At 36.2% G+C, this 144179-nt stretch overlaps 3 protein-coding genes across 3 annotated transcripts; all 3 read right to left on the reverse strand.

Annotated features, from left to right (window-relative positions):
• Window positions 1–519: 519 nt before the first annotated feature.
• SPINK14 (serine peptidase inhibitor Kazal type 14 (putative)) lies at window positions 520–7839 on the reverse strand. Its single transcript, XM_050794049.1, has 5 exons — window positions 7818–7839; window positions 6585–6723; window positions 5353–5396; window positions 1764–1900; window positions 520–783 (listed from the first exon to the last, which is right to left on the reverse strand). The coding sequence occupies exons 2-5, from the start codon at window positions 6649–6651 to the stop codon at window positions 738–740; spliced, it is 294 nt and encodes a 97-aa protein (XP_050650006.1). The 5' UTR covers window positions 6652–6723; window positions 7818–7839; the 3' UTR covers window positions 520–737.
• A 19067-nt stretch (window positions 7840–26906) lies between these two features.
• Window positions 26907–31894, reverse strand: LOC126956812 (double-headed protease inhibitor, submandibular gland-like). The gene is given in 6 exon segments (XM_050794056.1): window positions 26907–27083; window positions 27540–27646; window positions 28887–28929; window positions 30528–30652; window positions 31180–31193; window positions 31782–31894. Coding segments are annotated over 6 exon segments (402 nt in total). The 5' UTR covers window positions 31849–31894; the 3' UTR covers window positions 26907–27037.
• Window positions 31895–40573: 8679 nt separating this feature from the next.
• SPINK5 (serine peptidase inhibitor Kazal type 5) lies at window positions 40574–115245 on the reverse strand. Its single transcript, XM_050794055.1, has 33 exons — window positions 115126–115245; window positions 113849–113874; window positions 108624–108751; window positions 106822–106894; window positions 92477–92604; window positions 90430–90493; window positions 89415–89542; window positions 87807–87870; window positions 84532–84659; window positions 83112–83199; window positions 80988–81115; window positions 79654–79735; window positions 78317–78444; window positions 77467–77548; window positions 76995–77122; window positions 73914–73962; window positions 71690–71817; window positions 70037–70118; window positions 67092–67219; window positions 66068–66131; window positions 64196–64323; window positions 62212–62308; window positions 59099–59226; window positions 58608–58680; window positions 57550–57677; window positions 57313–57391; window positions 53562–53689; window positions 52739–52811; window positions 51723–51850; window positions 50512–50608; window positions 47132–47262; window positions 44066–44156; window positions 40574–40870 (listed from the first exon to the last, which is right to left on the reverse strand). Exons 1-33 carry the CDS (start codon window positions 115178–115180, stop codon window positions 40862–40864), a joined length of 3171 nt encoding a protein of 1056 aa, XP_050650012.1. The 5' UTR covers window positions 115181–115245; the 3' UTR covers window positions 40574–40861.
• Between the last annotated feature and the right edge of the window lie 28934 nt (window positions 115246–144179).

A 144179-nucleotide genomic window follows, 5' to 3' on the forward strand; every position in this document is an offset into this window, starting at 1 on the left:
AAAAATACATATGAAGTGTAACAGAGAAAAAGGTGTCCCTATATGTTTTAGGGGTTAAAATGTGTCCAGAGAATTTAAGGAAAAGGCTAATGACCCATGAGACATTTATGGATACCAACAATGTAGGTGTTCTTCTAGACAAAATGGATCGGTGAGAATGTGGGGCCTTGTTGATCAAAGCTGCACATGTGTAAATACCTCTGTCTCAAGGCTGAGTCCAAAAGGGAGGATGTTTAATGATGAGTTTGCAGAAGTTAGGCAACAGGAATCCTACAAGCAGAATACAACGTCCTGTCGTTCTATTACTTGTTTTTTTTTTTTTTAATGCCAAAGAAATATGGAAGAAATTTCTGCCACATTCTTTGGAAGACAATCCGGAGGCTTGACCAGATTAATTCAGTGTTATTAGCATTAGAGAGATGATTAATCTCAATATTTGCCTTTGACCCATGACTCAAATTCTGAATTTCTTCTACTTCTGAGATTTTTAGACCTAGCTCTGACACCCAAGTCAAATCAGACTTTCATAAGTTTATTTATTAGGGAGACTATGGAAGGTAATCAATCAGTGAGGGGAGAGGTCCATGGAAGGAACTTTAAACAATCTGCTACAAGCTCAATAGTGATAGCTCTTTGTTGTCAAGAACAAATGCAAGGAGATGTAAAAAGTGCAAGAAGGAGATTGGAGACATGGAGGGAAAAAAAAGAAGATATCTTCCACATTCAAGGCCATGCAGCTAACATTTTCCATCATGGTAAAACCTGATTCTTCCATGAGATTTCCTAAAGGAAGTATCAGAACAAACATTTCATTAAGTAATACAATGTCAGAACTACAAAAATACCTTTAAAATTATCTTATCTAAAACCTGGTTTTATATTTGGAAAAACTAAGATCTAGAGTATAAAGGGAATTGACTAATGACAAAAGACAAAATTATTGGATTTCTTACCTAGTTATCATTCCATGATTCTAAGATGCCACTGGAGATATGACACATGCTACATTCTTTTTGAAATTAAGCTGTGCAATCAAGTCTGAGTTTGTGATGTGTGAGACATATCAATTCTCAACTATTCTGTTAATACTCTTACACTTTGGCTGAATTACTCATTAATGGGGATGACCTGAGCTTTGCACAGTCCTGTCATTGTTCCTTGCACAAAATTTAAAAAATGATTGGGCTGAGGGCTCCAGTCTGATGCCATAGTGAAAATTTTTCTCTCTGTGAAATGCAGTCACTCATATAGGAATCAAAGCTGAAAGCATTGTGTTGTAAGATTTCAGTATCTAATCACTGATTTATGTCACATAAATCCAAAAATCTAAACACTGTCTCAGATAAAAGATCCAAACTTTGCAATTAACTCATCATTGTAGTTCAGAGTTTCAAACACATAAAAGGGTGAAGATATTTAAGAGAAAGCAAAATTACAATTTGTCTTAAAATAAAAAATAATTCAGGACCTGAAGGCATATTTGAGAGTTTCTCAAGTGGAAGGCAATCAATTGGTATATGGGAATGTAAGGGCTCAGATACCAGAATGGACCTGAGGAATGTCATTTGGTACAATGAGTCTACTTTCTAATCCAGTGGACTTTCAATTACTATGTGCTTTTCTGAGTGGGGGCTGATTATTATCTGTGTGAACTGGAGCAAATTCCTGGCTTCAAGGTTGATGTAGTTGATAGGAACGGTAGATGGTAATTTTAATGGACAAGCATATTTATAGTTCCCGTCTTTTCCCCAAATAGTACTCACAAGCTCTCAACACACAGGATGCAGGGATTATCATCGGTTATAAAATTGGTACCACAGATGGGTTGATATAAGCCAGGGCAGGGGTTGACTGTTCCATTGTACCAACTCAAGTTTACTTTCTCATATGGACATTTCACCTGAAATTGAGTTGAAAAGATTTACACAGTTAGAACCCCACTTAGACAGGTAGGTCACCTTTGAACTTTACTAGGAAAATCTAAGCATAATCTAGGCATGGTGACTCATGCCTTCATTCCAACACTTTGGGAGACGGAGGTGGGAGGATTGCTTGAGCCCAGGAGTTCAAGATCAGCTTAGACAACAGAGCAATACCCTGTCTCTCCAAAAAAAATTTTTTTTTTAAATTAGCCAGGCATGGTGGTGCATGCCTGTAGTCCCAGCTTCTCAGAAGGATGGGGCAGGAAGATCACTTGACTGCAGTGAGCAATGCTGGCACCATTCCACTCCGGCCTAGGCTACACAGTGAGACCCCATCTAAAAAAAAAAAAAAAAAAAAAAAAAAAAAAAAAAAAAAAAAAAAATCTAAGCATAAGACAATATTCCACTCTCACAAAAGCTCTCAATTTCCCATCTCCACAAAGCCAACTAGAACCTATATATATATCCTATTTGGTAACAATATGATGCCCTGGTTGTCAGGACCTTCTCAATAAAGGAGAACAATGGCCAACTATGCTATGGTTTAAAAAAAAAAAAGAAGAAGAAGAGTGGATAAACAGATGATATCTGGGGCTTCTCTCTCAATCTTCTTTATGTCCCAACTATTAGATCTGGAAAGATTGTTACAGATTTTCCATGACAGCTCAGCAGAGAAAACTGAAGATCAATAATGGAAGAATGCACGTGTCTTAATTTAAAATACTCATTGCCCTGACACTGTAGAAAAAGTCAAAAACAAAGGAAGGGACATGTCTCCTCAGGGAACTGGACTCAGGGATGTTTGTTTTCATTGGAAGTTCTTCTCTGGACAATGCCGGTGCTGGTGATGAATTGAAGTAGTGACTCTGGGATTATGAAGCTTGAGGCTAGTGTTCTCAGGGGCTCCATAAGTGTCGTAAGATTGGTACAGATAAAATACCCCACACACAAAGTAGGAGAAAATTTTGGCTAGGAATTTGGAAAGAAGGGGTCATATTTTAACTTAGAAATTCCTCTTCCTTCTTTTTATCCAACACCACCATCATGGCCAGGCCACCATCGTTACCCAACTAATCCCTCCATTTCCTTTATTCCTCATTTCCTGAAGTTTCACATTTTAAACTTCTATTGAATAATTTTATTTCCTTGATTAAGGTCTTTCATTGAACCTCATTGCATATTATAAAAAAGTATTTCTTATTATGAGCTAAAAGTCCCTGCGTGACCTGGAACCTCCCAAACCTTCTGCCCTTACCTGATACTATCTTGCTTTCTGTCCTTTTAGTAAGTTTGTTTGTTAGTTTTTTATATATATAAATTCTTTATCTTTCCCTCCCTTCAAGGTCTTCTGAAGTGTCATGACCACCTCACCAAATATATTTTTTCTCAACCTGAACTCTCTCATATAATATAATCTTTAGAGCTCAGGTTATAACCCACTTTCTCAGAACTATTTATTAAAATACAGTCACAACTCTCTGTTATTTGTTTTTATACTTTTAATCAGTTTGTAACAATGCATTTGTGTAATTATTTAACTAATCCCACACCCCTGAAGGACTATAAGCCCAGAAGGGAAAGATTTGTGTCTGATTAGGCTAGTCATTATGTGCCCAGCACATATATTGGCATTAGTCATTGCTATATGAACATTTGCCAAATGAATAAATGAGATGTAAAATAGTTGAATCTGAAGGAATATACAGTTTATCAAAGACAAGAGGAAGAACAGTTTCTATTGTTGTCTATAAAGACAGCTTCTTTTTTCTCTCTCTCTTTGGAGGAAGATATGCATTCTTCAGGTGAGAATCCCACCCTTGTGGGATTCTGTCTGTGCTCCAGTCACACAGGGCTTCAATTAGTGACCCAGGTAGGTAAGGTCTTTCTCCCCACTCTCCACTTGAGTGGCTCCTTTTTATCCTTCAAGTCTCACCTTAGATATCCACATGACAGAGAAACCTTGCCTGAACCCATTGTTTGTAGCAGTTATCTCTATGTTCAACAGATATTCTCTATCATACCATTTTATTTCTTGTATTTATAAAATTTACCATAAATCATAGCTGGTTTCTTCCCTTTTTGGCTATCTGCAAGGTTCATGAGGAAAAGGAATATAACTGCTTTCCTCAATAGTGTATCTTAGGGCACAGCACAGGTGATTAATAAATATTTTTTAAAGAAAATAAGTAAAAGTGATTGCCTTTATTATTGTTTATGGATTTATGGGCATGAGGTGAACTCATCCTGCAGGTAAACTTCTGGAAAAGAAAATTCCAGAACTGAACTTTATGAGACCAGGGTATAAATCCTGGACAAATTCTGCATATCCTTTTCCTGGGGCAGTAGCCTCTGACAAGCTTCACATTCTGATCCCCAGGTCTGTTGAAGGTAGAGCTGCCCTCAAAATATCTTTCTCAACAGTCAACTCATGACTGACTTTTTTACAAAGAAGAAATAAAATTTAAAATTTACGAATTAGACAAAAGCTTAAGGTGCTAATACCTCTAAAGGGAAGGAATACAGGGATGCAAATATGAATCAGAATGAAAAGTTTAATCCCTCATTCATCTTTTCCCTCACTTATCCAATATCGATGACATCAAAAGGTGTCTCCATTTTGCCCTCATCCAAGTTGCACACATAGTTTGAGGCTCTGTTAAGATATCTACTGTTTCTTCACATTTTCTTCCATCCATATCCAGAAGTTGCCTTCTGCATTCACAAGTTGCATAAGCATTCTCTGTACATCTCAAGACATTTAGGAGCATTCTTTTTTTTTTTTTTTTTTTTTTTTTTTTTTTTTGAGACGGAGTCTTGCTCTGTCGCCCAGGCTGGAGTGCAGTGGCCGGATCTCGGCTCACTGCAAGCTCCGCCTCCTGGGTTTACGCCATTCTCCGGCCTCAGCCTCCCGAGTAGCTGGGACTACAGGCGCCCACCACCTCGCCCGGCTAGTTTTTTTTGTATTTTTTAGTAGAGACGGCGTTTCACCGTGTTCGCCAGAATGGTCTCGATCTCCTGACCTCGTGATCCGCCCGTCTTGGCCTCCCAAAGTGCTGGGATTACAGGCTTGAGCCACCGCGCCGGGCCAGAAGCATTCTTTTAAGTCATTCTTTCCATCAAACTGTGAGCTCCTTGAGAGCCAGGACCATGTTATACCCAAGTCCATAGGCTCTTAAGAACCTGTCATGCTCCCGGCAATTGCCAATACTCTACATTTTTCAGGCACTACAGAGGGTTCTCTGGTACATGTATGACTGAATGTTGTCTTGATTCCAGGCTGTTTCAGCAGTGTATCCACCACCCTCATACAAACAGGCCTTAAAGACTATTACGGGTGACCCTGATGCATTAAGTTTCCACAGTAACAATTCCAAAAAAAAGACCTCATATTATAATGTCAGTCCTGGGGGGAAATTTAATGGAAGATTACCTTAATAATTCCATGTGGTGGCCACCAGTGTCTAGGGCCTGAAACTAGAGAATATATGAAAATAGTTACAGAATTTAATTCCTGTTAAATCATAGCTTAATCTGTCGGCAGAATAAAAGAGTTCTAATTTATTATCAAGGAAGCTTGCAGGAATGGAAAACATTATTTCATTTATACATGTACTCATTCATTTTTTAAAATGTGAAATAATTCTTTTACTCCTAATTGATATCAGCAGGGGACTATATAGATGCGTCACTGTTTCATAAAGGCTGGCAGTCCAAAGTACTAAATAATTTTTCTAATTAGTTTGGACTTGAGAGGATTTAGAGCTGGTTATGTATGAAAGAAACAAGCAATGCTGTAACTTTAAAGTGATCTTTTGGCCCAATCCTGGTATTTTTTAGGAGTGAAAAGACACCTGGGTAATACTCTTGGTAAATATGTGAAAAAGCAAACTCTGCAGCCCTTGAGGCTAGGCCTCTTTATGACTCCCTACATGATTTCTCCTCTAGAAGAGAACGTAAAAGATAATGGTCCAGTCAAATATACAGCAAATCATTTTCAAACACTCTAAATTTTCAAGATGTGCTCTGATGTATGCATATTATATTGTTAATCACTTTTACATGTTACCTCAGTGAGTTACCCAAGCATCTTTGCCTTCATGAGTTAAATCTCATAATCTGCATGCAAAAGATGACAAAACAAAGGTCTCTTCCAATTGAATCACAGTCTTCTAGACTCGCTCTCTCTCTCTCTCTCTCTCTCTCTATATATATATATATACACACACACACTCTGAGTATGTGTATATATATACTCTGAATATACTGAGTGTGTATATATATATACTCTGAGCATACTCAGAGTATATATATGTGTGTGTGTATATATATGTATGTGTGTGTGTGTGTATATATATATAGAGAGAGAGATACAGTCTACAAGACTGATTCAATGGGCAAGACTGATTGATTTTGTCATATACTCTGAGTGTATATATAAATATATATGTATATATACTCTGAATAAATATATATATAAATATATATATGCTGTCTGCAACACATGTCAGTGCATAATTTGTATGTGTGTGTATGTGTGTGTGTGTGTGTGTGTATATATACATTCCAGTTAAAGAACAATTTCAAAGCATTCCCTCTCAGATTACAATGTAAAATCCCACAAATCAATTTCAACTTCTGGCCAAGGCCAGCTAAATTACTCACCAGAAGATAACACCAAATGTATCAAGACAAAGGGCAAAAGTGAGACTAGTGGGAAAGATCTGGCCATTTTTCCTCCTGGTGTGTCCTTGGAATGATGCTCCGAGATATTGTCTCAGGTTGTTTCCCTCTAATACAATCACTGAAGTAGAGACAATCAGGATTTAAGATGACTTTTACAATGAAGAGCCATCTCCACTCTGCCCATTCTATCCTCAGTACCGTGTATTTGGAAAGCCTATTCCATTCTTCCTCAGAAACAAATGTTTAAAAATTTAAACTCTGAATAACTATCTTGATTAAAAGTATAGGGCTCAGTAACAGATCTATGAATACTCAGAAGTAAATCATAGGTTACTCTATGGGCATAATTGTATTATTTTAGTGGAAAAACATTTTACATGTCATGAAAAAGCAACTCCTTACCTGAAACTTCACCTAAATTTATTTTTTGAGGGGATGCAAAAAAAAAAAGATGGGGCTATCGAGGTCCCTGGACAACATGAACTTCTCAATAAATGGAGTAGGTCTGTATTTGCTCATCAAGCAAAGAATATCTCTTTGGATTAAGACAAAAATTTCTGATGATTCAGGCATTCTTGCCTATACTGAGAATCATCTGACATTGAATCCTAGACTCTTTGAGGACATTCACAGGGAGAAAAATCATTCTCTGCCATCTCACTGGGGTCCCACAGCTATTTTAATCCAGACACAGAATGGGAAAAGTCAGTGAGGAAATACTCCCTCCGGCTGGACTTTCCTTGTAGCAACATTTCTGACCCCAGAGAATGGTATCTGCAGTGTTCGGGGTCTGACAAAGGACCACATTTAACTGTGCCTCCATTCCTAATTCTACAAAAGTAGCCTGGTCTTCCATATGTTCTCTATGCTTTTATCTCTGTCTGCAACACATATCAATGGATAATTTATATAAATTCTGCTGATATGCTATAATGTGACAGGTGTTACTTAAGACATTAAAATGTAGCCAGAGTATTCTACTCTCAGGATGACTGAAGTTCTTTGCACACTATGCAAGGTTGCCTACCGTGCCTACTCCTGACACAATCTGGGACACCATGTTTGGCTAAACACACCCCCATCTCATCCTGATATTTTCCCTGGGTTCCTCCAGAAGTGGAACAGGAACAATAGAAGTTCAGCTGCAGCCAGAAAGCTAAAGCAAAACACAGAGGCCCACTCTCTCCATCCCTCATGCCACAGCTGACCCACCTCAGAAAGAAGAGAAAAGGAAGAGGAATATAATGTGCTCGTTTTAAGAAGCATGTACTAGGGCCCCAGGAGGAAATAGAGTAACTGCTGCGTAGGAGAGAAAAGTCACTGAGGCATGGTGTGCTGGACTGAGCAGGCCCTGGAGATCCATCTTTCAGATTGCATCAAACCTCAGCAGGGGAAGACCTGAGAGGGGTTAGAACAGATCACTGGAAAGGGCAGCCGTTAGCAGGCAATTCAAGAGAGTCAATCGTGTGAGAAAACATACCACAGTAGGAGAGAGCAAGCAGAAAGAATATAACATGTTTCACAACAATAATTAGTATCAGGACCAGGACCAGCATTAGGACCAGAATGAAAAAACGTGTGGAAACATCTAAGAAAGAGAAGGCTGGTCAGGAGGTTGCAGTGACAGATTGACATCCTTGGATACCATTTGCAGTAGATCCAGCCTTGTGCCTGTAGTAACCCAGAGCCTTTGCCATTTTAAAAGGGAAGATATGTTATTGTAACTAAGTTCCTCCTGTTATCTGAACTTCTGGCCTCTACCATTCCTTCTGTAAAAAGCTATTTTTTTTATACAAAGAAAATATATGCTCACTTAGAAAATTTATAAAATAGAAATATACAAAAAAGGGAGGGAGGTGGAGCAAGTAGAAACATACCAATAGAAATGGCTAAATAGAAATATAAAAAAAACAGAAACATACAAAATGAAATAGAAATATACAAAACAAAAAATATTCAAATAAAATTAAAAGGTGTAAAATCTCACAGCTCAGAGGTACCTATTAAATATATATAAATATATATATATAATTATATTCTTCTAGTTTTAATATATATACATAATCACACATGTACATATATGTTTTATTATAATATTCAACTTTTATTGTATATATTATTTTTTCACTTAGAAATGCACTATTACATTTTCTTGATCTCTAAATATAGTTATGTTGAATATGAATTTAGATGTCTGGTCTCAAATTTCATCACTTATATAGATTTTAATTATACTAATATTCTTTAATTGTTGCTCAATTAGAGTGATGCCAATTTTTATTGTTATTAATAGTGCTAGCATAGGCACATTTTTATTTACCTCAATTAATTTGTCTTTTAATGTTTCATTTTAATAAATGTCTGTAAATAAACCCACTGAAAACTTCCAGAAAGAACTTATGTCACCTACAATATAAGACAGGTGGTGGCTTTCATCCAATTTTTGGGCTCCATACTTGTAATTTTGGGCTCCATACTTATATGAAATATTTTGAAAACACCCTGTTATCTTCCTGAGTAAATCATTTGCTCCCCAGTTTGGAAAGGTAGATGCATCCTGTTGTTTAGAAAGGATTCTGAACACAGAAATGGAACATCAAGTTATAATGTTTTGTCAACTTGGAAAGTAATTTCTTCTATCTGGACTACAGAATTTTCCCATTTGCACTATTGGGTAATCACACATTCCATCAAGTGCTCTTTGGAGGTTTAATTGAACAAACACTTAAACAGTTTTGAAAACTCAGCCAGATAAGCCACCCAATAAATTCTATTTTAATTTGGCTTCTTCTCAGCCACTATATGGATGTGAGTGTTGTAAATTCAAAGCCACGGACTCATTTTATGACATTCAAAAATAATAAGTGTGAAATTACTTTCCATCTGAGAATAAATAATTTACATTTTTTTACTTTGTTTTGCTGCAAATTTTATTAGCAGAGCATCACTCATAAGGTGAGTTCCCGTAGGCCTTCTACGGTCTAGGATTCTGATTTGTCAGGAACTGTGAGGGGCCCTGGAAGTACAGCTGTGAAAACTATTGGCATCATCATTACCCTAATGGAGCTTAGACACACTACAGGAAAAGCCATTAAACAAATAATTACTCAAGGAAAGCAGACTTGAGGAGGAAATTTCCAAAATTTGTGTTTTCTGAATCTTGTGACATTAGGTATTAATGATGACCCCTTTGTCATTGAGGAATCAAAAAATAAAATGCCACAAATCCAATATTTTAACTATGTAAAATTGAAGGAAAATATTCTAAGATAAAGAGAATTGCATATTATGGCTCTATTTAATAGATGCAAAACAAGATAACAGAGGGATGTCTATAAACATTGCTTAATCCTGAAGCACACAGAGGAAAACCAAGTGCTGCAGGAAAGAATTAAGGCTAGAATATCTTTATTTCTTCCAAACTCCCCCAAGTTTCAGTTGAACTAACATTGGGAGAAGACAATAAGTAAGATTAAAGGATTATATCTCCCTCAGGGACTCCTTAGTCTATGGTTTTGTCATCATCTATTACACCCAGTCTAATTCCAAAAACTACAGCTTAGGGCTTTCTCACTGAATTCCAGCCTCCCTAGCTGTGAAGTAATTCAATTTATGTGTTCCAATTTCACCTCAAACCCACATCTTCAAAACCCATTGCCTCCTCCTGTTGTCCAGAGTAGATTCTTATCACCTTTCAGGGATGCAAAATCTTCTGGTGTCACAGGATTGATCTAAGGCTCTACTACTGTCCTTCTGCAGAAAGTCTCAGCTCCACTGCCCAATGGTTAGAACTTTCATAGTCCACCTCATTCTGATGACCAATTATACTTCCACCACAGTACTGATAAGTGGCAACAATGCTTTATCCCTCACAGAAAACCCACTAGATACCACACAAATAATCGGTCCCATCCAGGCTATAGGAGTAAGCCTTCCGCTTCTTAAAGATTTTAGGGAAGCCCTAGGATAGCATTAACCAGACTTGTACATTCTTCTGCACTGGTCTTGACCATTGGTTTGGATAACCAGTTATTTGGACTGACCAAGATGGTTTTATGGCCTTAACCTTCCACTGGGCTCAACTGAACTGTAGATAAGCTTCTTAACTCTAGGCCCCTAACCTCCTTTTTTGTGGAGCATTTACTTTAGAATATGTAACTCTAATTTCTTTATATATCCATTTGAGCTGTAAATCCTTTTAGAAGCCTCTTGCCAGTTTAACAACCCAGGACTGTCTTTCTCAGTGGCCTGGGGGACGTACCTTTGAAATGTAATCATTAAGGCAAATAGTGCCTGTATCTACTAGTTTCTGTGGAAGGAGTGTACAGAGCTACCTTTGAGGGTGGTAAGCACCTTGCTCCAATTTGCAAAAACACCTCCTATCATAAAGATATGAGCTTATTTTTGCTTTGGATTAAGCCAATTAGCAAACACAGATGGCCTATTGATTTCCCCCTAATATCCTCCAGTAGTTGGCATTAGCTCACCCCAACTTTTAAAAACCCTCCCATTTCCTTTGTTTCAGTGACTTGAGTTCAGGCTGAGTTCTGGCCTCTCCTCCTGATTGCAATAACCTTAAATAAAATCATTCTTGCCTGTTTAACTTTGTCTTTCACAGTGTTTGCTTCAGAAGAACCACCTCACACACCAAATAACAGATTTTCTTATCTTTTCTCTTTGGATAGCATGAGCAACAAAACAAAAACTCAAAATATTTTCTGTTTTGTTTTATCTTTACTTTTCCCCTAACTCCTTTAGAGGATGTGTTAGTTCATTTTCATGCTATTGATAAAGACATACTCAAGACCGGGCAATTTACAAATAAAAGAGGTTTAATGGAGAACTCACAGTTCCACGTGGCTCACAGTTCCACAATCATGGTGGAATGCAAAGAGGAACAAGTCACATCTTATGTGGATGGTGGCAGGCACAAAGAGAGAGCTTGTGCCGAGAAACTCCTGTTTTTAAAACCATCAGATCTCAGGAGACCCATTCACTATCACGAGAGCAACATGGGAAAGACTCGCCCCCATGATTCAATCATCTCCCAATGGGTCCCTCCCACAACACGTGGGGATTATGGGTGCTAAGAGATGAGATTTGGGCGGGGACACAGAGCCAAACCATATCAGAGGGCCAATATTTAACCTTGTATAATCCAAGTGTCAGCTTCTCTACCTTTCAGATATGCAATTCTTCTAGCATAAAATAAAAATGCTATTTCTTAACCTTACTCCCTGTCCTAAATTATCTGTTTATGTACCCTTTTGTGTCATTCTGAGAGCTTCTCTCAACTACCCAGTCACTGCCCTGCTGGTTCCTGCTGGCCAGCTCCCTGGTTCCAACCACCACCATGGGCTACTACTCCCTGTCCACTAGGATTAACCAAGAGGTGGAGCAGAGAAAGCCACCCTAACCCTTCATTCTCCCTAAAACTCCTGCCCCTGGATGTACAAGGGTACATCTTTTCTTTACGAAAAAGGTAAGGAAAGGGAAATGTATACATATATACTAAACTTATAAGTATAAACACAATATAACAAATAATATCTAATTATATATCATAAAATGATAATAATATGATAAAATTATTTAAGGAGAATTATCAAGAAGGGGGAAAGTTAAACAGCTGTAACCTAGAGATAAGTTTCCTCAGAAATGAGAAGGAAAATAAGAAATCCTCAAAGTAGGCATTGATGGAAAACTCACCTGGGTCTGAACTGATTCTTCTTTCTTCCCATTTATGATCCCTTCCAAAGAGTTACTTGCTTCTCTCCACTTCACTCTGGGACAACAAATTCTGCTCACAATATCTTATAGGATGTCTAAGGGGCAGAGCTTTGGCCGTCTAAAGCTGCGGAAGCAGCTTTGGGACTGGGTAATGGGAAGAGGTTGGAACAGTTTTGGAAGGCTCAGAAGAAGACAAGAAGTTGAGGGAGAGTTTGAAACTTCCTAGAGACTTGTTGAATGACTTTGACCAGGCAGAAGTCTGCTGCAAGAGCAGGGCTCATATGAAGAACCCCTATTAGGGTAGTAAAGAGGGGAAATATGGGACTGGATCACCTACACAGAGTCTCCACTGCAGCACTGCCTAGTGGAGCTGTGAGAAAAGGGATACTATCCTCCAGACCCCAGAATGGTAGATCCACCAACAGCTTGCACTGTGATCCTGGAAAAGCTGCAGGCACTCAACACCGGCCTGTGAAAGCAGCCAAAGGTGCTGTACCCTGCAAAGCCACAGGGGCAGAGATCCCCAAGGCCTTATGAGCCCATTCTTTGCATCGGTGTGGCCTGGATGTGAGACATGGAGTCAAACAAGATTATTTTGGAGCTTTAAGATTTAATGACTGCACTGATGGGTTTGAGACTTTCATGGGGCCTGTAGCCCCTTTATTTTGGTTGATTTCTCCCTTTCAGATTGGGTGTATTTACCCAATTCCTGTACCCCCACTGTATCTTGAAAGTAACTAACTTGTTATTTATTTCGCAGTTTCATAGGTGGAAGGAACTTGCCTTGTCTCAGATAAGACTTTAGACTGTGGACTTTTGAGTTAATGCTGAAATGAGTTAAGAATTGGGGGACTGTTGAGAAGGGATGATTGTATTTTGCAATGTGAGAAGGACATAAAATTTGGGAGGGGCCAGTGGTGAAATGATATGATTTGGATTTGCCCAAGTCTTATGTTGAATTATAATCCCCAGTGTTGGACGAGAGACCTGGTAAGAGGTGATTGGGTCATAGGGTTAGATTTCCTCCTTGCTGTTCTCACGATAGTGAGTGAATTCTCATGAGATCTGGCTGTTTAAAAGTGTGTGGCACCTCCCCACTTCTCTTCCTCCTTTTCCAGCCATGTAAGATGTGCTTGCTTCCCCTGCTTTCTTTTCCCACCTTCTGCCATGATGCTAAGTTTCCTGAAGCCTCCTGAGCCATGCTTCCTGTACAGCCTGTGGAACTGTGAGTCAATTAAACTTCTCTTTATAAATTGCCCAGTTTCAGGTAGTTTTTTATGGCAGTGCAAGAACACGCTGATACCACAATCAAGAAAATTCAAAAGCCTCAAACACAAGCAAGGAAACAAAAATGTGCTATCTGTAATCTATACACCTCTTCCTAGGGGAAGCACATTGATCTTTACCCTAGATTTAACCTTCAAGGAAGAAAACAATAATTCACCATCTGCGAACTGTCCACCTCTTCTAAGGAGAAAATAAGTTTATATTCTTTCAACTTTCAGAAGGAGCCCTTTCAGGCCTGACAGAATAAGAAAGGAGCTAAATATCACTACAGTGAATATTCTATCAGTTTCATTTTTAATGTTTTTGAAAGACCATTTTAATGAGGACTTAAACTCTGAGATAAGAATCTTTCATTTCCCTGGGCTCTAAACTGAAGAATAAAGGCAATATTCTATTCTCTTATTTTCTTGTGTTATTTCCATCTCCTGCTATTGACAACACTACTCTCTTAAATCTATTTCTGAATGTCCTTATCTCCTGGCAGTCTCCCTGTCTGTTTCTGTGTCTCCATGTTACTCACCTCTAAAAAGACTATCCACAAAGGTAGAAATTGTCCTGGACATCACTGTATCCATAGAACCTGGTACAAGATCTGACAACAGTGGTGGCAAATACCAATAACTCAAACTGAGTTTCAGCCTTTCCTTTCATTACTTCCTTGGGCACCAATCTCCTAACATATCTTTTTATCTTTTTTTTTTTCTGAGATAGAGTCTCACACTGTAACTCAGGCTGTAGTGCAGTGGCACAATCTTGGCTCAATGTAACCTCCGCCTCTTGGGTTCAAGTGATTCTTCTGCCTCAGCCTCCTGAGTAGCTGGGACTACAGGTGCATGCCTCCACACCCAACTATTTTTTATTTTATTGTTAGTAGAGACAGGGTTTTGCCATGTTGACCAGACTGTCATACTCCTGACCTCAGGTAACTCACCTACCTCGGTCTCCCAAAGTGCTAGAATTACAGGTGTGAGCCGCCGCACCTGGCTACTCCTAACATTTCTTAATAGGACTGTCTACTGGTTTAGAATTCCAACCTTGCAAAGTAATAGCTGATGCATATAAACCCACAAGAGGTGTATGAATCATTAAAGTGTATAAAAGGTTGCAGCACCCTGAGAGAGAATGCTCTTGACTTTCTGCAGTGCTAGAATAAAAATGGCAACACCACACACACACAAGCAGCTGGACATTGAGAGGAGCAGAAGAGCACACTGACAGACACCAGCAAATGCTAGCAGGCCATCAATGGCAGGATGAGGATGACTTGGAATTTGGCAGGGGATGATCAGAGGAGAGTCTGGCCACTGGGCAGCCGACTCCACACTCCCACTCCATCCCCCTTCTGTCTTCCCCATCCACCTTGCTGAGAGCTACCTCCACTCAATAAAATCCTGCACCCATCCTCAAAAAAAAAAAAAAAAAAAAGGAACACCTACCTCCCTTACTTTTGTTTTTTTCTTTCCATCTTGCTATATACTTCTTCCCAATAAATTCTTTAATTACATATATTAAAATCTTCTGTCATATCTGATTTTGGGGCTTTTATTTTTGGTAAGAAAACTTATCTCCATACATTTCAATATGTCCGCATCAGTGCCTGATTGTCCCTAAATGTTAAGAGGTTTTATATATTTATATATAATCTATAATTTATAGATTGGGCTTACTTAATACATTTAAATATTTATAATTCATAATAAGTATCTAATTATTTACCTTTAAATAGAAACAGTTAGTATATTTACATAAGCTCGGATTTTCTCTTAACAAATTGCTCCCAGTATTTTTTTTTATTATACTTTAAGTTCTAGGGTACATGTGCACAATGTGCAGATTTGTTACTTATGTATACATGTGCCTTGTTGGTGTCCTGCACCCATTAACTCATAATTTACATTAGGTATATCTCCTAATGCTATCCCTCCCCCTACCCCTATCCCACAACAGGCCCCAGTGTGTGATGTTCCCCTTCCTATGTCCAAGTGTTCTCATTGTTCAATTCCCACCTGTGAGTGAGAACATGCGGTGTTTGGTTTTCTGTTCTTGCGATAGTTTGCTGAGAATGATGGTTTCCAACTGCATCCATGTCCCCACAAAGGACATGAACTCATCCTTTTTTATGGCTGCATGGTATTCCATGGTGTATATGTGCCACATTTTCTTAATCCAGTATGTCATTGATGGACATTTGGGTTGGTTGCAAGTCTGTGTTATTGTGAATGGTGTCACAATAAACATACATGTGCATGTGTCTTTGTAGCAGCATGACTTATAATCCTTTGGGTATATACCCAGTAATGGGATGGCTGAGTCAAATGGTATTTCTAGTTCTAGATCCTTGAGGAATCACCACACTGTCTTCCACAATTGTTGAACTAGTTTACAGTCTCACCAACAGTGTAAAAGTGTTCCTATTTCTCCACATCCTCTCCAGCACCTGTTGTTTCCTGACTTCTTTTTTTTTTTTTTTTTTTTTGAGACGGAGTCTCACTCCGTCGCCCAGGCTGGAGTGCAGTGACCGGATCTCAGCTCACTGCAAGTTCTGCCTCCCAGGTTTACGCTATTCTCCTGCCTCAGCCTCCCAAATAGCTGGGACTACAGGCGCCCGCCACCTCGCCCGGCTAGTTTTTTGCATTTTTTTTTTAGTAGAGACAGGGTTTCACCGTGTAGGCCATGATGGTCTTGATCTCCTGACCTCGTGATCCGCCCGTCTTGGCCTCCCAAAGTGCTGGGATTACAGGCTTGAGCCACCACGCCCAGCCAGTTTCCTGACTTCTTAATGATTGCCATTCTCACTGGTGTGAGATGGTATCTCGTTGTGGTTTTGATTTGCATTTCTCTGATGAGTAGTGATGATAAGCATTTTTTCATGTGTCTGTTGGCTGTATAAATGTCTTCTTTTGAGAAGTGTCTGTTCATATCCTTTGTCCACTTTTTGATAGGGTTGTTTGTTTTTTTCTTGTAAATTTGTTTGAGTTCTTTGTAGGTTCTGGATATTAACCCTTTTCCAGATGAGTAGATTGCAAACATTTTCTGCCATTCTGTAGGTTGCCTGTTCACTCTGATGGTAGTTTCTTTTCTGTGCAGAAGCTCTTTAGTTTAATTAGATCCCATTTGTCAATTTTGGCTTTTGTTGCCATTGCTTTTGGTGTTTTACACATGAAGTCCTTGCCCATGCCTATGCCCTGAATGGTATTGCCTAGGTTTTCTTCTAGGGTTTTTATGGTTTTAGGTCTAACATTTTAGTCTCCAATCCATCTTTGTTGGGGTCCGTGCCGGGGGTGGTGGAGAATGAAAGAACACACAAAAGACAAAGACACACAGAGAACATGGCGGCCACGCTCAGAGCCTCCGCCTCACTTTATTTATACCCCATAAACCCCACGTCAGCAGAAAGAATGCAATGCAAAACAAACTTTCTTTTCCCAGATGTAACCTTCTACTCAGTTCCTTGTTTCTATGCTCTTCCTTATCTGCCCGCCTTCTTGGCGCCTACGGGAGTTCATTAAAAGTTCAATTGGAGATACTGTCCTTGAGCCCTATCTATTCTCAGCATACTGTTTTCAAAGGCCCCTGCAATCTTGAATTAATTTTTGTATAAGGTGTAAGGAAGGGATCCAGTTTCAGCTTTCTACTTATGGCTAGCCAGTTTTCCCAGCACCATTTATCAAATAGGATATCCTTTCCCCATTTCTTGTTTTTGTCAGGTTTGTCAAAGATCAGATGGTTATAGATGTGTGGTATTATTTCTGAGGGCTCTGTTCTGTTCCATTGGTCTATATCTCTGTTTTGGTACCAGTACCATGCTGTTTTGGTTACTGTAGCCTTATAGTATAGTTTGAAGTCAGGTAGCATGATGCCTCCAGCTTTGTTCTTTTGGCTTAGGACTATCTTGGCAATGTGGGGTCTTTTTTGGTTCCATATTAACTTTAAAGCAGTTTTTTCCAATTCTGTGAAGAAAGTCATTGGTAGCTTAATGGGGGTGGCATTGAATCTATAAATTACCTTGGGCAGTATGGCCATTTTCACAATATTGATTCTTCCTATCCATGAGCATAGAATGTTCTTCCATTTGTTTGTATCCTCTTTTATTTCATTGAGCAGTGGTTCGTAGTTCTTGAATACGTCCTTCACATACCTTGCAAGTTGTATTCCTAGGTATTTTATTCTCCTTGAAGCAATTGTGAATGGGAGTTCTCTCATGATTTGGCTCTCTGTTTTTCTGTTATTGGTGTATAGGAATGCTTGTGATTTTTGTACATTTATTTTGTATATTTATATAAACTCTGATTTTCTCTTAACAAATCACTCCCAATATTTTTTAAAAAAAGATTTTTCTAAAAATGTAGAAACCATTGTCTTTGTTTGCTGGTTCTGCACCTTTCTTATTATTTTATCAACATATAATTCCCATCTTTATTTTGCTTATTTTGTTATTTTTGACTTAGAAAGTATTTGTTATTAACTTTAAGATCCCTACTTTCTTTCTTTTTTTTTTCTTTTCTTTCTTTCTTTCTTTCTTTTTTTTTTTTTTTTTTTTTTGGCAGAGTTTCACTCTTGTTGCCCAGGCTGGAGTGCAATGGCGTGATCTTGGCTCACTGCAATCTCCGCCTCCTGGATTCAAGCAATTATCCTGCCTCAGCCTCCTGAGTAGCTAGGATTACAAGCATGCACCACCACGCCCAGCTAATTTTGTATTTTTAGTAGAGACGGGATTTCCCCACATTGGTCAGGCTTGTCTCGAACTCTCGATCTCAGGTCATCTGCCCGCCTCTGCCTCCCAAATTGCTGGGATTACATGAGTGAGCCACTGCACCTGGCCAAGATCCCTACTTTCTTAATAAATTTCACAAAAGAGTATTCTGTGATTAGGAATTATTTCACTTATACCATATGCTTGTAATAAAATCAACAGCATGAATATCAAGGCTTATTTGGTTAAATCGGAAAAATACAATTACAAGTTATGATTGACATTTTTATCTAATATCAGCTTCAGGTTTCACTTTACATCTCAATTTTGTTTTGGTTGCTGTTATGAACAGAATTATATACCCCTTAAAATCATATATCATGATCCTAATACCCAGTACATCAGAATGTGACAGTATTTAGAGATAGGGCATTTAAAGAAGTAATTAAGGTTAGATTAGGTCATTGGGGTAGGCCCTGATTCAGTATGACTGGTGTTCTTATAAGAAGAAAAAACTGGGATAAAGACAAGCAAAGAAGAAAAACCATGAGAAGGCTCACAAAGAATATCGCCATCTATAAGCCAGAGATAAGTCAACCCTGCTGACACCTTCATCTCTGATTTTCGGCCTCCAGAGCTGTGAGCTAATTTCTGTTGCTTAAGTCATGTAGTCTTTAGTACTTTATGATGACAGCCCTGGCAAATTAATACAGTTGCATGTTTAGAACACTTAGATTCACAAAGACAAACAGTTGAACATGTTTTTAAATAGCTCCTTTGGCTTTTCTGAAGCACTTTTAAATTACATTGACCATAAGTTTCATAGAGAAATGGTAGATTTGTTATTAAATTTCAAAATTAAATTATTTATATGGTAAAACACATAGAGCAAAATATTAATGGCAAAATTTTGGAGGTGGGTATATGAGTTTTGCCATAAAATTCTTTCAACTTTTCTGTATTTTCTGGTATTTGATAATAAACTGTTGAAAAAAATTAAACAACTATGAATATCACTCACTTTCATTTATTGATCAGAAATGGATTTGGAGAAAGTTAATGAGTGCATTCTTGACCAACTGAGATCTTCATGATTTAGAGAAAAATGCAATACTTTTCAAAAATATTTTATAACTTGAGAATTTAAAAAATCTTAAAAGCAGTTATTAGCTATCACTGGTAAATACTCATTCAGCCAGTTGAAGAAGTCAAATTAAATTTCCCTTGCATGTTTAATTTAAATTATAAAATTATTGCTATAAATATATCAAAAATTTGTAATGTTGTGACTAGCATTGAGCTCATTGAGCTTAACAAAATTATCAACAAGACAGAAGGTAAAACAAATTTTATTTCAACATTTTTAATTTTAAGTAATAATACCTTGAAATGTCTTCCTCAGGTTAGTCAACTACAGATCTCTGTTGACATTTTTTTCACAGGGCATTTAAGTTGGAGGCTGGACAAGGCAAAATACTCACAGGACTAGGAATTAATGAAATCACTCATATTGACAGGCAGGAAGGCTGGTGTAGGCAAAATAAGCTATCACCATAAGCGGAAGATACTGATAGAAAGAAGGAGAAAACAGAAGAGAATTTACATCCTGAAAGAGATAAAACAATAAATTAAGAGAATAACAATTTGAGGTCAGAGGGTACTATGTCAGGGAGGACACACTATGTAGGCTGAATGTGCTTATCTGGGGCCAGGGCTAGGAGAAGCAGACAAGGGGATTGTTTTCTTGGTATACAATCCCAAAGACAGAGGAAGGAATATCACTGATACCTGAGCAGTGAAAGCTCTTAGTGTTTGAAAGAGTATGTTCAAATTTACAAGAAACAAAAACAAATAAAACCCATTAAAAAGTGGGCAAAGGGGCCGGGTGTGGTAGCTCACACCTGTAATCTCAGGACTTTAAGAGACCGAGAGGAACGGATCACAAGGTCAGGAGTCTGAGACCAGCCTGGTCAACATAGTGAAACCTCATCTCTACTAAAAATACAAAAAATTAGCGGAGTGTGGTGGTGGGTGCCTGTAATCCCAGCTACTTGGGAGGCTGAGGCAGGAGAATGACTTGAACCCAGAGGCCGAGGTCGCAGTGAGCCAATATTGTGCCACTGCACTCTAGCCTGGGTGACAGTGTGAGACTCCGTCTCAAAAAAAAAAAAAAAAGTGGGCAAAGGATATGAACAAACATTTTCAAAAGAAGACATTTATGCAGCCAACAAACATGAGAAAAAGCTCAATCTCACTGATCATTAGAGAAATGCAAATCAAAACCACAAACTACAATGAGATACCATCTCATGCCAGTCAGAATGGCAATTATTAGAAAGTCAAGAAACAACAGATGCTGATGAGGCTATGGAGAAAAAGGAATGCTTTTACACTGTTGGTAGGATTGTAAGTTAGTTCAACCATTGTGGAAGACAGTGTGGCAATTTCCTCAAAGACCTAGAACCAGAAATGCCATTTGACCCAGCAATCCCATTACTGGGTACATATACAAAGGAATATAAATCATTCTATTATAAAGATACATGTATGTGTATTTTCATTGCAGCACTATTTACAATAACAAAGACATGGAATCAAACCAAATGCCTATTGATAATAGACTGCATAAAGAAAATGTGGTATGTAGACATCATGGAATACTATGCAGCAAAAATAGGGAATGAGATCATGTCCTTTCCAGCTTTTTCACATTCAGTATGATGTTGGCTATGGGTTTGTCATAAATGGTTCATTATTTTGAGGTATGTTTCTTTAATACCAAGTCTATTGAGAGTTTTTAACATGAATGTGTGTTGAATTCTATTAAAAGACTTTTCTGCATCTATTGAGATAATCGTGTGTTTTTTTTATTTAGTGTCATTTATGTGATAAATCACATTTATTGATTTGCATATGTTAAGTCAGTCTTGCCTCCCAGGTATAAGGCCTACTTGATCATTTTGGGTACATTTTCTGATGTGCTGCTGAATTTGTTTGCCAGTATTTTGTTGAGGATTTTTGCATTGGTTATCTAAATTTTTGTGGGGTCAGTGGTAATACCCCTTCGTTGCTTCTAATTGTGTTTATTTGGATGTTCTCTCTTTTATTCTTCATTATTCTAGCTAGTGGTCTATCTATTTTACTAATTTTTGTTAAAAAGCCAAATCCTAGATTCCTTTATCTTTTAAATGGTTTTTTTTGTGTCTCAATCTCTTTCAGTTCAACTATGATTTTGGTTATTTCTTGTCTTCTGCTAGGATTGGGGTTGGTTTCTTCTTGTTTCTCTAGTCTTTTTTAATTTTAATGTCAAATTGTTAAATTGAGATCCTTCTAACTTTTTGATGTGAGCATTTAGTGCTATGAATTTCCCTCTTAACACTGCCTTAGCTGTGTCACAGAGGTTCTCATATGTTGTATCTTTCTTCTCATTAGTTTCAAAGAATGTCTTGATCTCTGCCTTAATTTCATTATTTACCCACTAATCATTCTGGAGTAGGTTGCTTAATTTCCATGTAATTGTGTGGTTTTGTGTCATTTTCTTAGTCTTGATTTCTAATTTTATTGTGCTGTGGTCCAAAAGAGTGGTTGTTATGATATCAGTTATTTTGTATTTGCTGAGGATTGCTTTATGTCTGACTTTGTGGTCAATTTTAGAGTATGTGCCAGGTAATGATGAAAAGAATGTATATTCTGTTGTTTTGTGTCGAGAGCTCTATAGGTCTATCCATTCCATTTGGTCTAGTGTTAAGTTCAGGTTCTGAATGTCTTTGTTAATTTTCAGCCTCAATGATCCGTCTAATACTCTCAGTGGGGTGTTGAAGTCTTTCATTATTATTATATGGAAGTCTGACTCTCTTTGAAGGTCTCTAAGAATATGCTTTATGAATCATGGTGCTCCTGTGTTGGGTACATATATATTTAGGATAGGTTTTCTTGTTTAATTGAACCGTTTACCATTATGTGATGCCCCTCTTTGTCTTTTTTGGTCGTTGTTGGTTTGAAGTCTATTTTGTCTGAAATTAGGATGGCAACCCCTGCTTTTTTCTGTTTTCCATTTGCTTGGTAGATGTATTTTGAGCCTATAGGTGTCATTGCAAGTGAAATGGGTCTCTTGATGAAAGCATATGTTGTGTCTTGGTTCTTTATCCAGCTTGCTGTGTTTTTAATTGGGGCATTTAGCTTATTTAAATTCAGTGTTAGTATTGACATGTGTGGATTTTATCCTCTTGTCATGATGCTAGCTGGTTATTATGCAGACCTGTTTCTGTGGTTGTTTTATAGTGTCATTGGTCTGTATACTTAAGTATGTTTTTGTGGTGACTGGTAATGGTCTTTCCTTTCCATATTTAATGCTTCCTTCAGAAGCTCTTATAAGGCAGGTCTGGTGATACCAAATTGCCTCATCATTTGCTTCTGTGAAAAGGATCTCATTTCTTCTTTGCTTATGAAGCCTAGCTTGGCCAAATATGAAATTCTTGGTTGAAATTTTCCTTTCTTTAAGAATGTTGAATATTGGCCCACTATCTGTTCTGTCTTATAGGGTTTCTGCTAAAAGGTCGGCTGTTAGTCTGATGGGCCTTCCTTTATAAGTGGTGTGCCCTTTCTCTCTAGCTTCCTTTAATATTTTTTCTTCTATTTTTGAAATTGGAAAATTTGATGATTATCTGTCTTGAGGATGATATTCTTGCAAAGTATCTTACTGATATTCTCTGCATTTCTTGAATTTAAATATTGGCCTCTCTAGCCAGGTTGGGGAAGTTCTCATGGATGATATCCTGAAATATGTTTTCCAAGTTGTTTCCATTCTCTCCATTTATTTCAGGGACACCAATCTGTTGTAGATTTGGTCTCTTTGTAATCCCATATTTCTCAGAGTTTTTTTTTATTCCTTTTTTTTTCTTGTTTCTCTATTCTTGTCTGACTGTCTTATTTCAGAAAGCCAGTCTTGAAGTTCTGAGATTTTTTTTTCCCTCAGCTTGGTCTATTCTGCTATTAATACTTGTGATTGCATTATGAAATTATTGTAGTATATTTTTAACTCTATGAGGTTGGTTATGCTCTTTTCTATACAAGATATTTTGTCTGTCAGCTGCTACATTGTTTTATTGTGATTCTTAGCTTTCTTGGATTGAGTTTCAACATACTCCTGCATCTCAATGATCTCCCTTTTTATCCATATTCTGAATTTTATTTGTGTCATTTCAGCCATCTCTGCCTGGGTAAGAACATTTGCTATAGAACTGGTTCAGTCGTTTGTAGGAAAGAAGGCAGTCTGGCTTTTTGAGTTGTCAGAGTTCTTGTGCTGGTTCTTTCTTACTTGTGTGGGCTGACATTTCTTTAATCTTTGAAGCTGCTGTCCCTTGGAATTTTTTTTTCTTCTATTCTATTTTATGACTTTGAGGGTTTGATTGTGTGTATAAATTGGATTCAGTCTCATGGCTTCATTATTGGAAGATTTTAGGGGGCAAAGGCTCAGCTACCAACTGCTGGATTTTCTGCTCTAACTCTGGGGGACTGTTATCAGGCCCCAACTTTGTTCTCTGGCTCCTTGAGGTTAGAAATTCATTATGCTGGGGATGGGGATCAAAGTGCTTCCAGACCACTGGTCACCACACCCTGATTTGTGGTGATAGCCAAAGCAATTTGTAAGGTGAAGGTGGCAGGACCTGTCATTGTTCTCATGTGCCAGCAGTAGTGGCAGCAACAACATGGCAGGGTGCTTGCTCATCAGCTGCAGAATGGTGCTAGGGGATACCAATAAAGCAATGTGGGGTGTGGCTGTGGACCTTGGGGAAACTGCAGTGGGGGAAGGGAGCAGGCAGGCTGGTGCATGTCTACAGAGACTGCTGTCCTGGTCAGGTGCAGTCTGCCAGTACAAGAGCTATGTTGAGGGTCTCCAGGGCACCAAAGTCTGCACTGCAAACAGACACAGCAAGGCTGGGACCCCAAGGTAAGGCCAGCAGACTAAAAGGTGCTCAGGTTGACTGGTCCTGTCTGATGAGCAAGACCTCCCTGCAGAGTTTAGGTCTGGCAGTTCCCCCAGGGCTAAAGTCTCCTACAGGAGCAAGTTGAGCCTAGGGGTATGGGCATCCCTGGACAAGCTCCACTACAGATGCTCCCACACCAAACCCTCTGGGATCTACACCAAGTGGAGTGCTGCCCCTAACACTTCACTAAGCAGCTCTCTCTGCCAACTCAAATGTCCATGGTGGTTGAGGGGTCTTGTCCCACCAGGATTCCAGAAGCCTATCGTCAGAACAGGTTGCTCCTTGCCAGTTTAACTCAATCATTCCCCTAGAGTGGTTGGGGGCTGGGAATGAATCTCAGTGTGCTGTACAGTAGCCCTGTGCAGGGTTCCCAGTAATTTTTTTCTTTATAAATTACTTAGTTTCAGGTATTCTGTTATAAGCAACACTAAATGGACTAATTGCGGCCCTCAAAGAAGAGGAAATTCGGCTTCCAGGCCACCTTCAGAGTTGAGTAGCAATGTCAATACACCTCTGGGATTTCCAGCCTGCTGCTCTGTCTTGCAGATTTTGGACTTTCCAGCCCTATCATTGTGTGAGCCAGGGACTTATATCTCCTACTCTGTTGCGCTTTCTCTCTCTCTCTCTCTGTGTCTCTGTCTCTTCTCTCTCCCTCTACACATATACACACACACACACACACACACAGTCTTTATTATTTATGTATTATATATTTATATATTATATATATTATTATATATCAGTCTGTTTCTCTGGAGAACCCTGACTAATAGAGACTAATACAGTTGCATTAATTCTATCATCTTGCCACTTGTTTTCCATTACTCCAACCTATTTTCCTTCGTTACTTCCTTTTTATTTTCTTTTCCTTCTTTGGACTGAAGTTTCTTTCTTTTCTTTTTTAGTTTTTATCTATTATTATTCCATTTTATTTCCCTTATTGGCTATTTAATGTTGTTTTAGGGTTTAAAAATATACAATCTTAGTTTCTAACTAAGATCCCAAAATATATGTATTCTCACTGTGTAAGTCTAAATGGTATGATATCACTTTACTTACAGTATAAGAAATTCATAATAGAATACTTTCATTTCTCCTGTCCAAGTACCATCCTTTATGCATATAAAAAAAAGATAAAAATAACACTCTAGTAACCTAGCTGCAATAAACTGAATTGTATTCCCCAAAATTCACATATTGAAATTCTAACCCCTAATGTGACTGTATTTGGAGATAAGGCTTTTAGGACTTTATTAAGGTTAAATGAGGTCACATAATGGTGGGCCCTCAATCTAATAGGATTGATGGCCTTGTATAAGAAAAAAAGAAAACCCTCTCTTTCTCTTTTTTTTTTTTTTTTTTCCTGTCTCTGTTTCTTGTCTTTTTCCCACCATCACCCACATCATGTGAGGACACAGTGAGAACAAAGCCATCTGCAAGCCAGGAAGACAGGCTTCACAAGGAACTGAATTAACCAGCACCTTGATCTTGGACTTTTCAACCTCCAGAATTTTGAGAGAATAAATTTACATTGTTTAAGCCATGCAGTCTGTGGTATTTTGTTACAACCAAGAAACAAGTAGACTGATTGATATAGTATGTCATTACCACCTCATATCTTTCTTTCTGTCTTGATTAAACGTCTAATAGTATGGTCCTTGTGACCTTGTATAGTAATTAACTCCTTAAAAGTATGTCTCTCTCACTAGTCTGAAAATTTCTTTATGAAATGGATTCCTCTTTTGCCCATTAGTATTGCTTTTCCCCACACAAAACATTGCTTTACCCTTCATAACTTTTCTATATGTGTTGCTAGAACACACATACACACACACACACACACACAGACACACACACACACACATCTCTCCAGCATATCTGGCATGTATTTAACCAACCTGTGTTTAAAAACCATGTGCTCTCCACAGTTAAATTTATAGGGCATTACTGTGTTCCAAACTTACTATTAGAAAATTCTTTTCTTTTTCAAGGTGCAATATCTCTCTCAGCAAGTTGAATTAATTCTCTGGGTGCTTTCTATGGCATGCTAGATGAGAAAATTCTGGAGTTTCTCTCTCATGATGGTTTTGAATATATCCTCATCTTTCCCACCTCCATCATATTTTCCTGAGGCCTTTTCAGTGACTTCAACATTTAATCAATCAGATCTTGTTTTTAATGTCCCCGTCCTTTCAACATAATGCCTTCTTCTGCATGTTTCCATATATGACTGAGTCCTCTTTAAATGATGACACCTAAAATTTATGTTATTACTGGTCTGTTCTGATTAGTGTATAGTATTTTGGATTCTCACTTTCTCCAAATCTAAATTTTTCACTCTTCATTAGTGTGCCAAAGATAATATGAGACCAATGGACAGGTCCGTCCTCTGACTCATGTTAACTTAAAACAATTGAGTCTTTTAAAAATGATATGAGCATATTCTCCTCTCACCATTATGTGTATAGTACCTAGTTCCCAATTTGTGTAGAAATAGAGAGAATCTTTCCATATGATTTTTAGCTTAGGAAAATGACCATAGATATTCCCCTTAAGAGAAGAATCACATCCACCGACAGGCCTGATAGTCAGTTTCTTGCTGAGAATATTTTATTGAAGACTCAAATCCATGTTTGTACCAGATTATTGCTTGCCTCCTCAGTCATCCATGACAAACTGGTTATCTAAGTGGAATCTGCCAAAGGAGACTTGATATCCTTAAGCATCAGGGAGATTCAGCACAATCCATAATTTTTCAACCAAATTGCACCTTGGCTCCTCCTATAATAAAAGTTATTATTATTATTTTTTAAAAGGATGGCTTTGGAAATATTAAATGAAAAGTTTCATATTTTAGATTAAGCCAGCTAGATGAGTACATGGCATTAAAAATGAGTAATTAATCACTAAACTTTAACATGGTAGAAAAGAGACTTTTCATGGTAGTAAGAGCCAGAGTCAGAAGCCAAAGAATCTGTAAATTTTTCTGTTAGCAGCCACTTAGTGATGTTGACCAAATTTTTTATTTTCTTAGCATCAACTTTTTTCCTTATATATTTTCTTCCTCTTTTCCTCTCTCTTTTCTTCTTTTATTTTCTTTATTTTTGTAAAGTATTATGATAATAATCGCAGTCTTATGCTTCATAGTAGCATCTAGCCTGTTAGGAACAAAGATTGTTTCTGGCTATTTCTGTGAGAGGCTAGTTTTGCAAATAATACATTAAATTCAGCACTTACACAACAGCATTGCAAAAGATACATCTGTTGGAATATACATTTCCATCGGATCCACAGTGAGGTTTGTAGTCCATGGTACACACCTCAGAATACCTGGTACACTGAATCTGCCCCATCGGAAATAAACAAACAAACAATGTTTCATCTTTCAAATCATTAAATCATAGGAAACAAACTTTTAAAAGATCTTAAAAGACCATTCATTCCAAAATTCCATATGCAAAAAATATAGCTGCTGCAGCTTACATACTCTGTCTCCACAAGGCTGGGAGTCTTGTCACAGCTAGGGACAGCTCAGTCCAGTTTAGGCCCTCCCTCTCAGTAATTCCCTGTATCTAAGTGATGAATACACCTTGTGGATTCTATCTGGTACTTCATTTCTGAGTCAGTCCTCTCCTCATCATGCTTTCATCCACTTTATTCACGCCCTCAATATGTCTTGTTCAAACGACCCCAATTTTCTGCCAATTCTCTGCCCATTCTCTATGCTTATCTGAGGTTTCAGTCACTCTCCATACTGATGCCAGACTGATCTTTTAAAAAGCAAAATAGATCTTACTCTTCAAATACTTAACTCATTCTCCATGAGGAGATAATCCTCACCTGACTCATGCTTATCTCTTCAGGTTTGTCTACAATGTCTTCCTCATCTTACTCTAATTAAACCTCAGGACTGAGTTCCCAAGTATTTCCTGCCCCTGGATACCTTTGTGCTTTTGCTCTTGCTGTTTTCCTATCTTGCCTGACCTTTGCCAACTGTATGCATCAGGACAACTCCCACTCCTTCTTTAAATGTCATTTTAACTACTTTTAAAACAGTTTCATAATGATACTTCTCTCTCTCACCCATCAAATTCGGTTAGGTGCCCATCCTAAAAATAAACTGTCTTTATTGTCACATCCCCATGTTTATAATTATCTTATATCACATTTTAAACTCCATTAGAATTATTGACACTCCACACACATAGCTTTTTACCCCTGAATTAATTGTGTCTACACTTGTTTTTAATTTTTTCATACTTTATTTATAAGTTTTTTATTGTTATAAGAGTGTCTTTGAGTTCCTAATTTTCCTTGAAATCATCACCTTTTAGTTGATTGCAATGTTAGAAAATAACTACATGGATAGCAATATATTCCAATTAAGGGCTATGAGTTAGTTTTGTGAACCCTTCCTCTGCTATATTTCAGATCTGCTTAGGTTGGCCAAATGCCTTATCTATGAATATAAATAGTCATACGTAATTTTTAGAATATGTATTTTTAAATAGTTGTTTTCTATGAAAGTGAGGCATATTGTAACATTTTACATTAAGAATAAATAAAATTTCTGCATATACTTACACATTCACCTTCATGAAGTTTTCTGGGTTGAAATTCTTGATCTCTGGAAGAGAATATTTTATTGAATGCATAATGCTATAATTTGAGATTTCATAGTCTACAGAGTAAAATAGTCATATGTTATTTCTTTGTTGTCTGACCTAGACTGAGAATGAGAAGTTCTTGCTGAATTACTATCCCAGTTGGTTAATATTGATGGTAAACATCTTTGATATATGAACACTTTTGAATCAAGTAAGAATATAAGAACATAAAATCAACACTAAGAGTAGATTGAGCATTTTTTAAAAAATCCTGTGAATATTCGATGAGAATCCAAGGCATAATATAGTGTGAAAACATTCTTAACTTTGGAATTAAGAAAAAGAAAATACGCCCAAATCTTTTTCTGCCACTTAAAGTCTATATGATTTTGGTATAGTCACTTCTTTCTAAATATTAGATTTCTGCTCTCTAAAAACAGGATGTTAGATAATATAATTTTAATCTCTTCTGGTTGCATTACCATATGAGCTAACATGTACTGAGAGACCTTATTCTGGATAACACTTGCTGTTATACTTGACTTTAAATTTTCAAAAGGACTAGAAAACAGGAGAAAAGAAGGAAGAAAAATATAAGAAAAAAGGAGCATACTTCTATAAGGCACTCTGTGTTGGCCGCTTAGCTAAGATTTGGCATGCTTTATCACAGTGAATCCTAAATTCTATTATAATTTCTGTCTTAGAGATAAGAACACTGAAGCTTGTAGTGACTTGGGTATTTGCATAATCTACAAATTGGCGTCTGGATTTTAATCTGAATGTTTGACACCAAAGCCCATGATTTTAACCACGAATCACAAAGTATTGAATTCATACTACTGGAAGGCTGGTAATAATCATTGTTTCATTCTTCTAAAGTCTCAGATCTTGTTAAAAGTAAAGACTTAATATTAAACTTGTAGGGCTAGTAGTGGTGGGGATATGCTGATTCCAACTATTCATTTGTACTATCATTCTCTTCCCTCAACTTTTCTGGATGATCATGAGAGGAAACACAAGTTCTTAAGGATAGATCAAAGTCATAGATTTCCATATAAATTCACAAGGCTTTATGTGTCTATGGCTAACAGCCTAAATAGAAATAGCTATCCTCAAAATTCTCCTGTGGAGGAAGAAAAGTGTAGGAGATTCATGAAAATGTGACCAATATATATTTCCTGCTTGAGACTGTTTCCTTAAATGTAATATGGGTATCAAATGCTTATAGGTAACAGCTAATACCCCAAAGACAGCGTATAATGTGAATGAGAATTTGGTTGAATAACAAATATATTATATATATATATGTGTGTGTGTATATATATAATATGTGTGTGTATATATGTACAAAAGTAATTGCAGTTTTTGCCATTACTTCTAACAAGTACACACACACACATATATATATTTACATACGTAAATCCACATATACACGTATATGTATATTTCTTTAGCGATATAGCTAAGCTTTTCTTTTTCATAACTTTAACAGAGCAATGTCCATGGGGTATTGAAGAAGCACACAAAAAGTGGCATTTGGGAAGACCAAGAGGATTTTGGCAGTGCAGGCTTTGTAATCATAAAAAAAGAAGAGATGGGGCTTCAAATTGAGTGTAACACTTACTGGTTTACCATGCACAATGTGCATTCATTACTGTAAGTTTTCTGATCTGTGCCACATATTGGTCTCCAGTCTCTTGGGCATGCAGTCTTTAAGCCTTTAATGTATCTGGAACAGTTCACCTGCAGTTGGAACAAAAAATAATGTCCTGTATTCCCATTCTTAAATTCTATTCTTGTATCAAGATGGTGAAGGGGAAGGAAGTGGAAAGAGAACTAGCCTCTTCAGCTTTTCAGTGAACACATCTGGAAGATCTTCTATGAACCGGGTGTTGTGCTACAGAAATAAACAGACCAGAACATGCCCTAAATAATAAGGGAATTTTTTGTTTAACAAGGAAATATCAATCTCTCCTTTAAGGGTTCTAATGAAAGTCTAAAGGAATAAGGAATGTGAAAAATGCTCAGAAAATTTAAAATGCCATACAAAGATAAAAGTTTACTTTATCTGCAGTTCTTTTACAAAGATGTTCCTTGTGCAAGCTTCAGAGAAGGAAATACCACCAGGAGGGTGCAGAGCAGACATATTTTTACCTCCAGAGGAATTACGCGAGTCCACTGTGAGCCAGTTTAGCTGCTTTCACAGCTCTATTTGCACTTTCACTATGACTTCATTTTTATAAAGACCACACAGAGACAGTTGCACTCACCTTTGTCCCTTTTGTTTGATCACCAGAAGAGAGCGAAGCAAGAGTCAATTGAAGAGGAGGAGTTGGAGAAAGAACAAATTGCACAGTTAGAAGTGCAAACTAGATCCCCATTGTTCACGGTAACCAAAACCCACTTCCCAGCAATAATCCTTGCCCAGCCCAGCCCTAAAAGAGGCCATTTCTTTATGAAAGTCCAAACTCAGGATCAAGATAGAGATGTATGTGGCTCTGATTTTTAAAAAAATCCAGTAAGGAAAGCTCTGCTTATTAAGAAAGGGCTGTCACAGATATCCAGGAGTTCCTGTGGGCATTCCCCGAATATGTTGGGATGGGTTATGGTCCCAAAGCTTTATAGGTCGTTTCTGAAAGGACCTGAGGGATCCTGATCAGGAATGGAACATACAGCCACAATCCTTTTATTCCTCTCCTCAGTCTCTCTTCCTTACACTAAAGATCTGACCCATCTCACTTTTGTTAATCAGGTCAATTCAAACAGATGCCTTCTAAATTTTCTCTAGTTATTAACGTTTATAATTTAATGAAGGCTGAATATATTACAGTTAACATAAATGCGTGACTATTGGAAAGAAATCCTGACTTGCCAGATAGAGAGGTAGCCCAGGCAGTGGCTGCTAGAGCAAGGATGGCAAAAGCAGTGAAGCCTTTCATAATGATGATAAATGCCAATGATGGAGATATGCTGCTCTGAGCCAAGGAGTCCAGGGAGAGACGAGTGGTCTATCCCATACAGGTATAAATACACACACAAGGCAGGGTACCTCCCACATCCAAGACCGACATTTTCAATGATGATTGTTTGTTAACTCAAGATAGGGTATTTGCTTCATTTGTCAAGGAAAACCACATGCCAAGCCACGTGGCATTTCAACATGCCAAAGGTCATGTTGCAATTTGATCTCTAATGTGGAAATGTTGGGAGGTGAGGCCTAGTGGGAGATGTTTGGGCCTTGGAGGACCCCAAAATATACGCATTTCTCATGAATAGATTAATGTCCTCCCTTGGGAGTGAGTGGGTTCTCACTATTGAAGAACTGGATTAGTTACCAGAAAGAAGGTATTATAAAATTGAGTTCAGCTTCCTAGATTGTCTCTCTTCCTTGCTCTCTTGCCATGAGATCTCTTTGAACATGCCACTCACTTTTATGCTTCTCCACCGTGTTTTGACCCAGAATGTAGCCTCACCAGAAGCCAGTCAGATGTGGTGCTATGCTCTTGAACTTAGCTTGCAGAACAATGAGCTAAAAAACCTCTTTTCTTTATAATTTACCTAACCTCAAATATTCTGTATAGCAAAACAAAATGAACTAAGACAGCTAATCTGAGGTAAGCATCCCTACCAGAAGTTCCGGAGTAAACCCTTACACCTGGAGCTCATCCAGCTGCTTCTTCTGAGTGTATAGGAATAGCTCCTGGGTAAAGAATGATGTGACATTTCCTGTTCAACTCCTCAATGCCTGTTCTATAAACAAAGGCTAGAACATAAGCAAATATGTTTAAGTGCTCACTTTTAGAGATCGTAGCAATACAATTTCTGGCAACTTTTTTTACTTAAAACTATAGGAACAAAGTTGATTCCAAAGTAAGAATATAATGGCTGACAACCTTTCATTGTATAACTGACCCTATGGATTTCTTTCATGTAAGTCAAGGCATTGGAATTTACTTTTTATCACTAACCCCATTGCTATATGTGGATTAAATCTACAAGTGTACTTTCTTCTACCTAATATTCTGTAGATATAAAGTTGAAATACTCTATAAATAAACAGAAGTGACCATTTCTGCAGATAATCGACAACTTTCTAAGATCACTGAATACAAATTCCATTCCTTTTGCCTGAAAACACAATCAGATAGACAATATTATTTATACAGAGAACACATGACTAGGATTCATGAGGCTAAAGGATGTGGTATAAAGAACATGAGATTACAAGCCAGTCACTTAAATTTTTATTTCTGATTTATAGTCATTTAGGTTTGCTCAGAAAATCACTGTTCCTCTCTGCTTCAGGCTCTCCATATATTAAGGATATTGGATAAATTATCTCTAAGTCTCTGCCAGTTCTATCACTCCAGGATTTTATCAGCCTTAAAGAAATACCTTTTCCTGATTGAGATCTTTGTTAACTACACATTACATACTTAGCAAACAAAAAAAATTAATTAGTTGAAAGTACAAGGTTAATTACAAAAAAAAAAAAATACACTTAACAGGATACTTGTTCTGGGGTCATGCTACTCTTTGCCCTCCTTTTTAGCTGTAGCTTATCTAATATTTCTGAGAACCACCTCATGATTATAGCCTTCTTCAGGGAGAGAGATGGGAAAATTTCATAAGTTCATATTTCATGGAACTAGCTTATTTCCAACAATGCCAGCTGTTTCCATCAGTGCTAACAATTTTTAATTTGTACCTGGAAGAGAATGCAGAATCCCTAAGTTCTTTGAAAAATAAGTTCCCTTCTCTATCCTTGTAGAGGCTTTATGTTACTGATCAGAGCTGAGACTGTCTGTCCTAAATATTACTCACTTTTAACATTTTTATCTTAAAGGTCTAAGTTTACTCAACCACTTTTAATGAGCAATTGCTTCATGCCCAACATTGCGATCAGCAGTAGTGATAAAAACAATAATAAACTGTCTTGCTTTTTAAAGAAGTCACATTCCATTGAGACAGACCAACTTGTAAATAACTAACTAGTAGACAGTAACAGTAATGTAGGTGCAATATAGGTGTAAGGACAGGGTGTTATAGGAGCATAACAAATGAATAAATAGTTCACATTCATATGGGGAAGTGGGTCATGGAAAGCTTTTAGAATAAAGCAGCATCTTTACTGAGATGAATAAAATAGTATAGAGTTTGGAGAGAGAAAATTTGTCCAGTGGAAGGAAAAAGGGGAAGAGAAGGAACAGGGATGGATAACGTGGTTATGTTAGGAAGAGGGGACATGTGGAAACAATTTTGAGAAAATCATTCAAGTGTAGATGGGAAGGAGAGCAACACAAATGTTGAGGCTGAAGAGGTAAACAGAGAACTCGTGTGTCAGAAGAAGCCACTTCAAGGTTTTAAGCACAACACCATCAAATCCTAACTTTAGGTGATTACCACAGGGGAGAATGTAATGAAGTAGAAGAGAGTATAGCACTGAGATCTGTTATAAAACTGTTGTAGTCAATCAGGAAAGAAGGATGATAGCTGGAACCGAATGTTTATCAAATGTTGTGGTTACATGAAGGATGAAAGAGAAAGACGAAGACAAGGAGAATACACAGATTTCAGGTTTGCCCAGTTTTGCTTTGTTCTTATGAATTTTGGCTGCTGACTAGGATTTTTCAACCAATTTGAGTTGGGAAATTGAAGAGATTTGTGTTTTGAAGAGGTCATTTCAAAACAAACAAGTTGTAAAAGATACAGCCCTTGTGTTGTTCTCCTTCCCTTCTACACATGCCCCCTCTTCCTAGCATAACCATTTTATCCATTCCTGGTCCTTCTCTTCCCTTTTTTCCTTCCGTTTTAGAATTTTTGTCTCTCCAAACTCTATACTAATTTTTTTTTCATCTCAATAAAGATGCAGCTTTATTCTGAAAGTCTTCCATTACCTTGTTCCACTAAGAATGTGAATTACTCATATTACAAACAAGTATATTGCAGAAGGATATTGCAAAAGTCTGCTGAAGTGAGAAAGAGGGTAGAAAATCCATGTTAAAAAACAAGGTAGAGGCCGCAAGTGGTGGCTCATGCCTGTAATCCCAACACTTTGGGAGGCCAAGGCAGGTGGATCACCTTAGGTCACGAGTTCAAGACCAGCCTGGCCAACATGGTGAAACCTTGTCTCTACTAAAACTACAAAAAATTAGCCAGGCGTGGTTGCATGCGCCTGTAATCCCAGCTACTCAGGAGGCTGAAATGAGAATCGTTTGAACCTGGGAGGCAGAGGTTGTAGTGAGCCAAGATTGTGCCACTGCACTCCAGCCTGGGCAACAAGAGCGAAACTCCATCTCAAAATAATAATAATAATAATAATAATAATAATAATGTAGAATGCAAGACGTCCATAGACTTGAGAAATAGTTAAAAGCACTACAGCAAATTAAAATAAAGTACCTAGAATGAACTGCAGAAAGACAGCGCATCATCCCTCAAAATAATCCAAGAAAAACTGTTACATGGTCAAATGAAAATTCCATCACGAAAGAAAAATATTTTAATTGATGTTTTTTTCCAGGCACCTATCAAAAAGTGACAGTCTTTCTCTCTGTTCTCTCTTCATGCTTGAAGAATGATTTATTGTCATATCCTATTTATTTAAAACCTTAACTTCAGTACTAGAAAGAAAAGGGGATCTCTGTGCCAGGATGGTGCCCAGGAAAGAACAGGATGTCCTATTCTGCTTCTTTCTACAAAAAGAACTGTTTGGGACATCACTCGTCATTAGTAAGGTCCTCAGCGAGTGTCATTTGAGGACTCATTCACAATCTAACTGGGTTAGATATTAGAGTAACCTTGGTCAAAGTCAATCAAGAAGGCCACAACTACACTGGTTAGCTCTGCTGCTCTAACAAAATACCAGAGGCTGGGTGGCTTAAACAACAACAATGTATTTTCTTACACTCTGGAGATGAAAAGTCCAAGACCTAGGTGCCAGAAAATTCTGTTTCTGGTGAAGGCTCTCATCCTGGTTTGCAGGTGGCTACCTTTTTGCTCTATCTTCAAATGACCTTTCCTTGTGCACGTTCAGAGAGAGATCTCTGGTGTTTCTTCCTCTTTTTATAAGGACACCAATCCTGTTAGATTAGGGTCTTTCCTTTATAATCCATTTAACTTTAATTACCCCCTAATAGCTCTATCTCTAAATACAGTTACTGTGGGGGCTAGGGCTTAACCTATAAATTTTGAGGGAAAAATATTCAATCCATAAAATAGCACATAGATTTGGAGTACAAATGTGAGCTTCTCTATGTGTTTTTCTTGATGTTGAGTACATATTAAGTTTTATATAAAAGTGGAACTTTAAAAATTATCACTGTTATTATCATAAAATGAAGAATGTTGTTGGTGTTTGAAGGTGTGGAAAGGGGCAAAGAGAAGACAAGTTGCAAATAAGGATGAGAGCCAGACATTCATCCATTGCTGAGCTAGTTGTTCTACATCAGGGAAACTACAGCCCCAGGGTCAGATCCAACCCACCATGTGTCTTTGTAAACAGAGTTTTATTGGTACATAGCTGTGGGAACACGTTTACATAATATAAATTTATTTGCATTTCTTTATACAATAGCAGCAACAAAAGAGGTTATATATTCCACAAAACCCGAAATAGTTACAATTTGGCTCTTCACAGGAAAAGTCTGTAGATCTATAGTCTAGACAAGTGCTCTCTTTAGTTTATTTCTTTTTTTTTTTTCTTTCTTTAATACTGTGTTATAGTACCTAATCCATTTTATTAGAGTGAAAACTAGGTACAAATAAACAATAGCAAATCCTGATCCAAGATATCCACAGGACATGAGTGCTTATTTAAAGGAAAAGATTAAAAACTGGTGAAGAAAATGGTATGTTTCAAGAAAATTAGGAGCAATGCATACTTTTGTATTTTCTAAAATTATAATTTTTTAAAATGTATGTGTCAAAGATATTTTTGAGGTTAAAACGGAAAAAATCACAAGGAAATTAATTGAATTAGAGAGTTTATTGAATAGGCAAATTCTGACAACTTACTGTTTTTATATTAAATAATGATAAGCATTTATTAAGCACTTAATGTATATGAGATCTTCAGTTTGTGGCATTGATAAACTATATAATATAATCCTCATTGTAACCTGTAAGGCAGAAATTATTAGGCCCCCTTTTATAGAAGAAATGAAGGCCCAGAGCGATAAAGTAGCATTTTCGTTGTCATAGAGTTAGTGAGTGACAAAGTCGGGATTTGAGCTTAGCTCTGCTCAGTTCCTAAGTATCTGCCCTATTGTGGGATGGCAAATACCTGGTGTTCCTGCCTTTGTTACTTCTGCCCTGTGCTTATGACAGGAATTACAAATCAACTACAGAATTATCTGCTGTTGGTTCCAGAAGTAACTTGATGTTTTGTTTCATTTTTAATTTTAGATTCAGAGAGTAAATGTGCATGTTATCATATGGGGATATTGTATAACGGTAGACTTCTAGTGTACCTATCACCCAAATGGTGAACATTATATCAAATAGGTAATTCTTCAACCCTCATCCTTCTCCCATCCCTCCTTTTGGAGTTCTCAGAGTTTAGTAACTGTCTTTTTGTCCATGAGTGCCACTTATAACTGAGAATATACAATCTTTGATTCTCTGTTTCTGAGTTAGTTCACTTAGGATGATGGCTTCCAACTCCATCCATGTTGCTGCAAAGGACAAGATTTCCTTCCTTTTAATGGGTGCATTGGATTCTGTGGTGTATATATACCACATTTTAATCCAATCAACTGTTGATGGATACTTAGGTTGGTTCCATGATTTTGCCACTGTGAAATGAGCTGTGATAAACATCCTAGTGCAGGTGTCTTTATGTCTATAATGATTTATTTTCCTTTGGTCAGATGCTTAGTAGTGGAATTGCTGAGTCAAATGGTAGTTCTATTTTTAGTTTTTTGAGATGTCTCCGTACTGTTTTCCATAGGGTTTTTAATAATTTATATTTTCATCAAGAGTATGTAAACGTTCTCTTTTCTCCACATCCTTAGGTATTTCTGATGCCTGAAAGAAATGGGAAGGCTTCAGGAGGACTAATAAAATGAGAAAATAAGGAGTTTGAAAGGGATAGATCTCTGAAAACCCTTAATGCAAAATGAAATCTGAAGATCATGTTATATAGAGACAATACGTATTTGGTAGTAGTGGACAGGTGGGCTGACAGAAGTATTTTGGCTTTCTTTAGTCTCATCTCAGCATTATTTATCACCTTCTGGTTTAGAATTTTAGATCTAGTTTTGAAGCCTCAGTGAGATAGGCCTGGTTTTCATTTACCTCCTGTCCATCAGGATATAACTTAAGTAACTCAAAGATTAGTTTACTTGATATTTAGTAAATCAATTTATTTGTTACCATTTTGACATAGATGCAATTTTATAAACACTCCTAGTTTGTATACCACCCCAAAAAAATCAACTTTCAGCTTTTTAAATCCCAAGTAATACGTTCTACACATTCACACTCTCAACCCTAATCCATGAGCCTCACTCTATTTTCAACTTTATTTTCCTTGGTCTTATTCTATCCCTGACCTCTGCACCCGCCCCACCCTCCACCTTTGATTCTTACTCCTGAGGTCACTGGGCCTCTCCTCATTTCCTTGTCTCATCCCATTCCAGACTATTGTATCCTCTACCCCACTCTATCTCTAAGCCAAACTCTGTCTCTGTACTCAGAGTGATTACCAAGAATTGGTAACGTCTTAAGGACGGGATAAGAATGTCTTTTGAGTATATTAATAATGATAAAATAAATATAAAGGATTTGTGTTTATATTCTAATCAAATATCCAAAATGACATAACAAAACACCTTCTCAGAAAAGCATATGTTTTAGCCAGAAAAAGAGTTTTTCTGGATTTCCTAGAAGTGAACAGGAAGAAGATAAAAAATCTCATATGTCATAGGCACTCAGAACCCATCCTGTACATCCTGAAATTGCCTAATAATAATAATAATAATTCAATAGGAATTACTACGTATTTCTCATGCTTGAAAAAATTACTTATAGGCCCTTCTTCTTTTTTTCTTAATGTAACGTAGAAAAGAATGCAGCATAAGGGAGAATTTATTTTCACTCAGTTACAAAGGAAAAAGATCTCCAAATCCTATTTTAATTGAGCTAGTAGAGACAGAAAAAAAAAAAGAGGCGAAAAATAACAAATTAACTTCCCAAATCCAAGTAAGTCTGTCACATCAGGCTAGTTCTTCCGGAGCTGAGAACATCTTGCAGCAAAATGGATTTTCCATATAATTTCTCCCTATGGAGTGTATTCAGAATTAGCCCAGAATTTTCAAGTGAACAAAGCAACTAGGTAGACTAGGGATTTACAGGGTTTTAGCATAGAGGAAGGTGTTTACAAGCATTTCATCCACCCCTACCTAGTGCCTGCATTCCTTCTCTGATTTCCCACGTCCATTAGCTCACGGCAGCACTGTGTTGCCTAATACAGTGACCTCTATCCATATGTATCTTTTGAGTACTTGAAATGTGGCTGGTCCAAAATGAGATGTGGACCATCTTAGCTTTTCATCAAGAGTGTGTAAACGTTCTCTTTTCTCCACATCCTTAGGTATTTCTGATGCCTGAAAGAAATGGGAAGGCTTCAGGAGGACTACTAAAATGAGAAAATAAGGAGTTTGAAAGGGATAGATCTCTGCAAAATGAAATCTGAAGATCATGTTATATAGAGAAAATACGTATTTGGTAGTAGTGGACAGGTGGGGTTGACAGAAGTGTTTTGACTTTCCTTAGTCACATCTCAGCATTATTTATCACCTTCTGGTTTAGAAGGTATAAAATATACACTAAAATCAAAGACTTAGTAAATTTAAAAATTTATATTGATTATAGTAGTAGTTTTGCTATCTTAAGCTAAATGAAATATATTATTGAAATTAATTTTATAATTATTAATTATTTGTAGCCGCTAGAAAATTTAATATTGCATATATGCAATTGTAAACCTTCTGGCTTAGAAGTGTAAAATATACACCAAAATCAAAGACTTAGTAAATTTAAAAGTTTATATTGATTACATTAATCATTTTGCTATATTAAGCTAAATGAAATATATTATTGAAATTAATAATTTTATAATTATTAATTATTTGTAGCCTCTAGAAAATTTAAAACTGCATATATGGCTTAAATTACATTTCTATTGGAGATTGCCACTTTAGAGGCTTACACAAATTGGTAATTAATTTTCTTAGTTCTTCCCAGATTATGTGTACAAGGCCGTGATATAGGAAATTGTCAAGATGTAACTTAATGAATAGACATGAGAACTTACTGGTTTGTGTCTTTGGATGGGACCTAAATAACTGAGAGGCAGTTATCCCATTCATGAAAATGTAGAAAGGGGAGCTGGTATGGTAATGAATAGTTAAGATGAAGCTGATTTATAGCTAGTTTAACTTTGTATAGCTGTTGGCTGCTGGGAACCCGTATCTCCCCACCTCTCTTCTAGACAGTCTTTCTCAGCTATGACAGCAACTTAAGCAGGAATAAAGTGAGCATTCTCTGTCCACCAATGGGTTTAGCCAGACAAAAACACAAAAGGGTAGAGTTTATTCAGTTTCTGTAAAAGCAAATATCTATTATCCAGACAGTGACAAAGAAGCCTCAGAAAGGGTGTTCTGCTGAGTTTGCTTTTATTGAACAGGCAGTTGGACAGGCAGCATTGTAATCAGGACATTTTGAGGGCTCAGACTTGGTGGAAATTTCTTTATACCCTCAGATTACGGAGTCTAGGAGGAAAGAGATGGAAAAGACTGAAAATCAGTGAGTCTATTCCCAACAGCTCTGTATTGTTTTCTATAGCAAATAAGACAAGCTCCAAAGAATTCTTTGTATATACAGAGGTGAAGGTAGGTGATTCAGAATTGGGGTTTACTTTTTCCCTCATGGCTTTCAACAATCTTCCCGTCATTCATCCTAGAAGAGAAGATGGGTAGGTTAGATACTAGAACCCAGAGCTATTGCAGAAATGTGGGCTGTATATTTATAGCTACATCTTAATCAAAGAAATACATAGATTCTGCATTCTGCGAAGAAGTAACAGTTTAAAATCAGTTTCACATTTTAACCTGTTTGATACAACAAATATTGAGCACCTCGTATGTACAATGTGTTGAGGTGGATACAAAAATGAACATGGCTCAATTCTGCGTTTGATCACATGTAGCCTTCATGCTGATAAAAAAAGAACTAGGTGTAATTAGCACCATTTTGCAGATGAGGAAATTGAGCTTCAGAGAAGTTTAGTAACTTGTCACTGTCATGTTAGGTCATAACTTGAATTCAATTCCTGTAACATGAATGTTTTCTACTATAGTTTGTTGTAGGCCACTAGAATGTAATCAGCTGTCTTCCTTTGCCTGACTCATCCAAATATTTGAAATCAACCTTTAAAACATTAAATTAATATTTTAAAAATAATCTTATAGGGGGTGAGGGCCTCAGGAATTTTCTTTCACATAACCGCACATCTTCAACTAGTACCACCTGGGGCATGAACAGCACTGTCACTCCAAACTCAAATCTCCACTTTATTGCCTATATCAACTCCAGGCAGATTTCTTTGGTTTGAAAGTAGCAAGCTTTGGTCTTCCTGAATCCTTGAAAAGCTGTCATGAAATTGACGGATATAGATAAGAATTTTCAAGTGAACCTATCAAAATACATAATAATAACGTAGAATGCAAGATGTCCATAGACTTGGGAAATCGTTGAGAAATAGAGATAAGAATAGTCATTTATTTATCTCACAAAATAATATTGGTATTTTTCTTAATATAGAAATTTCCTTCCAATCTAGCAAATCATCTTTTGAGATAATGCCTTCTCGAGAGCACTTAGTTTTCAGAATCTCCTGACAACTAAGGAATGGTAGTAGAGCATTGGAAATGAAGTCAGGATATCTACATTGAACCCAATGTATTATACTGAGGGACTTTAGTAAGTGACAGTTTCCCCCAAGATGATTTTCTGTAAAGTGGGAAAGACAGTGATCCCTGCCCTAATCAAATGACTATTGGAAGGAAACAAACAGAAAATGTATGTAAAACTCTAAAGACCTATGTAAATCTTAGTAGTTACTGTATAATAGTTATTGCATAATAGGAAGTATTATGTATTTAGCAACAAAAGTGTGGGTTCCAAGATACTCAACGTACTTTTCCAGGAAAGTTGTGACTGCCTGGACTGTTATTCTATTCTTGAGATTCCAGACTTTCTTAGAGAAACTTCCACGCAGAAATAAAGTTCAGACAAGAGGCTTCAACCCCAGTATTTACATCCTTACTAGTCATCAGAACAATGCTAGGCCATGACCAGTCTGTACCACCTGTACCCAAGATCATACCCTTGAATGTTACACAGGGACCTGAAGTTCCACCTGTGTCCAGGACACTTTCAGTTTTTGTTTCGTTAACTAACACCACAATAACTTTTGTCATTATTAATGTCTGCTATGCAACTCCAGTGGAAAGCACACACCCAGAAATGGAAGAACGGCACTCTTTTATAACACCTTGTGTGCCGAGCCCCGGCAAGACTCTTCATTATTTAAAGAAATACATCTTACCAGTATAAACCTATGGCAAATTCTTTATAAAGTAGTTTTTCCAAGTTGCCTACGCAGGATGAGAGTTACAGGGAAGTGTGGTCTAAGGTGTGGTCTATTGGACTGGCATAAAGCTATTTTGACCTTCGTCTCCTGAGATATATGTAAAGGTGAGTTTGTGAGGAGGGGGAACAGTATATTCTGTCAATAAAATGGGAGCAAACTACTAAGAATTTCTATATAATAAGACAGCAAACACAATACAGGGACTAGAGTTAAAGTTTAAATTCTCTTTTTATGGATTCTGGTAAAGAACCAGAATAGAGGTCTTTAAATGGGTGGTAAATAACTTTGTCAAGCCCACATGAGAAAGATAAGGTCTTCTGATTTCATTCCAGTCCTCAGCTTCCTCTACGCTGCTTTCAGCTGCTAATGTGAAACTAGGAAGACTCTAGCTTACGAATCTTGTTTTCACAGTTTCCCATAACAAAGATTGTTGGGTAGACGTTTTTAATATGGCCTTATCTAGTATTGCTTGATTAAGATTTTCAAATCTGGCTGAACAGTTTCTGATTCCATTATTGCCAAAGCTTTCTGTGGCAGTGGAATGGAGCAAAGAGAATGTGAATAATAATCAATAGCTTTATTAAATATAATGCATTAAAATGTTGTTTATTACATATAATTTTATCAAACTACAATTGAAAATAATTTATTAAAAATAAATAAGCACTATACCATGGTCTGTTTATCTAAGTTCATACTTTGGACTCTTCTCTTTTTCTAAATTCATACTTTGGTCTTAGGCATAGTAATAATAGTGACATTAATTTTTCAGACATTGTGCCAAATGTATAAAAGTCAGTCTTTATTGAATATTTTCATAGTTCATTGGGATATTTGGTTTAGAGTATTTATGTGATTTGCCAAGAGTCTCATATAGGAAGCACAGCAAAAACTGAACTTTGCACTGACATTTATCCCAAAACAAAATATTTTTCTCTTATTTGAAAATTCCTATTTTTTCATGTTATATACCATCTCCCTGAGGATGACTATTTAAATAGCCACCAGGGAGAATGTCAAATTCAGTAATGCATGTTGAAACATCCTTTCAGGAGTTTAAATGAAATTGGTCAACTTTTAATGCTGGGAAATAATTTAATACAATGCAAAGTTCAAGAATATGGGCATTATATAGAAATTGTTTAAATCCAACTCTGTCACTCTCTGACCTCTCTTGGTCTCTGTCTCATCTTCGTATTGTAGATCACAGAAGATAAAACCTATCCTGAAATAAGAAACGTTATATTGGAGACATTGCTCATAAACAATCTATTAATGAATCCATTAAATAGTTCAAAATATTAACTGCTGCATTATTTCCACTTATTTCAGTAATTACTTAATTATCCTTATAGTGAAAATGTGACCAATTCTGGGTCACCTGACCTAGTGTTACCTCTCTGGCCAGATAAATGTCGTTACTCAATGGAAGAGAACAAAACCAGAACCCACTACTCCTCACAGTGTAACCATGGAGGCCAGTCTACTTCTGTACTTACAGATGAGGGCTTGCTGGCAGCGGTTGTTTCTGGGGTGCTGCTCTCCTCACACTTCCCTGTACTGCGGATGTGTGTATTTGTTTGGCGTATCCTAAAACAGATCAGAGGATGCTTCAACAATGAGGAAGTTCTCAGTTATAATAAGAAAATAAATAAGGACCAACGCGCAGGACATTTGGTATCAAACCAAACTGCATTTAGAGGGAGGATCTGGGATCTGCATTCAACTATTTTCATTTTCAGTAGGTATCGTCCAGGCTGTCTCTCTTCTGCTCCAGATTTGTCCCCTAGCCCTGGACCTATCCTGTCACATTTCATTCACTGATATAGTTCATAAAGAATGTTGGAAATAAACTTGGAGATCATCTGGTCTAAAGGTGATCTCGCATTTACAGATGCGAGAAATAGATCCGAGAGAGATGTTTGACTATATTGAGTACCAGTAATATGACTTGGGGAAAAATATAACAAGACACAAATGATACAGTCTGAGTTTTGTGGTTGGAATGAATCTTAAGGAGTATGAATTTTAACCCTTTCACTGGAGAAATATTATGAATCAGACACATACTTGTTTGCTTCTGGTAATGGGAAACTCATTATCTATCAAAGCAGTGCAATTTGTCTTTTGGCATTGCTTAAGTTGAAATTGCTCTCCTATAACTTTCTCTAAAACCTTGGAATATTGTTTCCTTTTGCCTCAGATAACCTGATCCTTCTTTATAATATATACTCCCAGCTCCCTTAACCAAACAAACTATCCTGAGGCATGTTTTCTTAATATTTTCATCATTTCAGTTTCTTACTCTAAAGTTCCCTTAAATAGAGCACTTGTTATGGGTCTATAAATTGATGAAAATGTTGAAGAAAATTTTATGGATAATTTAGGCTCTGACATTTACAAGAAAGAGGAATTGAAGGATTCTGGGCTGCAGATAAGGTATACATAGTAATGGAATTCCTGGGCAGTTATATTTATTGCTTAAACAAGAATTCTTAATTTTTCTTTTTTTTTTTTTAATTATACTTTAAGTTCTAGGGCACATGTGCACAACATGCAAGTTTGTTACATATGTATACATGTGCCATGTTGGTGTGCTGCACCCATTAACTCGTCATTTACATTAGGTATATCTCCTAATGCTATCCCTTCCCCCCTCCCCCCTCCCCACAATAGGACCGGGTGTGTGATGATTCCCTTCCTGTGTCCAGGTGATCTCATTGTTCAATTCCCACCTATGAGTGAGAACATGCGGAATTTGGTTTTCTATTCTTGCGATAGTTTGCTAAGAATTTCTTAATTCTTAAAAACCTATAAGGTCTATGGATGAATTTCAAGTACTCCATGAGCCTAATTGTTCATATCACATAATTTTTAAAAAATTTCTTGAAAGGGGTAACTTTCTTCATATTATCTAAGGAATCTTTGGTCTTTGAAAAACTAAGGAATTTAAGTGGAGATAAAAGAAAATTGTATTTAGACCCAAATCAATAAGGTCAAAATCCTGTCTGATTTACTTCCTACCGTTGTAACTTTAAACAAATTACCTGGACTCTCTGAGCCTCAGATTAACCTTCTGTGCAATAAAGATAACAACATTCCATAGCAGTTTGCAGGGATTCAGTGACTGAAATCTGAAAGTGCCTTATCTACCGTGCCTTACCTATAGATGAAGGATTATATTCAGATTTTATGCTTTTAAGCATATGACCTGAGGAGCGCCTTTTTCTTTTAAATATTTTTCCAGGATTAAAAAGCAGGATATCAGGGAGTCCTATCCTCATGTTCTAGGCCTTGCTTATAGCGTCCTAAGAAGGATAAAGTAGTACATGAACTGCAATGTAGGTCTGGGGTCAGGTGAGATGGAGAAAACAAGGTTTGTCACTATTCTCTCCTTGAAAGCTGGCCAAATGGTGGCCAGGAGAAGGGAAGGGATGCACGTAGAGGCAAGGGGAAATTATTTAAAAATTCAGACAGCATTTGAGCAGAGTAGCAACAACAAAACTAAAGCCAGTAATAAGAATATTAAAATGAATCCGGCCGGGCGCGGTGGCTCAAGCCTGTAATCCCAGCACTTTGGGAGGCCGAGACGGGCGGATCACGAGGTTAGGAGATCAAGACCATCCTGGCTAACACGGTGAAACCCCGTCTCTACTAAAAAATACAAAAAACTAGCCGGGCGAGGTGGCGGGCGCCTGTAGTCCCAGCTACTCGGGAGGCTGAGACAGGAGAATGGCGTGAACCCGGGAGGCGGAGCTTGCAGTGAGCTGAGATCCGGCCACTGCACTCCAGCCTGGGCTATAGAGCGAGACTCCGTCTCAAAAATAAAATAAAATAAAATAAAATAAAATAAAATAAAATAAAATGAATCCCTTGTATTCAACTTAAGATAAAAATATTTTTATATCTAGCAGTTCTCAATCGTCTGTGAAGTCAGCAGCTCAGAGAACTGTCTCCATTTCTCCAATGAAGGGAGTGAGATTCAGAATCATGAAATAATATGCCTCCAGATACCCAGATAGCCATAAATATGAGAGCAGACATCGGATCAGCCATTTACTTATTGTTCTTTCTTTTGTACAGTGCACTTTCCTTTGGCAAGGTACTACTTCTCTCAAGAGGCGGGGTTAAAGAAATGGGGAATCTGTAGCTATATTATAGTCACAGGAGCTTTTAGATATTATACACTGGGCTGGGTTTATATAGCCGTACTCCTCTACTGTTTTTGTCCACTACACACAGAATGAATGATATTCACACTCCCGTGACTGTGCACAGGCTTATCCCTATATTCTGTAATTGTAACCCCACTATTATTTTTTCATTCTCTTTTACTCAATAGAGCATATAGCAATGTAGGTAAGCAATTTACCAAAAGAATAGCCTTAAATCTTTTCTATTTTACATATAGGAAAGATAATTCACAAATTTTGAATTTTTAATTTCTACGATGAGTAAATTACTTGCAACACCCTTCGAATTTATATCGGTGCATTACTATGGGTTAACACTCTAGCTGAGAAATTCTAAACTGGAAGATATGATGGGGCAACTTGAATACTTACAGGTTTTCATGACAGAGCATGCAGGGATTGTTGTAGGTTTGGCCGTCGTCACCACAGACAGGCTTTAAATCCTTCGGACAAAGATAACCTATCCTGGGCAATACTCGGTAGTCCTTGCACATCTCAGAATCCTGAAGAAGCAAAACATAAAGCAGACTTACTTTATGGCATTCAAAGAGATGGATGGGCTTAAGAAAACCTCTTGAGTTCCTTAATCCAACTTGAATAAATGGTCATAAAAGGACTGTGATATAGGTTATTCAAACTCAAAGATTGATTTTGCACCATATGAGGTGAATTTAACTTCCTGAATTTGGCCATTTTTAACTAGACAAGGTAAATAAACAAAGAAACAAGGAATAGCAAAGCAATAAGAAAGCAAAAATCCTTTATAATATGTGACACAATTACCTGCCCATAAGAAGAAATCTAGAATGATAGGCATGCTAGAAATAATATTTGCCTTTTTAAGTGAAGATACTGGTTATACACAGCCTAGAAAGGAAAGACTCAGAGATCAATACTCATAAATTGCATGAGTTTTTGAGTCCTAGCTCTACCACTAACTAGAGAAGTGACTTATCTAACTTTTCTCAGCCTTAATTTTCTCATCTGAAAATCATAAATAATAGTAGTCCTTACTTTATATTACTGCTTTAAGGGATTAAAACAGATAATGCATGTAAGTTCATGCTTAACACAGTATCGGTCACATACTAAGTGTTCAGTAACTTTTAGTTGTCAGTGTGTGTTCCAGGGTAAAATCATATGTATATTTTCCATGTGAAAGAAGAAACATATTTGCTCTTTGTAGTGTTTTGGAAGTACGAGTTTAGTAATTAATGATAATTACAAGAACTTGATTGGTTTTTTAAGAAGACAAAAAGTAGAGCCAAAATATAAAAAAATGGATTCAAAAGCAAATAGGATGATGGAAGACTTAAATCCAATGGTATCAGTAATTACATAGAATATTAACAAGTAAGTACTCCAGTTAAAACACAGAAATTATCAAACTGGAAGAACAAAAAGAATCAAGTATATAATATTTATAAGAAATATATTTATAAGTAAAGGGATGAGTTCTAAATAACTCATGACTCAAAGTAATCATAGAATTTAGAAATGAAATGAATTGCAAAGAAAATATAACCTGTCAAATCCCAGCAGCCAAAGCAGTAATTTGGGGGAAATTTATAACCTTAATACATACATTAGAAAAGAAGGAAGTTCTAAAATGGATGATCTAAACTTTCATCTGAAGAAGCTAGCCAATGATGAGCATAGAAAAATTTTTAAATAAATAATAAAGAGGAGAAATTAATGAAATAGAAAACAGAAAAAAGCCAAAAGTTGGCTGCTTGAAAAGATTAGTAAGTTGATAAGCTATTTGCAAAATTGTTCAGAGTCAAGTAAACATATATTAACCAATATTAGAGATAAGAGATCATCGTTATATGAGCTGTAGATATTAAAAGAATAATTTAGAAATGTTATAAATAACTATATACCAAAAAATTTGACAACATAGGTGAAATTAATACATTCCTTGAAAACTACTTACTGAAAACAGGCACAAAGATGACAGAAAATTTAATAATATTATATCTGCTAATACTCATTTTGGAGAAGTCAAGCAGCATTTGTTTGCTTGTTCCTTTGTTTTGATAAATGATTCAAACACCTAAATGAATTGCTTTAGATTGTGGTGAGTTCCATATTAGTATAAATATTCATGGAGAATTTAGATAAGTAACTTATATGAATCCCTGGCAAAGGTTAGACTCAATCAGGTATATCAAGTGTATTTTTTCAGGTAACTGGTGCTATAATGTTCAAAAGGTACTACAATGCTCCTTACTCTCTCTCTCTCTCCTTATTTTTTTTAACATAGTACTTCAACTCAACAAATTCTGTTGACTCCACCTTCAAAACAGACCCAGTATCTAACCACCTCTCAAAAGTTCCACCACATGGTATAAACTAGCATCATCTCTTCTGTAGACTACTGCAATAGCTAATTAGCTGTCCAGCTCTTGCCTCCCTGCAGTGTTTTCAATAGATATCAGGCAAAGTTATTCCTTTAAAATATAAATCAAATCATATTACTCTTCTCAAAAATGTCAATCAGAATATTAGGCAAAGTCTTTAAAACTGTCTACAAAACCCTTTATAACATAGCCTCCCATTAGCTTCCTGACTTCCTCCTCTACAGCTGAGGTAGCTCTATTTCAACAACACTAAACGTTTTGCTATGTTTTCTCCCTGGAATATGTTCCCCTCAGATATACCTACAGAATCAGTACCCTTAGGTCTTAATGTAAATGTCACCTTCTGAGAGAGTTATTCCCTATATATGCCACTTAAAATTGTATCCCCTCCCCTCCCCATCTCAGAATTTACTGTACCATTTTTTTTTTTCTGCCTTATTTCCTCCTTGGCATTATTTTATTTATTTATTTGTATTATTTATTGTATCTGCTTTTCCAATATACTATGAACTTCATGGAGTGAGTGCTATCTCTTTTGTTTATGGCTATTAACCTAGCATACATAAATAATGCCTGTAAAAATAGTGGGTGCTCAATAAGTATTTGTAGACTGACAAAAGGACTGCTGGCTTGATGAAAAGAAATGAATAATGAAAGATTTATTTTTCCAAAAGAAATCTCAGCTCCAAAACAGACTGTAGATTATGAGGGAGAATGAGGGGGTTACTGGTCTGCTGCTGATATCTTATTTCTTCCTGCTATCACAGAAGAAATATGTGCATTTCTTTTATGTGACTATTATACTTTAGCATTTTTTTAAAAAAACATATTTTGTTAATAGCTCTTCTCCATGCCTTTGTATCCCTGATGTAGAGCCCAATTTACATGAGCCACCACACCCAGTTCAGCCTATATTTTAAACAAGAAGTTTCAGCTACTGGGAATTGCTAATTTGTGGAAATGTACACCTGTGAGCATGCTTGGCATAGAGTTCCAGGATGTGGACACAGATTTGGTTGGAGGAGGGAAATAAGCGGAAGCTAGGTGAGGAAACTTGTTGATCTGCTAAAATTACAGAATTGAGGCACCTGACTACGTATTCTACCACATGTGAGACTAGTCACAATTATTCCACACCCACATTGTAAATTTCAAAATGTACTAAACTGAAGCAAGGCAAATAATCTCAAAGGGCACAGAATAAGGCACTAATGAGAAACCCCAGAACTCTTGCCAAGCATAAACTGCATATAGTCCTCAAATGACTTCAGGATGCACTGAATCAGCAAACCTCAGACCCTTCTATGAAAATAGCAAATAGCAACAGGTCAAAAAAAAAATCAAGAAAATTAAACTGATAAGTAGCATTTCAGAAATAGTCCTCCTTACCAGAGAACTGAGAGAGTCTGGGCTGTCTTGCTCTTGAGAAGCTCTAACATGGGATGGCTTTTCTTGAAGTTTTGCCCTTTCCAAAGCTTCTGTTAGACTAGAGAAGAAAACAAAAAGTGACTGAAAATAAGAAACAGTTCCTATAACTTTCAGTGAGAAGTTAAGCAATCCTCATAAAATATGACAGAGGCCAGGCATGGTACCTCACGCCTGTAACCCCAGCATTTTGGGAGGCCTAGGCTGGCGAATCACCTGAGGTCAGGAGTTGGAGACCAGCCTGGCCAACAGAAACTCCGTCTCTACTAAAAATACAAAAATTAGCTGGGCATGGTGGTGCACACCTGCTATCCCAGCTACTCGGAAGGCTGAGGCAGGAGAATCTCTTGAACCCGGGAGGCAGAGGTTGCAGTGACCTGTGATTGCACCATTGCACTCCAGCCTGGGCAACAGAGTGAGACACTGTCTCAATAAATAAATAAATAAACAAATAAATAAATCATAATCATAGAACATTGAGATAGTGACCAGGATAACATATTAAGAAAATACACAATTAGGAGCTGGTTTAGAACTTTCATCACTTAACAGATGACAAGCGGCTTGATGTGCTTAAGTTTTGATTTTCTAGAACATAAAATGAGAGTAGTATTTGGTAATTCCTCCCTCAAAGAACACTTACTATGAAAAGCTAAATAAATTTGACTATTGTTGTGTTCACAGTGCGCTTTACAACCATCATCATCATCATCATCATCATTTATAATGTCCATTGGTCTCCACTTCTAGTTGCTTTTTAGAATAATCTAGAAACTCTTTCTAAAAAATAAATTACATCACCCCAAGATTCTGATGTAATATATTTTGGGGTGTAAAAATGTGTGTTTATTTTTATGAGGCATCTCAATTGAGTCTGATCTAGTTGTGGAATAAAGATCTTGAAGAATTTCTTCTAATTATGATGCTGAAAGTTGAAAACAAATTGTTTAATGACACAGTTAGTATACATCTTGGTTAGAATTTACGGAATTTCTGTCTCCAAGTCTAAATGTTCTTTCTACTATATCAGGTGTTCTCAATTTGAGGACTTTAATTCTAAAGACTTATTTTTAAAATCCCATAGGGTTCATAAATACACAAATTTATTCAATCAGCAGTTTCTAAAAATGCACTTCCCCTGCTAGCTGTAGGAGGAGCAGAATCATCTTACTCACAAGACAGCTCTGCACATGTAGCACTTGTTTGTATAGAACTTTCCATCAGCACCGCGCACTGGGTCATTCTCTCTAGGGCAGATGAGCTCATTGTTCCTTATATAGTTTCGAAATTCACTGCACTCATCCTAGAAAATGAGAAAGCGAAAGTGAACGTGACTTTGTCCCTTTTTGGCTTAGTGATTTTTTCAAACTTGGTTTTAGGAAGTCCTCTCTTAGTTCTGGGCTCAGACTCACTGTACTTATCCTGGCAACAGAGGCCAAGGAACACACAGGTTGTCTAAACTTTGCATCCTCTGCTTCATTCTGAACCTGTCTGCACTGGTCCTGAAAAATGTAGGGAAACATAACACAACACTTGATAGACCTTCTTGTTTTTTCCTCCCGTTCATCTATCCTTCCTTTCCCCTATTTTCCCGATGAAGCATGCTTTTGACAAAAGGACAATTGCTCAGGGATCTAACTCTACAAATGTGATTGTTACTATTAAAGAACTGAATGAAGATGTCTTCTTTGTAGTCTTGAAAAAGAAATAGAAAAGAAAGCATCATGCACGCACACTACTGATTCTTTAATGCTGATAAAATCATCTGGTGAAAACAGAAGCGAAGCTAAAAGGGAGACTCAGATTAGTTTATATTGCCTGAATTATGAAAATACATATCAACGAGCTACCCAAAGCCTTATTTCACACTTAAAGTGTCAAAGATAAGCATGCAGTTGAGTTGGTAAAGAATTTTACCCTCTACTTTTCAATCCATATTTCTCCCAAGGAAGAGAGACTAAAACATTAATTGACACACACTCTCAGAGAATTTTCCACAAAATCAAAAACGATATCAAACCCCAAAACTCCCCAGAAAATCCTGTTATGATCCAAAGTGGCAAGACTAGTAAAATCAATTTTCTTTGAAGTTAAGAGATTAGTATCTTTATTATTCCCAAAACTGGAGAAGAATGCAAAATTCCGAGGGTGAAAAGTAAGAGAGTTATTTTGGTATCCTTTAAGAAATAACCTTTGCATTATTTGAGGGCTTGCTACTTGATTTCTCTTCATCTTTCTTTTTTCTTTCATTAGCTTCTCGATCGCTGCAGATTTAAAAAAAAAAAAAGATAGGGTAATTTTTCTAGGGTTGTTACTGAATTGTCTTTAACCAAGTGTTTCTTCAATGCTAAACATTAGCAAATCTAACACTATTTTCTTATACTTGAAAATAAAATTCTAAGAATACTTTTCTATAAGCTAATCAGTTCTGATTGTTGGAATTTTCATGATAATATATTTGTGGCAATGCTATCGACTATCATAGATGCTGTTACTATACTCTTATCCAGAAAAATATGATCCTAAAAGGTCTTTATTTTTCCTTAATATAACAGATTTATGACTCTTATCTAGAAAGTTTCTATAATTTTCATTTTTACTTCTCTAATTAAATTATAACTAAACTCATAGTTTTTATTGTTATTTACATAGGTATAATGCTTTGAAGTTCAGAAGCATTTTTAAAATGTCCTCGAATCTCCACAAAACTATATTGTGCAGTTATTTTTCCCTTAGGAGGAACTGAGGCTCTGCACAATGAACTGGCCTGTCCCAGGTTACGTAGCTGATAAGCTACCTCTTCCTACCCCAGAGGTTCTGGGTGTGATTATGCTTCTCAACATCAAAATAAAAAAATTATTGTGAAAGGGCTTTGGAAATTGTCTCTTCAAAAGAGAGGAGCTATCGTATCATTAATGTATGATGCCAAGTATCTTAGGTTTTAAAAGTAACAAGAACTAATTTCTGGCAAACAGGCACAACTATCAAATTTATTGATAAACCTTTTTACGTACAAGATGCTCTGACACATAGCACATTTATTGATGTGCATCTTGCCATATGGGCCTCGAACAGGGTTATTTTCTCTGGTGCAGATAAGCTTCCCATTTATCCGCATGCTTCGAAATTCACGACACAGATCCTACCAACAGTAGCAAAAAAAGATGTTACTGTCATGGTATAATCTTTAAAACCTGATAACGTGATTGACTGATTAGATATAAACTCATAACACAGGAAAAAAAAAACAGAGAAAGTAAAATTTCAGAGAAGAAATATGTTTTAAAGGCACTTTAGTCAATCTCTACGTAAGAAGTTTGAATCTTGTTCATTGCATCTCTCTCAAATGATTGTCTTGCCCTAATGGAATTTCAGTACTGCCTAAAGCAGCCTATTCCTTTAAAAACTAAGTGTGTGTGTGTATATGCGTGTGCGTGTGTGTATATATATATGTGTGTGTTTGTGTGTGTGTGTGTATATATATATATATATATATATATATATATATATATATATATATGTATGATCTTGCTCTGCTGTCCAGCCTGGAGTGCAGTGGTGCAATCATAGCTCATCGTAGCCTCCAACTACTGGGCTCAAGCAACACTCCCACCTCAGCCTCCTAAGTAGCTAGAACTATAGGCATGTGCCACGGTGCCTAGCTAACATTTTAAATTTTTTTGTAGAGACGGGAGTCTCTCTGTGTTGCCTGGGCTGGTCTTAAACTCTTGGCTTCAAGTGATTATCTCACATTGGCCTCCTAAAGCACTGAGATTACAGGCATGAGCCCCCAATGCCCTGCCCCATCTCATTTTAATACAATTTTCTATGAGGCAGAGCCCCAAACCTGTCTCCCCATGAGTGCACTCAGTATTCCACACATAAAAAGTCTACTTCAAAAGCCCTGGAATGAACTAAAAGACACTCTTCTGCAAAACATAAAAACATGTAAACTTTCAGCTTCATTTCTCAACAACAATTTACCAAGAACAAGCAAAAAAAAAAAAATTTATTGTGCAAAGTGCTTTGTCATGTGGCTTAACAGATTTATTTTAGTGGTTGTAAAAATCTTATAAATAAATACTCATCATTCTCATTTTACAGATGAGAAAAATAAATCTCGGCGATATTAAATAAAGTCAATGTTGAATTTGTGATCAGAAACCTGCTAACCACCAGGCTATACCTTTTTACTTATTTGCTTTTACAAGGCAGAGAATAAAACTCCTATCTGTGGATAAGTATATGGAGCTGCCTTTTGTGTTCATTGAAACATAATGATCGTAAAAAGAAGCCAATAGAACCGAGTCTACAGACAGGATCTGGAATGTATTAAAATCTTTAGAGAGCTTCAGAAGTCTCTCGAACTTCGTTTAAGCCCAAAGAGCCAAAGTGATGATATGGAAACATTACCTTAAAAAATAACACAGTAACCTAGATTGTACTTACCCTTCTTTCTTTAAATTGTGATGTCCGTAAACAAACAATTCCAGGCCTTACTTTTTATTGCAGCATTCAAAAAGGTATTAATTCTCTGGAATTAAATACCTATCAACATATTAAATGTCTCACAACCACCATTTTCACAAATTACTGGAAGTATTTTCTTTTCCAGGTGCTCACAATACCACATACATCTATAATAGCACTCCTCTGACTGTATTGCAACCCTGCAATTCAGTCTTTGGTTCTTCTATTCATTATTTATGTGTAACTAACTTCTCTTAAGTTTTCCTGAATTCTAAAAAATTAGAAAAATATTACCCACTGCATAGATTTTGGGGGAGGTTTAAATATAATTATTGGTAAACCTTATTTAACTTTGCATGTGTAGATAAAACTGTAGTTCTCTATTTTACACACACACACACACACACACACACAATCTCAATATTTTCTTTTTATTTATTTTTTTAAGACAAGTTCTCACTCTGTTGCCCAGGCTGGAGTGCGATAATGCTATCACAGCTCACTGCTGCCTTGAGCTCCTGGGCTCAAGTGATCTGCTCACCTTAACCTCCCAGTAGCTAGAGTTGCAGGTTTGCACCATCATGCCCGGCTATTTTTATTATTATTGTTATTATTATTATTTTGTAGAGACAGGGTCTCACTATGTTGCCCAGGCTGGTTTTGAACTCTTAGGCTCAAGCAATTCTCGTGCTCTGGTCTCCCAAAACACTGGAATCATAAGAGTGAGTTACCACACCCTGCCTCCATATTTTCTTTATTGTTGGTTTTTTTCACTCAATATTTTCTATCTATACATATAGATAGCATTCTTCTGTTTGAAATTTTTTAGATAAGGATCATAAAATTAAAAATTTACCAAGATTTTAAATAGATGTCCTTTAAAGATCATGTGAAGTTGTGCAATAAAATTCCCAAAATATTTTTAAATAATGATAATTACTATTAATATTTCATTTTCTTTAGTCACTACAGGCTTAATGAAAAGTTGCCCTACCAATAGGAAAAATCTTCCTAGGGAAATTTTACTATTTTTCTGTTCTAACTGGAGTCCGTCAGTGGATTAAAAGAGATTGTGCTGTGTAATATTCTACGTGTTGGTGTTGTAGTGTTGAATACTATTTATGAAGACTAAAACTGAACACTAGGTGGCAATGAAATGCCAGATCAAGAATTTATTATCTCAAACTCCAACTTTTTTTCTTTCTGTTTTTTTGTTTGTTTGTTTGTTTGTTTTTGTTTTTGAGACAGAATCTCGCTCTGTCGCCCAGGCTGGAGTGCAGTAGTGCGATCTCGGCTCACTGCAAGCTCCGCCTCCCAGGTTCACACCATTCTCCTGCCCCAGCCTCCCAAGTAGCTGGGACTACAGGCGCCCACCAGCACGACCGGCTAATTTTTTGTATTTTTAGTAGAGATGGGGTTTCACCGTGTTAGCCAGGATGGTCTCGATCTCCTGACCTCCTGATCCGCCTGCCTCGGCTTCTCAAAGTGCTGGGATTACAGTCATGAGCCACCGTTCCTGGCCTCAAACTCCAAACTTTTGATACTAATTTTCTTTGTAATTTTTGGCATCTGATTGTTTGATATTTATTTGTTTAAAAAATTCAGAAACAGGCCGGGCGCGGTGGCTCAAGCCTGTAATCCCAGCACTTTGGGAGGCCGAGGCGGGCGGATCACAAGGTCAGGAGATCGAGACCACAGTGAAACCCCGTCTCTACTAAAAATACAAAAAATTAGCCGGGCGCGGTGGCGGGTGCCTGTAGTCCCAGCTACTCAGGAGGCTGAGGCAGGAGAATGGCGGGAACCTGGGAGGCGGAGCTTGCAGTGAGCCGAGATCGCGCCACTGCACTCCAGCCTGGGCAACAGCGTGAGACTCCGTCTCAAAAAAAAAAAAAAAAAAAAAAAAAAAAAAAAAATTCAGAAACAGCCAAGTGCGATGGCTCATGTAATCCCAGCACTTTGGGAGGCTAAGACTTGAGCTCCAGCAGATCACTTGAGCTCAGGAGTTCAAGACAAGCCTGAGCAACAGCAAGATCCTGTCTCAAAGGAAAGAAAAAATTCAAAAATGAAATTCACTGGCTAACTACAATTGTCACTGGTTCTACAATTGCATCAGAGTCACTCTTGGGGAATTGAAGAGCATGCTATTTATTTTCAAGGTCTGGCCATGACTTCATTGTTTACCATTATATTGCCAATGATTGGGACAGAGTCAGCATTTCATGAATATTTGTTGAATAAATTTACCATACAGTGAACTAACTGAATTCAGGTATTAGCGTGTCTAACATCTATTACCTCTTTGTCATTGCTCCTTTCTCCCGTATTGCTCCTGTTTTCATCCTCTTTCTTTTTTTTTTCAGCTGCTTCCTTTTCCCTGGGGGGAAAACAATGAAACATTTCAATCAAAGTGAACAAACACCTCATTAATTACTAGATCTGCTTCTAAGACAACTGCCATTTTCTCAAACTGGTAAGAAATGACTATTGTACTTTAAGACTCACAGGCAAAATCTCATTTTGAAACATACTCACAGTTTTTCCTTACACATAGCACACTTATTGCCATGTGTCTTGCCATCTGGACCCCGGACAGGGTCACTTTCTCGAGTGCAGATAAGTTTTCCATTTTTCATTTGGTTTCTAAACTCATCACATGTATCCTGAAAAGATGGAAAGATTATATTGGAAGGGCTGTTTTTACAGAGTATCTGATTGGATTTGAGAATCAGAGGATTTCTTTCCAAGAGTCAGGCAGCCATGTAACCTTGCTGTGGTAGGCAAAATAATGGCCCACAGAGAGGACATTCCACAATGTCCTCTGTGGAATCAGACTCTGTTTTAGACATATGTTGTAATTCCTGGAACCTCCAAATAGGTTGCTTTCATGGCAAGGAGGAATTATGGCTGAATATGGAATTAAGATTGCTAATCAGCTGAATTTAAAATGGGGAAGTTACCCCGGATTATCCAAGTGGGGCCCAGGTAATCGCAAAGGTTCTTACTCATGAAAGAGAGAGGCAGAGGCAGCAGAGTCAGTGTGAGAACGATACAACATGAGAAGGACTTGACTGGCCATCACTGGCTTAAGGGTGGCCACAAGCTAAAGAATACAGGTAGCTTCTAGAAGTTAGAAAAAGCAAAGAACCAGATCCTCACCTAGAGCCTCTACAAAGGAATGCAGCATTATCGACACCTTCATTTTAGCATGATCAGACCCATTTAAAACTTACGGAATCCAGAAATGTAAGGTAATAAATTTGTGTTATTTTAAACAACTGCTTGTAGTAACTTATAATAGCAGCAAAATACTACAAAAACAAAAATAAATCCCAGTATACTTGCAAAACCTCATTTTCCCTATCTATAAAATAAGGTTAAAAGGCCATATTTGACCAGGCTGTTGAAATAATTAATAAACTATTATTTATAAAATTGCCTCATAAAGTGATAATCACCGATAACTTGGTAACTCCTGACCTTCTATGGGCAAGCTCTAGCTTGATCATATTGGCACCTTCTTCTGTAGTTTTGATCGCCAACTGTTGACTCACAGAAAGAACATTCTTGCCAAAACCCAAATAATAACTCACCTTCCCTGATTCTGATCCAGTCCCATTTGAGCTGGAGTGAGAATCATCATTTTTTCTCTCTGCTTCTCTTTCCCTGGAGGAGAAAAAACTCAATATTCGTCTTGTTAACACATATTTACCCTGGATTATGCAGTAAGTGTGTCCCGTGCAAATGACAAGAAGCCAACTTTCTTCAACTGTGCTGGTCAATGATTCCAAATGGCCATCAAAAAGTCTCTAGAATTCTGGCGCAATAAAGAACAAGGGTCTACCATGATAGGACTTAGACTTCACAGAATTGTAATAGAAAATACAATAGAAATCAGCCACTTGGTTAACTGCCCTTGCTAAGGCTCATTGTTCCTTAGAGAATGCAAGAGAAAAAATATAATATTTGGAAACTAGCAAAAAGAATAATTTGCATGGAAAGAGCCATAGCAAATGAGAAATAGCCATTCATTCACGAGGAATGTGACTATGTTTTAGACATGCCTGTTGAGAGACATACTTACAATTTTGCTTTACACATCGTACACTTATTGTTGTACGATTTGCCATCAGCATCACGTACAGGATCACTCTCCCGAGTACAGCTGAGTCTTCCATTTTTCATTTGTTCCCGAAACTCAGCACATTTATCCTGAAAACAGAGAAGAATGAAGTCCCCCTGGATTACTTAGTCTACTGTATTCTTAATAAATATTTTTAACAATCTGAGTAAGAGAAGTTCTTTCACCTCTCTTTATAAGAAACATAACACCGCCGGTGTAGGGTCCAGCCCCACAGGGTGGGTGGGTTTTTCTCCCCTTGTGCGGAGACGAGAGATTGTGGGAATAAAGACACAAGACAAGGAGATAAAAGAAAAGAAAACTGGGCCCCGGGGACCACTACCACCAAGACGCGGAGAGCGGTAGCGGCCCCGAATGCCAGGCTGCGCTGATATTTATTGGATACAAGACAAAGGGACAGGGTAAGAGTGAGAGCCATCTCCAATGATAGGTAAAGTCACGTGGGTCACGTGTCCACTGGACAAGGGGCCCTTCCCTGCCTGGCAGTCAAGGCAGAGCGAAAGAGAGGAGAGAAAGAGAGACAGCTTATGCCATTAATTCTGCGTATCAGAAACTTTATTACTTTCACTCATTTGTTACTGTTATCTAAAAGGCAGAGCCAGGTGTACAGGATGGAACATGAAGGCGGACTAGGAGCGTGACCACTGAAGCACAGCATCACAGGGAGACGGTTAGGCCTCCGGATAACTGTGGGTGGCCCTGACTGATGTCAGGCCCTCCACAAGATGGGGAGGAGTAGAGTCTTCTCTGAACTCCGGGGAAAGGGAGACTCCCTTTCCTGGTCTGCTAAGTAGCAGGTGTTTTTCCTTGACACTGACGCTACCGCTAGACCACGGTCTGCTTGGCAGCAGGCACCTTCCCAGATGCTGGCGTTCCATTAGACCAAGGAGCCCTCTGGTGGCCCTGCCCGGGCATAACAGAAGGCTCACACTCTTGTCTTCTGGTCACTTCTCACTATGTCCCCTCAGCTCCTATCTCTGTATGGCCTGGTTTTTCCTAAGTTATAATTGTAGAGCAAGGATTATTATAATATTGGAGTAAAGAGTAATTGCTACAAACTAATGATTAATGATATTCATACATAATCATATCTGTTATCTATATCTAGTATAACTATTCTTATTTCATATATTTTATTATACTGGAACAGCTCGTGCCCTCAATCTCTTGCCTTGGCACCTGGGTGGCGGCAGCCGGGCGCGGTGGCTCATGCCTGTAATCCCAGCACTTTGGGAGGCCAAGGCGGGCAGATCATGAAGTCAGGAGTTCGGGACCAGCCTGGACAACATGGTGAAACCCATCTCTACTAAAAATACGAAAATTAGCTGGCCATGGTGGCAGAAGCCTGTAATCCCAGCTATTCGGGTGGCTGAGATAGGAGAATCCTTTGAACCCAGAAGGCAGAAGTTGCAGTGAGCCAAGATTACGCCATTGCACTCCAGCCTGGGTGACAGGGCGAGACTCAGTCTCAAAAAAAAAAAAAAAAAAAAAAAAAAAAAAAAAAAAATCTAGGTCTGGTGTCTGCAGAGAAAAAGGGACCAAAATCACCCACGTTCTAATTACAAGAGATGAGTTATCATGGCTACTAATGTTGCTTTTAAGGATCTATACAAGGAAATTGTAAATATGACTGAATTTAACAGCCTATATTAAATGTCAGCAAGCTACAGGTTCCCCTTGGTACACTTAGGGGACTGGTTCCAGGATCAAAATCCATGTATACTCAACTCTGTCAGTTGGCCCTGTACAACTCACCTATACAAAAAGTTAGTCCTCCAGATATGCAGGTTTCACCTCCCACAAATCCTGTATTTTTTATCTAAGTTTGGTTGAAAACAATTACGTACAAGTGGACCTGGGAAGTTCAAACCCACTTTGTTCAAGGGTCAATTGTGTAGCCCACAGGGAAAAGTCTTTCCTGCTGCCTGTTCTTACACATAAAGTTTTGCTGAAACACATCCTCACTCATTTATTCAGATATTATTTTTTGGCTTCTTTCCCACAACAATGGCAGAGTGAAATAGTTGCAGCAGACATTATATGACCCACAATGCCCACAATGCTGAAAGTATTTATCTGGCCTTATACAGAAAAAAAAATGTGCAGATCTCTAGTGCAGATAGAAGAGAGAGAAAAATGCTGGAGGAAAACCCAAAGTTACACAAAATGTCAAGGAAGGTAGGTTTGACCAAGTTATGAACAAGACAGACAAAATGTCTATCACACAAGTCTAATCAACAGGGCTATTCCTTCAAAGACAGAACTCAGCCTCTTACAGCAAAAAAGATGGAAAAAAACAGAACAGCCAGAGTTTATCAAAGGTAAATATTGGGCCTTTGTCAGATCTGGAAGTGAAGACATGGTTTTGATATTCTAAGGTTGTAAAAGGATAAATAAGGTGACTGCAATTTTATGAAACTGTGTTCATTGACCCAAGGAGTGACCTTCTGTGCAACATTGCCATGCTGACACTTAAAAATGCCTCAAGAAACATGCTAAACCTTTGCCTAAATTATTTTCTTTTATCCCTGGAAGAGTACTGCTAAATCAGGGAAAGTAGAATCCAGCGAGATGAAGTAATTTACTCAATGTCTCACACGTCCAGGTAGTAGGGGCGGGATCGTATCCCAATCTGACTCCAAATCCTGTGTTTTTTTGTCCTATCATGCTGCCTTGGATCGACAGAAAAGACACCTCAGAAAAGTGGCTCTGTCAAAGGCAAGAAAGAATAATGAAAGAAAATGAAGAGCATGTGATGCTGATGAGAACAATTATTGATATGAAGTCTAGATTACCATAAAGAGGGCTCAGGAGACTGGGATAAGGTCATTATATATTGTTAATTATTTCAAGGTGTAAAGAAGTCAAAATGAAGCCCAGAGCAGTGAAAATGTGCTGATATCTTACCTGCAAACTTAAGGAGAAAATTATCTGTTCTCCCAAGGACTCAGCACTGTATAAAACTGCCTTTACCATAGACTATATATGTTGTGTCATAGTCCTATTGTCAAGGAGTTGAGCCCGCCCCAGTTACTGAAATTAGAGGTTGCTCTCACCTGAGTGTTTCCTCCTCCACCATCACTGGAACCATGTCCTGCAGCATTTCTCTGATCTTCCTCTTCTTTCCTCTTTCTTTCCTCATCTTCTTTCTGGCTGGAAATTAGAAAGTGGGAGGTAGGGAATAATAGATTACAGATAATGGTGTGCATTTCTTTGAGTTTCTCATTATATGAACAAATCACATATGTATAGAATTATCGAGCATTGAGTTAACATCTACTCTGCTGCAGTCCTTCTCTGAAAATAAAAATACAAATTATATGGAGTCCTTTGCCAGGAAGGGGTCTCATTAAAATAAAAGAACACCACATATATATCACCACAAACAAGACAAGGTGAGTAAAGCTGGATGTGGTGGTTCACACCTGTAATCTCAGCACTTTGGAAGCCTGAGGTGGGTGGATCCTTGAGGTCAGGAGTTCGAGACCAGTCTGGCCAACATGGCGAAACCCTGTCTCTACTAAAAATACAAGAATTAGCCGGGTGTGGTGGCGTATGCCTGTAACCCCAGCTACTAGGGAGGCTGGGGCAGGAGAATCGCTTGAACCTGGGAGGCGGAAGTTGCAGTGAGCCGAGATTGCATCCCCGCACTTCAGTGTGGATGACAGAGCTCCACATCAAAAAACAAACAAACAAACAAACAAAAAAAGACAAGACGAGCAATTAACTAACATTTCATAAATGTTCACTAGGGATCTCCAACTGTGTTTATCATAAATACCTAATGATCAAGAGGCCCCAAAATCATTATCTTCTCTACCAAATGTATTCTTTCTCCTAGATTTTCTACCTTTCACAAAAAACAAACACAAAACAGTGGAATCATCTGTAATTGCTCACTGTCCTTCAGCTTACATAGCTGTTGCCACATGACATTGACTTCACCTTCCCAGCATCCCCCACCTTGATCCACTTGCCTTCTAGCCTACATCCTTGCTCTGCATAGCTGCCTCTTCCTAGGTTATTTATTGCAGTTCCTCCCCCCTACATGAGTAGCAATTCTTAAGTTTAGTACTTTCTTTCTCTTTTTCTCCTGTTTACTGCTGATAAATGAATCTTCCTAAAGGAACAATATTTATGGCACATACTGTCCTATCTGAACAATTTTTGCAGCTTCCCATTACATATAGAATTGACCTCAAAATCTGTGGTGTGCATTCAAGGTTGATAAAGTTGGTAAGTTCTGACTAAACTAAATGACTTGCTTTTTTCCTAATTTTAGATCCTTACTCTTGCTGTTCCCCTCTTTTCCTCTCATTACTTTCTGTCATGTTCACATTTTATCTAAATTATAAGGTCCAGTTCTATCCCACCATAAAACTTTCTATTAACTGTCTCTTTCTTGAAGTACCATAACATACTACAGACAAATTTTTCATTCAACAGTTCCTCCTTTGTATTATATTACCTTATGTCCAAGACTAATCTCAGTGGACTGCATGATTTCTGAGAAGATTATCTATTTCATTCACCTTTGTATAACCATTATACACATTGTACATTGTAGATGTTTGGTAAATGCTATTGAATGACTTAAATTTTCTAGGTGTACTTCCAAACTTTGTGTAAAGACCTATTTTTCATTTTCTGAAAATGTGTTATTTTCAACAATGTAGGTGAGGACTCTGACATTAAAATCTGTGTGTTTTCTTTCCAACATGAATTGCGAGATAATCCAGAGAAAGGATCCACTTGATAGCAAATAACTTAAGAATTTTATCCAGGAAGTGTGATCCACTGGTAGAGTCTACCCCAGAACTAACAGAGAATGTGATAACTTAGTTGTATATATATATTTTTTATTTCTAGAACTGTGACTCTTGGCCATTATAAAGAAAAGATTTCTTTCAAATGCTTTATGGATAACCTTGTGTTTCTATTACATGTAAGGAAAGGACAAACACAATACATATTATTTGCCTGGCTCATTGCTTCCCAAATTCCACCATCCCATAGTAGCGGTTTTCTTTGTGCACTCACAAGACTGCCTTACACATGGCACACTTGTTGCCATGGGTCTTGCCATCTGGGCCACGCACAGGATCATTTTCTCTTGTGCAGAAAAGTTTTCCATTTTGCAAAAGACTCCGAAATTCATCGCATGTCTCCTAAAAGGAAAAGAAAAGGAGAAAGCTTGAGTATCTTCTTGGAAATTAGTTTATTGGGTTGCTACTAAGTGCTTTATGAAAAAAAAAAAAAGAGAGAGAGAGAGAGAAAATGACCTGAGAATTTTTTTTCTGGCAATTATAGTGTTCAATTTCTATTAAGCACACAGGACTTAAGAAGAAGGCTCTATTTCTTTTTCCTTGATAGCCCCCAAATCCAGACTAAACCTGCAACCATACACAAGACTCTCAATAAACTTAGTTCTCTGATGACTGGGCACACTCCTTGTTTAGGGTTACATGAGGAATTGAGACAGAATAAGCAATCACTTAAGATCAAAGAGTTAATTACAAATGGCCGTTACAATTGATTTTGTATTTTATTCTGAATTCTTTAGCTTAAATTGAAATTCAAAGAAAATGAAAGAGGGAATTTTTCTCCTAGCTCTGCTTAAAAGTTCATTGCCAGATCCCCTAATTAATCATATTTAGCAAAAGAAAAATAATATGAGAGGAGAGTTTGTCTGTAGCAGTAATGTGAAATCTGAAATTATCTCATACTGAAGAATTTTCTCTTACAGATGTTGAAGAGTGAATCTATTTTTCATGTGAACTGCTATTATTTTTAAATTTAGAATTACAACTGTGCAATACAACTTTAAACAAGCCAAACATACAGAATTCCAGGGCAATACTTCTTTAGAGGTGATTTTTATTATCAATAGTCTTTGATGGGGGCAGGGAAATGACCACAACTTGGAATAAACTACTTGGAGCCAGCCTTTTTGAATCCGAGAAAATATTATTTGGGGATGCTACTTTTTAATATTTTTCCCAAATATGGGCATGAAAATATAACCACAGGTAAAGCAAGGAACACACGTGTTGACCAAATGTGGTAATCAAAAACACATTGTGTGCTAGAAAGAAGGCTGGCTTTGGTATCAGGAAGTCTAGGATTGAATTCTATTGTTTACAGAACTTTGAAGTATGAAGATATTGGTGCTGATACTCATACTCCCACTAACTTTATAAGTAAGTTATTCTTTTTCTCTGAATTTTTTTTCTTTTTTTTTTTTTTTTTTTTTTAAGATGGAGTCTTGCTCTGTCACCCAGGCTGGAGTGTAGTGGCACGATCTTGGCTCACTGCAAGCTCCGCCTCCCAGGTTCACGCCATTCTCCTGCCTCAGCCTCCCAGGTAGCTGGGACTACAGGCGCCCAGCACCACTCCTGGTTAATTTTTTCTATGTTTTTAGTAGAGACGGGGTTTCACCATATTAGCCAGGATGGTCTCGATCTCCTGATCCGCCCACCTCCGCCTCCCAAAGTGCTGGGATTACAGGCCGAGCCAGCGTGCCCAGCCTCTGAATTTTAAATCTTAATATTAATATATGGGAACGGAATAAATCAGGGGTTTACAAACTGTGACCTGTGATCTACATCTGACCAGCCATTTGTTTTTATAAATAAAATTGTACTGGAGTCAGTCATGCCCATATGTTTGTATACAGTTTAGGGCTGTCTTAGAGTCACAACAGCCAAGTTGAGTAGTTGTGACAGAGATTATATGGCCACAAAAACGGAAATATCTGCTATCTGTTCCGTTAAGAAAAAGTTTCTCAACCCCTGGACTAAATGAACCTGTAGTTCCCTCACAACTGGGGTTTCAGTAATTCCATAGTTATTTTTACAGAGATACTGCCAAACCTCATACTTTCATTGCAGTGTAAACATTCAGGATCACTACCTTTTCAGCTTCTCTTTTGACTTTTGCTCTGGGTTCAGCTCCTTTTTCTTTTGCTTCTTGCTGGCTATAAGAAAAGGGAGGACAAAACAGTCATTCCTAGCACCCAATACATATTATCCTAAAGGAGAAATGTCTCTACATAAAAATGGTCCATTACTTCTGTACCTCCACCAACTTAGCTTTGGAGTAGAAAGGTAAATACACACCCCTCTACATCATTGTTCTTGTTCTTTTGTTTGTTTGCTTTCTGTTTTTTTGAGATGGAGTCTCGCTCTGTTGCCAGGCTGGCATGCAGTGGCACGATCTTGGCTCACTGAAATCTCATTCTCCTGGGTTCAAGCAATTCTCCTGCCTTAGCCTCCTGAGTAGCTGGGGCTATAGGCACGTGCCACCACACACAGCTAATTTTTATATTTTTAGTTGAGATGGGGTTTCACCATGTTGGCTAGGATGGTCTTGATCTCTTGACCTTGTGATCTGCCCACCTCAGCCTCCCAAAGTGCTGGGATTTCGGGCATGAGCCACCGCGCCCAGCCGTTCTTGTTCTCATTGTTGTTTAAAGAAGACACACATGCCATAGTAAACCAGCACATAAATTTTTATGACTATATCTCTTTTGAAAAATAAAGATGTTGTTCTTCTCCCCAGAAAGCTTCTAAGATATCATTAGACATTAACTCATTTTCAATTTATTAGCACCTAACGATTACACCTTTGGATTATTTGACAGTGACCTATGCCTGCAGAGAACAGAAGTCCTAGTCCTTTTATGCCATTAACTCCTGGGTAATTTTGCTCTTAGCACATGGCCCTTTCGTGATGGTGATTCAAGTACCTCTCAGACTATTGAAGAACACCAGAAGTCAATGGGCTGAATATATGGCTTTATAATAGTAAATTTCCAACCCAATGCAAAGACAGCCTTCATTATCTACCTCCTGGAGAAAACTTCCAATGTCACCCCTCTTGCCCACCCAATGCTGATCTTCTACACTCAGTAGCAGAGTGGCTGCCTCTCACTCACAAGAAGGCTTCACACATGGAACAGGTGTTGCCATGGATTTTCCCATCTAGACCCTCAATAGGATCATTCTCTCTGGTACAGGGGAGTCGTCCATTCCTCACATAATGACGATATTCACTGCACAGCTCCTGCCAAATGAAGGAGATTTTAAGAATCCAATAACTAAACACTAGAACTCTTCCTCCACGTTACCCCTTTAAAAACTAAAACATAATGATTGCATGGAAAAGGTGATGTTGAAGGTTAATATTAGCCAAAATGCTTTTCAGAGACCTAGGTCACACATTATTTGGAACATAGATTGCTGTTATTTATCTCTTAGAAAACCTTCAGGTCAAATATTATTCTGCACTAGGTACTGTGAAAGATACAGAGAAGAATAATGTATGGCCTCTTAAATTGGTAAAGGAATTTGTAGTATGCAGAATAATACCCTTCCACCAAACACATCTAAGTCTTAATACCTGAGACCTGAGAATATGCTACCTTACACAGCAAAAAGGACTTTGCAGATATAATTAGGTAAATAACCTTGAAATGAAGAGATTATCCTGGATTGCCATAATGGGCTCAATGTAAGGCTCAATCACGAGGATCAGTCCTTAAAACTGCAAGAGTGAGATGGAAGACAGAGTGAGAGGGAGATACAACCACAGAAGAACAGTCAGAGAGATATAACATTGCTGGTTTTGTAGATGGAGAAGGGGGTCCAAGAACCAGGGAACATGGGCAGGCTCTAGATCTGGAGAAAGAGAGATGGATTTTCCCCTGCAGACTCCAGGAAAGGAATACAGCTCTGCCAACCCTTTGATTTTAGCCAAGTGAGATCCTTTTTAATCTTCTAACCTGTGAAATAAGATAAGAAGTTTATGTTGTTGTTGTTTGCATTGTTTTTTATTTTATATTGTTTTCTTTTATTTTACTTTAAGTTCTGGGATACATGTTCAGAGCATGCAGGTTTGTCATATAGGTATACATGTGCCATGGTCGTTTGCTGCACCTATCAACCTGTCATCTAGGTTTTTAGCCCCTCATGCATTAGGCATTTATCCTAATGCTCTCCTTCCCATTTCCCCCAGCCCCTCCCGGTGTCCATGTGCTCTCATAAGTGGGAGTTGAACAAAGAGAAGTTTATGTTGTTTTAAGCCACTAAAGTGTGCTAATTTGTTATAGCAACCATAGAAAACTAATACAGAGTTTTTAATTTCTTTGAAGAAAACAGGTAGAGGCAACTATAAGTCATAATAAAATGAATGATATAACTGAAATATTTTTTAAATTGTTGGCATATCAAGTGATAGAGTTCTTAAGTATATTGTACAGATGGGAAAATCTTTAGGGAGCAGTTAACACACAATCTGAGCCGTGAAAAGTGACCAGAATTTTTTTAGACAAGAGGGATATTCTGACTGTGAGTAATGGAATATAGAAGGTAAAGTTCATTGTATGTTGAAGAATTGGTGAACTGTCCAATGTGGAACACCCCACTGGACAATGAGATTAGACCAATAATGACATTAACAGCAATAAATATAATATTACAGAGTGACTACTTAAGATATGTGTGACACTGTGCTGTTACACATTAATAAGTTTCTTGGGCCTTCATAAAAATAATATACATAATAATAATGTCCTTATCTTATAAGTGAGAAAGCTAATATACAAAGATGTTAACTGTAGGACCTTACTGGTAGGGAAATGAAGCAAGAATTTGAACCCTGGCAGTCTGAGCCTAGAGTCCAGTTTTCTAACCACATTGTTTTTGTGACCACATGATGGAAAGCCATGAATCAATGCTTGGGATGTCCAAGAAACCAAAAGGTGGCCAGTATAACTGGCACATGGAGAACAATGTAGAATAATAGGAAATGTGACCTGTGAAAAGTGTCAGGGATCAGACCGCGTATGGCACTTCCAGACACTACAAGGACCTTGATTTTTACTTTGAGTGAGATGAGAAGTCACTGGGTAGCATGACCTGCCTTATGGTTTTAAATAATTACTTTGGCTTAAGAGTTGAGAGTAGATTGTAGAGAGCAAAGGTAAGAGCAGTAGAAATTAGATATTCTAAATCACACAAAGACAAAAATGAATAATGAGGACCTAAGGCATAGTCTGCAGGAATAATACAAATGGCAGAAGCATGTAAAATCTGATGTGCATCATGGGGCTTAAAGCCAGAACTTGTGGTTCAATTCTTGGTTCTCAAGTTACTAACTACATATAATTATAATTATATATGATATTATTTTTATCATATAATGTTTATGTTAACACATAGTAAATAATATATTAGTATATAATTGCATTATATATAACTAAATATATTTCTTAACTTCTTATGTCAGTTTCCAAGTCCTCTTCTATAAAATACAGATAATAATATGTACCTTCAATGGCTACTACAAATATCAGTCATAAAACTTTATGCTATGATGCATACAGTAGCAATGAATGTACAATTATCATTATCACCATCATGTGAGATGTTAAAGAATGCAAACTCAAGACTCAGAGATGCATTTATCTCCTCAAAATCTTACAGAGAATTAAGTGGGATAAAAACCTAGTTGTTGCTGTTTTTAAGGTAAACACCCATATTCAAAAATGTACTTGAGAAAAATCTGAACATCTGTCTCTATTAATTTGCATTCAGACAGTAAGATTACAATCTATATATACTTCTTTCTTCGGTAATATAATTGACACAATCAGGGGAGAAAATGGTGATTGATCTCTCTACTGCACGAGCAATTAATAGATTTAGTGTGAATAAATTGAATAAGGAAAGGTGAGTACTCTTGTATATGGGGATCCAAACACATTTTTTCCAGTTTGCAAAGTCAGTAAGAATACTGGAATGACGGGGAGGGAGTAGGAGCCCTGCCTAGGGAGACTGATCACTGAATATTTATGTGACTCTGATGATCTCAAACAACTACCTGTACTGCTTCTCTCTTAACTTTTTCAGCCTCAACTTTCCCTTTTTCTTCTTTATTATTTTTCTTCTCTTCTTCAAGTTTGCTGTAATAGAAAAAGAAGATATAGGCTGAATATGATTCCTTACTCTTTTTGGCAGTACATTTTGAAAAGGAATAAGGATCTTCCAAACCAGTAGTCAGATTCAATCTTCAATACAAATTTATCTAGTCTAAGAGGTGCTTTTGCTTTGACCAATAGTAGAGATAAATTTAGTTGTTTACATTACCCCTATAAAGAGGAATAATTATAAAACAAGCATGCATCTTTATCAGTCCGTGGCCCTCAGGCAATCTTATTTTTCGTAGGTTGCTAATTTTAATTAACATTCTGAATAAAGCTACAATTGTCTTGATTTTATTTCACTTGTTAAACTTTTCCTCTCCAAGTAACTACCATATCAGTGATAAAAGCAAAGGGTGATGCTAAGTGAGATAAACCATGTTTTACAATAAACTAAAAATTTTAAATATTATTTCAATGGAGCTAATATTGAAGTTGAAATTCAAGGTTTGGATTGCACTAGTGATTCAAGTCCAGTTAGATTCAACCGCTAATCTTTGGGGGTCGAACACAAGCCTAATATTCTGGTATTCTTGCCATTTTCTACTGACATATAGTATGTTAATGCTGGAAAATCCTTACCATTTACTACATTTAGTCATTACCACAACACCAGCAAATTGAACGGGTGAGAGAAAAACCCTGGCTTCTTGAATTTCAGGCCACTTTTCTTCTAGTGCTCTACTCCGTCAACCTCTCCTTTTAGGGAATTGTATGCATCCACTTCAGGTTGGATCAAGACATGTGAAAGTTAGGAGGCATTAACTTTGCACCTCAATAGGTATTATTTAAATAAGTCTTTTTCTCAGTATTTATTTTAGGATTAAGTTCAAGAGCAGATTAAGAACCTAAAAAGGAAGAGAATTAGAAGTGATAATAATTAACTTCTATATTGTCCCACAGTATGGAGCTGTGGTCACAGGCTTACCTACACCACTCAGCAAAACAAAGGCCTTAGAAGGCCCTGAACCTGGCATAACAGGGAGACGTTTTAGTAAACATTTAGAGTATGAACCCGTTTCCTAAAGGTTTTACTCCACACTAAGCCACTTATGAATGTATGCATTATACAGTAATGTCCTTGAAAGGATAAATAACAATCCTCCCTATTCCATTTCTTGTTCAGGCTATTTTAATAGTCTTTATGTACTGATCCCACAGATTTCCATCCAGCTGGCTTTTCCTTAGCTCCTATCTGAATAGACTAACAAATCATAAAATGTCAGGAGTGGGAAGGACATCAAAAAGATCACCCAATCCAAATCATGAAACTTCTGCTCTCTCTTTTTTACAAATGAAGTTTATCAAGTGTTTAAAGAAAAGCATTAAATTGAGGCTTTTCCCTTGACTTAATTAGAAAATAGAAGGATAATTGAATAAAGAATAGTGTTGTCACTTTATGATTCAATATTACTTAATGTCTCATCCATCTGCTTTTAAACCTTTCTAACATATAACCCATGGTCTATACTCTGCACATGCATGAAGGATCTGAGACTCAGGGGCAATCGTGGGTGAAGAAATTCAGTGGGAGAGATGGGGTGGACACTCACAACACGCTGGCACACATGGCACACTTGTTTCCATGCATTTTGCCATCTGGGTCACGGACAGGATTATGCTCCCTGGTGCATGTAAGTGTTCCATTCCTCACTTGGTCCCGAAATTCACTGCAGATTTCCTGGGAAATGAAGAAAATATTTTCTCAGAATAGTTTTCTATCCTTCCTGCATCTTTTCTTATTATGAGGAATACGTAATGTAGAGTAAAAAGTAAAAAGAAAAGTGATAACATGTAGTCGTAAATCAGTAAGTATTTACAAAGCTTCGGTCGTCAACAAGTATATTGTCCCAGCACTATAGCAAATCTGAAATTATTTATCATCAAAAACATACATGTGTGTGTTGTGTTGCATACCATGGTCTATAAAAGCTAGGAAAGATCAGAGGTGGGAAGATTCCATAGGCAGGCTTAGATGAGAAGCCTTGAAGGAAATGAAAATACTGCTCACTTGTGGTTTGTCTTTAGGGGTCTGAGAAAGGAAAAAAAAACTTGCTTAACCTAAGAAGTACATATATATTTTGTCCAGGTATGGTGGCTCACACCTGTAATTCCAACACTTTAGGAGGTCACCACAGGAGTGCTTGAGCCCAAGAGTTCAAGACAAGCCTGGACATAACAGCAAAACTCTGTCTACAGAAAAATTCAAAATAAAAATAAAATAAAATAAATTGCCAGGCATGGTGGTGCATGCCTGTAGTCCCAGCTACTCATGCGGCTTAGGTGGGAGGATCACTTGAGCCCAGGAGTTTGAAGTTGTAGTGAGCTTTGATTGCACCACTGCACTACAGCCTGGGCAACAAAGTAAGACCTGATTCAAAAATAAATAAATAAATTTAAAAAGACATATCTTTATAAATAGAGAACAGAATAAGTTTGATCCCTAGAGAAACTGACATATTTCTGGAAGTAAATTGATTTAAAAAAATTTAAAACTAGGAATGGGAGATGTGGATTTGAAGCAAGGGGGTAAAAATAGGAGTGGAGAGAAGGGGGAATATGTTAATATCACTGGAAATATCTAAGAGGATTTAGCAGCTGATCAAACATAATGGATAAAAACAAATTTTCAATTCTAAATGATCAATGAAAAGATAGTTTCACCTAGCAGAAAGACTTATTTAAAAAAAAAATGAGTCAGTAAGAAGGTAAATTTTAAACTGTGTCAACTTTTCCCCAAGTAATGATGAGGTGTGTACTGTTGTGGCTATTGTTAAGAAATAGAATAAACAGGCTGGGTGCGGTGGCTCACACCTGTAATCCCAACACTTTGGGAGGCCAAGGTGAGTGAATCACTTAAAGTCAGGAGTTTCACACTAGCCTGGTCAACATGGTGAAACCCCGTTTCTACTAAAAATACAAAAAAAATTAGCTGGGCGTTGTGGTACGCGACTGTAACCCCAGCTACTAGAGAGGCTGAGGCAAGAGAATCACTTGAACCCGGGAGGTGGAGGTTGCAGTGAGCCTAGATCTGCACCACTGCACTCTAGCCTGAGCAACACAGCGAGACTCCATCTCAACAAAAGACAGACAGACAGACAGAAAGAAAGAAAGAAAGAAAGAAAGAAAGAAAGAAAGAAAGAAAGAAGGAAAGAAAGAAAATAAAGAAAGATAAATCTTGTATGTAGCTATTACATGAGAATAATTCAACATTTCCACACAGATAAATTTGGCTCTGCTATGCATAAAATTATAAAAGCATGGAGAGTGGACTAAAAATAACTGGAAAGTCAGAGGCCCTACTTAATGAACTTAATTGGGTGCAAGAAAACTACTACTTGCTCCATAGCTGGGTGGTGACAAAGCTCAAATATGATAATATATGTGCTTTCATTTTGTAAATTAGAATGATTGAGATCTTATACTCTCTATTTCAAATAACAGAGATATGAATAATGTAAATTGAAATTAGTAAATGGCATAAGTTAATACTCTAACAAGAGAAATCTAATAAAAGCCAAATATGGGGAAAATTCCTTACAAAAACTTAACACTCCACTTTTTATGAAATAAATCTCAAAATTTGAATAATTATGAAATAAAATTGGTACCCTGGACACTTCTAAGCAAGACCCTTTCTGTTCAGGTTAAAAATGTTCTTCATTTGTTTCAGGCATGAAAATTAAGCAGAAAACATTTATTCTAATGAGATAAGTAAAGAATTGCAAAGAAATGAAAAATGTCAGGACACAGCATCAGCATTCCTGAGATTATTACCTTTGCAGCTTCTCTTTTAGCCTTTGCTTTTGCTCTTTCTTCTTGTTGACTGTAAGAAACCGAAAAGAAAAAAGAGAGAAGAAATGGATCTTTGCTGGTTTTTTTTTTCTCTTTTCTGAGATGGAGTCTAACTCCGTCACCCAGGCTGGAGTGCAGTGGCACGATCTCGGCTCACTGCAACCTCCACCTCCCAGGTTCAAGCCATTCTCCTGCCTCAGCCTCCTGAGTAGCTGGGATTACAGGCACGTGCCCCCATGCCCGGCTAATTTTTTTGTATTTTTAGTAGAGATGGGGTTTCACCATGTGGGTCAGGCTGGTCTCCAACACCTGACCTCATGATCTGCCTGCTTCAGCCTCCCAAAGTGCTGGGATTACAGGTGTGAGCCACTGTGCCCGGCCAGAAATGGATCTTTATATAGTAGAATAGATCCTTAACTTTCATAGCTTGATCATTTATTGTTTTGACTATTCTCAAACAATGACAAATATCCACCCATAGTAATTTATAATTTTATTAGACAATAAACAATTATGGTTCACTCTACCTCAAGAGAATGGTGTGCAAGAGAAAGCCCCTGAATTAGGGAGTAAACCTGTTTAACTTCCCAGTATATGTACTGCAATAGTACTTTCTTATTTGCTGATTCTTTTGCATGTGTGATTACTCTTTATAGAGAGGTAATATTTTATCTTCTGAGAGGCAGTATAGTGTGGTGGTTAAGAAGAAAGACCCTGGAACCAAATTCTATAAGGAAAACAAGAAGTACCTTAACTTCTCTGTGCTTTCCTCATCTTTAAGTGTGTGTGAAGGATAAATAGAAGAGGTAATAAAAGTACCTTTCTTATTGGAATGTTATGAACATTAAATGAGTTGCTACATGTAATGCAATTAGAACAATACCTGGTACATAATAAAATAATTGGTACAATTGTTATAAGGGTTTGACATCATCATTATTGTCATTATTGAAAGGAAACTTTCCTTCCAAAGCTAGGCATATGATGGAAATGAACTGAAAGTGATAGCTGTTACATTTTGGATAACTAACAGTGTTGCAAATTGAGCTTCATGGATTGGATCTACAACATAATTAGATAGATAACACAAATAGTTCAAAATGTAGAAAAAAATTACCTAATTTGTGAAAATGTTTTAATGTGTCCCAATCAACAAAAGACTTGCACATAGATCAAACTAAAACTTTTTGAAAATTGAAAAGATTTTTTTCACATGGTATGAAAGTGTGAAAAACAGAATAATTCTCAAAAAAATCAGTCACCTTTGTTAACATATCTATAAAACATGAGGTGATAAAGGTTATTTCTTTTCAATAAAGAATTTATATATTTATGAAATAAACTGACTAAAATAGATCCAAAATTATGGGATTGTTCATACATCTTTATATGAAAACTGATCTAACCTTTATCACAAGTCTAAGTTGACTAAAACATTTAAACAGCATTTTCTTTCTTCAATGGAAAATTGTCAGAGGAGGCAGCAAAGATAACCACTAAGTGGCAGAATTAGTTTCCTGCTACTGAAAGATTAATGTAAGGGAGAACAAAAAACAGGTCGAAAGGCCTTGCTAAGTGATTATATCCCACATCAAGAAATACATTAACTTTTTCTTCATCTATAAGTCCCATATCCTATCCTGACTTTTCCATCATTCTCAACTGTTCTGGGCCTTAGTTTTGTTTTTGTTTTTGCTTTTTATCTGGTTTCATCTATTTCATGTGGTTGTTGTGAAGACTAAGTGAGATTAGGTAGCAAAGCTCTTAGCAAGTGTCATATAATTATATGCATTCAACATTTGCTGTGACATTATATGGTCATCATCTTAATTTTCCTTCTAATAGATTTTTAGTGCTCCAAGCCTCAAATGCTATGGGAAAATATACTGGATTATATTACTTTCTATATGGGAAGACTAAATAAATTAAGTCCTTTCTAAGATTCTTGGCCCATGGGAAATAAAATGGGGTTATTTTTAGTCAAAAATCAAGAGTTTAAGAAAAGCCTAGTCACACTTTTGAAGGGCCGGCCATACCATGACATTCATTCTAAAGACCTATTTTAGGCACCCTATAAATAGACTCTCAACTCCTACATAATAAAATCTCCATTCTTGTCTTTCTCTGCTTTATTACAAAGTCAATCTTCATCATGAGCCCAAATCTTTCTTCCCATAGCTCTTTTCTATTTTAATTATATTCCTTAAAATTACATAGAATAAGTAGGAAGAAAGATAGTGAACAAAAAATCTCATAAATTTTCCATGCATTGTAATATTTTACATGTAATCACATGTATTTCCTATTTCATCTGAGAATGTTTTCAAAAGACTAAAAGCAATTAGTATAGTTATCATGAAGTATTCTCTTCTCTGGGTGAATGATTCTAGGTTACTTTTTAAATGCCATAGAAGAAATTATTCTGCACTTCACTTTTTTAACTTGTGTTCTTCCTTGACAAATAATAATTGCACATATTAATTGAATTCAGTGTAATGTTTTGGTATATGCATACATTGTGATGATTGAATCAACCAATTTACATAGTTGTCTCTTGATACTTATCTTTTTTGGGAAGGTGTAAGGGCATTTATAATTTACATTTTTAATATTTTTGAAATATGCGATACATTATTATTAACTGTAGTCACCATGCTGTCCAATACATCCTATAAACTTATTCCTCCTGCTTAACTAAAACTTTGCACCCTTTGATTAACATTTCCTCATTCCCAACCCTCACCCTTATCTACCCTCATTCTCTGGTAAGCACCATCCTACTCTCTACTATTAGTCAGCTTTATTTAGATCCCACATATAAGAGAGGTCACACATTATACGTTTTTCTGTGTCTGGCTTATTGTGCATCTCTTTATATCATAATAGAAAGCCTCCACTTGTTTTATTGTTGCTGTTGTTTGTTTTTAGTCCATTTAAATATGACACCCAAAACTGAAAGCTACACTGAAGAAGAACATGTATTATTCACAATGGTTTGAAAACTTCCCATGGAAATTCCCACTGCTCAATCCTCAGATGCTATGGGGCTACTGCTCTACTCACAAGAAGACCTCACACATGGAGCAGGTGTTGCCATGCATTTTCCCATCTGGGCCCTGGATGGGGTCATTCTCTCTGGTGCAAAAAAGTGGTCCGTTGTTCCTGGATTTGCGGTATTCACTACACAACTCCTGTGAAATTAAGGAGGGAAGTTGAAGGTGTTGAACATGGGTTGAATCAGATTGCAAAAATAGCTAAAGCTTGTACTGTTTTTCTTAAATGAGGATTAGCAATTGGCTTATTTTAGAATGATTAACTTTGAAAGCATGGATTTTTTAAGTGATAAAAACAATGAACCCATCAACCAAGAAATAGTCACATATGCATATGTATAACTGCACACATGTAAATACACATGAAAACACAAACTGTACAATTGTTTCATACAGTTTTAAGGAATGTATGTGTTCCCTGAACATGATCTGTGGATCCTCAGGGTCATATCCCTCTGAGTTGTTGGAGGAGATACACTCACCTCAAAGGAAGCTGTACTCTTAGATTCTCTTTTGTTTCTTGATTTGCCTTCCTTCTTTTTCTTTTCTTCTTCTTCTGCTTGGCTAAAAAACGATGGTTAAGAAGAGATGAGTAAAAATCATCAAATCTCCATATTAGAAGTGATCTCAAATGTAATTTAATTTTACACTTAACTATGATTAAATTGTTTCAATGTGATGTGCCTAACCCCGTGCTTGCACTGTGAAATCCTCACAATCGCATTATAAAACTACTATTGTAGCCCCAGCATACAAATAAACTGACAGACAGAATGCATAACTCGCCTGAAGATGTAGAAATAATAGGTACAGACTTGGGATTTAAACCCTAGTCCAGAGATGGCTTTCTAAATTTCCAGCGCTCATTACTGTATCTCTAATGACTCTCAAGCCTTTGCTTTAATCTGCCTGTAAAGCCTGTACTTATATCATCCTTGGAATTGCATGGTAAATCATCCATCTTTGAAATCCTCAGAGTGTTAGGAAGTTCTTCCTGGAGTCCATTTGGAACCTGTCTTCCAGGGCTTTCATCCATTGGTCCATTGGCCTCACTTTTATTCATGGAGATAAGTTAGAACTTGTCCTGTTTCCACACTTAAAAACCAAAACTACTTGAATATTTCAAGATTGTGACTGTCTCCTTGCTTAAGTGTGAAGTCTTAACAATCTTCAAAGGACATGAATTTTCAAATACATGTCTCCAGACAGTTTCTCTAAATATTCTTTATTTCTTTCATTCTTATGTTGAAGTGGCCCTCCCATGATTGAACATGGAAATGAAATAGAAAGAACAAAATCATTCCTCATGTTTCCAGCTGCAGGGCTACTCACAAGAAGACTTCACACATGGAGCAGGTGTTGCCATGCACTTTCCCATCTGGGCCCTGGATAGGATCATTCTCTCTGGTGCAAGCAAGTTTTCCATTCCTCACAAGCTTTCGATATTCGCTGCAAAGCTCCTGCCAAGACAGAAGAAGTAAGGTGGCCATATATTTCATTTCTACTTAAAGCAGAAGGTTCAAACATCTGCATTGGCAGAAACTAATGCTCCAGCTCCTTGAGCAGAGGATTTTAACTGTGTTTTTCTGAGATGTAAAATCCAATTCAACAACAAGAAAAACATCATATGCTAAGAGATAGGAAAAAATAAAGCATAGTACAATGTCTCAATGTAATATATGCAATATGTAAGCAAATTCCACTATAATCTAAACAGAATAAAATAAGTACAAACATACAGGGTACAAGAAATCTGAGAACTCATAGGCTGGAACCATGAAATCTGACTGTGGAAACCAGGGAAGATGTCAGGGAGCAAGAACAACTTAGGTGAGACTGTGGAAGTGTAAATAGGATTTGACTGAGCGAAAAAAATGAATTGGGAAATATGCACACAGGTTTATGAAAATAAAATTAGCTGAAAAACACAGATAGGAAAAGCCATGGCACATAGCAGAGCATGATTTTCTGAATGGAGATAAGGGTACAAATAAGAGGAGAGATGATGGGATTAAAGCATATCCTGTATGAGCTGCTTGTGGGTTTTAAGCAGAGCAATATTATGATCTTATTTACATTTTGAAAGTTACTCAAACTATGTTAGGGAGATTGGTTGGACAAGGGAAAGGATAGAATCCAGAGGGAAAGTTAGGAGACTTTTATCATCAAAACTATTGGGGATGATAACTGAGCTAAGGCTTTGGAAACTAATATGGTAATATTTCAGGGATAAAAATCATGCTTTGGGGGGGCAATCAAGGTATTTTCATATCAAATTAGACATGAAATATCAGAAACTCTTATGTAGAAAGCATACATGTAGAATTTCTCTGGAAAGTAGTTGGCAAAAGCTAACACTCTGTAAGTGATAAAACTAGAAGTACAACTCAGTTCTTCAGCTTTTAAACAATTGTGTTTTTGTTGTTGTTTGTGCGGTTGTTTTTTGTTTTTTGTTTTTTTGTTTTTTGTTTTGTTTTGTTTTTGCAGAGTTAGTTTTGAATCGGCAAGAATAGATCAATCTTCCCATATAAATTATCTCAATGCCATCCCCAGATTGAAGAGTTAGGACATTCTGGGGATTTCTGCAGGGCAAAATCTCACCCTTTAGGCTCTTAAAATTTGTTCAAATTATAGCACCAAGTAGGATTTTTCGGATGGATTCCACTCACTGCATATGAGGTTGCTTTTCCAGATTCTCTTTTATTTCTAGCTTGTGCTTCAGCCTTTTTCTTTTCTTCATTTTCTGCTTGGCTGAATAAGAGGGAAAAAGAAGCAGATCCGTTAGGAACAAACACATGCCATGATTTCTCCACAGCCTTGCACTGTTAACTGTTCTCCCTCCTTAGACTGGAGCAATTTTGTCCCTTTATCACTATGTATCAATGAGAAGCAACAAAATATCCTCCAGGATAGTATGGTGCTATTATTTCTTCAAAGTGTCTTTTTAATGTTGAAAGAAAGACAACAATAGCGGATCTGGGAAACTTGCTTTCTGTAAATTAGCTTTGTTGCCTATAGTAAGAAAGGGAGCATCATTAATGTTCATAACAGAGGCACTGAAACTAAAATCATGGTGACATAACCTGAAGGCTGAAAGTCGCCTTAACAAAGCACATCTACTCATCCCCTTGTTAATTAGAGAAGATGAGAGGTAGAGGGGGCCTTGGCTACATCTCAGGATATGACTACAAGCAAGGTCTCCTCCCTCAAGACCATGGTCTATCTACCACACCATGTGTACCCTAGCTTTGCTTTAAGCTTAAATATTTTGCTTACTCATAGCTGTTTCATCTAAAGGACAAGATGTGAAAAAAAAACCACACACACAATAATTTCCATATACTGATAAAACAAATAAGCCTAAATTTGCTTTGTACAATGGAATTGCACAGTATGTGCAGTTAACTGGTGATATTACAACCATATGTAGTTGTCAATCAAAACAAAAAAAGACATAGATTCTAAATGTAAGTTAAATACTTAATTTGAGCTCAACCAAAAAAAAGTAAGAGGTTTCTTAAATTTTGAAAGAAAACTGTCCATTCTAACTTTTTGAGAAACGTTACATTATATAAAATAATACCCATTGTAATTTTATAGGAGTTTTGTGTTGTTTCATGGGAAATTTGACTTTATTCCATTTCTACATTAAGCACGACCTTTGGACTCTTAACTCCCATGGAAGATGAGATACCTATAAATTGCTAAAACAGGCTAGCTAACGTGAAGTTTCAGGAGCGAGGGAGCAACTAATATTTGCACAAGTTCATGTTTGTCAGGACATGCCAGTGCTAAAAGAGGGAGTGCCAGAGGAACAAGGCTTCTTACAACCAACAACTCTAGGTACTTACTCCCAGCTCTATTACTGATCTTTTCCATGTAACATATTCAACTCACTTCCCTGTCTTGAGCCACGGTTTCCCCATCTACGAAGCAAGCTGTTTCTATTAAATTACTTGCAAGATCCCTTCTTTCTTTGACATTCTAAAAAATCTATACTCACAAGTAGACTTGACACATGGAACACAAGTTGCCATGCATTTTCCCATCTGGACCACGAATAGGGTCATTTTCTCTGGTACAGAAAAGTATTCCATTCTTCGCCTGATTTTGATATTCACTGCAGAGTTTCTGAATAATGAATATGAAAAAGTTTAGATATAGTTCTGTTTTCTATGTGTGAATGTTAAATGATATTTTACAAAGAAATTGAAAAAGAGAAATTAAGGATGAAAAATAAAACTTTTAATATTTAGGACCATCCAAAAACTGTGATATTTCTTTCCTTGTAATATCCATTTACATCTTCAACAAATGTTTAAGTTAGGAATATATAAATAGAAATAAGATTTATTTATATTTATGTTCTTTATTAGTCAAATGGAAAGGATAAGTGAGTATAATATAAAAAGCTAAGAAATATAACACTAGTATGAATTAAGAGTGTACAAGTACAATGAAAAAATAATTCATGGAAGTTCAGAGAACTTGTGTCTAAGTTCTATCTTGAGAATATATTCGGGAACATAATGTGGTAAAAAGGCCATCCAAGAGGATTTAAATGGATAAACACACAGAAGCATGAAAGAACATGTTATTTTTAGGTAACTAACATATTTATGAATATAGTGGCTAAATAATTAGTTGGATAAAGAGAAGAATATTTGGGAAATGGTCAAAAGGAGACCTTGAAAATCGAAGACCACTAAACTTGGAAAGGAATTTGGATATTACTTTTAGGCAATGGGAAAATTATAAATGTTTATAGAAGAAAATGGCAAATTCAAATCTTTGTTTTACAAAGATTATCAACCAGATGTGTGGAGGATTTGATTGACCAGGGAATGAAGTTAGAGACACTAATTATATTATTAAAAAAGAGAGAAAGAGAAAGAGGGAGGAAAAGAGAATAGAGAGATAGATTAGAAGAAAAATAAAAAGGAGAAAGAAAAGGAAGAAAGGAAAGGAAGGAGAAAAATTGGAAAAAATGATAAAATAGTAGTTGACAGATATTTGAGTATTAAAATTAAAAGGACTTGATAACCTAGGACCAAGGGGAAGAAAGCAGTTCAAAATGAGGCTTAGGCTAGGTGTAGTGACTCATGCCTGTAATCTTGGCCCTTTGGAAAGTTGAGATGTGAACATAGCTTGAGAGAGGGAGGTCAAGGCTGCAGTGAGCCACGATCCCACCACTACACTACAGCCTGGTGACAGAGAAAAAAAAAGAAATAAAATGTCAAAGCAAGCAAGCAAGCAAGCAAGAAAGAAAGAAAGAAAGAAAGAAAGAAAGAGAAAGGAAGGAAGGAGTTACACAGGAAGAAGGTGGCCTGATGGAGTGGCTTACTTAGGAGATCTGTTGACTGCACATCATAGAAGTCTGGAAAACTGTCTGTAAGAAATAAGTTAGGGTTTCTATAGGAAGTGAAATGGTCTGAATATACTCTAGAATATCTTCAAACATTGGAATTTTATAGCATCACTGACAAGTGGAACCATAGTTTTTTGTTTTCATATTCTATGAAATATGAACACTACATGGAGGATGAATTAAATCTTGAAGATTGAGAAAGATGGAGACCGACAGTGTACAGACCAGGCACGATGCCAATACATCAATGCAAAAGAAAACTATTAAGTGTCTGAGCTAAGAGAGTAGCAGTAGAAAAACAGACAGGTGACTAGTTACAAGATGCTTAGAAAGCAGAGCACAGTATAATTTAAAAGGAAGCACATTAAAATTCAAAATTGATATTGTTTTTGAAATAAATACCTTCACAATAGCTACCACACATTGAAGAATACATGTCACACTTTGAATTTAATGTTTTGATATATCACCTTCATTTACGAGTGCAAAACTATATTATTAATATGACTTGATTAATTTCCTCCATGCACAGCTAGAAATTATAATGCCGTAATTTTTAAATCTAAGTTTCATAAAACAATAACTATAAATTAGTGTCCAGTAAACCTACTAGTAGTGTGGAAAATATTAAACAATATTGAAAATGCATACTACATAATATGCACTCTCACTCACACATACCCCGCACACACACACACACACACACCCCCCACACACACACACACAAGTTGTAACTAGATTGATCAAACTGATTCTCACCAAAATTTCTCTTTTAACTTCAGTTTTTCCTTCAGCTTTTCCCGAATTTTTATCTGTTTTACTGTTTTCCTCTGAAAAACGCCGCTTGCTGGAAAAAATAAAATATATGAGTAGAGAGTCTTCCGATCTTCATGTTACAAAACAGTCATTAGGTAGAGATGGAAAAATATCTAAGTTGTCCTGAGTTTTAGTACAAACACTTTAAAAACACCTCAAATACCCAAAAAGACCCTTTAATTTCACCTTTATACCATTTCCTTCCACTAAATGATCTTTTTTCTCATCTCCCTTTCTTAAAAGAAATTTAAAACTCTTCAGCTTAAATTCTACCTTTTTGAAGAAGACGTTCCAGTTCCCAAATACAAATGAGTTCTACGTGTATTGCTGTGTTTTTGTATCTGAATAGTCTTCTCTTATGCAATGGTTTTTATTCTATTTTGTAATATATAAATATATGCACATGTCCATGGTTTATTTCTGCTACTGAATTTAAGCTTTTTGAGAGTGGGGGATCCTCATTCACGTCTTCATTCATTCATTCACTCATCATTTACTGAGTAATTATGGTTTTTTGAGCATGCGTTGGCTGGGCCCTGGGCATGCAGGAGTATATAATACAAACACATACCCTGCCCTCTTGTAGTTCTTGAGGCTGGTAGACGAGACTGAAAGTCAACAAATACTTGGAGAAATAATTGTATAATTGCCAACTGTGATGGTGGTTATAAAAGACAATTACTAAGGATTATGAGAATTTAGTTTCAATTAGGGAGGGACTTTAGGAGTTCTTATCCAAGGAAAGATAATCTGAAATGTAATCTACAAGAGGAGGGGACATCAGCTGGCCAAGACTGGGAGGAACTGGCATAGGACAGGACACAGGAAAGGGCTCGTAGAGCTCGAGAAGCCGGAAGTGTCATGAGATGTCATCTAAGATATCTTCATAAATGCGATAATTTGTATGTTGTGAGATCTGCCCTTCTCTCAAGGTCATATGTCCCAGATAAAAAGATAAGAGTAATCCAATTAATCTATAAACCTGAAGTATCTAAGAGTGTTCCATCAACACTATTACTATGGGATAATTACTTAAGAAAAACAAAGTCTTGGTACCTGCTTTTACCTCTATTCTACACTAGAATTAGTTCACAAAGAGATTCACAAAGGTCACAGGCGAATGTTAAGAAGTATGTTGTAAGTCAGTATTTCAACAGGAAAATGGAATCCATTTGTCCTCAGAAATAGACAAACATCAGTAGCACCTACTCACTAGGTGGCATTATGATTTGTGGAGGACATACATCAGCTCAAATGGTTCTCAACAACAAAGCTTCCTTTCAAAGTTATTTTTACTCATCAATCCAATCAATCTACACTTCGACCTTTTGAGTCACTCTGAAAAAACTGCTTCTATACTCACAAAATTTCAGCACACAGGGCGCATTTGTTGCCATGCATCCTGCCATCAGGGCCACGGACTGGATCACTTTCCCGTGTACAAAAAAGTCTTCCATTTCTCACTTGTTTTTCATATTCCTTGCAAAAATCCTTTGAAAAGACAATTATATTTATTTTACTTCATTTCATTTCAGGATATTTTATTTTTTGAGACAGGATTTTGCTGTGTTGGTGGAGTGCAGGGGAATGATCATAGCTCACTGAAGCCTCCAACCTCTAGGCTCAGAGATCTTCCCACCTCAGCTTCCTAATTAATGGGACTACAGACATGCACCACTACACCCAGCTAATTTTTTTTCTTTTTTGGTAGAGACTGGATCTCATCATGTTGCCCAGGCTGGTCTTGAATTCCTTGGCTCAAGTAATCTTCCTGCCTTGGCCTCCCAAAGTGTTGAAATTATAGGCGTGAACCACCACATGAAGTCAACACGTAATTTTATTTACCATTTTTCTACTTTTTAACCTAGAGACTTTATAATAGATTTATTACCACAAAACATCAAGTCTAGAAGTTGGCATATACATACAACATATTAATGAGAACTACTAAGAAATAGTAATTATATTGTCAACTACTTGGCACTTGTATGCATTATGTGGTATGTTTATTATAAGGTAAAAAAGAGCCTTGGAAAAAATAAAGCTGATCAAGAGTTTTCTTGGATTAAAACTGGGTATTTCTTTTTAACTTTCAAATCAGTAGGCATCCGGGGATCTCTTTCATGAGGTTCCAGCACAAACACAACAAAACGCAGCAGCCAAATCACACACACACACACACACACACACACACACAAACAATTGTGAGAAGATGAGGTGTCTAAAAGTGACTTAATATGGATCAAGTCAAGAATAATTCAACCTAGTTTGTAAGTATAAAGAAACAAGATGCTATCCAACAGTGTTACACTTACTTTAGTTGATTTTCTCTATGGATCTGTGGATAATTTTTGTGTATTCTGCCTTCTTTATCCATGATCATTTCTGACATTGTAGAGAGACAGTACATCTAATTTCCTTTCACCCTCACCTTAGATGGATAGATCATCAAGACTGATACTGATTTAGAAGAGCTAAAAAAGGAGTGACTCTCCCACCCCCCCCCAAAAAAAAATCCAAGAAAGATTTGTTTTCAGATTTCCTGATGCTTTGGTTCACTACTTTCAGGCTACTTTCTGTGTTTTGAAAGCTCTATGTGATGAGGGCTAAACTTTACAAAAAAAAAAAAAAAAAAATGATACTCTAAGCTACTCTAGGCTTGGGGATCTCTATGTCATTAAACATTTTGTGGTGGGATATAGTACTACAATATGACCTACAAAAAGTCCTGGTCTATAACTTTCTTTTCAACTGTGTGACCTTCATCATTCCATTTCAGGCAAGAAAACATGGGCATAAAGAGCATGGCTAGGAGTCAAATGACCTGGGCCACTGTGCCTCTCACCCAACTGGGAGACCACAGTCAAGTCCCTTCTTTGGAAACACAATGTTACTACTTCTACAATGAGGTTTTTGGAACAGATGCTCTGTAGGATCTTTTCTAGATCTAGCATTCTTTGGTTTTTTTAAAAAAATAATTCAACTTCCATTGGGATGCTTTAACAGAGAATCCTAACTGCTTCCTATTAAGAAGGTATTTATTTTTGGAGGAGCAATGGATGTGCTCCAAGCGTCATGGTTGTAACAATCTAGAAATAGAGACGCAGAAGACAGTCACCTGATAGTCAGCATGGTATACAAAATTAATGCTCAATGATTCTCATAAAAGAAACAATGATAATTTCAGTTTATAAGTTGTGACTCATCCAAGGAGATTCTGAAGAAACACTGTGTATGCAACCTAGTGACAAGTTAATTATAGGGAACATATTGAGCCATCACAATAAAGCAGTCCTATTCACACCATCGTGCCCAGTGACCCCACAAAACAATGACCCTAGCCACAGAGAGGAAGAGGGAAGCACAGAGAGACCTGATGAAAAACAAAGGAAAATAACTCTCTGTGTTTATGAAGCAATAAAATGTTAACTATCACTGGATGACCCAAAGTTTTAGACTGAAATTTAACAACCACCACAAAAGAACTCCTTTTCAATCCTTGGCAAGTGTTGCATAAACTGTAGATGGTTCTGAATACTTAGTTTTCCTAAATGTAAACCTTTAACACCCTACTTAGGGTGAGAGCTTTGCTTCATTAAATAAGCATTACGAACTGAAGGGCTAGTTCTTGACTACCAAAAGGTGGTCTTGTTTCTTCCTTTAGGAAAACATAAGCCCTACGATCTTCAAAAAGGAGTGCACTTGTATTAGCACAAAAGTGTGCAGGATGTAGAATCACAGTCCAACAGGAAGGTAAATTTCAGGTCATTTATCCAACCTCTTTATTTTGCTGACAAGGAAATTAAGGCCCAGGATGATTATTTATTTAGTCTCCCACACCCACAGCATGACAAAACCAAGGTTAAAACTCAAGTGTTCTGACTTCTCAACAAGAGGTTAGCCATTTAGCAAAGAAACTGCTATCCCTCTCATTGAAAGTAGGTGATTTAAGAAATACAGGCTATATTACCTAAAGTGCTTATTCAAAACATTTTATACTAGATTGAATAATTAAATTATGAAGTAATTTCAAAAAAATAATTTTAAGGATATTGTTTAAAACACAATCTAAAAATTTGTCTTTTTTTTTTTTTTTTTTTTTAAGCAGAACCAAGACCTTTGTAAGTGCAGGTTTTTCTGAACAGAATAATCACAATGGAAAAGTTAATAACTTCAACTTGTGTCAATTTAATTACACATAAAATGCACCAGTGGATATAGTGTTTAAAAGACTGTCATAATTTTAAAATTATTCCTGTTTAATTTATATTATATTGCCACTTTTAAACAATTTATTCAGAGTAAAATGGGTTTACACTAAACCAAAAAGAAGGCTGCTAGAAATTAAGCAGAGTTTGGTTTGTATAAACTTTCTATCTTATACCTTCTTTTGGGGGCTGGAAGCCTGGAGAAACATGGGTGGAAATTGCACACTTTGGGCCTTAGGTAGGAAATGCTGTTTTCAATCTGAATCTAATGATTAATATTCTAGGAACAGTCAATTTGGGGAATTTTGATATTAAGAAAAATATATAATACTAAAAGACAACGACTTTATTTCATTACTTAAAGGTTTAGGCATAAATTTGTTAATATTTATGGCCACAAGAACCAAATCGTGTTGGTGAGTCATTTTACCTTTTCAGCATTTCGTCGAATTCTAGTTTCACCCTGTCGCTTGGCATTTTCAGTTTCTTTTAAACTGTTAAGAAAAGTAAACAGTTGGTCAGTTTATGACTCAATCATATATTCAGTATCCTCAGTCCTGTGCTAAACACTTTCATATCCTCTGCTACGACTTGCTGAAAATGATCCACTTACAAGAGACAAGCATTTCCCTGTCTTCAATGCCTGAGCCAGAGAAATTGCCAAAGATAAGAAAAGGCAGAAAGACAGCAATAGTGGATCTGGGAAACTTGCTTTCTGTAAATTAGCTTTCTTGCCTATAATAAGAAAGGGTGTGAAACTGATTCACTGACAATCAATTAGAAGCTTTGTTCTGTAAAACTGAATGGGTGTGACACCTTGATTGACAAACAGAAGATTGTCAGGAAAATTCCCTTTAACAGGCAGAACCAAGAGCTTTAAAATAATGTTGTGACAAGGGTGAAACCAAACTGAGCGTTTCAGGCATTGCCATCCACACCCTTAAGTATAATGTTGTATACCTTGTAAAGTATTTGTTTGCTTTCATGTAAAAATATTAAGTTGTTAATGAAAGCTACATTTGAATCGAGCTTTAAGCCCCTTTCACATCTATCATTTGATTAGCATCTCATCCTGGAGATAGGTGTGGCTATCTCAGTTCCCCAGAGGAAGAAACCAGGAGTTAGAGAGGTCAAATTCCCCTTTTCACGTAATGCATAAAAAAAAAAAAAAAAAAAAACACAGAATTAGGACAGATTTGAACACTGAGAGAACATGTCTCCTAGGTAAGAAAGTGGAAATCAGGCTGATTTCCTGTCTGGAAACCAGTTATCATCACCGTTTTGTAAACCTGAATGGACATGTCCTTGAATTCTACAAGGACTAACTGTAATTTTCAAAGGCAGGTGTGACGTTTACTAATCAGTTAAATCTCTGTCCTGATTTTAAAGTTCTAGTGATGTAAATATGGCAATTGAAGGCTTGCTGGCACATGAATTAGATAATCTAAACATTGTTTAACAGCCAGAATATTAAAGACTAATTAGATCTCATCCACATCTGCCTCTTCAATGTCCAAGCACTGCCAGGCACTCAGATAAAGATTAACCCAATAGTCCTTCCTTTCGTAATGATCCGTGTTCCACCTTTTAAACTAATAAATAGATTCAGACACATGGCATTATTGCTATTATTATTTTAATTAGCCTCACATTACTGAGGAAGGGTCTCTACATATGCCCAAATGAAGCAATGGATGTCAAACGACTGACCTAGATCATTCCATAAGAAAGTGCTTTCTAAATTTTAAAATATTGTGCCTTATAAAACACTACGCATTTTCAAATTACTGTAATTTAAAAGAAGTAAGAGTCTTGAATTTAATAACTAACATGCCACCTTATTCTCTCCTTTTAAGAAACTTCAATCAATGATATGAAGAAAAAGAAAAGAAGCCATTCTGTGAGAAAGGCTATTTTACATTGTAAAGACAAAGAATTGCATGCTTCATGAAAACGATTTTATCTCCCAGCAGAGTGATTCTCAGGGCAGCAACGAAGAGCATCATCATCAAGTCCACCAGGGGAAGATGCTACTTACAACAGCTCAGCACACATCGCACATTTATTGCCATGTGTCTTCCCATCAGGACCAAGAACAGGATCATTTTCCCTTGTGCATCCAAGTCTTCCATCTTTAACAAAGGGCCGAAAAGCACTGCATACATCCTGAAGAACAGGGAAAAGAACTGGAAAGTTACCAAGATTGTAATGCTGATAACACTGTTTTCAGAACTATTATAGAACTCAGTCCCGCTAACATTGCTGTGGGCCACTTAGAGCAGTACCAGCTGTGTAGATGTAGCTCATGTGTAGATGTAGCTCAGTAAGTACTCTATAATTCATGTGGTTAAATTAAAAACTTTTTTACTTGTTTATTCATTTATTTAGTAAACAGCTAACCCACTGTGTGCTAGAACTCAGACAGAGCACAGTCCTTGCCATTAACTTGCTCCCAATCTCCTAGATGATAAAAAGAGACATTTAAAATAGCATGATGCTAAATGACTTGGTGGAAGTAACCTCAGGTGCTCTGGAAGCTTATAAAAAGGGCATCAGACCTTGAAAATTAGGAAAATCATTCACCTGGAAAAAGACAAGTGTGACATGTATGAGATCCTTTCTTCCTTCCCCTTCCCCTACCATCACAGGCTCACAAAATTGTATCATAGAAAAAAATCTCTTTAGTTCAAATCTCATTTTAGGTTAAGTAATTTGTCCAAGTTCTCCGAACAGCAAGTGACACTGCTAGGGTTTTAACTCAGGCTAAGTGACTGAAGTGTACTGCATATGTAGTTTCCCTTTTATTTCTTCTTCTTCTCTTTAATAGAAAGCAGAAATAGATTCAAAGATCTAACCACCAAAGTAATCTGATCCAGTTTCAGAGACTATAATTAGCTTTTTCATATTAGTGGGCAGTACCGGATATTCCATTTCACATAAAGCAAGAATTACTTCCTTCCAAGCCTCCCACCTAAGAAGGAAGAGGAGAGCACTTACTTCCTATTTGAAGTTAGCCTCCCAGTATTTCCCATCACACTGACATTTGACCTCACCTGCTCTGGATTACTGCTCTTACATTCCCCTTCACTCTTTACACCAATTTGGGACCCGGTTTTCCTAGAATCAAAAGTTAGTAGACACAGCAGTTTAATATCACAGAACTTCCCACCATTCAAACCTAACCGCTCTACATTGCATTGTCATTATCCTTTGCTCTTGAAAACAGCTGCCACATAGTATTATTTCATTACTTTTTCTAATAAAAACCACTGTTTATAACGTAAAGTCAAAGAAATGTAGTTAACATGGAAGAGATGGTAAAGATTCAGACTTGTAAGTATCATTTACAGAAATCTTTTTTAACCTTTATTTAGAGGAGGGATCCACATCAGAAGATGGGGAGAGGTAAAGCTTGTAACTGCATAATAGATACCCCTCTGTCCCCAAGGAACTTTGTTGTTTTTAATAAACAAAGTCAAATTTTCATTATCTAACATCCCATTATACTACTCTTTATTTGGGTTATGAAGACTAGTATTTTATTTTCCATAGAAAGTACATGAAGTCTTGATAATTAATTTTATTCAGTCTAGTAGACCTTTAAAGTATATCTGAAAACACAGAACCACAAACGTAAGAGATATTTTCTAATCTGTCAAAAGTTAAAGCAGATGACAATGATAATATCTGTTAAACAATAAAAATTTAGTAAAAGCAACATAAAGAAAAAACTAAATATTTAAAAACGATTAAAAAAGGGTATTTCAAAGGATATCAGCTGAGAGAGCACTATAAAAATCAAATTTTCCATTTTATTATAGAGCCTCCTAGCAGCCAGAGCTGCGAGGAAAACAACACAAGGAGAAGTATGATTCTCATTGCATAGTACAAAGAAATATACCAGAAATTAAGAGAGAGAAACTTACACCTGGACCAGAGATTTAAAGACTCATAACGTGATTCCCCACATAAAGACGTGGTAAGAATTAAATATATAGCATGCTCATACTTGTGCTACACAATATATATCTGATAAAAATCTGTATGTTCTTCATATATCTATGTTTGTTTTCTGTTTCTCTATGTTGACCCTTGGTGAGAGTTGAGGACATAATTTTAAAGTGAATTTCTGAAAATACCATCATGCAAAGGATGAGAGTGTTTTAATGCAGTTTTACTTTGCTGAAAATATTTATTGCAAGGAGAGCTAAAGCTTACAGGATCTCAGAAAGCGAATAATTATAATATCCCTCATTAGCCTACATAAACATTGGTTTTTATATTTGCAAAGCCTTAAGACCAGACAATTCAAGATTGAGGTCACAAGCCAGAACCTGCAAAGCAGGTATGCCACCTTGTTAGTGAAGACAGTTGATAACCAAACCTAGCATTTAGGGTGGAGAAAGAACAAAACACGGACAAGATATAGGACAGTAAGATGCCTTAGCTATTTGGTAAATGTTTAGAAATGGGAAGCAATTTAATACTGAAAGTCCCAATTATCTACTCTAATATTACATACTATTAAGCACTTAATAAACATAATTTGATGATGAAATAATTCTCTGTGAAAAAGGGTATAGTCACAGATAAACAAATAGATGATAGACGATGGATAGATAGAAGATAGATGTGTGTATGTATATATATACATATATATGTATGTGTATCTACATAAATATATTCTATATTCTGTTATATATTATAATCATATAATCTATATCTTATAGATTATAAAATAGTAAATCTATATTTTATTATAATATTAACTCTATAATGTTTTATTAAATCTATATTTTATTATATATTTTAAATATAAAAACTGTAACATTTTATAGATTATGAACATATAATGTATAATCTCCCTATCCTGTCTACTTCATAAAGTGATAACCATCTGATAAATCATACATAAATATAAAGTGTTACGCTATACACCTTTATTTGCCTTCAGAGTAGTAAAAGAAGTGGTACTAATAATTTAGGAATGGCTAACTCCCACGCAATGAATCGTTATCTTAAAGATGTAGGAAAAACTGTGTCATGTAATTATAGAGAGAACATGTTTTAGGGAGAAAGCCTACTTCAGAGAATACTCACGCATTCTCAGCACACAGTTCACATCTGTTGCCATATGTTTTCCCATCTGTGCCACAAACAGCTTCATAAAAATCGGGACAGATAAAATCCCCATCTCTTTCTCCTTTTTTAAAATCATCACAATTCAGCTGCAAAAGACATGATCAAGGAACATCAAAATATAAGAGACAAAAGAGTTCTTAGATGTATAAATAGATTAACATTTTAAGCCCACAATAATGTAAATTGCTGGAGAAGAAAAAACATATCATGAAGGCTATAGTGAGCTAATAAATTTATGGGCAATAAAGCGTGATCCAAGAACAGAGAGAAAATTAGATTTCGAAAGAAAGAATTTCAGTATCACTTCAGCCACTTGCTGTCTGGGCAAAGTAGGCCAAGTCACCGCTCTGAAACTGGGCATACTGTTTGTCTGTCCAATCCTGCCTGCCTTCTCCACAGAGTAGTAGTGAGGTCCAGTAGATTAAGGATATGAAAGCTCTTAGTAAAGTATACAGTAAAGTTTCTATAATTATAGATTAGGATAGTAATTAAGAGCAGGATTGTTTGTTTCGTATTTCTAAGTCTGCCGCTTAAGCTGTCGGACTTGGACAAGTTATTTAACACCTCTATGCTTTAGTGTCCTCATTTGCAAAATGGTTATAATTTCGTCAACCTCTCAGGACTATATAGGGATTTAAATATGTTAATTCATGTATAGCACTTGGAAAAGTGCCTGGCACAGAACCATTTATTGTTGTTGTTGTTGCTGTTTTCAATGTTTTCTCTACTGACAAGCCAAGAAAACTAAGCATCTTTTAGGTATGGCAGGAGAAAGCCCAAATCTCTATTCTAATAACGTTGACATATACTTAGGAACAAACTTGATGGTAAAGAAAAACAAATGCACAGATTAGTAACTGAAGACTAGTGTTCAAGCCTCAGACCTGCCACCCACTCACTTCACCTCTTTGCACCTCACTTTCCTCATCAGGAAAATGGAAATTCATACCCTACCTACATTCCAGATTTGCAGTAAGGATCAAGTGAATTCTTATGAAATACTATTTGGCAACTTGTTATTGTGAAATGACCTAGCTAAAAAAGATACAGAGTTAACTTGAATTTAACTTTTATCTAAAACCAAATAATAAAACTGCATAATTTTTCTTTAGAATATCACATTTCAAAATACAATTTCATGTCATCATTGTCAAAATAAAGACATTTTAATGAAAAATATGAAACACTTAGAATGTAGACCTATGACGAATCAGTATGTCACACAATATAAAGAATAAAAGTAGGATACAGAAGATCAGGTTGAGAAGCTTTTATCTAGAAGGACAAGAACTGAAAATAGAAAAGAAAAGCTAAAGAACATACTCCACTATTCATATGTTTAAAAAGAAGTTAAAAATAGATTGAACATAAGATAAGCAATGGCCATATATGTTGTTTCATTCATTTATTTGTTCATTTTCCCACAAAATTTATTACACATTAGCTACACTTTAGCACTCTTCCGGACTGTGAAGCTGCCACAGAAAAGAATAAAATAAAAGAGAGAGAGGAAAAAAATGGAATATATATTCTAAGAAACTTACATTCTGATAGAAAGAGACAGATATGTACAACAACTATAGATTACAGTAAGTGCTTCCAAAAATAAACAGAAAAATACAATAGTGATCAGAATGAGGACTATTTTAGATATAGCAGCAAAAAAACGTCTTTCTACAAAGGTGACATTTGAGGTGAGATGAGATTATTGAGGCTGTGTCAACCATTAAAAATTTGAGGGAAGAACATTCTAGGCATAGAGAATGGCAATTGAAAAGGATTTGTGGTGGAAACTAGACTGTCCTTTTTAAGGAATTGACAGAAAGAAGGGAAATCTGACTGAAGCATAAAGAAAAAACAGGATGGCTATTGGTTTTCTCTCAAAAATCATTCCTGAAGAAACTACAGAAGCATAGGGAAATTATAGATCAAAGTAATTAACTCAAAACAATCACTGCTATCCCCCTTAACCAGAAAATCAACAGCAACATACTAACTAGGTCACAGGTGTAGACAGGGGAATGACAGAGCAAGTCAAAAGGCCAGCTGGGAGATGATGAAAACAGGTGCAAGGATTTATGACTACACCTCCTTTCCCTCCAAACCCCTAGGTGGTGGATCACAACCTACAGAAAACACCTCTTCCTAATGTTGACGTTGCCTGAGAGGTTACCATGGATTCCTGACCTGGTGAAGTGACAGTAAACTAGAGTGGAAAAGAATAGATTCAGAACCTCCAGCTCTGGGTCTTGTCTCTTTTTCTATCCTTATACTCACCGGAAGGGCTACATACTGAAGCTTGACATTGAACAAGGCCTAACTGAATTTAGCAGAAAAAATAAATACAGCCATTATGGAATATTACAATAAAAATATCTGTATATCTGACAAGTAAAAAACAGAATATACTAAACAACATGTATCAATTGAAGTAGAAACATTGGAATGGGCAGAAAAATATTTTATCAAGTCTAACTACGCTGTGGAGAGATAAGAGAAGATATCTGCATAAACAAATGTAAAACAATAACAAGAAACAAGTTATAAAGGAAGAACAAAGTGGAAATTTTGAATATGGAAAATATTCAAATGATAATAAATCTAGCAATATGAAGAATAAAGATGGGATAGGTACAAATAAATAATTAACCTGTAAACCACATGATCAGATCAAGGAATTCTCCTAGAAGGCAATGGAAATAAGAAACTATTTTTCTAAAAAAGGAAAAGCTAAAGAACATCTAAAATAGAATTAGAAGTCTCCAAAGGAAGGAAATAAATATAGAAAGAAATATCTGAAGAAAGGAACTATTTCTATAATTAACAACAACAAGAATAAAAGAGAGAAAAGCAATAAGAATTTTAAACTAAAATCAAGTTAATAACAAAAATGTGTTTACAGAAAACATATGGAGAGCAGATTAACATACATTTGGAGAGAAGACAAAGATATTGACAACAGACACAGATATTAGCAATAGAATAAATAATCAAACAATGGCTGTTTGTTTAGGGATAGTCAGGATAAAAACGAAAGTAAATCACTACCCAAAAAAAGCTAGAAACAAGAAATTACTAAGTATAGTAACTGAAAATATTTTTAAAAGGAAAGAACCGAGTCTTACTATAACAGAAATAACAGTAAATACAAATGGGCTATACCTAAAAATTAAGAGACAATTGGTAACTGGATGTTTAAAAAAGAATCAACCCATGTATTGAGAAAAATTAAAACTAAAAGGCATGCAAGTATCAAAACAATACGATAATAAAAATATACAAGACAAAAATGAATAAGAAGAGAACATATGCAGCAAATTAACACTTAAAAATTAGAATTTAGTCCAAAAATGTGTCATAAGTGAGAAAAAGGACAGTATATGAAGTCAGAAAAGACAAGAACAAGAACAAGAAAGTATAACAATCATGAGCATATATTCACCTAATAATATAGACTTTAAATATGTCAAACAACACAAATAGAATGTAATAGAATTTAAAAAATCAATAACTGAAGTTAGAGATTTAAGCAAACACTTCTCAGAAATTTACATATTAAGTAAAATAAAAAGAATCTTAAGCCATTAGATTTTTATGAACAACTACAGCCAAGAAACAGAAAATAAACATTTTTTTAGAATGTATAAAACATTCATAAAAGCAGAATATTTGTTAGGTCACAAAGTATTAAGAAATATAATAAATACTACATTATTTATGTTATCTTACCAAAATTTAATAAAATTAAAAGCTAATATAAAATATTTAAAAGTTCCACATATTTGAAAATTAGATAATCTATTACTAAATAACATTGGGGTAGAGAAATTAAGAAGTGTTTGGGGCCGGGCGCGGTGGCTCAAGCCTGTAATCCCAGCACTTTGGGAGGCCGAGACGGGTGGATCACGAGGTCAGGAGATCGAGACCATCCTGGCTAACACGGTGAAACCCCGTCTCTACTAAAAAAAAAAAATACAAAAAACTAGCCAGGCGCGGTGGCGGGCGCCTGTAGTCCCAGCTACTTGGGAGGCTGAGGCAGGAGAATGGCGTGAACCCGGGAGGCGGAGCTTGCAGTGAGCTGAGATCCGGCCACTGCACTCCAGCCTGGGCGGCAGAGCGAGACTCCGTCTCAAAAAAAAAAAAAAAAAAAAAAAAAAAAAAAAAAAAAAAAAAAAAAAAAAAAAAGAAGTGTTTGGAAAATAATGATAAATAGAAATACTTAAAGCATAAATCCTGAGATATATAATTATTAATATCTTTAAATATATTTGTCAGAAATTTTTTAAAAATTAAATTTAAAGTATTCCTCAATCCCATTGTAAAATAAACAGCAACGAACATAAAGAAATAAGAATTAACACCATAGAAAACAGAAACAACAGAGAATATTATCAAAAAACCTGTTACAAAAGATTTCTAGTAGGACTGACCAAAGAGAAAAGCAATATGAAAAGTAAAAATATATGGAATGATAGTAAAAAATAACCAAATAAATGTTGAGACATTAATATGATTAAAGCATTTTGTAAGTATCAGTATGCTAATACATTTGAAAACCAAATTGGATATATGACTACAAAAAAAGTATAAGATAACTACCTTTGTTACAACAGGTCAATAAACATTAATCCAATTGATATATTGGTCTGAGATATTCCCACCCCAAAATAACTCAGTCCCAATAGATTTACAGTCTATTTTTCTGAAGGTCTAGGACAACTTGTATTAAATAATAGTAATGTACAAATCATTCCAAAGCAGTTACAATTATATAAACTGAAAAATAAAATTCTAAACCGCTTTATTGAGGTATTACTTACATACTATAAAAGTCACCCATTTAAAGTGACTGAAAGTGATTCAATGATTTTTAGTAAATGAATAGAGTTGTACAACCATCATCAGAACCTGGTCTTAAAATATTTTCATCACCCCACGAGATTCCCCTGTGCTTCTGTACAGTATGTCCCAGCTCCCAGCTCCAGCTTCAAGCAATCATTAAACTTTTTTCTGACTCTGTAAATTTGCCCTTTTTGGACATTTCATATAAATGGAATTATAAATATGTAATTGTTTAATTCTAGCTTCTTTCACTTTGCATAGTGTTTTTGAAGTCCATCCGTATTGCAAAATTGTCAGCAGCACATCCCTTGTTATTGTTGAATAATATTTCAATGTATAAATATACTCATTTTGTTTATCCATCCAGCAGTGGACATTTGGATTGTTTTCAGTCTAGAACTATTTTTAAAAATGTTGCTATAAATATTCACATGCCTGACTTTCTATGGACATGTATTTTCACTTCACTGAATACCTGGGACTGAATTTTCTGGATCACATGGCCAATCTGTTTAAATCTTTAAGAAGTTCTCAAACTGTGTTCCAATGTGGCTGTAACCTTGTATATTACCCCGTTCTATCTATACGTGTTCCAGTTTCTCCACACCCTTAACATTTTGTATTTTCTGTCTTTGTGATTATAGTCATTCTAGTGGGTATGTGTAGTGATACCCCATTGTGCTTTTAATTAGCATTTTCCTAAAAATGATGTTGGACAACTTGTTATGTGCTTATTATCTTTGGTGTAATATCTATACTTAATTGAGTTGTCTCCTTATAAGGTTGTAAGAGGTTTTTATAATTTGTCAATTTAAGTCCTTACCTACTTTATAAGTTGTGACTATTTTTTCTCCCTGTCTATGACTTGCTTTTTCATTGACTTCTTGTTGTCATTTGAAGCACACAAATTTGCAATTTTTACAATTTCATTTTATTAATTTTGTATTCATGGATTGTGCTTCTGATTTTATATCTGAAGTCACTCTACCTAACCCAAGTTCATGACTTTTTTCCTCCGATATTTTACTTGAGAAGTTTTATATATTTAGCTTTTACATTTAGTACTAAAATAAAATTTAATTTTTGTGTATGGTATAAGGTAAAATTCTGTTTTTTAAAATTAACTATATTCAATTTTCTCAGCATTATCTTGACATGTTGGTTAACTATTAACTGACCATAAAAGTAACTAATTTCAATTCTATTCCCCTAATCTTTATGCCTATCTTGAAATAATAGCACACTATTATGATCATTATTGCATTATAACAAAATTTAAATTCAGTTACTGTTAAGTGTCCCAATATTTTTTATATAAATAGTAGGATCAATTGCTCTACTTCTACCAAAAAGAAAGCCTGACGAGGTTTTGATTGGGAATATGTTGAATTTATAGATTAATATTGGGAGAACTGCCATCTCAACAATATTGAGTTTTCTCATCTATGAACATGGACTATTCATTTCACTAGTTATTTTGATCTTTCATTTCTCTCAGCACCATTTCATAGTTTTTAGTGTATAAGTCTTGAACTCATTTTGTTAAATTTATTTCTACATTTTTATGCTATTGTGAATGAAATTAATATTTAAATTTTCAAATTGTTCATTGCTAGTATATAGAAATACAATAGAGTTTGTATTATTAATCTTGCACATTGAAATCTTACTAAACTCATTTATTAGTTCTAGTAATTTTTCTTTTTGTGGATCCTTAGAACTTTTCACATATGGCATCATGTTTTGGAATTAAAGATAGTTGCTTCATTTCCAAAAAAAAATGTATTTAATTAATTAATTAATTTTGCCTTACACTGGCTAAGAACCTCCAGTACAATGTTGAATAGCAGTGGTGACAGTAAACCACCCTGTGCTTTCTTCTCAATCTTAAAGGCAAAGCATTCATTCTCTAACCATTAATTATAATGCTAGTTGTAGATTTTTCACAGACGTTCTTTAACAGACTGAAAAAGCTTACTTCTACTGATAATATTTGTATGAGTTTTCATCTTGAAAGAGTGCTGGATTTTCATAAGTGATTTTTCAACATCTATTAAGATAATCATGTGGTTTTGCCCTTTATTCCATTAATATAGTGTATTAGACTAATAGATTTTCTGTTCCTAAACCAACTTTGCTTTCTTGGGATACTTCTTATTTGGTAATTATTTATTTATTTTTTTGATATTGCAGATTCAGTTTGACAGTGTTTTGTTATGGATTTTTCTGTCTATGTTTATGAGGAATATTTGTCAGTAGTTTTCTGCTTTTGTGATATCTTCTACATTTTGTATCGGAATAATGCTGGACTGATATAATGAGCTGTAAAGTGTCTCCTCTTCTTTGTGAATGAATCTGTAAAGGATTCATATTATTTCTCCTTTCAGTATATAATGGAAATTGCGAATGAAGTCATCTGCTCTTGGGCATTTTTTAAATTTAATTATTCATCTATTTTACTTAAACTGTAAGTCTATTATGATTTTCCATTTCTTCTTGGGTCAATTTCCAATACTTTGATTATTTCTAGGAATTTTTCTATTTCATCTAAGTTATTTAATGTGGTGGCATAATATTTTTCATAATATTCATCTGGCCTTATAGTTTCTCCAGGGCACATACTAATGTCTCCTATTTCAGTCTTGATTTTGGTAATCTTTGTCTTCTGTTCTTTTCTTCAAGGCAAAATAAAACTAAGGGTTTGTCAGGTTTGTTGATCTTTTCAAAGAACCAACATTGGTTTTACTAATTTTTTCTATTATTTGTATGTTTTGTGCTTTATTAATTTCTGCTCTAATCCTTATATGTCTTTTCTTCTGCTTGCTTTGGGTTTAGTTTGCTAAACTTCGTTTTCTAATCTTCTCAAGGTAGAGGCTTAAATTATTGAATCTTATCTCTTATTTCTGATTAAGCCATTTAAATCTCTAGAAGGTGCTTTTGAGGAGTGCAATCAGTCTTAAATTGTTGTCCTTTTTTTTTTTCAATTCAAAATATTTTCCAATTTCTCTCAAGATTATTTCTTTGACCCACCAATTATTCAGAAGCGTGTTGTTTAATTTCTAAATATTTGGTGATTTTCATGATTCATTTTCCTTGTTGGGTTTAAATTCAATTCTTTTGTGGTTAAAAAAAAACATACTATATATGATTTTAATATATTAAAGTTTATTATGTTTGTATCTCAGTATATAGTGTATCCTGAAAACATTCCTCTGTTGCTTTAAAATAACACATATTCTACAATCAATGTAGAAGCACTCTCTATATTTCAGTTTAGGTTGAATTAGTTGATAGTATTCTTCAAGTATTCTGTTTGGTAATATTTAGTCTAGCTGTTGTATCAGTATTTTATGTGGAGTATTGAAATTCCTAGCAATTATTTTTGAATTCTTCTTTTTATTTCTTTTAATTATAGCATTTTTTGTTATATAAATTTGGAGCCTCTCTTAGGTGTATACATTTATCATTGTTATATTTCTTAACGTATTAGCACTTTTAAAGTTATAAAATATCACTATTTGTCTCTAATAATGCCTTAATGTCTATTTTATCATATATTAACATAGCCAATCCTGCTCCCTTATGGTTAAACTTAGCATGGTACCAATCTTTTATCATTTCAACTGTTTGTGTCTTTGAATCTAAGGAGCATCTACTGGAGATAGCTTATAGTTCCTTTGTTATTATTTGTCAGTTTCTGCATTTTGATTGGGATGTTCAAACCATTTATGTTTAGTATAATCACTGATATGGTTGTATTTACATTTCTATTTTTCTATTCGTTTTCAGTATGCTTTTGTCCTTTTTTGCTTCTCTATTGTTCTACTACTACCTTGTTTTGGGTTAAATATTTCTAATACACCTTTATAATTCCTTTGTTGATGTTATATATTTATTATATATGCTATTTTCTTAGTAGCTACTCTAGTAATTACAATATGCACCTTAGTTTATTATAAACTACTTCAGAATAATACTTAATCCTGGTAAAATACAGAAACTTTGCCTTAATAAGGCTTTATTTTCTCTATCACCCTTTATGCTATTGTTGTCATATATGTATATACCTGATAAAACAGCATTATAATTGTTGCTTTATATATTAAGATTATTTCTTTAAAAAAGGCTAAGAGATTAACCCAATTTTCACTGTTTCTGGTGTTTTTCATTTCTGTCTGTGGGTCCAAGCTATCATCTGGTAGTTATTTCCTTTCAGCTAAATGACTTCCCTCATTATTATTTTTAAGGTAGTTGTGTTAAAAACAAAGTCTCTCTCAGATTTCTTTAGTACGGTAATATCTTTATTTTGTTTTAATTTTTGTAGGATATTTTTAGAGAATACAGAATATTACTTAATCTTTTTTTCTTTCAGCATTTTGAACATGTCATTTTACTGCCTTCTGGCCTTCATTATTTTAGATGAGGGGCCAGCTTTTAATTTTATATAGCCTGTATATAGGATGTGTCATTTTTCTCTTGCCACTTTCTAAATTTTCTCTCTGCTTTTCTTTATTTTAGCATTTTAATCATGATGAGCTACACGTGGATCTCTTCATATTTATCCTATTTGGGGTAAATTGAGTTTCTTAAATGTTAAAATTAATTTTTTCCATCCAATTTAAGCATCTTAGGCCATTGTTTCTTCAAATAATTTTTGTGTTCCTCTTTATCTCACCTCTATTTCTGGTATTGCCATTAGGCATATGTTGGCTTGCTTGCTGCTGTCTCAAAAAGTGTATAATTTTGTTCATTTTTCTTCTCTATTGTTTGTCTCTGTATTTCCATTGTTAGTTTTTATTAAGCTTTCTTCAAGTTTGGTAATTCTTTTTTGTAAGGATTCACAAATCTGCTTTTGAGCCTCTCTATGTAACTTTTCATTTCAGTTATTGTGCCCTTCAACTCCAGAATTTTCATTGGGTCTTTTAAAAAATTATTTGTATCTTTTCATTGAAAGTTTTTATTGGCATATTCATTGTTATTATAGTTTCTTGTGAACCCTCAAACATGATTTTTTTTTGGTATCCTGAATATATTTTTAATAGTTGCTTCAAGTCTTTGTCTGCCAAACCTAACATCTGTACACAGCTAAAGACAAATTCCACTAATTTTTTCCTTGAGTATGGGTTGTATATTGTTGTTACTTTGAAAATTTTATAACTATTGATGAAAACTTTTTTTTAATCTCACTAACCTGGATTATAAAAACTGAACATTTTGATTATAAAAACTGAACGTTTTAGATAATAAGTGCTCAGGTTTACAATTTTTTCTTTATACATTGTTTTCGCTGCTTTTTTATTCTTTTTTTTTTTTTTTTTTTTTTTTTTTTTGCTTCTGTGACTGGATTACGTTTTTGAAATCTTCCTCTCTCATAATTGCAACTGCTGGTGTGCTGCTAAGAAAATTATGATAGTTTTTATCATAGTTATTTTTTAAGCCTGGCTTCCTATGTTTTTCCCCTGTATTTTTGTAGCTTAGTGGTCAGCTAAGGATTTAACACAGTTTGTGTTCAAATACTTCAAGTTAACAATGCTTTCATCCTCTCAGATAGACCTTTGTGTATAGGGGAGGGCATGCAAAGTTCAGGCCACTTTTACATCTACCCCAGCATTTGCTTCTCACTGGGGCATTTTGTGTTTATGAAGTGGATATGCACAGCTTTATAGTCAGTTAGGAGTTTGTGAATCTCTTGACCCTCTTTGGGCTCTTTCAACCATGTGTGAAGACTCAGCCAGGAATACCCTTGCTTCAATTCTGACTGCAACCTCAGGCCATTTTCCTTACCGTTGGTGAAGATTATCACTTACACTGAAAACACCTCTGGATACGGCTTTTGCTCTTTACTCCAAATTAGGTTAGCCTTCTTCAACAATGGCAATGCCTTTGCTGACATCCGTGCCCCTCCCTGTATAGAACCTCCATGCCAACCAAGCCACGGGGTGAAATGGGAATATCCTTGAGCAAGAACATTACAGACCTCTCTTTTTACTCCTAAAGTCAGCAGTTTTTCAAGATAAATGATTCTCAGATTGGTATAGACTACTGATCAATTTTCAGATTGCTAAAATGTTTTTCTTTTTTTGGTCAATTATGTCTAGCTTTATAGTTGCTTTTTGAGGAGAGGACCTGCTGACCATCTCATTAAGTCATACTCTAAAGTGTTACACCTTAGGATAATTTTATGTAAATTCCCAAACCAGATAAGAATAATTTACAAGAGAAAAGTGGAGATTCACTTTACTTAAGAATATAATTGCAAATTTTCTAAATAAGTTAGTATCCAAATTCAGAAATTTATTTTAAATATATTATGAAGTATGATTTACTCTAGGAAAACAATAATAGTTTAACATTAAGAAATATATTCAGATATTTATGTCAATAGACTAAAAATCAAATTATTTTAATAGTTGCAAAAAAGACTTTTAATAATAAGCAACACATATTCAGGAAACTAAAAATAGAAAGGAATTTTCCAAACTTGCTAAAGTGTATAGGTAAAAACCACTGTGATAAATATTACACTCAATAGAGAAACTTTAGAGATATTCCCTTTAATGTGAAAAGACAAGGGGATTCTTTGATGTTCATTACTATCACTAGTATTTAACTATTGAAGTCTGGATCCTTTACCAATTATATAAGAAAAGAAAGAAAGATGTGCTAAGATTGAAAGGAATATTATAAAACTCTCGTTATATGTAGATAATATGATCAACTACCAAGAGCAAAGACAAAAGTTGTCTGACATAAGATTAATCTGAAGAAATCAATAGAATTTGTCCATATCAACAATAAACAGATAAAATATAATAAAAAGCAAAATATATTCAAAATAGTAATAAATTTACACATTTTTAAAACGTTAACAAAAATTATAAAAATCTCTGAATATTTTACAAATTTTATAAAGTAGACCAAAGTTATATGAATTATTCATTAACTATTCTACTCTCATGAGTTGAGAAAATTAATACTGTAAAAAGTCAATTTTACCCAAATTAATTTACAAATTCTTTGTATCTCTAAACACATTGGGTTACCAAATTCGAGATGAAGTTTTTAAAAACTCAGTTATTTTTATCTCTAACATGTCATTTATGTGGGAACCATATATCTATGCATAGGTCCATCAGCTTTTAACAACATGAACTAAGAAGGGGGACTTACCATACTAGTTATTAAAGCAATAAATGAATCTGAAAAAAAAAGGACCTCAGAAACACACGCATACACTCGGGTGAACTTAATATTCTATAAAGTTGGCAACCGAAATCATGAGAAACATTGAATGAATGAATTCATCAATTAAAAACAAGTCTTTGCATGTACCAAAACACCAGAGATCAGAAATTATGGATGACTGGATTGAGATGGTAGGGATGGAAATGGAGAAAAGGAGTTAGACTTTGGAGGAAGTACCAACAATACTTGTCAATGGAGGGAATACTAGAGTCAGGAAATGAAAGGGTGACATACTAGTGAAAAGAAAATTAGTGATGAAAGAGAGAGTGAGAGGATGTCTGTAGGAGAAAACTCCTTGAAATGCAGAGCACCTTATTCTGAGAGTGAGTAGCAGGGTTGATTTTTGATGGGAAGAATCTAAACAGAAAAAAATGAGCACATTGTTCTGTTTTATAGTAGAGAGAAAAACAACAACAAGAAAAAACTCATGGTATAATTGGATGAATCCTTTTAAATACAGAGACAAGGAAAAATTTAGACAGAACTTATTTGAAAGGCACACAGCCAAATGTTAACTGCCTTAACTTAATGTAAGTTACTACTTAGTTATGTAAGTAGTTTCCTAAGTAGTGAACCACATCACTATAAAAGTTTTATCTAGAGGGTTTTTTTTTTACAGTTTGTGTGTGTGTGTGTGTGTGTGTGTGTATGTGTGTCACTCAGGCATAATATATTAACAGAGTAATTTAATTTCTTAAGACTGCGATTTTATTTTTTTAAAACTCCTACTTGATTAAAATTCAATAAATTTGTGTCTACATATGGAAACATCTAACTAGCTATATTTTTTAGATAGGTTTGTTAAAATCGGTATGTTTGTGTGTATTTTGCTTTTTTGTCATTTCCTCATATTTCATATTTTTAAACACCATAGATATATCATTTTTTAATGATGAAGACAGAGGAGGAAGAGGACAGTGGATGTTAGAAAGTGAGCCACTCTTTGAATGTGACAAATAAGACACATATAAAGTTGCCACTTCAGATTTTGTAGAATATAAAAGTAGCTCTCTTCTGCTACAGATTAAGAGTTTCCAATTATTGATCAATTTTGTGGTGTCTGTTACTGTTTGAAAAGTGAGACTGGTTGAGCCCAGGCAAATAATTTAGTAGACTATGTTTACTATGGAGGCTGAGGTTCTCAGGCGTTCTTGGCTAACACTGCCAAGAAAGATGCCAGCGTTGTTAGACCATGGATGTTATAAGTAATTAAGGTGTACTAACCTTGACTGATTATTTTAATTATGTGTTGGGACCAGCAGAGAAGGAAAAGAAAGAGGAAATTAGTGAAGAAACTGCATAGGAGACCTGGGGCAATATCAGTGGTGGTTAGAATAGCTGGTGGTAGTCCCAACTTTGTCAATAACCCATTTGTGAGATATTGTAGGCTAGATATATATTTCCACCAATCTGGGCCCCAGTGTTTCATTTTTTTAATTTTATTTTTATAATTTTGTATAGATTTTTAAAATGTTTATAAATGAAAAAAATTATAAAGTGAAATGGTTTATAGAGTAGGATAAATTTGCAGTTTCTTGCCTTCCTTCTACATTACTTCTTAATGTTTTATGATCCTTTTTTTTTTTTTACCGGAGAACACTTTTCTTAAACAAAATATTAGCCTGAGTCCCTGTCTGCAAAATAGATACAACCAACCAACTCTAGTTGAATTAGGAGGACCCTCCAGGTACTGGAATATATACAGTAAAAAGCAAAAGAGCAAAAGAAAAAGGAAATAGAATGAGTCAAATGCCTGCTAGAACACGTTAAACCCTGAGATTGGCTTTTAGAACTTAGTTTCCATTTGGTCTAAAACTCATTTTATAGATGAAAACATTGAGATCCAGAGATACATAAATTTTCCAAGTTACACAGGCAATAAGAATTCTTACAGTCCCAGGAAAGCTCTTCTTTGGACTAAGACAGGACAAGAGGAATGAGAAATGATGGCCGTGGAAGGCAGACATCACACTGGCTCACTCTACCTCTTAGTTTCTGTCAGTGCCTAAAATGTTTTTAGAGTTGGGTCATGGGTTGGGCCTATGGACAAGATGTACCAGATATTTAGCCCACCCCTGGACTAACCCATGTTCCCTCCCTTCTAAGTTGTTGGCTTCAAAACAGGTATGACCTAGTACTTAAGGAATAAACAGATAGCTCTAAATAGAGTCAATCATCCTCTCAAAAGTAAACAGGTTGGCTCCAAATAGTCTCACCTCTGTTGGAGCAGTAGCCTTGGTAGCTCTTGCTAAATGACTGACCCTCTTCTGTGATTTTGCTTCTTTTTCCCTGGAAGAGGACAAGAAATAGCATAGTTTAAACATTGTTTGCTCAACTTTTAGGAATAACAGCTAGCATGGTAAACTTAATTTTGACTGCCCTCCTCAGCCTATCCTGGCATGTCAAAATGGGTAGCATGTTCAGAAATGGACACAGTACCTCAGATCTCCCCTCAACATTGAAAAATATCTTGAACATGGTATCATTATAGGCAAGAATCTCTAACTTTAACTGCATAACAGACTACCTTCCTGGAATACTTCCAACAGCCAGGTGGTCATCAACTCTCAAAGCTATCTGCCCCATTCTTTGAATGTAGTTTTTGAAAGAGAATATTCACATTGAACCTGCTTATATTGGTTCTAATTCCAACATCTAGGGACCCACAGAGCAAATCAATTTTCTCTTCCATAAGGCAGTTCTTTAGCAATCTGATGACAGCTTTTATGCCTTGCATAGCCTCCTTTTATTCCAGGTTAAAAAAAAAACAAAACAATTTTCTTCCAACATAATTTACCCAAGTCATAAAAATAATAACTGAATGAGTAACTTCAAAATAATAAATTGTCTTCAGACTCTTAAGGCATTTCATTTTGGTTTTACATTATTTTTCAGTAGATTTATTATATTCATACTTTCAGTCTCATATTAAAATATCTTAGAAACAAGAAGAAAATGCTATAATAAATATTATAGCTGCCGGTTTACATTCAGCTTTCAAAAGAAGAAAGAATTATTCAACCAGCCCTAGGCCTCCCATCTTCTATTAAATCTTGTCCTGGCTTCTTTGTAGTCTCACAATCTCTTCACTAGAAGCAGTGCATGAACAAACGATCTGAGCTTCATTATCCCAATATGATTGACTACGTCAATCTTCAAATTAAATTCCGTGACACACACCAACCTGACATTTAAAAAGCCAATTATAACATAATTATCCTAAGTGAGTAAGCTCAGTATTGGCTTGCTACCACTGTTGAAGTTTTTGAAAAGGAAGGAAGAAAAGGAAAAAGAAAAGGAAACCTTCCTTTTCAAAAACAAATTAGGACATTCTGGTTTGAGGATTCGCAGTTGATAACACAAGCCTTCTTTTACCTTTGTGGTGACAATGGAGAGAAGGAAACCAAGTTAAGAAGCATTGGTTAGAGATTGCTAAACTACCAGGATACTAATTATTTCTGGGCTGCAAGGAGTCGGAAACTATCATCTACCCTTTAGTTTATCTCATCCTAGAATAATGCTAGGTGTCTAAAGACACTGGCAGCTCACAGAATCAGGGTATGCCTTGCTTAAGTCCTTCTGCTGGTTGGCTGCCACAAGGAGAGTCTGGCATTATGCTTAAGCCAATCTTCTCAGTCCGTAGGCTGCAACAGAATCAGGTCTTAACAGGCCCAGGGAACCTGACTTTCTTTGCCAACTTCATTTTTTTCCAAAACCAGAAGTTCAAAGTGGAACTACATCCTCAAAAGACTATAGAGTGCTACAGAAGGTATTGATACTGGGCCCTCTGGAATGCTTTCGGAATCTTGTTTGAGTGATTATTAAAATCTTTCCAGGTGGGTGGCAATTATCCAACTTTATCTGATGGAAGATGTCAGAGTGATCTGCTCAGCACTTTTATTTAACCATTTCAGTTTAGAAAAATGCACTTGAAAGAAAAGAAAAAGAATACATTTACCAGTTCAGAGACTAGCTGTTAACTCAAACATTGCAAAGAAAGAAAGAAACCTTTACTCACAGTATCATTTTGCATGTGGCACATTTATTGATGAACATTATTCCATCAAGACTTAGAAAAAATTTCTTATCCTGGGGACAGAACAGTTTTCCATTTTTCATAAATGCCTGAAATTCATGGCATATTTCCTAAGATAATGCCAAAAAAAGTTGTGTTAGCTGAAATTGCATCAAAACAAAGCTTTGTTTTGATATATATGTAGATATATGTATATGTCTACATATATACACGTAGATATATGTATATGTCTACATATATATACATGTAGATATATGTATATGTCTACATATATATGCACACAATTCAAAGGTTTTATGAAGATTAACTGTAAGTATGTAAAGCCCTCAAAGAATGCCTGATACATAGTAGGCATTCAATTAATAAATTATCCTCCTTCCTTCTTCCTCCTTTTTTATTATTATTATTTTGATGTTGGTGGCGATTGTCATTATTATTACTGGAATATGCTAAGATGGTATATATAAAGTACCTAGTACACAGTGGGCCAACAGTAATTGCCGCGAAAGGAGTATGAAAATGTTGCTGAAGGACTGAGGCAAGGTGTTTGAGCACTGAACACTATAAAATATCTGCCTACATTTCCCCATGGGTGTACTGCAACATATCGGCTCCTAGAAATTTTAACAATGTTAAATGAAAAAAGGATTTCTTGGTTCTATATATTTGGAAAACAAATTTCTAGGCTGGTTTATTTTCTGAAAAGAATTTCATGTCCCTTGATCTATCATTTGACTATGAGCACAGGCAGACTGACCTTAAAGCTAATAAAGCTTAAGATTCAGGGCCCTTCACTGTCACATCCCCCTTCCGAGGTTCTGGGAGAGGCCTAACCATTTTGCATTTTCAAATTTGTGTTACATATTTTTTAAAAACCCATATTCCCACCCCCACCACCATCACCACAAATGCCATCAACACTACTATAACTACCATCAGAATCAAACCTTGTGAATCTATGGAAGTACTGAGGAAATTTCTCAATAATTGCATAAGCCTTTATCTCTCTCTCTCTCTCTCTCGTAATTTTTTTGACACATCATTTGGAACTAAAATCCTACTATATTTGTTTTGGGCTTTTAGTTTTGTAAATACCAATAACTGTGTTATACAAAGTTTAAGGAGGACAGTGGAAACATTTTAAATAATAGAATTGGTGGGGAAATAGAAAGTACAATGACCCTCAAAAGTGGTAATTCCTTCTTTTCATTCATTCAATACATTTTATGAAAGTCCTGCTATCCATCACGCATTCTTTTTTAGGAGCTTAAAATATGTGCTACCTAGTAAAGTATGTGCCACCTAGTAAAGTATGACTTTAAAATGTTATATTCCCTTTTAATTTAGAAAACTCACTAGGTATTTGTTTATTTAGTTTTAGACAGAATCTTGCTGTGTCGCCCACCCTGGAGTGCAGTGGCGCAATCTCAGCTCACTGCAACCTCTGCCTCCCAGGTTCAAGAGGGTCTCCTGCCTGAGCCCCCTGAGTAGCCAGGACTACAGGTGCATGCCACCACATCTGGGTAATTTTTATATTTTTAGCAGAGATGGGATTTCACCATGTTGGGCAGGCTGGTCTTGAACTCCTGACTTCAAATGATCCACCTGCCTTAGCCTCCCAAAGTGCTGGGATTAAAAGCATCTACCTCTGTACCCAGTGAAAATTCACAAGGTCTTTAGATTAAGCCTTTGGAATCTAAGGGGATTTTTGCTGGTTTTTGTTTTGATTTTTTTAAAAAAAATCTGCTTCAAATTGCTTGTATCAGGAAACAAACAAAGCTTTTGCTTCAACTCTGACAAACACAACCTCTTCCGAAAAATTTACTAAAGGTTTCTATTTAGACTCTTATATCTATATCTGGGGTGTTTTGTGCTTTTTCTTTCTTTCTTATTTGTTTATTTATTTATTTATTTATTTATTTTTGGGAGATGCAGGGTCTCACTATGTCACCCAGGCTGGTCTTGAACTCCGGTAGTCTCCTATATCTTTATGATCATCATTGAATGAGCCAGCAATCTCTTATTATTAGATTACTATACTTTGCTAGGTGCCCTAGATACAGCATTAGGTAGGTAAAACAGAAGTATACTTGCCTGGATGAATAAAGCTGTTCTTAATCTAGCCTCTTAAAAATGGTAGGCAGTTGGTAGCACTTGCAAAATGATTAATGGTGAAGGAGAATCACTAAAAAATATCACAGACCAGCCCTGGGAAATTTTGCTAAGGATGGCATGCTAAAATGTATCTAAGATTATTATCACTACACAGTAACTCCATCAGAGTAGCACAGTAGTAATTTCTGGACACAGATTAATTACTGGGCATCTTGAGATCTGTCTGATCTCTGACTCTACAGTATCAAATGCCAACTTTGCAAGTTGTGCTTACCTTGCCGAATATAATTGATCCTAAAATCCATACAGTAGAATCAGAGAAGGGCCTGAGGCCTTTGTAATAATAAAAAAAAAAAAAATCCCTTATTAAGTAAGTCTTATAGAAAGTGTGTAGAAGACTCATGATAATCCTGGAATAAAGCTATAAATAATTTTGAATGTTTATCATAAAAGAGTAGCATCAAACCAGGTGCAGTGGCTCATGCCTGTAATCTCAGCACTTTTGGATGCCAAGGCAGGAGAATTGCTTGAAGCCAGAAGTTCAAGACCCTCTTGGGAAATGTAATGAGACCTTGTCTCTACTTATAAAAAAATAATTAAAGAGTTGCATCAATCAGAATAATCCCTAAATTGGACTTATCCAATGTCACTATTAGATGAGAGCTTAATTCCTAGAAAGACTCCTTTTCTTACAAACTGAGCATCAGAGGCCCAGATAATAGGTTAAGAAACTTGTTCACAGTGATTAATTAGTTAAGATGAGATTCAGTGCTATTTTTCTGAGTTATGAAATTATCCAATGTATTCTCTTGGGAAACAGGAAAAGACCATAAAAATGGAAAGCAGCAGTAGAGTTTTTCTCTGAGCAAAATGGAATACCCTTTCAATGACCACAATAGAGAGGGTTGAAACAGAAGCATATTTAGACCAAAAGCCCTCCTGAGTTGAGTAGATGACTTTTCAGCGACTGTTTACTTGCAGGGTAACTTCCAGTCCCTGGCCTGTTTTTGTTTTGTTTTGTTACTGTTGCCATTATTCTCTTTTTCTCAGCATGTCCCAGGAAAACCGGAGCCCTCTAGGGCCAAGTTCTTCCTGTTTCCCTCACTGGCTGAGGCCTAATTTGCAGTCTTCTATTGTCCATCTCCAGCTATTATAATAAAACCCTCCAGGAGCTGCCATTGTCCTATCTCAGTGTTAGAGCACTGACCAGCTTGCTTTTGCCTGAAGAATGACTCTTAGGTGATGACAAATTTAAGCATGCTTAAGATCCTTGCAGATTGCTGCAGTGCTTTTCCCTGCTGTTTAGGTTCATGTTTATGACATTTAACATGCTTTTATCATGCTGAAAGGAACCCAAGCTACTAAAGTTGGAAAATAACCAAATCGCAGCATCATAAAAAAGACTACATCAATAGTTTTCATTTCTGACACAGTATCCAAAAACTCTGATTAGAAAGGCTTCCAAATAAATAATTACTTCTTTGTGTTCTTGCCTTTAATACCAAATATAAGAAGTCACTAAATTTGTTTTTAAAATGGTTTTCAGTGAAATGGAGGTTAATGCTATGAAAAATATCAGTGTAAAGGTCCCAGTATCTGCCACAAATCACCAACCATCATCACGGACTCTGAAAAAGAAAATGATGGTTTTATACACAGTGAGACTTATATAACATCCTTCTTTTTTCCAGGATAAAACATCCAAGTGAGCATGCTCTCTGCTTCCCAAAAGTCTAGCTTATTTTCTACTCTACTGAACTTTCTGGACTTCTCCTTAATCAGTAAACTTAGATGAAATAGTAGAGAGCATGATAAAATTATCTAGAACACTCATGTAAGAAGTTTCTTTAAAAAAAACAAATAATTGCAACAAAATACGTCAAGAGAATATTGTAACCATGGTTCTCAGAGTTTCAACATAAAGAATAGCTGTTTCACATTTTCATTCCTTTAATGTTCATGGCCAGGGATACAGCAAATTTTGACACATATTCAGCAAAACGTTTAAAATTGTGTTTTAAGTGCTGAATTAAGAGCATGCATAGCAGTGTGTGTGTGTATATAAATATACAAAATGTGTGTGAGAGAGTAATTGGTCATCTTCTCTTTCAAAGAGATGAAAAAATTTAACTTCTAGTAGAAAATGATTTTTTAATTTACCAAGCAAAAGAGTTTTAAGAGTTGGTAAAGCGCCTTCTTGCATCAGGGCCTCTGCGCTCACAGGTGCTTCTGTCTGGTCTGTTGTAAACTGCAAACACCTTCATGGTTCATTCCCTTATGACCTTCAGATCCCTATTTTAATACTGTCTCTTCAGAGAGAACTTCCCTGATTACCCTTATGAGAATGGATACCACCTCCATTCTTTGGGATCCTATTATGCCTCCTGATTTATTTTTCTCCTAGCATTTGTCATTATTTAATGTACCATATGTTTTGCTAAGCTACTTATAAATTTGTCTGTCTTCCTACACTAAAATGTAATTTTCAGGGCAGGAATTTCATTTATTTTGTTTACTTAAAAATATCAACAGCATCTCAAACAGGGTCTGACATCTAATAGATGCTCAATAAATATTTATTAGATGAACTATATACCCTAACTATATTCAAGATACAGAGCACTCTCTTTTGCATAATGATTACTAGAAAATTTATTTTAGCTTCCTATGTGGTGTATCATGGCTTGTTCAGATGTTAAATGGAACAACAGTAGTTTTCCAGTTGATTTATTTTTTGTTTATGAAATGTTAAAGTGCTCATTTAACATGATAAATTGCCTCTTGCAGACATCCATCATCATTAATATGTTGGGCGTGTGTGTGTCTCTGTGTGTGTGTGTGTGTGTGTGTGTGTGTGTGTGTGTGTATGAGAGAGAGAGAGAGAGAAAGGGGAGAAGGGGGGGGGAGAGAGAGAGAGAGAGAGAAAGATTCATGTCTTGATTCATAAAAATCTGTTTCTGTGTTTTTAACAAAAGCTATTAGTACCTACCAGTATAATATGTTTGTATTATTAACATGAAGGTGTTGGCCACAAACCATTTTTCTTTGGGAATCTTGGAATGAATTCAATGAACAGAAAAAGCAGGACTAACCTGATCTTCATTCTCACTGGCAGCATCTGGGATGAAAATATAGAAACCAAAGTTAAGGAAATGTACAATATTTAATAAACAAAACAATTCATTTAATGTAGTGTCCTGATTGCTTTAATGACAATATGTTGTAAAACCACAAATTGTTTTTGAACACATTAAGATTTACCATGGCAAATAAAAGAAGGGTGCTGGACCAGGAGATTAGTATGTATACTCACAAAGGTCTAATCACTCGGAAAGTTACAATTACTTTGGAAAATAATATTTATGTGAATTCTAACCCCATCAAAATCACTCATCTTCAAAAGGTCCTTTTGGAGCAATAAATGGCAGCCTCCCTTTTAAAATTACAATATAACATACATGCAAAATACTATACCAATTATAATATAATTTTGAAACTAAATTATAGTTTTAGTTGAAACTATAATATAGCATTACATTTATAGGATATATAAATACAATTTAATTTTCTGAATTCTGGCAGCTCTACCTCCTTATTACAGCTACAAAAGTTAGAGATCTGACAGAAGGTAAGATTAAGATCACAGGCTATTATACTCTCTCATTAACATAGGCTCTTTTGTACCTACATACCTATTTTAGGAAAGTGGGCATTATTTGTATATGATTTAAGACTATCTCTGAGTTTCTCTTTTTTAAAATTTTAATGTTTCAGAGCAACATAAGTCTAGGAAATTTGTGTTCTCCTAGGGTTAAATAGCAAATATAAAAATCTACCCTCCACCTCCCACAAAAGTCCCTCACTCTTTGGAAGAAATGCTTTCAACCCATTTAGCACTTGAAAACACAAGACTAAAATAAGCTAGAAGACTCTACTGCTTTAAAATAAGAACAGATGATTGAATTTTTAAAAATATTTCATTTATGCCTATAACATTAAAATACATATATTATTTACAATTAAGTTTTAAATGTCTATTATGTAGATAAGTATATGTACTATGAATTGATACATTTAGTAAGAGGAAGATGAAGAAGAATCTATTTAGTTTTCAGAATTAAAGAATTAATGGAAGAATTTCTCATGGTTAAAAAATTCAGATTATCTCAAACTACTTGCCATTTCTAAAGATAACAACATAATTATAAAGCCACATATATAAATCTTCAGAACTCTGTGTCTGGCAAGATATTTCAGGATTACATATACATACATAAACGTTTCTTGGCAGGAGTAGGGGGAGAAAAGTCCCTTCCCCAGGGCTTTGAGTTGTGTGGCAAGAAGCTTAGATTACACACAAATTGCTCACCTTGTATGAGGCAAAGAGCCAAGGGCAGAAGCACTGACACTGTGGCTATCTTCATGTTGAAGATGATGCAAGTCGCCTACAGGTCCACTCCGTGCATTGCTCAGCTGGTGCAGTATGACTGAACTCGGGGAGATGCAGTTTACTTTTATAAAGCACTGGTGACACCCACATAAAACCAGTTGTTCAAGGTCATGGGACTCATATACCACACCACTTTAGCTTCTATCCTTTAGGATCCCGACAGGGTGTCAGGTTTGAACAGAGAATATCTATCTCTAAAGTAGTAATGTGCTTTCATGGTATCTCCCCCAGAACGCAATGGATTGAGTCCACAGACCCTACTCAAAGTTGAATATTCTGTAATTCTATATAAGAACTGAATTCCCCAGAAATACCAGATATACTACCTTGTAGATAAAGATGTTTTTGACTGGACTCCCTTCATAAGTGGGAGGAGAGAGGAAAGGAAGACAGATTGGTTGTCCTACCAGTCGGGTATAGATTTAAAGATTTCCACATCTAGAGAAACCCAGGGTTCCTGTGCCTTTCATTTGTAGGTGTTCTGAAGTGTCTGAGTTCAGCGTCACAGACTCATATATATGTTAGAGTTGAACGACCCTAAAAGATAGCCTAGCAAAGTTCTAATGTTGAATATATGGGGAGGCAGGAACTCAGAGGAGCAATGGCTTTCTCATAAGCAGACAGTTTAGTTGGAGCAGGCAGAGGAGGCATCCAGCACTTTCAAGCAGACCACACATACAGCATTCTTTCCTCTCTGTACACCGCTTCACCCTTAGACATTAGAAAAGGCAGAAACGTTGGAAAAATAAAACTTGTATGTAACTACTTTTAAAACTTCTCAATCTGCAGGATATTTTATATTATGGAGCCTTATTTTATATTCCAGCCAAACATCATAATCATAAACATTGGAGACTCAGTTTAACTTTCCATAGCCCGTGATTACCATGATCACCCATATTACTGTTTGAAAATTTTGGCTCAGTTTTCTCTAAATTAGATTTCTTCCTGTATCATCCCATTATTTAGTCTCCCAAAAAGAAAAGAAGAAAAAAGTTGTTAACAATTATAAATATGTAAATGTGATATTTTCTAGAGAAAGTTTCTTCTCCTTAGTTCCTTCTTTCATCCTACAAGTAATACGTTTATTTCTACCAGCTTATTTTGCCCTAATAGCTTAAGAAAGCACCTGAAGAAACATGTGAAGATGACTGAAACCAGAGCAAAATTGTTTCATTCCAGTACTTCTCAGGGTCTTCACATCCACAGAAGAAAAGTTCAAGATTTTATCCAATTAAAGGCCTTTTTATGATGGTTCCAGAAAACTGATCAAGGTTGCCCAGCTTAGGGAGTATGCCAATATTATGAGATTTATCACAGTGAGATATGTCCTTTCTTTTTTCTCTCATGAAATTATTTCCTATAAAAATATAATCATTGGGCCAGGCACAGTGGATCACACCTGTAATCCCAGCACTTTGGGAGGCAGAGGCGGGTGGATCACGAGGTCAGGAGATTGAGACCATCCTGGCCAAGATGGTGAAACCCCGTCTCTATTAAAATACAAAATACGAAAATTAGATGAGCTTGGTGGTGCACACCTGTAGTCCTAGCTATTCTGGAGGCTGAGGCAGGAGAATCACTTGAACCCGGGAGGCGGAGGGTGCATGAGTCGAGATTGCGCCACTGCACTCCAGCCTGGGTGACAGAGCGAAACTCCCCCCATCTTAAAAAAAATGAAATACATAAATACACACACACACACACACACACACACACACATATATAATCGTTGGTTTCAAGGTCTGCACTATTGTTGTAGCTTGGCTCCTTTCCAATGGAATAGTAAAATTACTGAACATGCAGAGCGAGTTCAAATTCCATGACTGTTACAGGTTAGAAAATCAAAGTCCATCATAGCTTAATGGAAAGAGAATGAGACAGTGTTTCAGAAATCTGTTTCTATTCTATGTAGTCTTTTCAACTATGTAGGGATAGAAATGAACCCAGCTTTGAAGCAAGGTAGATCTGGGTCCAAATCTTGACTTGTTAGCCATGTTGCCTTGGACCAGTCACTTGTTTTCTCTAAGTCTCATTTTCCTAATATGTAAAATAAAAATAATAACACCTATATTGTACTAGTGTTAAGAGGATTAGAGATAAATCATATATATAATGCATGTGTGTGTGTGAGAGAGAGAGAGAGGTGCTTAGAACAAATATCAAGTTTATGTGATAAGCTTGATAGTTAATGATAGCTGGTCTTGCATTTTTACATAATTATAATAATGTGGTTGTACTAGATAATTTCTAAGATACCAAGAAAAGTCAACATCTGTTGATGGTGGATTTCGCCCATAGATTTACGTTTACTCAGCGTAGAATAATTACCCAAACACATTTTGAGGTGAAATTAAACTACAAAGATATATGTTCACTTTTTCCCTTTTAATTGTACTTTAAACCATAATGCCTAAACAAACCAAAACATTACCTGTTAAAACTTACCAAAACCATTGCTCTGTTTCAACCAGCATTGATTTTTTTGTCTCTTTCTCTAAAAGCCTCTTCTAAATATTAACATATCAGTACTAATTTTTTATCTTTCATCTGCCCTGTCAGACCATACGAAATGTGTCCCAACCATATATTCTGTTATTGATGGCAAAACAGTTTGATGAGTTAAAATGGAATCAATGACTGTGTATTATGCTCTAGTGATCCCTAGTCTAGCCCAAATGGAGAATATTCCCAGGAGGGGAAGTGGTACTAGGGTGGAACAGAAGAACCAAAAGATGATTGCCTGTCTTAGGAATCTCAACTATGAGGAAACATTGAAGATATTGATTTCCTTCTTACTGGAAAAGAGCTTCTCAGTGATGCCAACCCTTTCTGAAATGACGAATAAAAAGTTTGAAACTGATACATTTTCCAGATGGAGAAAGTAGTAAAAAGAAGATTCAGTGAGCACCCCCAAAATTGGAAGTACCCATCAGCTGGTTCATTTCATTAGGGCTTTTCCTCCGTTTCATTTTAGGAATGTTGTAAATCCAGAGGTGATTCATCACATGCTTTGTTAATCACTCCTCATTCCTGAAAATCACCATGAATATTAAATTTAAATGAATGGGATTGAAGTTTTGGAGAACTCGGGTTTGGGTCAGAGTTAGGTTATAAGGGTATTCTTCTAACTCAAAATATCATCCTTGTTTTTAACTCTTTCAATTATTCATCAAACATGTAGAAACTTTCTTCCTCTCATTAGAAAGGAGTGGGCTTAGATAATAAAAACTATGAACTTTACAATCTTACACATTTATAAGTTTGGCCAGAATCTGAAGAATACTGATATGGGGGGAGGAAATGAGAAAAGTATAAAAATTGTTGTAGATCAGTAATGTTACTACAAACAAAAGTTATTTCCAAAACATAAAGTTACTATATCATTCTTAAAGTCTTCTCTTTTTCTATACAGAGGGATCATTGATGATCATAATAGTTAATAAATAACTATACTCTTTTATGATTAGATCACCTTCCACAGCTTTCAAAACAACCTGCCATTCATTAGCTCTTTTGATTTGTTTATGCAGTGTTGTGAGGCAGCCAATTAGGTGTTATTATCTTTTCTTTACCTGCCAAAATTGGTGTCACAAAAGAAACCTGCAGTAGGAGCCAGCTGGGATGGTCATCTCAGCCTTGACACTGTCTCACTTTTTATAACTTTAATTTCTCTGAGTTTCCCCATGGCCATCTCACAGACTTTTATAGAGTCCAAAGAGAATCCAGACATTATAGTGCTTTAACTAGATACAGCCCTGTGTATGCACACACACAACACACCCACACACAATCACTTGGGCAGAAAGAGGTATGTCGTGACCATGAGTAGAATTTATATATTCTAATATACCTTAAAAGATGAAATAATTTCTTTTCTATTTTGTTTATTTTTAAATTTTCTTTTCTATAATTCTAATATTTTCCCCCATCAATTTAACATGTCTATATTCTCCTTTGTAAAAGACACTAACTGGAAAACAGCCTTTACTCACCTTCTTGTCTGGTAATGTTCCATTGTCAACTAACTTCACTCCCTCTGTGGGAATTCCTTTCTGTTTGTCTGGAAAGACTAAGAAACTATAGAGATAGGCATCTCATTTTATCTAATAATAGAATGGGATGGGCATTGTTTGTTTACTAAGTAGATAGACCCTGCTATTTATAGACATAATTATTGCTTTTATTAGATTAGGATTAAGAAGACAGGAGTTTCAATGTTTAATTTTTAATTGTATTAACATTTTCATATGGTTTATATTTTATTTTAGAAACAACAATCAGCTTCTCCCTACAGTTGATATTAGTTGAACCCCCGACCCATGGCCCCACACTGTTTATCACTTGGAAATTTAGTACATTTTAAAGTCTCCTAGGATTTATCCTGACAATAGAAAACAAGTTTGAGGAACTACAGTCTTTCAATAAATCATAACGAATTGATTCTGAAGTAGCTAAGAGTCTACCTAATTTTAGCAAAAAAGCATTGCAAATTTTATATGTGTAATGTGTGTGTGTGTTTGTGTTTACAGTAAGCAAGAATGAAACTGTTAGATTTATAAGCAAAGTTAGAAAAAGATAATCTATCTTTATAAAAGAACTTGCAGGTAGGGCGAGGTGGCTCACACCTGTAATCCCAGCACTTTGGGAGGCTGAGGCAGGCAGATCACAAGGTCAGGAGATCAAGACCATCCTGTCTAACATGGTGAAACTCCATCTGTACTTAAAAAAAAAAAAAAAAAAAAAAAAACCGTCTCTACTAAAAATAATAAAATTAGCCAGGCGTGGTGGCAGGTGCCTGTAGTCCCAGCTACTCAGGAGGCTGAGGCACAAGAATGGCTTGAATCCAGGAGGCAGAGCTTGCAATGAGCCAAGATCACACCACTGAACTCCAGCCTGGGCAACAGAGAAAGACTCCATCCCAAAAAAAAAAAAAAATTGTAAAGAAATAAAATTTGCTCAAACTTTTCATGCAGTTAGGTACAGCAATAAATATAAAGATTAAGTATCATTTTATTCTTACAGGTAAAGAAATTGAGGTTTGATGAGATTCTATAACTTTTCCAAGGTCATACAGCTTGTAAGCAGTGATCTTGCAAATGATGACAGTCAATGTAATAAAGGCATTCAAACTCCAGAGCCCAGCCTCTTAAACACTACACACTGTAGTAACCACATTACCTACAACTGTAACTAATGTATCTCAGGTACTCAGCGTTAAGAGCTAAACTCTGTCAGCCCAAAATTTATATGCTGAAGCCTTAAACACCACTACCTCAGGATGTGCCTATATTTGGAGATAAGTAAAAGTGGTGGTGAAGTTAAAATGAGCTTATAAGGTTACACCTTAGACCAAACTGATTGATGTCCTTACTAGAAGAGGAAATTTGGACACACAAAAGAGACACTAGTGATGCACACACACAGGAAATACCACATGAAGACACAGTGGGAAGTTGCCCATTACAAACCAAGAAGGAAGCTTCAGAGAAAACCCAACTTGCTGTCACTTTGATCTTGAAATTCTAGTCTCCAGAAATGTGAAAACGTAATAAATTTATGTTGTGTAAGTCACCCAGTCTGTGACATTTTGTGATGGCAGCCCTAGCAAACAATACACTCACCATATGTATTGACCCACTCACATGCAAACTGTGTAAAAATGTATAGACACAGTTATATGGTTGAGAATGCAGTCTTATGTAGGCTCCTTTCTCTTTAAGTAACCATTACATTAAACTTATGATCCTGTAGAATAGTGTCAAAGAGAAACAGAGCTGAAAATGTATTAAAACTGGCAAGACTCACTTTATCTGGGCTATTCCAATAGAGAAAAGAAACTCCAGTATAAACCAAGCTCAGTTCTGCTAAAACCAAAGGCAAGATGCTTTTCTAATGCTAAGGTGTGCTGTATTCATTCATTTTCATGCTGCTGATAAAGACATACCAGAGACTGGGCAATTTACAAAAGAAAGAGGTTTATTGGACTTATAGTTCCACATGGCTGGGGGGGCCTCACAATCGTGGTGGAAGGCAAGGAGGAGCAAGTCACATCTTATGTGGATGGCAACAGGCAAAGAGCGATTGTGCAGAGAAACTCCCATTTTTGAAACAATCAGATCTCATGAGACTCATTCACTATCATGAGAACATCACAGAAAAGACCCGCCTCCATGATTCAATCATCTCTCAACAGGTCTCTCACAACACATGAGAATTATGGGAACTACAAGATGAGATTTGTGTCAGAACACGGAGCCAAACTACATCATTCCACCCTGGCCCCTCCGAAATCTGGTATCTTCACATTTCAAACCCGATCATGCCTTCCCAACAGTGCCTCAAAGGCTCAACTCATTTCAGCATTAACTCAAAAGTCCACGCCTTGAGACAAGCCAAGTCCCTTCCACCTATGATCCTGTAAAATCAAAAGCAACTTAGTTACTTTCTAGATACAATGGGGGTACAGACATTGGGTCAATACAGCTGTTCCAAATGGGAGATATTGGCCAAAATAAAGGGGCTACAGATCACATGCAAGTCCAAAATTCAGTAGGGCAGTCAAATCTTAAAGCTCCAAAATGATATTCTTTGAATCTATGTCTCATATCAGATCATGCTGATGCAAGAGGTGGGTTCCCATGGTCTTGGACAACTCTACTTCTGTGGCTTTGCAGGGTACAGCCTCCCTCCGAGCTGCCTTCACAGGCAGGCATTGAGTGATTGTGGCTTTCCCAGGCATACGGTGCAAGCTACCTATGGATCTGCTATTCTGGGGTCTAGAGAACGGTGGCTCTCCTCTAACAGCTCCACCAGGTGGTGCCCCAGTGGGGACTCTGCGTGGGGGCTCCCACTCCACATTTCTCTTCTGTACTGCCCTAGCAGAGGTTCTCCATGAGGACCTTGCCCCTACAGCAAACTTCTGCATGGGTATCCAGGCATTTCCATACATCTTCTGAAATCTAGGCAGAGGTTTTCAAACCTCAGTTCTTGACTTCTGTTCACTCACAGGCTCAACACCACATGGAAGCTGTCAAGGCTTGAGGCTTGCACCCTTGGAAGCCATAGCCTAAGCCATGGTCCCTTTCAGCCACTGGAGTGGCTGCAATGCAGAGCACTAAGTCCCTAGACTGCATGCAGCACAGAGACCCTAAGCCTGGCCTAGAGAACAGTTTTTCATCTTAAACCTCTGGGCCTGTAATGGGAGGGGCTGCTACAAAAGCCTCTGATATGCCTTGGAGACATTTTCCCATTGTCTTGGGGATTAACATCAGGCTCCTTGTTACTTATGCAAATTTCTGCAACTGACTTGAATTTCTTCTCATAAAATGGATTTTCTTTTTTTTTTATCACATAACCAGGCTGCAGATTTTCCAAACTTTTATGTTCTGCTTCCCTTAAAAAGTTGAATGCCTTTAAGAGCACCCAAGTTATCTCTTGAATGCTCTGCTGCTTAGAAATTTCTTCTGCCAGACACCCTAAATCATCTCTCTGAAGTTTAAAGTTCCACGAATCTCTAAGGTAGGGGCAAAATGCCACCAGTCTCTTTGTTAAAACATAACAAGAGTCATCTTTGCTCCAGTTCCCAACAAGTTCCTCATCTCCATCTGAGAGCACCTCAGCCTGAACCTTATCATTCACATCACTATCAGCATTTTTGTCAAGGCCATTCAACTAGTCTCTAGGGAATTCCAAACTTTCCCACATTTTCCTATCTTCTTCTGGGCCATCCAAACTGTTCCAACCTCTGCCTGTTACCAAGTTCTAAAGTTGCTTCCACAGGTTTGGATATCTTTTCAGAAACACCCCACTCCTGGTACCAATTTACTGTATTAGTCCATTTTCATGCTGCTGATAAAGACACATCCAAGACTGGGCAATTTAGAAAAGAAAGATGTTTATTGGATTTACAGTTCCACGTGACTAGGGAGGTTTCACAATCATGGCAGAAGGCAAGAAGGAGCAAGTCACATCATGCTCCATGGATGGCAGCAGGCAAAGAGAGCTTGTGCAGGGAAACTCCCACTTCTATAACCATCAGATCTTGTGAGACTTATTCACTATCACAAGAACAACACTGGAAAGACTCGTCCCCATGATTCAGTCATCTCCCACTGGGTCCCTCCCACAATACATGGCAATTATGGGAGCTACAACATGAGATGTGGTGGGGACAGAGACCCAAACCATATCATGTGCTAAAGGAAAAGTACCAAAAGGGTGGCAGGGGAGGTTGGTCATTGTGGTTAGGCCATTTGTGTTTGCTAATTTACAATTGCAAGTTTTCTAAAGTAAATGCTCTAAGAAATGGGAGGTCATGGGTCTACAGTCAGGTAAACAGTAAATTATTTAAGTAGCATTGAGCTTTTCAGACAGGAACTTAAGCAGGGTCTGGATTACCAAGAACATGTTCTTGAGGTATTATAAATGGTGGTAACATTTGTTCAAGCCTCTCAGTACAAAAGGGGGTAGACAACATCATATGGGTTAAGAATTTGCAGTTCTCAAAGGCCAAGGTTAAGGCCTAGTCAAAAAGAGGGTTCAGAGGAATCTGATTAAGTTTGGTCAAAGAAATGATCTTTGCCATTAGATAAAGTAAAAAACCAACTGGTTAACAAACTTTCAGGTTGGAGTTTACATATTGAATTTGTTAATCACTCAGCTGGCTCCTTTGTATAGATTTTATCTTTTCTACTCTCAAAGGCTTTAATGCACACATTTTGATGTCCTTCAACAATGTGTGTAACAGAGCTAGACAGACTTCTTGACTTCTCTTGCTTTAACCCAAATACCATCCACCAAAAATGTTTACTTGATAATGTTTCCCACTTCTAAAGCATTCACATACTGCTTCTTTGTTTTGTAGGATGATCTTTTCCTTCTTTACTTGTGTATCTTTGTTTGTAGGATTCAGCTTAGACTGTGTGTTCCCAGGGGCTCCCTTCCTGACCCTTCATAGAGTGTTCTTACTCTTTGCCCCTCTGTACCCGGTGCCATTACCACTTCCATACCTTGCACTCATGACACAGTCTTGCAATTGTCAGTTGACTTGTCTATCTCTCCAATTAGATAAATGACATTTTTAATGAAAGGAATAAATGAATGAGTACCAAACAAACTAAAAGCTTAATTCAGCTTTATAATCTACAACAATTTTCCACAATTACTGTTTTATTTCATCTCAGTTGCTTTAAGAAAGAAGGCCAGTTTAAAAGGAAGGTAACAAAAACATAGAGAGTCTCAGTAATTCACAGGAGGCCACATGGCTTGTAAGGGGTCAAGCTGAGTCTCAAATCCAGGTCTTATGGTTCAAAAATTAAGAATGTGCCAAGTTAAACAGCACTAACCATTGTGTCACACCATAACTTTGATTCATTAGACAGAAAAAAAGGAAGAAGTGAATGAGTAATAACTCTAAAATCAGGGAATTCTCAGGCATGGGACCAACTTACTAAAATGTGATTTAAAAATTTAAAAATCTAAATCCAAAGTTAAGAAATTGTTATGGTATTCCAGATGAGCTCCATAATACTCTCCACATGAATATGACAAATGTTAACTAAATGCCTGCATTTGCCTGGCACTGTGCTAGAGCCCAATGTTAAATTTCTGGAAAAAGAAAATACGATAGAATCTCTGACCTCTGAGAGGACAAATTTTAATTTTAATATTTCTAGGCAAGAAACTATACATAGTGGACATTTATTTGTCATCCACACAAACAACCCTGGAAAAAGTAATAACTATCTTTTGTCTACAGTATAGGGACTATTTTTTCTGTCTCTTCTAGATTAAAAAAAAATACTAGTTATGCTACTGGGAAAAGTACTTAAAAACTGTATAGAAAATTATTTAAGTATTTCTTACAGTTACTAGCATTACTAATGGCATTTGTTCATTATATTATTATAGAACAATATTGTATAATTTATTATGGAACAGTGCATAGTTACAGAACAACTTGTATAATACCAATTTGCACACAATATGTGTGTGTTAATATATAAATATTTATATTCTATTTATTTTTTATAGTTGATCCTCACCTTTAAGTTAAGGAGAGAAGGTATTATTTCCATTTCATGGATGAGAAGTTTAAAGATCTGCATGATTGACTAATTTATCTCAAATCTATTAGTCATAAATGGAAGAGCTGAGACAGGAACTCAGGCCTCCTGACTCGTGTTCTGATATATATTTTTTTCCTGGTCTTTCTTATTCAACAGAGTTTTAATCACCTACTCAGTGACATTAGGATATGAAAGAAAAGGAAAATATGGAGTGAGTCTAAAGGAGAGGTATGTCTTTAGAAAAATAAAGAGAATTGAAAGACATCAATGCATTGAAAGAGAAAAAGGAACTTAAACTAGTCTTGGTTGATGAAGGTAAATATTAACATTTGTAAAATGCTTACAAATTATCAGTGTTTTTCTGTATGCATTCTAATTTGTCCTCATGATCAGCCTGTAGAATAGGTTGGACATGTATCATTATTACCATTCTCAATTTACTGAGATTTAGAGAGATACGAGAACTTCCCCATAGACACAAATAGTAAGTGGTGATAATTGGAATCAGATAGAAGTCTATTAAATCAACATTCTGTCTTTTCCCTATGTCCTTCACCTTTCTTAACAATGTTAAAGATGCTTGAAGACATAGCTTTTATAATTCTATTAGGAATCAAGTAATGTGAAGGCTTTAATTGGGGAAATGAGAATATTAATATGCCTGCTTTATATCCTGAAAACAGAAACACAAATTGAGGTGTGGGTTAAGGAATACACCAGTTTATTTTTAAATTATAAGTATGATTTCTGCTTCTGGCATAAACGGAATAATAGAAAAAAGATTATTCTTTCACACGAAGCAATGAGAAAAAAATAAAAGCAAAAGCAATTGTTTTTGACATTGGACATGATATAGTACAGTGGAGTGATTCTTGGGAGAGGGGAAACAAACCAAGTTACTCCTACATTGCCACAGTTCACTGCCCGGAGAAAGCTGCCAGGTTGTAGCACAGAGAGGGAGAACACAGGTAGCTCCCAGAAGCTTCCCTGAGATGATCATACAAAGCTGAGGGTCTGGGAGACCAAAGGAGGTAAAATTCCCATGGCATGCTAACAAGAAGGGAAAGATTCAGAGGGAAACCTTTGGAGATTTGTGACACATAGTTTATTTAGAATCTTCAATTGAGTACTGACAAGTAAATGTATGTGAGAAAAGTACTCCAGGCTGCAGAAAGAATCACTCTAAGGATTAGAGGGAACAATATCCAGAACTTAACATATGAGAGGAGATAACTTGTGTTCCTATCAGTCGGAAAGAAAAACCTTGCCATTCATTTACAGATTAGAGAGATATGTTGCCCCAGGAGTGGGGCAAAATTAACCTCAAAGCCTATTCTGCTTCCACCTAACAAAGCTTAAAAACAAGCTTGAGATAAGCAAACTATTTCCAAGTAACTTAATTGTGTCCCAGAATAAAGTTCAAGGATATTTACAGGAATACAAAAAATATCAATCACCTAACAAAGTAAATCACAATGTCTAGCAGAAAATTTTAAAATACCAGACATACAAAGAAAAAGGAAAATAATCCCATAATAAGAAGCAAAATCCATAGGAACAAACTGTCTGGATGTATTCTTGTAGCCAAAATAAAGTAACAAGGACTGGGGTTACCCTCCTGCCTGCAGCAAACAAACAACAACAACAACAAATACAAAACAAAATATATTAAACAACGATTTTCAAGATTGTGGACATCAGTCTTTTGAAGAAAAGTCATCCATGAGATAGTAACAAACAAGGTAAACCCTAAAATTACTCCAGTTTACTGGCCTGAGAAAATGTCTAAGCCATAGAGCATGGAGAAGAAGCTCAGGCACAGGCTCACAGACTCTGTGTTGAGGAGACAGCTCTGATTCCCAGAAGACCAGGCTGTGGCTCAGTAGTAGGGGATAATTAGCCATCGGTTCTACTTTAAAACATTTAACAGTAAGACCCAAAATGATTATATGGTTTCCAAGTAACTTATCTGTGTTCCAGGAGAAAACTCTATATTTATAGAAATACAAAAAGCATTCACTACTCAATAATGTAAAATTAGCAATGTCTGGCATTCAGTCTAAAATTACTAGGCATACCAAGAAGCAAGGAAATATGATCCGTAAGTAGGATAAATGACTCAAAACTGTTACGGATGTTAGAATTATACATAAGAACATTAAACGAGTTATTATAACTGTTTCATAAATTCAAAAATGTAAAGCAGAGACAAAGAAGACATAAAAACAAAACAAATTAAACTGAATCTGAAACTAAAAATATAATAAATGTAATTCACAATAAATTTGACTTTGTTGAAGAAAAGATTAATAAACTTGAAGGTATACAATAGTAACTATCCAAAATAAAACAGAAAAAAAAGATAAGAGCAACAGCAAACTGTGGGATAACTGTAAGCAGACTAATATAATTATAGTCCCTGAAAGTGGGCCTAGGGAAGTAAAAAAAAGAAGTTAGAAGTAATAACAGCCAAAATTTGTTCAAACTATAAACAGGTCCAAGAATTTCAAAGAATCCTAAGCACAGTGTGTGTGTGTGTGTGTGTGTGTGTGTGTGTGTGTGTGTGTATGTAAACTATATCAAGGCACACCATTATCAAGAGAGGTGAGGGAGAAATCCCGTTACATACAAAGGAACCAAGAATAAGATAATACCAGATTTTAAAAAAAAATGTTAGGTGAAAAGGACATGAAGCAATATTTTTAAGTGACTGAAGGAAAAAACTATCAGCTAGAATTCTATGTCCCATGAAATCAACTTTTGAAAGTGAGAGTGAAATAAAGACTATTTTACATAAAAGAGTTAAAAGAATTCAGCACTTACTGCAGACCCGCACTGGAAGAAATGTTAAAGGAAGATTTTTCAAGCAGCCAGAAGAAAAAATATATTACATAGAAATATGAATCTATGCAAAGGAAAGGAAATCACTAAAAGGAGTAGCTACATGGATACATATATAAGTTTTTTTATTATTTAAATCTCTTTTAAAAATAACCAAGTGTTTAAACAATAATAACAACCACCAAAGATTTATAGTTAGTAAATTAATAAAAGAAGATACAGTGATATAATAATAACACTTGATTCATCCAAGAGAAAGCAGAAAAGAAGAAAGGGGAATTAAAACACAGATGGTACCAGCCTGGGCATCATGGTGAAATCCCGTCTCTACAAAAGATAGAACAATTAGCCAGGAATAGTGGTGCATGCCTGTAGTCCCAGTAACTTGGGAGGCTGAGGTAGGAGGATCACCTGAGCCTAGAGAGGTCGAGGCTACCATGAGCCAGGATTATGCCACTGCACTACAGTTTGGGGAAAAGAGTCAGATTCTGTCTCAGAAAAAAAAAAAAAAAAAAAGTAGTAAAAATAGAAAACAGATGATAAAATTAGAAAACAATTGGTAAAAATAATAAGATGGTAGATGCAAATCTGACCATATGGATTATGTAATATGTAAATCTGTTTTATGTAAATTATGTATATATTAAATGTAAGAATATACTTTATATAAATGTATTATACATAAATATAGGTTATATATGCAAATTAAAGGATAGAGATTGACAGATTCAATTTTTTAAAAAGGAAGCCCAAACTATTTGCTGCCTAAGAGACATACTTTAAATATAAATACAAAAATAGTTTAAAAGTAAAAGAATGGGAGAAAATATATGATGCTAACACAAATTTTAAAAATAGCTTGAATGCCTATGTTAATATCAGACAAAGTAGATTCCAGAGCAAAGAATATCACCAGGAATGAAGAGAATCATTTCGTGATGATAAAGAATCATTTCACGGAGAGGACATTCCAATTCTAAATGGTTTGTACATAATAAATGAGAGATAGTCAAGAGTTACAAAAATTGGATGAGAGAATGTTTTCCTTGATGAAAACAAAGTATTCACATAATATATAGAGATTCATAGAATCTGTTTATAATCAACTTTAATCCCGAACTTTTACCCATTGGCATTTTGAACACTTAGGAAAGGCTTGAAATTCTTTAGGATCAAGCAGAAAACAACAACAACAACAGTTATTCTACTTCATATAACCCAAGAATGCACGGGTAGAACCTGATTGAAATTAGAGACAGGTATGACTCCATTGAAAGGGACAGCTCTCTAACAGTAAAATCTGACTGGAAATAAAGCAAATGTTTATCTGGAGATGGCAGAAAAATTAGAGCTTATACTTACAGATCCTTTAAACGAACTGCTGCTATCTGGTTCTATGATAGAATAAGTGGATTTTAAACTATACAATTTTTTTTGTTGAGACAGAGTCTCATTCTGTTGCCCAGGCTGGAGTGCAGTGGACATGTTCTTGGCTCACTGCAACCTCCACCTCCCGGGTTCAAGTGATTCTCGTGTCTCAGCCTCCCGAGTAGCTGGGATCACAGGCGTGCACCACAACACCCAGTTAATTTTTGTATTTATTTAAAAAATTTTATTAAACTTTACATTCTGTGATACATGTGCAGAACATGTAGGTTTGTTACATAGGTATACATGTGCCATGGTGGTTTGCTGGACCCATCAACCTGTCATCTAGGTTTTAAGTCCCACATGCATTAGGTATTTGTACTAATGCTCTCCCTCCCCTTACCCCGAACACCCCCAACATGACAAGCCCCGGTGTGTGTTGTTCCCCTCCCTGGGTTCATGTGTTTTCGTTGTCCAACTCCCACTTATGAGTGAGAACGCATGGTGTTTGGTTTTCTGTTTCTGTGTTCTCATTGTTCAATTCCCACTTACGAGTGAGAATATAGCAGTGTTAAGTTTTCTGTTCCTGAGCTAGTTTGCTGAGAATGATGTTTCCAGCTTCATCCATGTCCCTGCAAAGGACATGAACTCATCCTTTCTTATGGCTGCATAGTATTCCATGGTGTGTATGTGCCACATTTTCTTTATCTAATCTGTCATTGAGGGTCATTTGGATTGGTTCCAAGTCTTTGCTATTGTGAAAGCACTGCATGCAATAAACATACTTGTGCCTGTGTCTTTACAGGAGAATGATTTATAATCCTTTGGGTATATACCCAGTAATGGAGTTGCTGGGTCAAATGGTATTTCTGGTTTGAGATCCTTGAGGAATCACCACACTGTCTTCCACAATGGTTGAACTAATTTACACTTCCACCAACAGTGTAAAAGTGTCTATTTCTCCACGTCCTCAGCGGGGTCTGTTGTTTCCTGATTTTTTAATGATCGCCATTCTAACTGGCGTGAGATGGCATCTCATTGTGGTTTTGATTTGCATTTCTCTAATGACCCGTGATGATTAGCTTTTTTTCATGTTTGCTGGCCACATAAATGTCTTCCTTTGAGAAGTGTCTGTTCATGATGGAGTTGTTTGTTGTTTTTTTTTTCCTTGCAAATTTGTTTAAGTTCTTTGTAGATTCTGGATATTAGACCTTTGTCAGATGGATAGATTGGAAAATTTTTATCATATTCTGTAGGTTGCCTGTTCACACTAATGATAGGTTTTTTTTTTTTTGTTGTTGTTTTTTTTTTTTTTTTTTTTTTTTGCTGTGCAGAAGCTCTTTAGTTTAAATCCCATTCCTCAATTTTGGCTTTTGTTGCAACTGCTTTTGGTGTTTTAGTCATGAAGTCTTTGCCCATACCTATGTCCTGAGTGGTACTGCCTAAGTTTTCTTCTAGAGTTTTTATGGTTTTAGATTTTACATTTAAGTCTTTAATCCATCTTGAGTTAATTTTGGTATAAGGTGTAAGGAAGCAGTCCAGTTTCAGCTTTCTGCATATGGCGAGCCAGTTTTCCCTGTACCACTTATTAAATTGGGAATCCTTTCCCCATTTCTTGTTTTTGTCAGGTTTGTCAAAGATCAGCAAGAGAAAGAAAGAAAGGGTATTCATATAGGAAGAGAGGAAGTGAAATTGCCTCTGCAGATGACATGGCTGAATTTTGTGTATCAGTCGTGTATCTGGTGATGCTGTTATACTCATTTCTGGGTTCTAGTGGGTTTTAGTGAATTTGTTATAAACTTTTATATGTCATCTGCAATTAAAAACAATAGTAACCTCTTCCTTTTATGTTTCTTATGTGATTTCCAAAAAAATCTCTAGTTTTATGATAAATAATAGTAGAGTAGACATTACTGTCTTCTTCTCAAATGTCAAGACAAAACATCCAGTATTACACCATTATAGTATTAACTATAGGTTTTTTATAAACTCCCTTTAGCAGATGTAAGAAGTGTCTTTGTATTCCTAATTTCCAGAGAAATTAATCATGAATGGCTGTTGGATTGGTCAAACACTCTTTTGTGTCTATTGAAGAGATCTTTTTGTTGTTTTTGTTGTTGTTGTTGTTGTTGTTGTTGTTCTTTATCCTATTAGTTCTGTGTATTAAATTGATTGGTTTTTGGAGGTTAAGTCAACATTGCATTCATGAAATAATCCTTTTTGGTCATGGTGTACAGTCATTTTTATATGTTACTAGACTCATTTCACTAGTATTTTTAAGGATTTCTCTGTGTGTATTTATCAGGGATATTTATTCATACTTGTCTACTTGTGATGCTTTTGTCTGGCTTTAGTATTAGGGTAATACCAGCCTCATAGAATCAATTGGTAGGTGTTCCCAATAGTCTTCTTCTATGTTTTGGAAGGGTCTGTGAAGAGCTGGCATTAATTCTTCACTAAATATTTAATATAATTTGTCAGTTAACCCATGTGGCTGTGGGCTTCTCTTTGTGGAAGATTTTTAATTAATTGATTGTCTATAAATCTTGTTTTTACTGTGGTCATTTGGGTCTATTCAGGTATTCATTTTTACCTTGTAGTATTCTACATTTTTAGTATTTTAGGCAGTTGGCACAGAAGATTCTGGAAGTTCAACGTAGGTGAATGAGGCTTTGATGTTATCAATTAATGACCCAAAGTTTCTTCTGTGTGGTATAAATAATATCACTGTAACTGCTGTAGGTAGCACCAATTTATTTTGTGAGTCAAATGAATTAGAAATAAAGAAAATCTAAAGAAACAAAGACTTAACTATTGGAGGAAACTGGGTAAAGTGTACACAGAACATTGCTGTACCATCTTCCAAATTCCTGTAAATCTTTTTTAAAACAAATATTTTTTTAATTATGAAACAAAATATTTTTAAAACAAGTTTTTACAAAAGAATATTTTAAAATCCTACCTACACTTACCATATGACCTAGCAATCTAACTCCTAGTTATTTATTCAAGAGAAATTAAGACATATGTCTATATAAAACCCATAAGAGAATATTTATAATGACCTGATTCATAATCACTAAACACTGTAAACAAGCCAAATGTACATCAACTGATGAATAGGTCAACCAACTGGCACTTCTACATGATGAATTTCTACTCAAGAATTTTAAAAAAGAAATACTATACCTGCTACAACATGGATGAACTTCAAAAGAATTATTCTAAGTGAAAGAAGCCTGAAACAAAATGTTACATACTTTAGGATTCCATTTACAGGACATTTGTAAATGGACAAAATTTTAGGGACAGAAATCAGAACAGTTTTTGCCATTTGCTGGAGATCAGGGGAGGGGACTGACTACAAAGGTACACATGGGAGCTTTGAGGGTAATGAAACTACTCTGTATCTTCATTCTGCTGGTGGTTGCATAAGTGATTATGTCTATCAAAAGTCATGTAACTGCACACTCAAATTGTAAATTTTGCTTTTATAAAATGTATCTCAGTAAACCTAACTTTAGAAAAAAATTCATATTCATTTCATACTATTTTTAAAGCATTATATATGTCTGTATTAAGGGAGACAGAAACGGGTTTTCAAAAAATCTTAACATTTGTTATCTCTGATGGGTGGAATTACTTATGACTTTTTAAATGTTTTTCTTCCTACTTTTCTTGCCTGATAAATTTTCTGCACAAATTAGGTATTATTTTTAAGAACAAAAATGCTGTTTTTAACTTAGTGAATATATATATTTTGGGCTGGATAGAATATTGAAATTCATCCAGCACACCTCTTTCCTTTAATTTACAGACGAACATAGGAGGGCTACATCAAATAGAGTGCATTTCCTAGTTATTTCAAGTTTAAAAATAGGCAGCCTACATCCTCAATGCCACCTTTCCCTGATATGATTCAACTACAAACATCATGATTTATTTTGACGGAGAGTAAGGGTGATAGTTATCCTTTTAAAACACACACACCATAATTCCAAAGTAAAGTACAGTTGACTTCTGAACAACCTGGGTTTGAACTGCACAGGATATTTACACACAGAATTTTTTCACCGAAAGGCATATCTGCAAATACAGTATTTGAAGGATATAAAACCGACCTATACCAAGTACTGACTTATCACATCAAATTCAGTAGGGTAGCTATAGGACTTGAGAATCTGCAGATTTTGGTATGTGCGGGGTCCTGGAAATCAATCCTGGTCTATTCTGAGGTATGACTATATTTCAGGATTTTCCTGGACTGTCTTCTCCAGACTGACCCAGACAGTGCATCAACAGAGATCACTTCTCCAGTCTGCACCATACATAGATTAGTGACATTTTGGAAATGTATGACAGGTTAACACTTTGACCTCAGGCAAATCACCATGAGTATCATCCACTTGATACGACCGTTGAGCAGATTGGGATGATTACATTACAGAGCTGAAGTAACTATTATTGGTAACAGTCAAGCCATACATAGCCAAGCCTTCTTGAGAAGGAAGCATAATTCAGAGGTTCAGTGTTTGACTTTGGAGCAATGCTACCGGGGTCAAATGCTGCCTTCTTTGCTGTGTGAGGATGGACAATTTGCCTAAACCCTCTGTCTCAGTTTCTTCACCACTAAACTGAGAGGTGGTAATCATGATTGTCACAAGGATTAAGTTAATTCATTCATGTTGTAAAGCCTTTAGATGATACTTGGCACATGGGGAATGCTCAATGTTAGCTATTATTAGAAGTCTTTTAACTGTTAGACTGTTGATTATATCAAACTAGAGATCATCGTGAGGCAATTCACCTCTAAGCTTCTTGAAATGCTGAATATTTCGTGGGAAGTGCCAAAAAACGTGCCTAATTTTAAGGATACAAATTAGTTACCTCCAGGGTAGAGAAATCATTTACTTATTAGTGTCCCTCCCTTTGGACAGTGTATTATACTACAAATGGTGACGTCTTTGGAAGGAATTGGTTCACCTTCAATGAACAATAGCCACACATGACTGGAAGGATTGACAGGTCATTTGAGTCATGAAAAAATGACACCTTTTCAAATAGTTCAGAAAATCAAACAGCTCATTTTAAGCTCTTAAATATTCAAACACCTTCTCTTCCTTAAAGAGAAGAAATGTCTTATTGAAAAAAAAATGTCCTTTCATGCTGTTATCAATCACTCTTATTTCTCTAACTTTCTAGCAAGGTCATGACTGTATTTGAAATAATATTTGTTATGGAGTTAGAAAGTCTGTGTTTTAATTCCAGCCCTCACATTTAGCTGAAGCAAGATTGTGAGCACAGATTACATTCCTAAATTACTCATGAGGTGAGGCACACTGGGAAATGGAACAAGGAGACAAAAAGAAGGCAAATAATTAAACCGTACTTGTCGAGTATATCAGCCAATGTAATAAAAATACTGCCTCTTCAGGTAGCAGTACCTGGAACATAATAGCACTCGATATATACAGAATTAATTGATGACTTCTTAGACCAGAACATTCCACCATTAAGTTACATAGAAAATAGCTACGAAAACAGTGACAAAAGAATGAGATTTGGTGGTCAAAACTGGGCCCTTCAACTTGTGTGTGACTTTTGACACGTTTATTTACATCTGAGCCCGTTTTTCTTATTTATAAAATATAATAAGCTATATATAATAATACCAGCTATATATCAGTTTTGTCATGAAAATACAATTACACTGTAAATGAACATACTCCACAAGCTATAAGGTGCCAAGCAAAAGCTAGTCCATGCTCCTGATATGCCAAAAACCTGGGTTAGTCCAAATTGGCATTGTGTGGGTCAAGCCGCCTCAACTCCTGCCTTCATCAGGTATATTCACCTACATGGCTAGCTCATTGTATCTGTAAATCTCAAAAAAGGTAGAGGATGAGAAGAGGGGAGAAAGAGCTGACACTTTTCTTTTTTGTCTACAGATTAATTAATAATATACGGTTCTTAATTAACATGAATCTTTAAAAAGTACAATTTGCTGGTGTCTGGGCGTGGTTGTGTTGTAAGATGCCACTGCTCTGAGGGTGGCTGGCAGTGGCACCAGGCCAAATCCACCATGGGTGTGGAGACATACAGAATATAAGTATCGCTCCACCCTGTTGTCATGTTGCCTAATTAGCTGGTATGCATGAAGCTGAACTAGAAAATAAAGCTGGGGAGTCAAAGTAATCTCTCATCTTAGAGCTGTGATGCAATGGGAAAATGGCAGCCTACTTATGGAGGAAATAGTGAATATCATCTGACATCCGTTTTCTAAGAGAGGCATATGTAGAGATCTGGGCTCTACAATTCCCATGGAAGTTTACTCTTGATTCCTTGCCTGTTTAGGTTATATTTCCGAGCTCAAAAAAATAGTGCTTACTCCAGGGAAACTGTTTAGCCTAAGGCCTCTTCTCCAAGGGGAAAGATGACTATCATTTTAGGGCAAAATAGCTGCCTTTGCCAGATCACACTTTCTACCTCCATTTCTCATTGAGCAGTGAGGATGGATATAGGAATGAGCCTTGTGAGACAAGGAAAAATGAAAGACAGAAAACCTGTTAGTTGGGCTCTGACAAGAAAACACACTCAGCCTTCTTGAGAGTATAGCTCTAGAGAGAGTTCAGTACCCAAAGAACCAAGTATAGATTTATGAAGAGTCACAAACTTACCATAGTCTTTGATCTAGAATGGTCCATAGTATATTCTAGTAGAGCATATTTAAATCCTTTCATTTTATTAAGAAGTTCTGGCAAGGGGAAGTCATTGATTCAAGAATAGCTAGAAAGTGGCAGAACTGGAACTCATTCATGTTCTCCTGACTCCCAGTACTAGGTGGTTTTCCCAAATCACAGCTTCTTTTTCAATCTTCCACTCATGCCTGATTTTGGGGATTGACTCTTCTTTCATCACCCTGAATTCCAGGGGACAAACACACTCATTTCATATACAGCATTTTATGTCAAGGGTTTAACCTCCAGTTTGCATTTTTATTAGCTTTGCTCCATTTTAGTGCCTCTCAGCTAGCGGCAATTTTGCCCTTCAGGGAACATCTGACAATGTCTAGAGACATTTTTGGTTGTCACAACTGGGGAGGTGCTATGGGATCTGGTGGACAGTGGCCAGGGATGCTGCTAAACACCCTACAATATTCAGGACAAACCCTTATCCCCGAAAAGAAAAATCATCCCATTTGAAATGTTGATAGAGAGGTGAACAAAGAAACTCTTTTCTCTGCTTAATAACTAGAATTAGCTTCAAAGTTTTGTTAATTATCTTGGTGATTGGACAGTCAATTCTGTAAGAAGGGACACTGATATGTTACTTAGAGGGGATGTAGGTACTGATAGAAAAAGCCAAGTAACACTTTTTTTTTTTTTTTTTTTTTTGAGATGGAGTCTCATATTGCGGCCCAAGTTAGAGTGCAGTGGCACCATCTTGGCTCACTGCATCCTCTGCCTCCTGGATTCAAGCGATTCTCTCGCCTCAGCCTCCTGAGTAGCTGGGACTGCAGGTGCCTGCAACCATGCCTGGCTAATTTTTGTATTTTCAGTAGACACAGGGTTTCACTATGTTGGCCTGGCTGGTCTCAAACTCCTGACCTCATGATTCGCCCACCTTGGCCTTCCAAAGTGCTGGGACTACAGACATGAGCCACTGGGCCCAGCCAACACTTATTTTTGAAAAATCTACTAGATTGGCCGGTTTTTCATCTCTGATTTTAAAAATCAAATCCTTACTCTAGTGAGTACAGAATGCCCGTCAAAAAATATTGAATCCATCAATTACCCATTTTCAGCCAGAGATAGGACCATTTCAAAGATGTAGAGCACTGGATTTTTCACCTTGGTCTTTCTACCTGTCTCCTCTAAGTTTTCCGATCATTATTATGTCTTCTAGCATCTCTACAGCTTAATTTTTCTGAGATCTAATTTCTAAACCCTTTCTTTTCTTCTTTGAATGGCTTCCCACCTATGCTAAAACTTTAACAAGCTACTCAGAGACCCACAGTTTGTCACATTTTAGGGCTTTATTTGTATTACTAACTCTTTAGAAATGTAAGCCTTGCAACAAGGCTTACAACCATGGTCTATCTCAAACCTGGGTTCCAAGACTTACATGCCTCACTTCCTCTCTACTTGCTCATTTAGAAACTTTCTAGTTGTCTTCCTGTCTTTCTTTGAGACTTACAATGTTTCTGCCTTTAATATATCTAATTTCATGTTTAAACAATAAAATGTGCTCAAGTAACTCCTTGAATATAACCATAATATACATAACAAATAGAAGTGTTATGCGTTCAAGCAGAGATGAGAACAGGGTGCTTCAGCCAGCCTCCTCCTTTATCACAAGTTCAAGGAATATAACTTTTGAAATCATCAGTGTTTATCCAGGATCTAGTAGAGTAAGGACATGCAAAGAGGTATGTACATATTTATTGATATATTGATTAACTGGTGAAAACGAGAAAGATAAAAGGCATATAAAGAGCTTAAAAATCACATTAATGACAATTGTGAACACTTTCTCCCTGCCACAGTTTCTCCTGTATTCAATTGCTCTGACGTATGTCATATATCAGCTGAATATTTCTCACATTATAAAGAATTGTATCTTTCCACAATGAACCCGTTATTCAGAACTGCTGCCCCTTTCTTCATTTTTAAAATCCACTTCTCATTTTTCATTTCCTCTATCAAAAACCTTTACTCATTCACTGATTCAGTAACTTTTTAGCATCACTTTCAAAGTGCTGTGGGAGTTACTCGAGATGAATCAGATACAAGCCTTGCCCTAAAGGAGTTTACAATATAATAAGATGGAGAAGGCATATCCCCAATATAACCTACTTTGAAGTGAAAAGTTATAACTGCCAAAAAGTCCCATGGGAATTTGGACTGGGGGGATTTACTCTTAGCTGAAAGATTAAAAATATATATATATATATAGGACAAATAAAATTTGACAAAAACCTTAAGAGATGAATGATCTGGACACAGATATGTGGGTAAGTCTCCAAGGAGAATAGTTGTGGTGAAAGTGATATTGCAGAGTTTAATTAGACTGTAACAAAGGTGAATAAAAATAATGATAGACATGCTTATAAAAAAAAATTTGAGTCCAAAATGCAAAGGAAACAATACATGGATCATTAAGGCTGATCCTGCTTTATTTCTCATGGCTTTTCTATCTGATATTTTCTGTTAGCCAATCTCTTCTTTATAGGAAGGTAATATACTGGGCTAATGTTCTATTGTAATAAACATCTTGGCTAACTATTCTGCTTTGAATATTTACTGAGCATGGCCAAATTCTTATATGCCAAATTGAGGAGTAAACTATTCATAACTTACCTCCGTAAATTAGAAAATGTAATCAGTGGAAAGAGTTGTCAATTGTGCATCATCAATATGGATATACCTTTATTAAAAGTTTGGTAAAAATTAACACAAACTACATTTTAAAATGCAACTGCAGTAAACAGTTTTACTGGAAATTAGTCTGGCTGTACAAATAATAATTTGAAAAAAGTAAAATGAAAAATTATCAAAGTTGCTTTAAAAGAATACTGCAAACTTGTGCTTTTTAAACATATCTATAAATCTCTATATATATTTATATCCATCTATATTTATCTTTTTTATCTATCTGCTCAAACATTCATTGGTGATAACAGTTGCTATGAGAAATGTAATAATAGACTGGTTCTGCTCAGAAAAAGTGTTTGACTCTGGCTAGTTTTGTTTTTGTTGTTATTTTTATTTTTTAACAAGGCTGATTAACATGCTCATAGGAGAAACATTGAAATTGAAAATCCAGAGAACCTGTACTATAAGTTTGGCTGCAACTCATCTGGTCTTAGACAAATTACATTTCCTCTCATGACAGATATTCTTTCTTCACTGTAGAAAATCAACCAAAAGACTTCTAAATTCAAGTAATGACAATGGTAGTTTTATCTTCTATGATGCCTGACATGACAAGTCTATGGGAAATTACCTTACCTGATTTATTTGATGAAAAGAAGCTCTGGGCTGTTTTTTGAGCATAAGGATGAATAGCCACTAATTGCACTTGGGTGGATACCTAGTCCAAGGGCAGTCTGTCCATAGACTGCACAAAGCCTTCTGATGAATAAGGCAATTGATATTATTTTAGCTCAACAACACCCCTCTACCCCACTAGAATTTGAGTAGTATAATATGGAGAAAATCAACAAACTGGCAATAAGAAAAAAAAAGAAATAAGACAAAAAGATAGCCAAGGGTGCAGTGGCTTGCGCCTGTAATCCCAGCATTTTGGGAGGCTGAGGCAGGTGGATCACTTGAGGTCAGGAGTTCAAGACCAGCCTGGCCAACATGGTGAAACCCCGTCTATACTAAAAGTACAAAACAGCCAGGCATAGTGGCGGGCGCCTGTAATCCCTGCTACTAGGGAGCCTGAAGTAGGAGAATTGCTTGAACCTGGGAGGCAGAGGTTGCAGTGAGCTAAGATCATGCCACTGCACTCCAGCCTGGACAACAGAGAAAGACTCAGTGGAAACGAAAAGGGAAGGGAAGGGGGGGAGGGAAGGAGAGGGGAAGAGAAGGAAGGGAAGATAGCCAGGACCAGGAGAGTAGTAGAGTCAGAAGAGATAGTAAAATGTATAGAAAAAAAAATCCACTGCTCTCAGAGAGGAAGGCAGAAATCCTAAGTATTGTGATTATATTGACATACCCCTCTACAAAATATGGAATTCAAAATTGTGAATCACTAAACACTAAAACATGTGTTCAGCAGCCTACCACACTTGTGTTTTCCCTTTATGACTATACTCTAATTATAATGAAATATCAAAACCTATATAAAAATATTCTGGTACCTCAGCTTGGTAGGTCCTTAAGCACATTATCAGTCTTCCATTTATTTGACCTATTTTGCAAAGTCATTCCAGAGTTGCCCTAGGATTTCTCCCTCTCCTCTTCCTCCTCTTCCTTCTTTACCTCCTCCTCCTCCTCTTCTTCCTCTTCTTCTTCCATCTTTTTATTGTCGTAGAAAAAAACATAACATTGGATCTACCTTCTTAACAAAATTTTAAGTGTACAGTACAGTGTTGTTAACTCTAAACACACTGTTGTACACCTGATCTCTAGAAATTTTTCAACTTGCATCACTGAAATGCTATACCCAATGAACAGTAACTTTCTATTTCCCAATCCCCTCCACACCAGGCAACCACCAAACTGTATGTTTCCATGAGTTCAACTACTTTATATACCTCACATAAGTAGAATAATGCCGTATTTGTCTCTATGACTGGCTTATTTCACTTAATATGAAGCCCTCAATGGTTATCCATGTTGTAGAATGTCAGAATTTCCTTCTTATTTATGAATGAATAGTATTCCATTGTATGTATATATATATCCCATTTTCCCTCTAGAGTTTTTCTTTCTTATTGCCATGTGTTATCTCACAATACATTCTCATTACGAGAAGTAGCTTGGGTAAAATCTCTTTTCCTTGGGACCAACACACTACTAAGTTGGTGCAAAAGTAATTGCGGTGTTTGCCATTACTTTCAATGACAAAACCTATGAAGTATCATTTCCCCATTTTAACATTAGAAACTGAGGCTCAGAGGAGATAAAATTCTTACCCCAAACCATGATACTAAGGAGTAGCACAGACAGGCTTCAATCCCCAAAAGGTTTGCCCACAAAGCCTTGCCATCACGCCCCTTCCAGCTTAAAGTCCTAAATGTCTGTGATCCCCCATTTCTAACTGAAAACAATAAGGTAATATCTTACAAAAAACTCTATCTTTAGCCCATTTGGATAATAAGGCTGCTTCGCTTGTTCCAGTGTGAGAAACAGATGAGAAAGTTAGTATCATTACTGTTTATAAATGAGGAAACCTAACATTCCATCCAATCTGGAGACTGTGCAAAGCAAACCAGTGCAGAGGAGAGGGTACATGATTTAGAGTCTGCCTTCTCCACTTAAGAGTGCATGAACTTTGGCATATCACTGATATGGAAGGAGAAATAATGACATTGTTCTCATAAAATAATTTGAGAATTACGGTTAAATAGAATTTAGCCCAATAATTGGCAAATAAAAAGTATTCAATAAATGATTGTCTTCTTTCCTCTTCATTCCAAGTGCCATCACCTGCTCTTTAAAAATTAAACAACATTGTCCCTAAAATTCATCAAACTCTCCCAGGTCAAATTAAATTGTGAATTGCATGAGGTATGATTCATCCCATAGGATTCCCTTGGATTTAAAGAATATCATTTTATCCAGGACTACTCATGTCTATTTATGCTCACTTACTAATTTATTTCCACCCCACCTTGTTCTAAAAGGTATTTGAGACTGACAACTCAAACTTTAAATCACACTGCATGGACATAAACTGTGATATAAACATAATACAGCTCACTCTTTCAGCAGTCTTCCAGGGAAACAATTACCTGTAGAAAAGGGAAGAAGTGGCAAGGCACAATGATCTGGAAGTCAGATAAATTTATAATTGAGTACTGATTTTATCATCAAAAAAGTTAGATTATATGAAAATTGCACTCTCTCAGCCTCAGTTTCCCTATCTGTGGAATGAGGGAGAAAGACTAGTTGATTTTCTTCCCAATTTTATGATGCAATGTTATTACAAGAGCAGAGTATCAACTGAGGAATCTGCCTCCTCCCTTAACGTTGAAGTAGAGCAGTTTCATCTGCTACAAGGAAAGTTCTCTCCACCCGGCTTCAGGAAGCATTCTCTCCTCAAACCTCCTCTAGGAAACGTGTCAACTGGATCACCCATTTAATACAATATTTTAATTACTAAATTATGAACTGCTTTTTCTTTTCATAGCTATGTATCTAACAGTGCAGACTCAATGTCTTATACATTTCTGTAACCACGATACCTAAAAGAGTATTCAAAGATAACAAATTTTTGTTGACAAGGATTTTGCTTTTTATTTTCTTGTCTTCCTAACATTTAAAAATTTAAATACCTAGAATGTATTTAAAATTGAGGATGTTGCCTGGTCCAAAAAAGTTTGTCATTAATATTAGTCCCAGATACTATAAAATGTTTTCAACTCAATTATTCATAACTCCAAGAGCTCTGTGAAATATTTTTTCTTGAATTTCGTGGCTGAGAAAAGATAGCTCGAAAGAATTAATTTCAGGACATAATTTCTAGGAAGTGTCATAGACGAGGCTAAACCACATATATTCTAACTCTTGCCCTCGATTTCTTTCCCCTTCTAAATATCCATATGTACTAATTACTTTTAAGTCATCCATTTTCTCATCACATCTCATTTAAACATCTTCTATCTCTCAAGACTCGATTGAAGCTTTAACACCTCTCAACTTTGATGTAATTCCTTCCCCCAAACACTTAAAAACCACATTTCTTGATCATGTGCCAAGCTCATGTTAAAAAAAAAAAAAAGATGAATTCAAGCATTCCCACATACTGCTAGAAAATTCAGAGAATTCAGACTATACCATCTATAGCCTTTTCAAAGAAAATAAAGAAAGAGCCAACCAGAAAAACTGTGAGTTTCTTTATGTCCCCTCATGTGAAATGAAATTGATATTGGCTGTTGCTGCCAGCTGCTGTCACTTTGCCCAGCCTCCATCACTCTCAAATCTGGCAGTGTTGTCTGATCTATATCCCTATAACATTTATTAGCAAGGAAGGCAAGAACATGAACTTTCCAATTAGATCAGAATCTTAATTTCTGGATACACTCTTTACCAACCATGAAAGCACTAGCAAATTACTTAAAATTTCTGAGCCTCAAGTGAGATTAAACTATTTCATAAAGTTATTATATTAAATAATATTTGAAAATTCTTAGGATTTCATAGGTGTTCAATAAGTTGTAACTATAATAGTTCCTTCTAAACACTAATCCTACTTTGTGACTTCTATCCACAAAAATCCTCCAGTGATTTGTTCCTGCCTTAGAGTCAAGATCTTTATACTCATCTCTGCTTTTCAAAGTCCAGATAATTTTGCTTTTGCTTACTATCTAAATATTTGTAAACCTATGTGATTCTTTGTCTTTGACATCATCTTGGCTTATGAATCTGTCTTCTTATTCCTTCATTTGCCACTTTGGGAAGAGTAAAGATTTTCAAGTTAGACAGAGACAAACTGTGTTTGAATACAGACTCAACCACTTCATATCTATGGGATCTTTTCACTTAACCTAGTCCCTCTTTCAAAAGTGATTGTAATTCAAGAATTGCCATAATATCTCCAGTGCTTATAGCTAAGGGCTTGGAACATAGTAGGCACTCAGTAGTTGGTAGTGATGGTGATAATGAGGATGATGATTTTTCTGGCTAAGCCACACATATTCTAATTATAAAGACACCTGAACAGAAACACAGAGAGTAGAGAAAGTTTTTCCCTTTCAGTGAAGTCCTAACTAAATCAATAGTGACTTATTCAGCTTGTGTGTATTTTTTCCTAACTACTAGAGTTTCTAATACCTGAACCGCATATACTATCTTATGCTGTTTTCCTTATGTAAATGAAACATTCACCAACCAGATGTCTTGTAGGTTGTCAGTAGCAAATAATGATTAAAAGAACAGGTTCTGCAGGTAAATGCCTAGCTTTGCATCTGTCACTGACTGTGTAAACTTGAACAAGTTATTTTACCTCTCCTTGACTCAGTTT

This window comes from Macaca thibetana, chromosome 6 (genome assembly GCF_024542745.1).
Source record: "Macaca thibetana thibetana isolate TM-01 chromosome 6, ASM2454274v1, whole genome shotgun sequence".
Classification (NCBI taxonomy): domain Eukaryota; kingdom Metazoa; phylum Chordata; class Mammalia; order Primates; family Cercopithecidae; genus Macaca; species Macaca thibetana.

Excerpts from the sequence above, each read along its gene's own strand:
- SPINK14 (XM_050794049.1), bottom strand. The coding sequence starts at position 6,651 with ATGGCCAGATCTTTCCCACTAGTCTCACTTTTGCCCTTTGTCTTGATA. Across the intron at positions 5,397-6,584 it reads ACATTTGGTGTTATCTTCTG|TTTCAGGCCCTAGACACTGG; the intron begins GTGAGTAATTTA and ends TATATTCTCTAG. Across the intron at positions 1,901-5,352 it reads CACCACATGGAATTATTAAG|GTGAAATGTCCATATGAGAA; the intron begins GTAATCTTCCAT and ends ACTCAATTTCAG.
- SPINK5 (XM_050794055.1), bottom strand. The coding sequence starts at position 115,180 with ATGAAGATAGCCACAGTGTCAGTGCTTCTGCCCTTGGCTCTTTGCCTC. Across the intron at positions 89,543-90,429 it reads AGAGCAGTAATCCAGAGCAG|GATGTATGCAGTGCTTTTCG; the intron begins GTGAGGTCAAAT and ends CCTGTTCTTCAG. Across the intron at positions 59,227-62,211 it reads GTGGAGGAGGAAACACTCAG|GATAAATGTGCTGAGTTTCG; the intron begins GTGAGAGCAACC and ends CTCTGTTTTCAG.